The 109,415-nt window shown below is 37.0% G+C and overlaps 12 protein-coding genes and 2 long non-coding RNA genes across 39 annotated transcripts; 6 read left to right on the top strand and 8 right to left on the bottom strand.

The window, feature by feature from the left end:
* The first annotated feature begins 5,222 nt into the window (after positions 1 to 5,222).
* On the top strand, positions 5,223 to 46,078 carry LOC126593851 (protein BONZAI 3-like). 3 transcript variants are annotated; one of them, XM_050260004.1, is made up of 17 exons: positions 5,223 to 5,428; positions 40,689 to 40,856; positions 42,425 to 42,472; positions 42,625 to 42,773; positions 42,873 to 42,921; positions 43,018 to 43,074; positions 43,393 to 43,572; positions 43,674 to 43,808; positions 43,917 to 43,978; positions 44,097 to 44,193; positions 44,281 to 44,395; positions 44,498 to 44,574; positions 44,749 to 44,886; positions 45,009 to 45,167; positions 45,259 to 45,372; positions 45,466 to 45,562; positions 45,767 to 46,078. In XM_050260004.1, exons 2-17 carry the CDS (start codon positions 40,713 to 40,715, stop codon positions 45,892 to 45,894), a joined length of 1,749 nt encoding a protein of 582 aa, XP_050115961.1. In that variant the 5' UTR covers positions 5,223 to 5,428; positions 40,689 to 40,712; the 3' UTR covers positions 45,895 to 46,078. The 3 variants fall into 3 exon arrangements, with proteins under 3 accessions (XP_050115961.1, XP_050115960.1, XP_050115962.1); XM_050260003.1 differs by lacking the exon at positions 5,223 to 5,428 and having other exon boundaries at positions 40,508 to 40,856; XM_050260005.1 differs by lacking the exon at positions 5,223 to 5,428 and having other exon boundaries at positions 40,509 to 40,856; positions 45,770 to 46,078.
* Positions 5,428 to 10,896, top strand: LOC126593850 (protein BONZAI 3-like). 2 transcript variants are annotated; one of them, XM_050260002.1, is made up of 16 exons: positions 5,428 to 5,614; positions 7,286 to 7,333; positions 7,482 to 7,630; positions 7,727 to 7,775; positions 7,871 to 7,927; positions 8,209 to 8,388; positions 8,490 to 8,624; positions 8,733 to 8,794; positions 8,915 to 9,011; positions 9,099 to 9,213; positions 9,316 to 9,392; positions 9,570 to 9,707; positions 9,832 to 9,996; positions 10,088 to 10,201; positions 10,292 to 10,388; positions 10,545 to 10,896. In XM_050260002.1, the coding sequence occupies exons 1-16, from the start codon at positions 5,453 to 5,455 to the stop codon at positions 10,667 to 10,669; spliced, it is 1,770 nt and encodes a 589-aa protein (XP_050115959.1). In that variant the 5' UTR covers positions 5,428 to 5,452; the 3' UTR covers positions 10,670 to 10,896. The 2 variants fall into 2 exon arrangements, with proteins under 2 accessions (XP_050115959.1, XP_050115958.1); XM_050260001.1 differs by having other exon boundaries at positions 10,542 to 10,896.
* On the bottom strand, positions 12,950 to 18,282 carry LOC126593855 (uncharacterized). Of its 3 annotated transcripts, XR_007613041.1 has the most exons (4): positions 17,657 to 18,282; positions 16,991 to 17,049; positions 15,191 to 15,259; positions 12,950 to 15,024 (listed from the first exon to the last, which is right to left on the bottom strand). It is a non-coding gene; the product is annotated as an uncharacterized LOC126593855 (long non-coding RNA). The 3 variants fall into 3 exon arrangements; XR_007613039.1 differs by lacking the exon at positions 17,657 to 18,282 and having other exon boundaries at positions 16,991 to 17,084; XR_007613040.1 differs by lacking the exons at positions 16,991 to 17,049; positions 17,657 to 18,282 and having other exon boundaries at positions 15,191 to 16,440.
* Positions 24,090 to 34,016, top strand: LOC126593854 (uncharacterized). 4 transcript variants are annotated; one of them, XM_050260013.1, is made up of 4 exons: positions 24,090 to 24,236; positions 24,483 to 24,595; positions 31,226 to 31,473; positions 32,256 to 32,795. In XM_050260013.1, the coding sequence occupies exons 3-4, from the start codon at positions 31,228 to 31,230 to the stop codon at positions 32,649 to 32,651; spliced, it is 642 nt and encodes a 213-aa protein (XP_050115970.1). In that variant the 5' UTR covers positions 24,090 to 24,236; positions 24,483 to 24,595; positions 31,226 to 31,227; the 3' UTR covers positions 32,652 to 32,795. The 4 variants fall into 4 exon arrangements, with proteins under 4 accessions (XP_050115970.1, XP_050115971.1, XP_050115972.1 ...); XM_050260014.1 differs by adding an exon at positions 33,794 to 34,016 and having other exon boundaries at positions 24,205 to 24,595; positions 32,256 to 32,562; XM_050260015.1 differs by adding an exon at positions 33,661 to 33,879 and having other exon boundaries at positions 24,205 to 24,595; positions 32,256 to 32,562.
* Positions 46,079 to 46,253: 175 nt separating the features above from the next.
* Positions 46,254 to 49,576, bottom strand: LOC126593853 (uncharacterized). 3 transcript variants are annotated; one of them, XM_050260010.1, is made up of 3 exons: positions 48,964 to 49,576; positions 48,000 to 48,445; positions 46,254 to 47,613 (listed from the first exon to the last, which is right to left on the bottom strand). In XM_050260010.1, exons 2-3 carry the CDS (start codon positions 48,024 to 48,026, stop codon positions 46,702 to 46,704), a joined length of 939 nt encoding a protein of 312 aa, XP_050115967.1. In that variant the 5' UTR covers positions 48,027 to 48,445; positions 48,964 to 49,576; the 3' UTR covers positions 46,254 to 46,701. The 3 variants fall into 3 exon arrangements, with proteins under 3 accessions (XP_050115967.1, XP_050115968.1, XP_050115965.1); XM_050260011.1 differs by having other exon boundaries at positions 48,000 to 48,054; XM_050260008.1 differs by having other exon boundaries at positions 48,000 to 49,576.
* On the top strand, positions 48,937 to 49,706 carry LOC126592345 (protein HEAT INTOLERANT 4-like). Its single transcript, XM_050258037.1, has 2 exons — positions 48,937 to 49,418; positions 49,478 to 49,706. The coding sequence occupies exons 1-2, from the start codon at positions 48,937 to 48,939 to the stop codon at positions 49,704 to 49,706; spliced, it is 711 nt and encodes a 236-aa protein (XP_050113994.1).
* Positions 49,707 to 50,118: 412 nt separating this feature from the next.
* On the bottom strand, positions 50,119 to 53,105 carry LOC126593852 (cyclin-L1-1-like). 2 transcript variants are annotated; one of them, XM_050260006.1, is made up of 7 exons: positions 52,964 to 53,105; positions 52,682 to 52,855; positions 52,493 to 52,574; positions 51,968 to 52,108; positions 51,601 to 51,770; positions 51,182 to 51,452; positions 50,119 to 50,882 (listed from the first exon to the last, which is right to left on the bottom strand). In XM_050260006.1, exons 2-7 carry the CDS (start codon positions 52,831 to 52,833, stop codon positions 50,346 to 50,348), a joined length of 1,353 nt encoding a protein of 450 aa, XP_050115963.1. In that variant the 5' UTR covers positions 52,834 to 52,855; positions 52,964 to 53,105; the 3' UTR covers positions 50,119 to 50,345. The 2 variants fall into 2 exon arrangements, with proteins under 2 accessions (XP_050115963.1, XP_050115964.1); XM_050260007.1 differs by having other exon boundaries at positions 52,970 to 53,105.
* Positions 53,106 to 53,634: 529 nt separating this feature from the next.
* LOC126594451 (probable protein S-acyltransferase 17) lies at positions 53,635 to 57,819 on the bottom strand. 2 transcript variants are annotated; one of them, XM_050260768.1, is made up of 11 exons: positions 57,510 to 57,819; positions 57,331 to 57,424; positions 56,402 to 56,496; positions 56,152 to 56,319; positions 55,959 to 56,031; positions 55,842 to 55,854; positions 55,438 to 55,513; positions 55,239 to 55,330; positions 55,085 to 55,137; positions 54,521 to 54,646; positions 53,635 to 54,304 (listed from the first exon to the last, which is right to left on the bottom strand). In XM_050260768.1, exons 1-11 carry the CDS (start codon positions 57,656 to 57,658, stop codon positions 54,026 to 54,028), a joined length of 1,218 nt encoding a protein of 405 aa, XP_050116725.1. In that variant the 5' UTR covers positions 57,659 to 57,819; the 3' UTR covers positions 53,635 to 54,025. The 2 variants fall into 2 exon arrangements, with proteins under 2 accessions (XP_050116725.1, XP_050116726.1); XM_050260769.1 differs by lacking the exon at positions 55,438 to 55,513 and having other exon boundaries at positions 55,802 to 55,854; positions 57,510 to 57,817.
* Positions 57,820 to 59,265: 1,446 nt separating this feature from the next.
* LOC126591993 (histone H2AX-like) lies at positions 59,266 to 60,295 on the bottom strand. The gene is made up of 2 exons (XM_050257744.1): positions 59,954 to 60,295; positions 59,266 to 59,652 (listed from the first exon to the last, which is right to left on the bottom strand). Exons 1-2 carry the CDS (start codon positions 60,155 to 60,157, stop codon positions 59,431 to 59,433), a joined length of 426 nt encoding a protein of 141 aa, XP_050113701.1. The 5' UTR covers positions 60,158 to 60,295; the 3' UTR covers positions 59,266 to 59,430.
* A 13,637-nt stretch (positions 60,296 to 73,932) lies between these two features.
* LOC126591915 (gibberellin receptor GID1C-like) lies at positions 73,933 to 76,370 on the top strand. The gene is made up of 2 exons (XM_050257625.1): positions 73,933 to 74,231; positions 74,870 to 76,370. Exons 1-2 carry the CDS (start codon positions 74,133 to 74,135, stop codon positions 75,863 to 75,865), a joined length of 1,095 nt encoding a protein of 364 aa, XP_050113582.1. The 5' UTR covers positions 73,933 to 74,132; the 3' UTR covers positions 75,866 to 76,370.
* A 1,245-nt stretch (positions 76,371 to 77,615) lies between these two features.
* Positions 77,616 to 79,168, bottom strand: LOC126594318 (uncharacterized). Its single transcript, XR_007613210.1, has 2 exons — positions 79,007 to 79,168; positions 77,616 to 78,141 (listed from the first exon to the last, which is right to left on the bottom strand). It is a non-coding gene; the product is annotated as an uncharacterized LOC126594318 (long non-coding RNA).
* A 3,291-nt stretch (positions 79,169 to 82,459) lies between these two features.
* LOC126593779 (uncharacterized) lies at positions 82,460 to 84,633 on the bottom strand. The gene has a single exon (XM_050259892.1). The coding sequence runs from the start codon at positions 84,517 to 84,519 to the stop codon at positions 82,651 to 82,653; it is 1,869 nt and encodes a 622-aa protein (XP_050115849.1). The 5' UTR covers positions 84,520 to 84,633; the 3' UTR covers positions 82,460 to 82,650.
* Positions 84,634 to 86,493: 1,860 nt separating this feature from the next.
* On the top strand, positions 86,494 to 104,355 carry LOC126593262 (nucleoside hydrolase 3-like). Of its 14 annotated transcripts, none has more exons than XM_050259274.1 (12): positions 86,494 to 86,907; positions 87,461 to 87,640; positions 87,761 to 87,871; positions 88,012 to 88,317; positions 88,390 to 88,566; positions 88,725 to 89,009; positions 89,120 to 89,242; positions 95,952 to 96,149; positions 96,363 to 96,616; positions 96,742 to 96,916; positions 103,432 to 103,734; positions 103,913 to 104,355. In XM_050259274.1, exons 1-12 carry the CDS (start codon positions 86,731 to 86,733, stop codon positions 104,153 to 104,155), a joined length of 2,532 nt encoding a protein of 843 aa, XP_050115231.1. In that variant the 5' UTR covers positions 86,494 to 86,730; the 3' UTR covers positions 104,156 to 104,355. The 14 variants fall into 14 exon arrangements, 13 of the variants coding, with proteins under 13 accessions (XP_050115231.1, XP_050115229.1, XP_050115235.1 ...); XM_050259272.1 differs by lacking the exons at positions 87,461 to 87,640; positions 87,761 to 87,871; positions 88,012 to 88,317; ... (3 more) ...; positions 103,432 to 103,734; positions 103,913 to 104,355 and adding exons at positions 94,052 to 94,231; positions 94,352 to 94,462; positions 94,627 to 94,932; ... (3 more) ...; positions 97,009 to 97,311; positions 97,699 to 98,174 and having other exon boundaries at positions 86,496 to 86,907; XM_050259271.1 differs by lacking the exons at positions 88,725 to 89,009; positions 89,120 to 89,242; positions 103,432 to 103,734; positions 103,913 to 104,355 and adding exons at positions 95,305 to 95,589; positions 95,702 to 95,824; positions 97,009 to 97,311; positions 97,699 to 98,174 and having other exon boundaries at positions 86,497 to 86,907.
* A 1,997-nt stretch (positions 104,356 to 106,352) lies between these two features.
* LOC126591933 (histidine-containing phosphotransfer protein 1-like) lies at positions 106,353 to 108,149 on the bottom strand. The gene is made up of 6 exons (XM_050257649.1): positions 107,864 to 108,149; positions 107,599 to 107,729; positions 107,387 to 107,455; positions 106,947 to 107,018; positions 106,745 to 106,817; positions 106,353 to 106,650 (listed from the first exon to the last, which is right to left on the bottom strand). The coding sequence occupies exons 1-6, from the start codon at positions 107,954 to 107,956 to the stop codon at positions 106,606 to 106,608; spliced, it is 483 nt and encodes a 160-aa protein (XP_050113606.1). The 5' UTR covers positions 107,957 to 108,149; the 3' UTR covers positions 106,353 to 106,605.
* Between the last annotated feature and the right edge of the window lie 1,266 nt (positions 108,150 to 109,415).

Genomic DNA, 109,415 nt, shown 5'->3' with positions numbered 1-109,415 from the left:
TAGGTGAGCGTGATGTCAACGCCATGTATTTAGATCAAGACTCATAAGCGACTGGTGAGCCTTGGACCCAAAAACAAGTAGATGTGTGTGTTTTGGGTTGGATTTGAGACCTAGTTATGTCAATTTAACATAGATGAAAATACTCTACAATTCCCTTTCTACAATTCACTGTGTGAATATACATGACGAACAAGGACGGCATGGGAAACATGCTCACAAGACATGAGACCAACTTCATAACACTGAGTAATTTTAATTGTAGTATTTTGTACTAATGATACAACTCTCATGTAAAAAAAAGTTTACGCGTAAAATTTATGCTTACGCGTAAAATTTATATCATTGACAATAAACGTTTATTTTCCGCGAGGTTGTCGTTTGATGACTTCACCACGTGTAAGGTGCATGGGAGTCGTGCATGCAAATGCAGTCACAATTTCGTTCACCATGGAAAATACTAATCAATTCCGATGCTTGTTGGAATATCAACAACTTCAAAACTTACCCTCAATGTTTCCGGTCTTTCCAGCACATTCCTGCATCATAACTCTCTCTCTCTCTCTCTCTCTCTCTCTCTATGTATATATATAGAAGAGAATCTTTTTAAAGCATTTTCGATACAAATTTACTAGTTGGTGGGTTGTTGGAACTTGGACCGGTATCGTAAATTGCAATCAAAAAGTGAAATTGGTCGGACTTGGATTCTCTGCCCTCCCAATTCGGTGCCCTCACTGTGCCTTCCTGTTTGTGTGGTCACGGTTAAGCCATATCAATATTTTATATTACTATTTTTTTTTTGTCTTATTATTTTTATAAAAAATAATATAAAATGTTAACATGGATTAACCGTGACCACATAAAACAGGAGGGTACGGGAAGGATACCGAAATGGGAGGGTAGAGAATCCAAGTCCAAATTGGTCTCCGCCTAGTCAGTCAATCGTCAAACCACAACCTTTTCCACATACATGTATGTGAAGAATGTTCATTATTTCATATTATAATACATTTTCCAAGCAATTAACCATAAATATTTAAAATAATAATGCAGCTAATTAAGCTAATGTAGTATATTACAAAGAAGAAGATCCTTTCACTTTATGAGGATTCTAAGAGCTGGTTTGGTATTGCTATACTTTGAAAAAAGCTGCTGTGAGAATAAGCGGTTGTGCTGTGAGAATAAGCGGCTGTGAAATATCAGCAGAGTGTTTGGTAAATTTTTTTGTAAAAGTGCTTTTGGAAAAAAAACAGTTTGATAGTGGGTCTTTTCATTAAAAGAGCACTGTAGCTCCATGTGCTTTGAAAAAAAGCCAGTTTTCCAAAGCTGCAAATAGCAGCTTCAGCTTTTTCCTTTAATTTCAGCTTATTCTCACAGCAGCTTCCAAAATAAGCCATTTTTTTTCAGTTTACCAAACACCTAAAACCCTCACAGATTTTTTTCATGGGTGCTTTTTGTTTAAGCACCTCACTCCCAAACCACCTCTAAGGATCCCTACATTCTAGCTGGTCATCGTATATCGTGTAGTCAGTTTTTGTCATGTATTTTTTGTGTTTAATTTTAAATAAAAAAAAGGTTAAATAATTTATAACATCACGATACACAATGAATGGTTAAAATGTGAAGATCCCTCGATCCCCACAATTTGGATCCGAATGGGATCCAAATCCTATTTATACATGAAGTGATATTTTGTGTGATCTATATTTCACATTGTATTTAAACAATCTAAACTTGTACACACATGCAGAGGCGGATGCACATTAGAACCAAGTGATCTCAGGACCATTTGAAGTCTAGAAAATATACATGCGAACGTCTTCCAACAACCCTCCGTATTTGGCACGTGTCTTTTTGTGCCCACCAAATATTTGATGTAATGTTTGCTATACATGTCTCAACAAGTTGCCCTGACATCACTTGACAAATTCTCTCGATATCACTTATCAAATTGTTTCGGCATATGTCGATATGTGTTGACATCTACGCAACATAGTTAGCTGACGACAACAAACCCATTAGTATTCCATGAAGTACCTCAGTAAATAAACTAAATTTTTTGCATGTTTCTCGCTTTGTTTCTGTCTAAAAACTTGAACGTTTAACATTGAAATTTCCTAAAGTCTAAATCTTGAATCTGTCCCTGCACGTATGTACGTGTGATTGAGATTTTAAAAATGTTGCAATGAGATGGTCAGCAGCAAGCATATTTACCCAATAAATTCACCTCTCCCAGACCTTGCGTAAAGCGGGAGCCTTGTGCACTGGGTACGACCTTTTTTTTATCTAAAGTTGATACCTGATCGTGATATACCATTTGATTTCATGCATGCTTTCGTGATAATATTGACGTCATTCTGGTGACGCCAACTAAACCGTTGTAAGAAGTCTTATCTAAATAATTTGCTATGGACTAAGCTTGATCCATAAACATTTTGAAGTCAACTTCTATGAAAAAGAAAAAAGAAGGACATATTGGAGTCGAGTCATTAGGTTTATCCACAAGTATTTGTTTCCCAATATTTTATATTGCATTATTGGCACACTCCATAAGCCACAGTAGTATGAATGGGACAGGAACTCCTCGACCTCTTTGAAGAAGAAAGGGAAGAGATTGGCTACTCTTACCCCGACAGGAGTATTGCAAGGGAAGGTAGAAATTTTCCAAGTCAACTTTGAAGAAGAAAGAGAGAGATTAGCTACTCTTACTATCAGCGTTAGAGAATATCTACAATTTTAAGTCGAAAAGATTTACGCATAACATCTAACTGTCAGCTGCTACATATATAGATTTACGTATGAACTTACAGATCTTGCACCAATGAGAACTATTGGATGAGAGAATCGAACTTGGATTAGGGTTAATCACATGCACGCCCTTACCAAATGGACCAACCCTTGTAAGCAATTTCAACAATTCAATTTGATTTGGTTCGATTCCATTCAATCCTCAAACTAGTAAACCAATCTATTTGATGGATGTTTTTATTTTGTTATTTCTCTTCATAAACAAATTGAGAAAATATTGTGCTTCATATCATTCTCACTAATTTGGTTTAGAAAATTAGTAATTCATGAAACATTTTCTTAAAATTTAGGAAATTATTTTAATTGTATTTCTTCATTATTGTGGTCTTATTTATTTTTTTGGGTGTGGACTGTGGAGGATTGTTGTTGAAGTTGGAGTTAGGTATAGACCGTTCATCTGCTTGATTATCCCTTGTGCTTGCTCACCTAAAGCTTCATTTTCAAGACTTGTGAGCAATGGTAGATCGATGAAATATATTGGGAGGAGTTCAATAAGAATAGCGAGCAAAATTTCTTTTAGGCGGAATGGCAAGCAAATTAGCATTTTATCGAGCCTTGATAGGTTTGAGGTCATTTGTCGATTCGTATTGCACACATGTCAACATCTTTCGTGCAAGCATGTCTACTGATGTCAGTAGTTTTTGAGCGAGTTTGTCGATAGATGCCAATATATGCCGAGTGAGCCCATCGATAGATGGCTATAGCAACACATACAAATGCATAAGGCTAGCAACTATCATGCCTAGGAACCATAAAGGCAATTCAAAAAGCAGTTGGAGGATAGCTTTCACGAGCATCTGAGATTTTCAAAGGCAATATCCAACTCTTGCATGGAGGATTTCTGAGTTTGTGGAGGTCAAGTGACCCACCTTGCCCCAAAGTGAATTCACCCCTACTTGTGAGGACCTCTTTCGTATGAACTTTCAGATTTATCTAATAGTGAATAAACTTATGGGTTTAGATTATTCTTATTTACCAAAACATAAGGAATAATCTAAGGGAATTGTTATTAACACTTCAAAAATCTCATTCTACACTCCTCACAAGTGTAATTTTTTTACTAAATATAGAAAGTTTAGAGTGTAAAATGAGATTTTTGAAGTGACAATAATAATTCTTTAATCTAAACTCAGAAGTTTATTCACCATTAGATAAATATGAAGGTTCACACGAAAGACGTCTTCATAGGGGGGCTCAAATTAGGTGAGCAATCTTGGGACTTCACACGTTTTGTTGCTTCCTTTTCTTATAATTAAAGTATTTTCCCAACATGAAAAAAAAATAATGAAACGATCAACTCTACATTAATAGTTAAGCCAAAAAAGTGAACTTCATTGGTAAATACCAAAACGTAGGCGAGTGAAATTCCTTTTCTTAACTTTTGTATTATTCTTTATAAATAAATAAAATAAGAACTTATGTTTTGACAAAAAATAAAATCTTTTATATAAATTAACTAAATTACAGAAATGAAATGAGGATTTGAACTTGAGACAAAGGGAAGTACCATATTGCCAACTCGACTAAGCTGCAAAGTACAAAAAATATTAAGATTTAATTCACCTTCTTTTAAAAGCACAAAATATTGCTACTTAGTACTATGGTATAAGAGTATTTTTCTTCACTTGTAAGTGAGATGTCTTATATTCGATTCGTCAAAAGTGTATTTGAACAACACTATTATGGCCGTCCATTGTGAGACTTAGTCCATTCATATTGTTTATTAAAAGAAAAATTAAAAAAATATTAATTTCTTCATTCTTAATATGAAAACTATTTTATGACTTAAAAAAAAGTATAAAATGGGTTTGACTCCTAAAATGAGTTCTTCCTCAAAATATTTTGTGGTCAATTTACAGAATAATAGAGCAGTTCATATAATAATTCATTATGTAAAAATATTTCTACAAAAAAAATTAATGAAAAAATCGTTTAGTCAATCAATTTTAGCAAATAAATAGACGGTTCATGATTCTTTTATGAAATTCATTCAGAAGTTTTTATATAATTCAATAATTGAACGATCTCATAATTTATTAATTTTTTGCACATATGATCTTTACGTAGTTATTTACAATATAAACAATTCTGATTATAAGTATGAAGTCTTGTAAATCGATCACGTAGGAAATTCAAAACTTCTATTCACATTGAGAAGCTAAGTTAATTTTATTATATTTGTCTAAGATTTTTATTGATTTTCCATTACAAAAAAGACTTTTCTTTGATTATTTGGAAATACTTGAAGGAAATTCCATAAAATAGTAGCTTAATCGAACTCTTATTCTCCTAATATAAAATATTGACGCAGTAAAAAAAAAATTCCATAAAGTGAAGCTTCGAGAAATCCGCGTTCGAGAAAATTTCCGGATAAGGCTGGATAACGTACAAAGCTTTGCATTCCTCTTATATATATATGCAAGAAACACGATCTCACTGCCTATGTATACATAAATGCGCATCGCAAAGAATCAAATACCATAATCCATGGGGTTTAACGAAGCTTAATCACGCAAAATCTCCTAATTGGCAGACTGATTTTGCGATTAACAGTCGCAATTTGCTTCTGGGTTCTCGAATTTCAGAGAGACGAAGAAAGAGGAGAGAGAGAGTACGGATAAAGGTTTGGGATTTTTGATTGAAGTGGATGGGAGGATGCTTTTCGGACGTGAGGGGAGGCAAGGACGCCGTGGGCGGGGCCCTGCCAAGGCCCACCGAACCGAACGCCAAGAACGACGGCGCTCACAACGATGCCATTGAATTCTTTTACAGGGCGCATGGTGCTTACCCGCTTTTTACGCAACTCGAGGTACAACTCCGGCACTGCTTCTGCAGGGTGATCGATTTGCCTTCAAATCCCTGCTCCTCGAACCTTTGAATTTTCTAATTTCTTTGTTTTTCTGGAATTTCTATTTGATTCTTTTCTTGGAATTTCTTATTTAATTTACATATATATTGAGTTTTGCGAAATATACATATATATTAGTTATTAGTTATTTTGGCTATAAATATAACCTTAAAAGGTCGTACCCAGTGCACAAGGTTTCCGCTTTACACAGAGTTTGGGAGAGGTAAATGTCGGCTAGCCTTACCCCCATTTATGGAGAGGCTGCTCCCAAGTCTCGAACCCGAGACCTACCCCTCATGGGCGAAGGCACTTGCCATCGCATCAAGTGTGACCTCTTGGCTATAAATATAACCTTACAAGATCTTATTTTATTTTATTCATACATTGAGTGCATATATTTTGAGTTTTGCAAATATTATTTTGTAGTTGTATTTTGAAAATATTATTTGTCTCAATTTTTGTTTTTTTTTTTCTTTTTATTGCAAATGTTTTTTATTTATTGAGTTTTTTAGCATTACGAAAATGTTGCTCATTTATGATCGAAAGATTACAAATTCGAGTCGTGGAAACTTGTTTTGTTGTTGTAGAGTTTCTGCCGTTAGGTTGCAGAGAAAATTGAAAAGTTCAGACCATTTTACTATTATATTGTTGAAGTCTTGAAGATGAAGTTTCATTCATGGCTTTTTTAACGAAAAGTCCATGGTTTTTTTAACGAAAAGCCTACGGTACTATTCATTTTAACGAAAAATCGCATTTTTACACTAAAAAGTCAAACGTGGTACTGTTCACTTTATCATTTATTTTGTCCTTATCATTAAAACTTAAAGTTTTCAAGCTCTTTTCATTAGTTTTCCTTTCATTCATAGTTCATTGCAAGGTGGCGTGTTACCCATGTATCCACAATACCCACTAAAATGCCAAGCATCACAATACCCACTCATCCAAATGTTGGTGAGACTCTTGTGTTAGGCGATCTAACCACGTCCGTCTATTAACGAACAGATAACACGTTATTGATTTTCAACATATCATCCAAACGCATTATGTGAATATGCTTGTTAGTGAAATTATTAAAGTGGAAAGTAAACAGTTATACGATTGTTAGTGCAAACATCTTATTGAGTGATTGGACAAGGCATGAAATCTGACCATCTGAAATAAGATTTCCCCCAATATTAAGGACCCAAGTCATATTTGGTTTACAATGTGTTCCAAATGTTTGACCAAAATACCATGTCAACTTTATGTGTATCATGTTTATTTGCATGGATGTTTCACAAGTGATTGGTGTGTTACGTGAGGCTGCATGTTTCACAAGTGTTTATTTGCATGGATGGCCCAGAGAGGGTCTCACAAACAGGACATTAGCAAGATTCTCATTTTTATTTTGTTATGCCAATGTTGACTTGGGGACCATAAGACAAAACCATTTTTACAATGTGATACTTTGCTGGGTCCAAATTCCAAAAGGCTTGATTCTTTATTTCCTTTGGATTTTGTCTTTCATCCTTTGTCTTCCAAAACCAAGTGCAGTGGCGTACTGAGAGTCATACAACCGACACCATTTAGTGAATTAGGCTTGGTTGTTGTTTTTGTTGTTTTGTGTTAATGTTTTTCAATTTTTTGCTACAGTTATCCTTTTCAGCATCCAAGCTGCTTGATCTTGATGTCACTTCAAAGGTATGCTATCCATGTCACCTTACTTGTGATAACATAGCAGTTAAAATACTGGTTAAGTTTTATCTAAGTAACAAAGTTATTGTAACAGTGTCATCTGACCGCTACGAATTTACTATCGAGGCTAAAAAATTCTGTGGTTTTCTTTCAGAGTGATCCTATGGTGGTTGTATACCTCAAGAAGAATGATGGTAAGCTAGAGGAACTCGGGAGAACTGAAGTCATACTGAACAATTTAAATCCGGTATGGATACAGAAAGTTTCAGTAGCTTATCAGTTCGAGATGGTGCAGAATTTGATGTAAGTTTCTCATATTTTCTGTAGAACCTATCTCTCTGAAGATATCTTTGTAGTTTACCAGACGTTTGCTTATGTTCTTTTCTTGTGTTCTCCAAGATTCCGTGTCTACGATGTTGATACACAATACCACAATGTACCTGTAAAGGTACGACGAGACTTCTTTGAATTTTTAGCTTTTCTTTTAGAACGAAAAACCTAATACAATTCATGTGTTAACCTTCTTATTTTGTTGCCTTGCAGACTCTGAATTTGAGGGATCAAGAGTTTCTTGGTGAAGGCAGTTGTGTTCTTTCAGAGGTAATTCTCTTGAAATCTATTCAGCTCATATATTTTCATTGAGCTGGTGTGATATGTATATAGACTCATTTAATTAATACTTCGAGTTATGTGTTTCTTTTCATGTTTAATTTTCAATGTTATAGTTACTGCTCTGCTCACCGTTGATGCAGCTAAGGAAAGATATCGATATAGCTTGTAGTGGTTTCCTTTGTTTAATCATATGCAAAACTGTTGCCCAAAATGTATTGAAATCAGTACCTAATTTATATTTTGCTGTGTACTCTCTTTTCTGACGGCAGATTGTGACTAAACAAAATCGAAGTTTAACATTGACTCTGAAAGGCAAAAACGGGCATGGAGGTTTGAGAAACTTTGGAACACTCACCGTGCATGCCGAGGAAACTATTGCTTCTAGGAGTGCTGTAGAGATTAAATTCCGCTGTGCCCACTTGGACAACAGAGATATCTTTTCTAAAAGCGTATGCATTTCAAAGAAGCTTCGTGCGATCTTTTTACTTGTATATACAAATTTCTTATATTGTATGATTCTTAGGTTTCTTTTCCCGATTCTTCACTTCAGGATCCTTTCTTAAGAATATCAAGAACCGTTGAGACCGGGGGTTCTATTCCAATTTGCAAGACTGAAGTGGTGGATAACAATTTAAACCCGACCTGGAAACCATTATGCCTGAGTATGCAACAGTTCGGAAGCAAGGTAAGCTTGTGAATTATTGCTTGGTTACCTGTTAAATTAGAGTATATAAATTTTGGTAATTGAGAAATACCATAGAGAGATCATATAACTTTCTTCAATTTGATGCAGGACACCCCACTGGTTATTGAGTGTTTTGATTTCAACAGCAATGGCAACCACATTCTTATTGGGTAATTATTGATTGGTTCCAACTCTTTACTTTGTTACTTCTTGCATGATATCGTTGTTTTGTGCCTGGAACACAAAAAAATGAAGGTTTTGAAATGAACCTCTCTATTCGTTTTACTCAGGAAACTCCAAAAATCAGTAGCAGACCTTGAAAAACTATTCAAAGAAAAAAGTGGGGTGAACTTTTTTATTCCATCTTCTCGTGCGGGTCATGAAAAGGTATTTATTCAATCTTGCAGTCCAATTCCTTAGTATTTCATGTCAATTTGAATTTACTCACGTTTGCTTTGTAATATGCTAACGTAGGTTTTGAAGGGTCAGCTATTTGTGGATCAATTTTGTGAGAAAGAACAATTCAGCTTTGTTGACTATATATCTAGTGGATTTGAGCTTAACTTCATGGTTGCAGTTGATTTTACGGGTAAGCAATGTCGGATAGTCTAGTAATTTAATTCAGTCTTCACTCTGCAAAAGTTCATGGGTTTGATATATTTTCTTGTTTCGAATATTAAATTTTGTCCAGGTTCAAATGGAGATCCTAGAAAGCCCGAGTCTTTGCACTATATTGATCCTTATGGCCGGCTGAATTCTTACCAGCAGGTAAGCATGTGCTTCAATAGGGATAGTTCTATCTTATCCACCATATTCTTTTTGCAGACGTGTATTGAATTCGTACATAATTAAGGTCATTTGTTCTCGAGGGTTTGTTGTTATGGGTACTTTTCTGTTCGATAGTTAGTGAAAGCATATTGATTGATTAGATGTTTTCTTTTGCAGGTTATAACAGAAGTAGGACAAGTCATTCAGTTCTATGATGCTGATAAGAGTTTTCCTGCTTGGGGCTTTGGAGGAAGGACGGCTAATGGAACTGTATCACACTGCTTCAACTTGAATGGAAATGCAAGTGAATCTGAGGTAAAGGAGTAGTTTAACCCTTTGCAATGCTCTTTTACCCTTTGTTTGCAATCTCATTCAATACACCTGAACTATATTTTGTTTAACCATCTCAGTAAATTCAATCGTGTCATTTATTTAACAGGTTGTCGGAGTTGAAGGCATAATGGCTGCTTATGCCAATGCTCTACGCAATGTTGCTCTGTCAGGACCGACGTTGTTTGGCCAAGTGGTTAACAGGGCTGCTGAAATTGCCGCCAGGTCCCTCTCGTCCAACAACAACAAGTACTACGTCTTGCTCATTATAACAGTAAGAGCACGATGAATTCAAATTGAATTTTTAACTCCTGGGTTCTTTGTTTTACAAAAAATGATAATATGAATGCCATCTTGTTTTCTAGGATGGAATCCTCACTGACCTTCAAGAAACAAAAGATGCTTTGGTGAGGGCATCTAATCTTCCTCTATCAATCCTCATCGTTGGAGTTGGTAACGCGGATTTCAAACAAATGGAGGTAATACTTGTGCTTATTCAGGATTTTCATATACTGGTTTTTGATTTCTGCATATCATGAAGTTTCGTCCAAATCTTTTGTATTTGGCAGATCCTTGACGCTGACAACGGGCAACGATTAGAAAGTTCTACAGGTCGCATAGCTACGCGTGACATTGTCCAGTTCGTTCCAATGAGAGATGTGCAGAGTAAGTATCCATGACCTCCATTTCTCCTTCTAAACATCCATTGTACCTTTAGGTGCACGTCAACATCGTGTGATGCGAAGTTACTAGAACTGAGTTCAGACTTTCTTTCATCCTGTACTAATTTGGCAATCTGTGGGGTTTGTAACTTGTAAGCAGGTGGGCAGATTTCTGTTGTTCAAGGTCTTCTGGAAGAGCTGCCCGGACAGTTTTTGAGTTACATGCGTTCCATGGACATCAAGCCGCTCACCTTCAATGCCGCTGCCCAAGCATCATCTGCCTGACCGTCAACGAATTTCTTCTTTCGTTTTGAGTCCCGCCATTACACCGGCCGGTCGAAAAATGGCCGTAGAAATTCTGTGACAAATATTAGCTAGTGATTAGTTAGTTGAGGGTCCTTTATGAAATCTTCCGGGACAAAACATGTTTAGTTAGTTAAGGATGGTTTTGGAACATGAAGCAGTTAAAGTTCAAGCCGAAAAATGAGAGAGGCCACATTAACTATGGCAAATCTTTGTACCCTTGTAAGGGGACATCACGAATACTTTGTAGTATTGAGCATTCATGCTAATGCAGTGTGAAATGTAGATATGAATGCTCGATACTACAACAACGCATTTGATATTACAAAGCATTTCATTGATTGATAAACGTCAAATTCAAGAATCTATCAGAGAATTATAAAATCTCTAAATTTTGATCTTTCTTGCAGTCCAAGCATCTGCCTCGATGATTTTTGGCATGATTAAAAGTTTTCATGACAACTAACAATGCTTATGACTGCGGTTGACAAGAAAATGAAAGTATTATAGAAGTGTTTTTTGAAAAATCGCGTATGAGATGCTTCTTCAGAAATTATTTCCAAGTGCTTTGTTTGTAAGTTCCGAATGAGTCCTAAAAAAATTTTGAATTTTAATATAATGATTGTGCAAAAGTACTTAAAAAAAATTCTGACTGAGTCCTTCGTAAAAAATTTGATTAATTCAACTGCTTCACGAAAAAGTTGCTTTCAGACCAAAAAACGCAAATGTTCTTTAAAAAATTTAACTAGAAGCGCTTTTGATTGTCGTAAAACATTTTTGCCTATCCAAAAGCAAATTTCAAATGGGATCCTGCTTGCCAAATGCCTATTTCAGCATGTGATAATTCGATTTCTTTTTCCTAACAGAAATTAACTGGACTGGGGGAACAAAACAGTTGTTTCTATTAGAGAAGCACTTTTGCTCGTAAGCGTTTTTGCTCGAAAGAAAAAAGAATGCGGAATGGAGGAGTTAAGAGGACGGCAAAACCTGTTGCGAATATCTTGTAAAACGAGGGAGAGAAAGTGGAGGATGAACAGTTTAGCAATTCCACCACCAACATTGATCTGCCGTTACAAAAGCGAAAGCAGGTCCAGCCGGCCGGAGCGGAGTACTTGGCGGAGGATCTACTGAAGGCGGCGTTGCCTTTCGGGATAGAAGACTGGGATCAGCTGGAACAAGTGCACAACAACTTCGAGGGGGACTTCTCTAATCTCCGACAAGCTTTCGAACAAGGCCGAAAGCTCCGTATCGACACTTTTGACAATAACAACAATGTCTACCTCTTCCGGAGTACGGAGAATGAATATGAACATGTTGTTATACCAACTCTGGTGGCGGTCGTGCCGCCTTCTCCGCCTTCCCTCAGAGATAGCAATCCGAACATCCCGAAAACGATTTTAAGGAAATCGTCCCGTTGAAGAAGATGAAGATGGGCTGGATCCCATACGTTAAGTCCCTCATCCAAACACGACATTCCTCGTACTCGAATATTCGTGCTGGGTTGCAGTTGCACTCAGAGAAGCGCTGCTTTGAACCGCATTGAGGAAGGCCGGTTTGAGCAGTTTCCGGACTGCATGCTGTACGTGTTTAACACGCTCGAATCCAATCCTGTAGACCAAACGAGGCTCGAGAGTGAGAGCAGCTGAAGCTGGAAGTGGAGGAAGCCAAAGTGCGCAGAGCGGTTTTAGAAAATATGAGGATTTACAAGTTTCAGTTTTACCCACGAAATAATTAGTTTGCTAATCACCAGTTAATTAGTTATAATTAGTAATTATGGTATGATGGTGGTGTATGTCTCGTTTGGATGTGCTTTTTAAATGACTGAAAACACTTTTGGTTAAAGGATAATGCTAGGGAGATCAAAATTTTAAACCAAATTTGCAAATCAAATGATGTGTCACCAATAAGTAATAAGCCCGTTAATCAGCACTTAAGTAACAATCCAATCATCAATAACCATATTATTTGGTTTTAAAACTTTGATCTCCCTAGCATTATCCCTAGCGAAAAGCACTTCAAATGATTTTTTAGGATTTGCTTGCATTTTTACTAAGGATTGGTTTGAATAACATTTTCACCAAAAGTGTTTTCTGCCATTTTAAAAACACTTCCAAACGAGACCGCAGTTGTACTCTCAAGTTTAATACACGTACTTATTATATACATTTTAAAATAAAAAAATTTATTAATTTTGTTTTCACATGTAGACATGAGAAAGAAAAAAAAAAGAGTGCAGAAATTACGACACTTCGGAGGTACAAGTTTGGTTCTCAACCAAGAAGGATGTAAGGATATCACAAGTAATTCAACTATCCAACAACAGAACGAAGATTTAGAAGGATCAATGCTGTGCATTGCACACATCCTACCAAAATCTAATTCACTTTTACGTCTGAAAAATTGCAAAAATGCAGCCAAAGTACGTTCAGTTTCGTTCACTTATAAGGGAAAAGGAGAGGCGTCTTGACGATTAGTTCAAGCATACGAATGATGTCTATGGCGATCCTTATCCCGGGAAGAATACGAGGAACTGTGATAGTCACGATCGCGTGATGAGTGATGCCTCGATTTGTCTGAATGCCCCCTGAATCTCTATCCTTTGAACGACGACTCCGATCCCTGTTTCTGTCCCTCTCGGCCTCCTCTCGATCTCGTTCTCGGTCAGAATCCCTGCCCCTATCACGATCCCGAGCCCGTATTCTGTCCCTGTCCTGGTCCCTTTCCATGTGGTACCGTGTGGGATAGGACGGAACGCAGTGGGACGAGGCATTCCATCCTACATTTGATGCGCCAAATTGACTAGGACACATCGTCCCATGAAACGAATTTTAGTCATTTTTTGGTTCCACCTTACCCCCTGGAACGTTCCACCCCATGTGACAAAAAAATTTCCGTGAAAATCACTCTTTGTGGACAAGGATAGTGATGAAATGTCCGGATTCAGTTTGAAAGAGCAAGAGAAAGACCCTGATTTATTGTAATTACAACTCTTTGGGAAAACGGAAATACTGATTTTTTGGTTTTGATGATGATGATGCCAGGACGACAACAGACTGGTTTTGCTCAAAACTTCTGCCATCGATGATCGATCGATCGATCTCTAAATTCAATTTCCACCAAAACCCCCAAACAAACAAACACCAAACCCGGTTCTGTCGCATAGCAGAGAGGAGACCACGGCTGCCGGTTCAGTCCCTCCGCGCTTTACCTTCTTCTCCGATGCTCCGACAAAGCCTCTGTAAATTGAAAAAAAAAAACAATTTGGGATTTTTTTTTCTGTGTTTGGTTTGAAGAGAAAGAAATTAAAAGAAGAGAAATATGGGTTTGAATTGAAGAGAAAGAAAATGAAATGAAGATAAGGTATGGGTTTGATTTTTACTGGGATCAATCTGGGCATGCAAAGAACAAGAAACATATGGAAGAAGAGAAAGTAGAGAAACGGAAGAGAGAGAGAGTCAAATAAAAAGGGTAAGTTAGTCATTTAATCATGTTCCGTTCTGTTCTATCTTGTCAGTATCAAACATAACACGAAATCTTTGTTCCGTCCCGTTCCGTCCCGTCCTGTTCCGTTCTGTTCTATCTTGCCAGTATGTAAAGCCCATCCTCATTTTTTGGGCTGGTTTACATTTTGTTTTACCTTGTAGTTTGACTCAATTTGTATGGACTCTATTTTTTTTTTTTGTATATTTTTGTTGTTCAACAATGCTGACTCACACTCATTGGTGTAACATCTTATTTGTTGGGCTATTGTGATTTTCTCACAGAGGAAAAGTTGCTGCAAGCAGTAGAAGTTGGGCAGGTTGTTACTTCTTTTAAGTATGTAGTCTACGTGCTGCACGACTTATATTATTGTCTGCGTTCTATAATTTTTTATGTTGTTTGCTGTTCTAAACTTTTGACCTTTTTTTTTATTGATCTTTGTTATTTTTGTTTTTGGGGTATCTGATAGGCCAAGGTTGCCAAATCTTGGTTGTACTTTTTTCCAAGGCATGGCACATTTGAAACTTTGAATTCTTGAGTTTATACATATTTTAATTCTCATTAGTTAATGCTCAATATTTGGCCTTTTGTTTTGAGATTAGAATGAAATCATTCCAATTTTTGGGTGTATTTTTAAGTGAGGTTTAGGATATATTATAGTTTGGCATGTGTGAGTGACACTCTGTCTGAGGTTTAATTAGCTTATCAAATCTTTTTAACTTCCTTACTCTGTATAAATTTTGATTTAAATAAGGCATTTAGGATTGTTTTTAATTTTTTTTAAATAGGATTTAGCATGACACACCCAGACCCGGAATGTCCACTAGGACTCCGAATCGAACTGTGCTGGCCCACACCTGGAAGGTGACGAAGCCATAAAGTGAGATGATGTGGAAATATTGTGAATAAATTTAAACCTAAGAGTGCCTAAATACCAGAGTGCACTGGTGAGTGGGAATAAACTCACTTCTCACGTGACGTTAGAGCATAAGCAAGTACAGAAGAGTGAATTAAGAATCGTACCCTCGAATAATCTTCAATACTAAGAATCGCCACGATTCCTCGACGATAAGAAAGCTCAGCTAAGAAGACCTGAGGAGGAAGACAAGACAAATGTGAGTGGCCCAGTAAATGAAATTTTAATAGAAATCATGTAAATTTCTATAACCCATCACTACAACACCTGTATAATTTCTAGACTTAGAATATAAAAATATACATCTTTATATACATATATCGATTCAAGTCATGCTTCACATATTTATAATCATATGTTAACTTATCGCATATTCATCACGTCTGCTAGCTCATCACGTATTCACCACATATGTTAGCTCATCACATATATTCATTATATATATGCTAGCATTTCATCATATATCCCATCATAATTATATGCTAGCATCTAAGTCGAAGTTACCTCTAGTGATATATCGACATATTCATATCTCATCACATATCTCATCAATCATGTCTAGCATATAAGTCGGAGTCACCTCTAGTGACCTATACGACATATTCATATCTCATCACATATCTCATCCATCATGGCTAGCATGTAAGTCGGACTTACCTCTAGTGACCTATACGACATATTCATATCTCATCACAAATCTCATCAATCATGGCTAGCATATAAGTCGGAGTCACCTCTAGTGACCTATACGACATATTCATATCTCATCACACATCTCATCAATCATGGCTAGCATATAAGTTGAAGTCACCTCTAGTGACCTATACAACATATTTATATCTCATCACATAACTCATCAATCATGGCTAGCATGTAAGTCAGAGTCAGCTCTAGTGACCTATACGACATACTCTGCACACAAGTCGGAACCACTGAAAATGTCTGTACGACAAGACTGGGTGTAATATAGTTATACTCAATGCTACACACTTAAGATAGCCATGCGATAAATCGTTAGTCACCTACGAGTCGAAACCACCTATGGTGGTCTGTACGATAAGACTGTGCACCTAAATTGGATCCAATGTGAGCATAGGGTGCAGGATGTGACATTATAAACAGGGCTGTACCATATCTCTGGCTAAATCAAAATCACCCGGGGTGCAAGTTTATAAGCTTTAAATGCATATAATACAACATGTATGACTCATAGGCAACCTGTACGACAATGCCGGAGTTGCCTATTATTGCAACTTATATGACAGTGTCGGAGTTGCTAAAAACGTAAATGTAGTCATATCATAACCCCATCAATTCAACTAATACCGTATACTTACTTGAACTTACCTAAACTTACCTAAATTTACCGGTGTGTCCTGCGTTCACTTTTGCACTTCAGAGCTTTCACAGCATCACAATTATATATATATATATATATGTAAACAATTCAACTCATCGTTTAAGCATTACTCAATAGGCATGACATTTTTAAAGCATAAATCATTTAATTGCATTTTCTAGGAAAAACATCAAGCGTATACATATATACTTAAAACCAAAAGTCCACACACATTGCTCAATTCCTTAAATAAGGCTATGGTCTCGATTATTTAATCTCATTTCTTATATGGCTGCATCTAACGTCTCGTTAGACTGCCTACGTATCGTAAACAGGGATCAAGCCATTCGCAGTTCGCAATAATAATTTATAGTGATACGCATATGGATAGATCACAATGAAATCTAACCCAACCATCTCATAGTAAATTATAACGTTAAATATATATATATATATATATATATATATATATATATATGTCATGGCATAAATTTCTCAGTTTTATTTAAAAGCATTTATAGAATTATCAATCATGAAACATATGATGAGCAAGGAAAGATCCACTCACCTGGAGTCCGCGCTACAACTTCCTAGCACGAACATCAAGGCGTCCCAAACGATCGGCGCCTGTGACCAATTATCAAACCATATCTCAGAATTCTCGTTAATACAATACATAACTTACATCGCACATAAGTCTACGCAATTCGGTTCAGAAGATCTACAACTTAGATCTCTGATCCGTAACTTCCAAGGATCCACATTATGCTTATAGAATAACAGCCTAAATTTTCGAAACGATCCAACCGTCGGATCTCAACCAATTGCCAAAACCAAGTGGCGGTTAACATTTTATTTTACGAACTTACCAATCCAATTCGAGAAGATCCGTAAGTCGGATTCCCAATCCGTAAGTTCCTATATTCCTCAAAAATTATGAATAATAACCTATTAAAATTTGATGACGATCCAACGGTCAGATCGTTGATTCATATAATGGTCTATTAATGTATCTTAGAGAATTTTGGCTCTAACGATCAATCTACGTCATTCAATTCTCAAAAATGAATTCAAGACATCACATATAGCCTAAAAATAGCATTGGCGGCCCTCTGGCTATGCGTCGCCGTGGGTGGTGGTTGGCCACCCCGACTCGCCAGAAAAATAAACTATCTCTAAAAATTACCAAAATTTTCAGATTTAAAGATCTCAATGAGTAGAACAACTTTCATACCTGTGACCAAGGCCAATTTGGCCTGAAAAGGCTCCAATTTCATCAAAACCCATCAGAAACCCTAGTTTTAGGTGTGATTGATTCGTCCTCTACTCAACTCCACCGCCCCAACCAACAATTGGGCATTGTTTCTAGGCTCAAGGGAAGTGTATGGGTAGTGGTAATTGAAAGAAATTGTTTCAGAAATGGTAGATTTGGAGCAAAGATCTCACGGCACCCTGTGGGTGTTCTTCACAAAATCACAACAAAACTCGTTGATTTTTGGGTCGAATTGGATGCTGGGATATCTTGAGTGTTTGAGGGTGATGGGAGGTCGAAGAAAACCGAAAATTTGGACGGAAAACCGTCGGGTTGAAAAAAAAACCAGGTCTTTGCTCGGGTCGAAAAAAAAACCAAACTGCTTCCCTCATTTTCCTTCTCCCTCCTTTCCCTCCTTTCCCTCCTTTCCCTCTTCTGGTTGGCCATCCTCTCCTTCTCTCTTCTCCTAATTCGCCCTCTCTTCTTCTTCCAGATTGGGCAGCTTTGCCCAATCCCTTTTTTTTTCTTTTTTCCTCTGTTTTTCCTCCACTCTCTTCTTTCCTTTTCCCTATTCTCTCCTTCTCTCTTCTCCACTATGCTATATATATATATATATATATATATATATATATATATATAAAAGTATTTTTGTTTCTGTTTTACCTCCCTCGGGCGATCCGGCCCTGTTCCACCCACGGTCCCTCCAGCAATTCATCCCGCTGGAGTTGCTCTAAGCTTTCCAGTTTCCATTTACTCACCAGGTATTAAAGGCAGTAAACAGAATTAAAAGCTGGCTTATTTTGTCCTGTGGTTGATGCATCGGTCAGAGGCTTGTTGGGGGGAGGAGAGGAGGGGGACAGAGGGACTGACAGATTGGAGAGAGATGGGAGCTACGGGTTTGGACTGAGTGAGAGAGAGATTTAGGTAGGTTAGGGCCTATGCGATTTTCTCTGATTTTACAGAGAGAGATGGACAGGGAGATAGAGAGAGAGAGAGAGAGAGAGAGAGAGGAGAAAGCATGGCTGTGTGCATTTGGCCTTCCTTTCCCCTTTCTCAAACCCTGGCAGCCAGAACCCCAAAACTGAGCCGATCTCTTCAATAGCATCGGCTCCTGCCTCCATTTCTGTAACTCGGAGCTTCCTCTCTCTGGGGTTTCAAAATTATGGGCTTCCATCATTTCCCCAACAATCCCAGAGCCTCCATTTCTCCCGCTAAGCAAAAGAAAATTGTTTGCAGTCCGCCACTGCAGTCGGTTTGGAAGTTTTGATTAGTTGGTTGTTTTTAATGGGGCATTGATCAGATTAGGGTTCTTGGTTTCTGGCAAGGGAAAATTCTTTTTTATATTTGACATTATGTCTGGAAGTGTTTGATTTACTTAATTTGGGTTTGCTTACTCTAATTTAATTTTTTATGGGTTATTTTCTTTTGAGTTGATTTTTGGAATTTGAATGCAAGATGCAAATACTTTCTTCCAAATTTGGTATTAGTACGATTTATTGATTTTTGATTGGGTGCAGGAACTGTGCGAAACAAGTGTATTCGGGTATGGATTCTTGACCTTGGCTATTTCATTGACTTGGATTAGTGTCAATTAATCCAATTTTTTGTCATGATTTTCTATTTGGAATTTTTTTTTTTATGAAACTTAAGTATAGGGTTTTGACATGTAGGTGGATTTGACACAGCTCATGCTGCGGCTAGGTAAAAAGACTTCCTCGGTTGTTTTGCTTGGATTTTCGTACTGTTTGGGTCTAGACCACATAAGCACAGTGGCTGTTGGTTTGAACTTTGAACTAAGAATTGATGCAGTTTTGGATTCTTAATTTCTTATGGATAATCCAATAGAATTAATACTGAAAATTTACCAATGGATAACACTTCAAAGTTGATTGTATAATGTAGTTGTCCTTACTCTATAATAATTTCGAGTTTTCGTATAAAGTTTGTTACTTTGAAGTATACCTATATAGTACTTTCTCTTATATATGATTCGTATAATCATGTTTTTTGCACGTGCAACAATCTGATTGTCGGTCTTTCAACATGTGAGAATCACTGTAAGAGTGCATTACCCTGTGTAACCCAACTAATATAATATTTTGTGTATCTTTTGCAAACAATGAGTTGACATTCGAAGTGATTGAGAAACTTTGGTGGGCTTAATCAATAATAATTTCAATTTTTCAGTATAATTTATGTTTCTCAAAGTATATGCGTAGAGTGTTTCTTCTTATATATGGATTAAGTGGATTTTGATTGATTTGCACCGTGTTCATTTGTCTGTGTTTTGGTTTCTTTCTGCCCTTTGCTTCTCAAGAAACCAAATGCAGGTTCCTTTTTCGTTTCTTATTTACATACTCTTTTAATGAATGTCCATAATTTAGGCTTTTGATTTCTGGCTGGTGAATGTGTAATTTGATGGTCAAGCTGAACTGCATTTGTAGTTTAGCAGTAGGTTATGAGGTGGTGGACTACTCTTGGGAACTTGCATAATACTGAGTGGGGTATTCTGCTATGGTTTTCTTCATGTTTCAGGCGGTTGCTACTTTAGGGACTTATGACAGCATTAGAGATGGGAAAGAAGGTGATATGTCAAGGGTAATTTCGTTATCCGTTCAATTTTGATGGTGGTCCTTATCTTTAGTTATGCTTATTTTCTATGTTGTATATATCCATGTACATATGCGTGTGTATGTGTAGATTGATCATCTAACAAAAAAACATGCTAAAACTATACATTGGTTTTCAAATGGCATGCTTGATTCGTTCAAAAGGACCAATGAATTAACTGTTCTAATCAATAATTCCCCACTCTGAGAACTTGAGACCTTGGACTGATATGCATTTCTGAGAATTTTTTTTATAGAATATTTAAAGGTGGTTTTAAACTTTTAGTGTAATTATAAAAGTATGGATCTTTGATTCAATATAAATTTTTATATATGTGAATTCAAGAGGGGAGCATTTGTATGTGGAGGTAATAAGGAGGGGTGGCTTTGAGAAGCTTTGGCTATCTATTTTATCTGTACTTCTTCATTTCGCTTCGAATTTGCTCCAATTTCCTCTTATCCTTTGTTTGGTTCCTTAGAAACTGAAATGATAGGAAAAGAAAATGTTTATCTGTTTATTTCTCTGACTGTTGCGAGATCTCCATGTACCTCTTTGAAGGTACCCAAAGAAAGATTAGGTTTTTGTTAATTTTTCTAATTGGAGTTGCTAATTTTTTCGATTTTTTGCTTGATTTTGTTGAATTTGATTTGATATATGATATTAATTTTTAAATGTTTGTTTACGTGGCTGATAAGTTGTTTACGTGGTTTGATTGAATAAATTGGATACCTTTGAACCAAAATTGTTTTGCTTTCAGAGTTTCAAAAATCTGCAGTAAGGGTTGGAGTAATTGAAACTTATTTCAGGCACAATAGATTATTGAAATGGTTGTCAAATCTGTTGATCTTTGTTTTTGGGTTTAACCAATAAGTTTTTTGGTAGATATAATGTTGGTCATGCAGGAAGAAATTGCTTTTCTGATTCGCAACATTTTTCTATTGTGAGAATTTATTTTGACATGATTGGAAGTGACTTTGGTTAGAATTTGGGTTTGCTGATCATCTTTACCAGTGATCCATCTCGTTTTGATGGAGAGCGTAGATTTGGTGTTGACACGGATGGGTATTATGGAGGACCCTGTGCGCTCAGTGGTGACTTTGGCGATAAAGATGGAGCTCCTGCTGATTTCAAGCCTTCTTTCGGGGTAATTTTTCTGTTGCCAGTAGTTTCTAATATTTTACCGTTTGAAAGGTAGGAAAGCAATTGGCTTTGTTCAGCAACGGAGCTCACTATTTTTGGAAATTTTGATAGTCTGTTATCTACATCCATGGAGCTTTTTACTGATGCCTTCATAAACTTAAATTTTTACTGCCCATTTGTGTCACATGACTAGAATATTTACTCACTTTTGGAATACGATGCATAGTCTAACTTGAAACTGACTCATAAGACGAGCTGTAATAGTTCTCTTTTTGACCTTTTACTCATCTTCCTTTCTTCTTACTTGCCATGTCTTGGCATATATTGCTGCACATCGTCTGAAACCTTAAAATATATCTTCGCTTATTGCTTTTGTATTGCAAGGCCCTGGTTCTTTTTGTTTGGTTGCTAAGAAAATGAAAACTTTTGTTTTTCGGATTAGCTTAGAAGCTCAAATTGAATATTTTTTTGCTGCTGGTACTGAGGAATTTCAAAATGCAGCCTTTTTTTTTTTCTCTTAATCAAGTTCTCATATGGGTTTCCTTAGATCGCAGTAACTTTTGTGGGGAAAGGGTTAAAGGGTTTTAATCGGCAGAGCTTTTAGCTTTTATGGATGCCAAGAAAACGAGCAACTATCATATGCCCGGTTTGTAATTAAAGCTCGCATTCCAGGAACAAAATCTTTGATCACTAGAAGCATTGGTGAACTAGAAGTGGAGTTGAATTAAAGGTACAACCGGTGCAAGGGGAATATGAACAGGCATTTATCCTTTTGGTTATTTGGATTCCAGTTTTTTGATACTTATAGTTTCAATCTCTTGCAGACTGTTCTGTTCAGTGATATGTTCTGATCCTAAACTCGATTCACACCGTTTCAATGATATTCTTAATGAGGCAATAACTGCAGGTGTGTATGTTTATTAAGCTCCAGTTTCATAGTAATTTTGGTTCATGTTTTTATGCTTGGATATAATGTGTGTATTTATGTGATTGAAGGATTACATGGATTTCAAATGATTCATTGGACATAGTCATTTCAGTTTCAGTTATTACATTAAATCTGATCATTTCGTGGATTATATTATATCTTTATGGTTCTAACAAATATGAGCTTATTGTCAAAATGTGGATTCATTCTTTTAAATCCTTATATCCAAATGAAGTCTTTGTCTCTTTATCTTTAAGAAAAAAGAGCGAAAACTCCAGTCCTTCTACCACAAATTTAAGTATCAATGTTACTGGGAATCATCTTTTTCTAAGTTCAGTCCTGGCTTACAAACCATGGCCGATTGGTTCTTAAAGATACTTAAAATACAACCACAGGTGATGAGATTCACTATGAATGTTAAACCAGATGGCCCTTTTAGTCAGTTCCTTAGAGTTAAGAGATGCCTCATTTTGAAGAAGCTGAGATCCCCAGGCTTAAGGAAGTGAATCAGGCCTTACTCACAATCAATAAAAGGACATGATATGCTAGGTAAAAAGAGTTGGAAATGTTTCGTAATTTATTGCTCCTGATCTTCTTTGGCTTGCATAAGATTTACCACTTCTAAATAAATTTTAAGATCAGCTCCTATCCATGTTTGTTTAACAATGTTATATCATTCATTGTATAACTTCTCAAAAATCGTGCATAATTCTTGGTGAACTTGGTTTGGTTTTCTTTTATTTAGGAATGGAGTGAGCGATTCACAGTTTGGATCATTTAGGTTTTTCTTTGTCAAGTTAAATTTTCTTTTATTCAAGTATGCTAAGTGCTTTAGATTTCAAATTTTGTGCGTTAAATATCAGGATAGAGAAACTTTTCTCTAAAACACCATCTGATGTTGATGCCTAATTGTCTTTTTATTTTTCTTTTCTGTGTCAGTGGAACCAGCAAAAGTTCACTCTCTGGAGTTGCTCCACTTGAAGCAGTAATATTTGATATTGATGGAACGCTGTGTGATTCGGATCCAATTCATTACTATGCCTTCCGTGAAATGCTACCAGAGGTAGAGTATTAGTCTTCTCTTTTTGTTTGGTCTTTTCCTTTTTCTTACGAGTTGTCTGGCAATAAATTTACCTATTGTTAACTACATTCATATTGCACTGTGAAAAGTACAAAAGGTGCATCAACTGTATTATGAAAGTTGGTTATACTTTTTATAAGCTTTATATACAACCGAAAGGTGTACTGAAGTGGGAAAGTTAACAGATAGGTTTCAACGGAGGTGTTCCGATTACTGAGGAGTACTATATTGAGAATTTCGCTGGGAAGCATAATGATGATGTTGCCAGGATACTCTTTCCTGATGACTTCGAAAGAGGCTTAAAGTTCACAGAAGACAAGGAAGCCATGTTTCGCAGGTAAAAGCTTCACTTTCTCTGTGCTGTGTGCATAGCATTTCTTTCTGGTTCCCACCTTATATAATTTCCCTGATGGAAACAGATTGGCTGTAGATAAATTGAAGCCTGTGAATGGTCTCTATAAAGTGAAGAAATGGATTGAAGATCGTGGGTTGAAATGGAGAAAATCCATGACCTCATTGGAACTCATACTGTTCCCGCACCTGATATGGGCACCAATGCTCAGACCATGCTTAAATATCTATTTTTAGACGTTCAATTTCTCCATTTATTATCCAGTACTTTTACAAATTTTAAATCTAGGATTTTTTTTCACTTAGTTATTTGATGGTTTGAAATTTATGAATACAGGTTTGTGTATTTTTGTCCAAATACTATTTCAAAGCTGAAGGAAACATTGTTCATGAATAGCACATTGTCTACAAAGACGACATAGAAGACATTTTACTTCATGTGAAAAAGAAAGGTTAGTTTAGTTCTCATTACTTTTTTACATTATTTGAAATCAAATTTGGTCACATTGAGCTTAGCTTAATCATTTTGTTGCATACATTGAACGGCTCTGGTGTTTCCTTTTGGGGGTGTTTCACTGAACAAATTCTTTTCTCTGTTTTAATTGCAGGGGTGTGTTTTTTTTTTTTTTATTTTTTTTTTTATCAAATTTTGTTCGTTCTGCTTTCATGGTGTTTTGCGTTTAATTTAATATTTGCAGGCACTGCGTTTGCTTATGGGCAGACCAGTAGTGGGAAGACTTTTACCATGAACGGTTCCGAAACAGACCGGGTATCATTTATTGAGCCGTTAGAGATGTTTTTGACAGAACTCTTTTTTTTTTGAGAAGAAACAATTTTATTAAAGAATAGTGAAAAACATAGAAGTGGATAAGAAGTCCACCAACAAATTAGAAAGGAAAATCCCAATAGGATTTGGCTACAGTAGCCAATTCTAGACTTAGCTCACTTAACTGCTGCTAACAAATCCCACAGTATTTGAGATAGAGAGCAATTATTAAACTCTTTAGTAACCGAAGCCCAATATTTTACTCTCCCCCAAAGTACTTCTGCCCCCACTCCAGTATAGTCTTCAAAAATCCTTCTGTTGCGTTCCAGCCATATATTCCAAAAAATTGCCGATACCAGGCAACCCCACAAAGCTTTGGATTTTTTCCCTTTTCCAAGTGCCTTAAAATTGGTGCTTAGTAGCTCAAAACACCCTTTAGGAATGACCCAACTTACTTTAACCTCCTGAAACAGTTTCCACCATAGTTGGATCGAGTAGGAGCAATGAAGAAAGATGTGATTTACACTCTCCTCCTTAGCTTTACATAAACTACACCAATGTGGGGATAAACACATCAGAGGGTTTCTCCTTTGAATTTTGTCGCAAGTGTTGAGACTCCCAGTAGCCACAAGCCATACAAGTATTTTAACCTTCGGAGGAGCTTTTGATTTCCAAATCTGAGAGTAGGGTGGATAATAGTGCACAATCCCATTGTTGCTCAGTAATGAACGATAGGATTTGCATGTGAACAAACCTGAAGCTTCTAGGTTCCACCTTCTGTTATCCATTTTTGATGGAGACAAGCGAACCACTTCCACTTTCTGTAATAAGCTGGCCGCCTCTTCTATCTCCATCTCATTCAGATTTCTCCTAAAATCAAAGTTCCAACTCAAGGAACTTGACGAAGCTTCCACAAAGCTAGAAATGTTATGATTATGCTTCCTCGATAATAAGAATAATCTGGGGAATTGCTCCTTCAGCGGTCCTCCTGCGAACCACCCATCCTCCCAAAACCTCACCCTCTCTCCATTGCCCACCTCAAACTTGCAGCATCCAAGAAACTGATGAGCACCACTTGAAATGTCTTTCCATGGGCTACGACTTGAAACCCTCCTTGGAGGAAGTGCATTCCATCCATTCACTTGTAGCCCATACTTGCTTCTTATCACCTTGTGCCATAGGGAATGAGACTCCCTTGGGAATCTCCACAACCACTTAGCCAATAGTGCTTCGTTCTGATTCCTCAAATTCCCCACCCCTAGACCTCCTTCCTCCTTGTTTTTAGTAACTAACTCCCATTTGACCAAATGGGATTTCTTACCTTCCTCCACGCCTTCCCAGAGAAACCCTTTCATTAATTTTTCTAGACGTCTTCTTACCCCGCCAGGAATTTTGAACAATGACATATAGTAAATCGGCAAACTTCCCAAGACTGATTGAATTAGAGTTAATCTACCTCCTCTGGATAGGAAAGCCTTCTTCCAACTTTGAAGTCTTCTTTCCATTGTTTCTACCACTGGATCCCAAAACCTTATAGCTCTTGGCCTTCCCCCAAGGTGAAGTCCCAGATACTTTATAGGCCAACATCCTACCTCGCAACCCCAAGAAACTGCCATCCTGTTTAATTTCTCACTTTCTGAATTTATTCCTGCCAAAAAGCACTTCGCTTTGTTGATTTTCAATCCTGAGACCGAACAGAATAAGTTGAGCACTTGTAATAGGTTGTTCCAAACTTCCTCGTCTTCCGTCAAGAAGAATATGGTGTCGTCTGCAAATTGAAGATGAGAGATCTCCACCTTTTCTTGCCCGATACACAAACCTTTGATGAGATCATTTTCTTGAGCCTTCTCCATTAACCTGCTCAAAACATCGACTACTAAGGTGAAGAGAAAGGGTGACAGTGGGTCGCCTTGTCTCAATCCTCTTGAAGCTTGAAATTTTCCCCTAGGCCTCCCATTGATCAAAACTGAAAAATTTGCAGAGCATAAACATCGCTGCATCCATTTCCTCCATCTATTGCCAAAACCTTTTCTTTTTAGTACTTCTTCCAGAAATCTCCATTCAACATGATCATACGCTTTTTCAAAGTCGATCTTGAGCACCAATCCCTTCTCTTTTTTCTGCCTTATCTCTTCTACCACTTCATTTGCAATGAGGACAGCATCCAAAATTTGTCGATCCTTAACAAACGCCCCTTGATGTGGAGAGACAGTGGTAACCAAAACCTCCTTCAATCTTGAAGCCAGTGTTTTCGCTATAATTTTATACAATCCAGTTACTAAACTGATGGGCCTATAGTCCGTCACCTTCAAAGAATCTGACTTCTTTGGGATTAGGCAAATGAAAGTTTCGTTCGTCACTGCATTTATTATCCCTTTCTCAAAGAACTCCTCCATGATCTTCATTATATCTTTCTTCAAAATATCCCAGCAATGTTGGAACATTTGCATAGAGAAGCCATCTGGTCCTGGTGACTTGTCCTTTCCACAATCGAAAACTGCTCTTTTCACTTCTGCTTCCTCAAAAGGCCTCTCAAGCCAAATTGCCTCAAGGGCGCTTATTGGGGCCCAATTTATACCTTCTAAACCCCAACATGCCTCGTCGTTACTGCTAAATAAGGATTTGAAAAAATTTACAATATGCTCTTCAATCTCTTTTGCATCCTCTATTAATCCCCCTCCAACCGACTCCAACCTTTCAATATAGTTTCTCTTCCTTCTTCCATTTGCAACTCGATGGAAGAATCTTGTATTACCGTCCCCTTCCTTTGCCCATTCCACTTTGCTTCTCTGCCTCCATTTCACTTCTTCTTTAAAAGCCAAGTCTCCCACCAGGTTTTGGAGTTCTTCCCTTTTACTTCTAACTTCAAAATCTAAGCCTTCCGCCCCCTCTCTCTTATCCAATTCCTCTATGTCTGCTTCCGCTTCTTTCAAGACTTTTTCGATTTCGCCGAAACTCTCCTTACTCCAGCTCTGCACCTTTTTTTTCATGGCTTTTAACTTGCTCATAAATTTATAACCCTCCCACCCCTCCACTTGCTCCGATTGCCACCATTCCTTGAATTTGTTCCTGAATTCTGGATCTTGGAGCCACATGTTTTCAAATCTGAAAGGACATGGCCCCCATTTCACTTTGTTGGTGTCTAGCTGGATTGGACAATGATCGGAAATGACCCTAGCCAAGGCCGTTTGTCTAGCCTCAGGAAAGATATCTTCGCAACCTGTAGAGCATAAAAATCTGTCTAATCTCCGACACACAGGTTCTTCTCTGAGATTTGACCAGGTAAATTGTGCATTGAGTAGATCCAAATCCTTGAGTTCTGTCTCTCGAATGAAATCATTAAAATTCCTCATGCTTTTAGTCAGCCTCCCCCCGTTTGATTTCTCATTTATAAATCTAACCACGTTAAAATCTCCTCCTATACACCATCTTGTTCCACACATACCATAAAGTCCCGCCAATTCTTCCCAAAACTCCCTTCGCTCTCTATTTTTACATGGACCATAGACTCCGGATAGCCACCACTCCATCCCATTTGGAGCCTTAATTTTTATTGATGCAGAGAAAACACCGACCAAAGATTCGGTTACTGAAATGTGTTTTGTGTTCCAGATTACAGCTATACCCCCTGAGCTTCCTTGAGCAGGGACAAAAATCCACTCTTTATATCTGCTTCCCCACACGCTAGCCACAAGACTTCTGTCAATCAATGATTTCTTAGTTTCTTGTAGTATGATGATGTCCGGCTGTAACCGTTGGAATTGCTTTTTCAATGTTAGCCTCTTCCGTGTACTTCCCAATCCTCTAACATTCCAACTAATTATCTTCATTAACACTACTAGTGCCCCTGTGAAGTTTGCTTTCTCCCTTAAAACCACCCTCTCCCTTGCCTCTTCTGACTTTCCCATTCTTCTTTTCTTGGAATAGAGACCTTTTCAACGGAAACAAGGAAACCTTCATTTTAGACAAAAATTTGGAACTTAGATGTTGGGCCTCACGATTGGCTGATACTCCTGCCGATTTTTTCCTTCTACTGTACTTCAATATTTTCTTGTTTTTTCCTATTTCCTCAGTAACGGACTGCTCCTCGTGATTGGTTGCCTCCTCCAACGTTGTCACTGCTTCCAAATTTGAATCAATGAAGAGGTTGTGGAGGTCCTCACAGGATACTTTAAAATCGTCAGATATTTCTTTTTCCTCTTGATAGTAAGCATCCACCTCCCCATCAGCGACAGAAGATTGAGCGGAGAAATCTTCGTCGTCACTGTCTAACAATTGAACCGAATCCATGCCAAAATCCTCCATCCTTCTCCACCATTGATCTGCTGAATTCTTCTCACTCGACCCGCCCGGTGATCGGACAATGTCGTCATCGGCCTCGCACTCCATATCTTCCTCTAATTCACTAACTGAATCGGTGAATGTGAGGTTAGAAGACAGCGCTTCCGTCGGATTAGGCCATTCTAGGTGATTCTGACAAGAGCCAAAATCATGTGGTAGAAGAAGCTTTAGCCGCTTTCCGCCCCTGTCGTGTTGTCCAAATCTCCCAAAGAAACTCGAACTTATGCTCCAGGAAGGTCTAATTGGAGCGCCTGCTGCATAGAACTCCATGGCCCGAAGTTGCTGGGGATCTCCCAAAGCCATATACTGTGGCGCGGTATTCCTTAGAGTTGGCAGCCTTAGGTCCTCAAGCGGGTTCGAAAACGTTAGAGACTTACACAGAAAGTCCATTTCGGATTGTTGATGAGATCTCAGCCCGTGAATAGTTAGGGCCGAATTACCATTTATAATTGTAAATAAATGTTTGGCAGCCATAGGCCCGCTCACCACAATGTTATCTCCAATATTTGGGCTTTGTGGATCAAGGCCCGCTACTCCATCAAGTTTAATTGGAATAAAGTTGTTTTTATTGGGCCCGCTCCTGTCACATGCATTTACACTATTTCTAGTGAAGATCTCCACTCTTGTTCCATTAAAATACTCCCTGCTTGTTGAAATTTGTGCCTCCTCTGTACTAGAGCCACCGCCATCTTCTTTCCCATCTAATTCCAAACTTTTGCTTTTACCCGGAGAAATCATGATACTGGAACTTCCTTTCAATTTCGAAATCATTAAAAAATCATTTACCGCCGCTTCTATTGATTGACTCGCCGTAGCTGTCACGTCCTGTTCTTGAGATGGCGTCCCACGCTCTCTTTCAGGGAAAGTAAGGTCATAGATTGGGTTTGCATGCTCCTCGGAACTCGCGCCCACAGTCACAGACCTGTTGTGATCAAGCTTTCTGTCACATCCGATGGTGACTGGGCAGTCGAAGGCGCCTATTCGGAAACTGACGCAAGTCCCCGTCGTGTGAGCTGCCTTTCCGAGCTCAGCCGTCGCCGGATGATGTATTCCAGAAATCCTTTGTAATTGCTGATCCTTTTTCAGAGACCCAACTAAAGATTCCGATTTACCCCGATCTTCAGCCGAAAGCATAGGTCTCTTCGCTGGCGTTAATTGTCGGATCCTGACCCTGAAGACTAGGTCTCCGTCAGCCACTTCTACTACCTCAGGGATGAAACCAGTGAAGTTGGTTTTTAGTTTTATCTTTGCTTCAAGCAGAAAACCAAAACTAGTGGTTGTTTGGTCAATATCCGCCAGACCTCCGCAAGCCTCACCAATATCCTGGAAGAATTTTTTGGTCCAAAGATGCGGTGGTAAACCTTCCAATGCAACCCAACCTCCATAACTGACCGCCAATCTTTTATTTGAATTCAAACTCTCCCACCACCCCGCTAGTTCCACCTCGGGATACTCCTTCATAGCTATAGCTCCAAGTAGTGCAATTTTCTTTGCTTCCTCCTCGTTCTGGCAAACAAACAGTGCTTTGTTGCATTGAAATGGCGAGAGTCTGATGTCCGTTCCCAGAAGTTTTCGAAGTGAGGCCTCCACCTCCCTCCAGGATTGATGCACCACCTTTCTCTCACAGACTACAACACATCCCCAACTGTAAGATTCTTTAGAGCAAGTCCTCTGATTCCAAGTGTGTTCTTTCCAAAAATCCTCTCTGGCACTCCGTGTGGATTCCTCAGTTGACGTCGACTTGCCTCCAATGACTGCATCCCTGTATGAGCCCTGAAAGCCGCCGCCCAAAAGATTTCTCCTAGGCTTAGTTCCAACCCGGTTCACCTTCCTCATTGTAGCCCCCGTCTTCTTTCCCCCTCGCAGGATCTCAGACATCAGCTCTTCCAGATTTCTCCATCCGATGCCTTTGAAACCTTTCGGAACGAAGATATTTCTGACAAAACCATCCTTTTCAGTTTTGGAAAGAACAAGGACCTCCCCGTTTCTGTTCTGAAATCCTTCAACCCAAAACTGATAGTTGTGACCCTTGTATTTTCTGAAGAAGTTCAGTCCTCCCGTGTCAATGGCCGCCTTTAACTGATCAGTGATCCATGCTGCACAACCCAAGTCAAAAGATATCTGATATCCTCTGGCTCTCGTTCTCTCTGTTATCCTAATCCTCTCGCCAAAAGACTTCTCTTCAATCTCTAAAATGAAAACCTTGTGCTCAACTTTAAAATCCCTGGACAAGTGTCTGTAGCTCATCTTGCTTTTTTCAGATGCACTTCACCATTGTGTCCCGCCTATGCTAAAGAAAATAAATCACATTGTTCATGCTTGCTCCAGCAACTCAGATGGTAATAAGCTATTTATGCTTTCTTAATTTCAAATTTATTGCTTGCTTATTGAATTTGATGCTTAATGTTTTCAATTGCATGCGGTTGGCACGACCATGGCCACGACCACAAAGAGGAGACATTGTTGGCGATATCAAAGCTTCTCAAGGAATTGACCGAGGAGGACATGAAAGTACAGATTTGGATTTCATCAGCACGACCAAGATCATGAGCATTTTGATTGTCTGCAGCTATCAGTTCTTGGTAATTCTTCTTACATTTACTCTGGTTGAATTTTTTATTTTGTGGGTTTGGAAATGGGTTTGGAAATTCAAGTTTTTTTTCTGCAATTTATATTTCCATTGAAGTTTTTGAACTGTTCTGTTTGGTTGCCAGTATGATTATTTATAGACTATTTCGCCATACGCATTTGCTACAAAATGTAAACTTATTTTAAATGAAACATGTTGAAGTCTCTTTGCATTTGCATAAGCTATTGTGTGTTGTTAAAAGAGGGGGCATCTAGCATACAACACACACGCCATGGTTGTACAATTAAGTTTGCCATGGAAGGATTTCTGGATTTCTTCAATGCCTCTCCTTCAGCCAAGCCTCTGCATTTACATGATCATTGTCAAACACTGTAGCAACTATAAGTTTGTCAAAATTTATAATTATGGTTATTGATTGCTGGAATTTTGATCGTAGTGGTCCAGATTTACTTGCTCATGATCTTTTTATTGCTTTACTGTGAAAAGATGGATAATTTACTGCAAAATATGCTTAATTTAATGCAGATTTGCTAGGTTTTTAATACAATTAGGTTAATTGGATAATGAATATTGGCGATTTTGCAGTAAGTTCAATGCTTTTTGTGTATCTACTTCTCCGTTGATTAACTTGTCAATCTTACAGGCTTAGATTCAAAACCATAATGGATTCCCCTTTTAACACTGGACCTCTCTGAAAACTCTCTAATCATCATTGATTGCAGACTAAAATTTAATGCATTAAATTTCCTTCCTCTTTCTTCTCCAAATTTTCAGGTCTCCACAATGGTTCAGGTTGTCGGCATTATTCCTTCCTTGCACGCAGCTACTAAAATTTCCGGTAGTGCCCAAGGTATAGTGACAGTTGCCAGTAGATGGCATGCGTTAATGACATGTAGTTCTAATGATTCACCGCATAACAGAAGTTCAGACAGTTTGGTGAACTTTGAGGCTGCCAACAGATTGAGCTCACTGCATACATGTTACTCTGAGAGTGATTTGGAGTCAACGGATTATGTTCATGTGCCTACAAATTCCCAGATGGCTTCACATATGGCTTCATACCACAAGGGACAAGCTTTTGGTATGCATCAGCTTATGCTGTTTCAGTTTTACCCGTTCATATTAAACCTTAAATTTCAAGCATTCTGTTTACCATTTTTGTGTTTGTAAAGATGGCTCTTTTGGTCGTCATTTATGGTTTTCGTTTGTTCATTTCCCGTGGTTCAGTCTTACTGGTTGTTGATTGTGGCTCATACTCTATTTCTATTTCTCTGTAAACTGCTAATTTTGGAATATACTATCGTTTCCTTGCTAGTACATTAAAACGAAAATATGAAAAGTAGTCTCAATCTCGCCCGGGGGTGTTGCAGGTCGATTCGATCCTGTAAGGCACTTCGTTTAGGGCTATCTGAGGGAGAGAGGTGTTGGGTGTCTGAGACAAGGGGTTTTAAGGATTAGGTTTGGATGGGATTTCAAGGATTAGGTTTTGGTGGGATTTGAATGATTAGGTTTGGGTTTTTGTTTGTGCGATTGGCAGAGAGATGAGGGGGGTCCAAGATAGGATTAGGAGATTTGGTTTAGGGTTTGCAGAGTCAGAGATAGGGGGTGTCCGAGAGAGATGTGGGAGGATTTAGGCGAGGGATTTCAGGGATTTGGTTTTGGGTTTGTTTTCTTCGATTTGCACAGACAGAGAGACGGGACAGGGGTGAGAGAGATGGGAGGATTTTCTGCAAGGGTTGAAGGGAACGGGCAAGGGAGGTATGGGTTTGTTGTGATGGGGTTTAGTAATTTTCAATATTCTTTCACTCTTTTTAATCTGCAAAACCAAATTACCTATGGAATTTATAACATGCAATCAGTTTCTTTTTTGTTGAGTTTTACAAATAATGTTGATTGCTCTTTTTTATAGCTAGGTTGAAAATCATATCGATATATTCTTTAGTTGGTCCTTTAATTTTTGTGTGAAATTATAATGGAATTGCAAGTCAAAGTATATCTTAGATTCTTGGTTGCATACTCATCTTCCCACAACTATTATATTGTCTCTTGATTAGATGAATTTTTGTAATTTCCTGAATCTACGGTTACAATGCTTTTAATAATTTCCTAGATCTATCCTTTTTGTTTGTACATGATTATGTTGAATGTTTTTCGGGTTAAATGTGTCTTGTTTATGTAGTTAAAGTTGGTGTATTCAAGTCCCGCAGCATCGTGCGCGCATATTACTAGTCCTATCTATACATGAAGGGATATTTTGTGTGATCTATATTTCACATTGTATTTAAACGATCTAAATGTGTACACGCATGCAGAGGCGGATGCACATTACACATTAGGACCAAGTGATCTCAGGACCATTTGAAGTCTAGGAAATATACATGTGAACGTCTTCCAACAACCCTCTGTTTATTTGGTACATGTTTTTTTGTGTTCACCAAGTATTTGATGTAATGTTTGCTATGCATGCCTCGACAAGTTGAGCTGACATCACTTGACAAATTCTCTCGATATCACTCATCAGATTGTTTTGGCATATGTCGATAGGTGATGACATCTACGCAACATAGTTTAGCTGACGATAACAAACCTATTAGTGTTCCATGAAGTACCTTAGTAAATAAACTAATTGTTTTTTGCATGTTTGTTTCTGTCTAAAAACTTGGAACTTTTAACATTGAAACTCCCTGAAGTCCAAATCTTAAATCCGTTCACGTATATATGTGTGATTGAGATTTTAATAAGGTTGCAATGAGATGGTCAGCAGCAAGCATATTTACCCAAGAAATTGTTGATAAATTTATCTAAAGTTGATACCTGATCGTGATATACCATTTAATTTGATGCATGCTTTCGTGATAATATTGACGTCATTCTGGTGACGCCAACTAAACCGCGGTAAAAAGTCTTGTCTAAATAATTTGCTATAGACTAAGCTTTATCCATAAACATATTGAAGTCAACTTTTATACCCAATTATTTGTTTCCCACACGCCATACAATTCAAAATTTTCCTAAGTCTAACTTTGAAGAAGAAATTAGGAGATTGACTGCTCTTATCATCAGCGTTACACATAACATCTAACTGCTAACTACTACTTATATAGAATTATGTAGAAATTTACATATCTCGCACCAACGAGAAATATTGGATGCGAGAATCGAACTTGAATTGCGGTTAACTACATGCACGCCCTTATCAACCGAACCAACCCTCGTAAGCAATTTCAACAATTTAGTTTGATTTGGTTCGATTCCATTTAGTCCTCAAACTAGTAAACCAATCTATTTGATGAATGTTTTTATTTGGTTATTTCAGTTCATAAACAAATTGAGCAAATATTGTGCGTCATATCATTCTCACTAATTTGGTTTAGAAATTAGTAATTCATGAAACATTTTCTTAAAATTTAGGAAATTATTTTAATTTTATTTCTTCATTATTTTAATTTGGTTTAGAGAATCTTCTAAAGCATTTTCGATACAAATTTACTAGTCGGCAGGCTGTTGGAACTGGGACCGGCATCGTATATTCCAAACAAGGACAAGGATTGTCTGCCTCCTTGTTCTCATGCCCTTCTATATACCATCCTGTTTGTGTGGTCACGGTTAAGCCACGTCAATATTTTATATTCCTATTTATTTTGTCTTATTATCTCTATAAAAAAAACAATATAAAATATTAACGTGGTTTAACTGTAACCACACAAAATAAAATGGTACGGGAGGGCATGGAAACAAAAAGGGCAGACAATCCTTGTCTTTCAAACAAAAACTCGAATTGGTCTCCGCCTAGTCAGCCAAAATCGCCAACTACTAATCGGTCAAATCGCCAACCCTACTAATCAGTCAAATCGCCAACTCACAACCTTTCCAAATGCACATGTGAAGAATATTCATTATTTCCAACCACATAGGAAAATCAATCAACTGAGGTCATCTCTAATCGAAGGGTCCAGAAGGCCAGAGAGCCGAAAAGAGCCTTAAAACCGTCTCCAACCGAGGGCTAGGCCAGAGGGTTCTGGAATTTGGGAGGGACCCACGGGATCAGAGAGGGCTGGCTGCTTTCGGCCAGCCAGCCAGCCAGCCAGCCCCGGGCTGGCTATTTTTTTTTATAGTTTTGTTATTCCTGTCGGTTATACCGACAAGAATACATACTATTATTTAATATACTAAATAATGGTGTATTCCTGTCAGTTATAACCGACAGGATTGTTTTAAAAAAAAAATTCAAATGAAACGGCTACTAGCCGTTGCATTTGATTTAAATTTTTTTTTTTACATTATTATTATTATTTTTTATTTACAAAATTTTTCATATAACTTCTATTTTTTCCTATAACTTCTATTTTTTCCTATAACTTCTATTTCACAAAATTTGGTTTTTTTTTTAAATTCCATTTTTTTCCTATAACTTCTATTTCACAAAATTTGTTTCATATTTTTTTTTCCTATAACTTCTATTTCACAAAATTTACTTCATATTGTTTTTTAAATTCCATTTTTTTCCTATAACTTCTATTTCACAAAATTTGTTTCATATTTTTTTTAAATTCTATTTTTTTCCTATAACTTCCTAAGCCATTATACAACATTAAATTAAATTAAGTAACATGAAACAACATTAAACAATATGAAACAACATTAAATAAAATTAACCAACATAAAAATTATACAACATGAAACTTAAACAACATTTTAGTTGTAGTTTTTAAATAATAAATTATGTTTGGCCCTCGGTTGGAGACGGTTTTTTGTGATAGGGCTAAAACGAGCCATCTGGCCCTCTGGCCCTCGGTTGGAGATGGAGGCAAATATGGCCCTGTACTGTTCATTAAAATATTAATATCTTGGAGAATCTTGGAGGGCCATAGGACTAAAACGAGCCCTCTGGCCAGCCCTCGGTTAGAGATGGCCTATGTATGGAATAGTCCTCATTTTTTACCAAAAGAATAGAAATCTTTTTTTTTTTTTAAGTAAAAGGTTTGTACATATATATATATATATATATATATATATATATATATTACCAACGAAATTTTCTTAAAAGTGGAATATTCCACTCCACCATCTCATGTCCACGGTTTAATTTATAGGCCAATGTTATAAAATATTATGTTAAAAATATATAGTGACTAAAATTACAATGGAAGAGGATCCTCTCAGGATTTACTTTGTGGGAATCCTAGGCATCCCCATATGCTAGCTGTTTATCGTACGTTGTGCGGCTAGTTTTCGTTAGGTACTATCTGTGTTTAATTTTAAATTAAAAAATGTCAAATAATTTATGAACGCATGATGCACGATGAATGACTCAGATATGAGGATCCCTAGGATCCCCACAATTTGGATTCGGATGGGATCCAAATCCTTTCTATACATGAAGGGATATTTTGTGTGATCTAGATTTCACATTGTATTTAAACTATCTAAACGTCTACACGCATGCAGAGGCGGATGCGCATTGGGACCAAGTGATCTCAGGACCATTCGAAGTCTATAAAATATACATGTGAACGTCTTCCTACGACCCTTTTCTTTTATTTGGTACATGTTATTTTGTGCCTATCAAGTGTTTGATGTAATGTCTGCCATGCATATCTCGACAAGTTGCGCTGACATCACTTGACAAATTCTCTCGATATCACTAATCAGATTATTTCGGCATATGTCGACATGTGTTGACATCTATGCAACATAGTTTAGCTGACGACAACAAACCCATTAGTGTTCCATGAAGTACCTCAGTTAATAAACTAAATTTTTTTACGTGTTTCTGGCTTTGTTTCTGTCTAAAAACTTAAATTTTTAATATTGAAATTCCCCAATATCCAAATCTTAAATACGTCACTGGACGTATGTACGTGTGATTGAGATTTCATTAACGTTGCAATGAGATGGTCAGCAATCAGCAGCAAGCATACCCAAGAAATTGTTGACAAATTTGTCTAAAGTTGATAACCTTTTTTTTTTTTTTTTTATATAGAATATAAAGTTGATATGTCATTCTGGTGACGCCAGCAAAACCGCGGTAAGAAAAATTTCCATAAACATATTGAAATCAACTTCCATGGAAAAAAAAAAAAAAACATTGGAGTCGAGTCGCTTAAGTTTATTCCCAAGTATTTGTTTCCCACATGCCATACAATTCAAAATTTTCCAAAGTCCAACTTCGAAGAAGAAATGAGGAAATTGGCTACTCTTACTATCAGCGTTACGCATAACATCTAACTGCTAGCCAAGGTCAAAAATATCGATGATATCGGAAATATTGGTAATCCAAAAACACGAAAATTTCGATGGAAATATCGAGATATTATTGATATCGATAAAAATTGAATAAAAACCACGGAAATTGTAAGAAAAACTTGGAAATTTTTATTGAAACTTTGCAGGATGTTTATTTAGTCAATTATCTATTAGTTTATTACAAAAAATTGGAAGGAAATGCATTGCATGATGGATTTAACTGAAGTAAGTTGATTATATGGCGAGCTGGCAAATATTGTGAGTGTAGAAAATATGTAGTAATTAATGAAAGAAGTTTAAACACACCATAATCATTTATATATAATGAATTAGTACAATATTTTACACTTTATACATTGCATGGTAAGATACATGAGTGACTTAGTACCACGTAGAGTTCTTATCAAGGTCTAAAATATCAATGATCAGAAATATCGGTAGTCTAAAAACACAGAAATTTCTATAGAAATATCGGGATAATATCGATATTTTAAACTTTGCTGCTAGCTACTACTTAATAGATTTACATAGAAATTTACATATCTCGCACCAACGAGAACTATTGGATGCGAGAATCAAACTTGGATTGCGGTTAACCACATTCACGCCCTTACCAATTGCACCAACCCTTGTAAGCAATTTCAACAATTCAGTTTGATTTGGTTCGATTCCATTTAGTCCTCAAACTAGTAAACCAATCTATTAGATGAATGTGTTTATTTGGTTATTTCAGTTCATAAACAAATTGAGCAAATATTGCGCGTGATATCATTCCCACTAATTTGGTTTAGAAAATTAGTAATTCATGAAACATTTTCTTAAAATTTAGGAAATTATTTTAATTTTATTTCTTCATTATTTTAATTTGGTTTAGAGAATCTTCTTAAGCATTTTCGAATACAAATATACTTGTTGGTGGGTTGTTGGAACTTGGATATTTCAATCAAAAACTTGGACCGGAATCTTCTTAAGAATATTCACCTATTCAACTATTCCACAAATTGAAGCTTCAAGGAAATATCCACGTAAGGCAGGAAAACATATAAAGCACGCACTTGGCAGGCATTCCTCTTACATACATGCAAGAAACGGATCTCACTGCCTAAATATCAAATACCATAATCCTCAGGGTTTAACGAGGCCCACCGAACCCAAGTCAAGAACGACGGCGCTCACAACGATGCCATTGAATTCTTTTACAGGGCGCATGGTGCTTACCAGCTTTTTACGCAACTGGAGGTACAACTCCGGCACTGCTTCTGCTGTCTGATCGATTTGCCTTCAAATCCCTGCTCCTACCAACCTTTGAATTTTCTAATTTCTTTGTTTTTCTGGAATCTCTATTTCTTGGAATTTCTTATTTAATTTACATATATATTGAGTTTTGCGAAATATACATATATATATATATATATAGTTATTAGTTATTTTGGCTATAAATATAAGGAAAATTAATGACAAAAATTTAAATTTTTTGAGTTTTAATAAAAAAATAAAAGTTAAAGTAAATAATAATATAATTAATTTTTTAATATAAAAATATGATTTTCGTTAAAATTGAGAAGTTTTTTATTAAAGTTGACATAAATATAACATTACAGGGTTGCTTGTGAAGCCTACTGGATTGACTTGGCTAGGATTTCTAATCCGTGTTTGGTTGGAACAAGGATTAAGTTTAATGGACTAAGTCGGACTCGTGCCGACTAAATCCTTCGCTACCAGTTCTTAGCTAGGCCGCCCGAAACATATGGGATTGCTAATCCCGTCTCTAAAGCTGCGTACAATGTCTGCACGCTGCATCGTCATCACGCTGCAAGTCGTCTGCTTCTCTGCAACTCTGGCCACCTATACCCAAATCTGAAACCCACCACACCCACCGCCTAATTCTCAACATCCAACCACCAAAATTTGAAAAGAAAAAAAAAATCAATTCGATAATAACAACAAACTCAATAGAAAAATTCTTCATTTTTCCCAGAAAATCAGAGGGCGAGAAACAAAGTGGTTGTGAAATCCATGGCGCTACAGAGAGGAACCTCTGCACGATTTCAATTTGTCGTGGGATTTGAAGTTGGGAAATCAGAATCTGTGGTGCCATAAATAATTTAGAGGAATCACAACAGCAAAGAAAAGGAAAAGAAAAAAAGGAGAGAACAAAAGGGGGTGATGAATGACGCTGGTTTGAGGGAGGAGAGAGTGGAAAGGAAAAGAAAAAGATGAAGAGAGGGAGAGGGTCGGAGCAAAATTAGGAAGAAAAAGGAAGATCAGAGGGAAAAAAAAAATTAGGAATGAAAAAAGAAAGACAGTGGTAATAATAAAATATTACTAAATATGTATAAAATAATATAAAAGATTAATTTGGGGAATTCCTTTGGATAATAGAGAGAGGATTATGATATTGGCAGGGATGTCGTGCAAAAACTGGAAATTTTGATGAGGGAGAGAGAGGATTATGATATTTGCAGGAATGTCCTGCAAAGACTGGAAATTTTGATCAGATAGAGAGAGGTTTATGATATTTGCAGGAATGTCCTGCAAAGACTGGAAATTTTGATCAGAGAGAGAGAGAAAAGCCCCTTAATGGAAAATATCCGAAAAATATTGATGTATTAAAAATAATTTCATAAAGTGAAGCTTCGAGACATTAAACCATCTATTATCCGCGTTGAAAAATTACTGTTAAGGAGGATAATGTATAAACCACCAATATATAATATATATATATATATATATATATATAATTATATATATATATATATATATATATATATATATATAATATGTATACATATATGCGCATCGCAAAGAATCAAATCCCATAATCCTTAGGGTTTTACGAACCTTAATCACGCAAAATCTCCTAATTAGCAGACTGATCTTGCGATTAACAGTCGCAATTTGCTTCCGGGTTCCCAAATTTCAGAGAGACGAAGAAAGAGGAGAGAGAGAGTACTGATAAAGGTTTGGGATTTTTGATTTAAAGGGATGGGAGGACGCTTTTCGGACTTGAGGGGAGGCAAGGCCGCCGTGGGCACCGAACCGGACGCCGAGAACGACGGCGCACACAACGATGCCATTGAATTCTTTTACAGGGCGCATGGTGCTTACCCGCATTTTACGCAACTCGAGGTACAACTCCGGCACTGCTTCTGCAGTGTGACCTTTGAATTTCTAATTTCTTTGTTTTTCTGGAATTTCTATTTCATTCTTTTCTTGGATATTAGTTATTAGTTATTTTGGCTGGATCCTCTCCGTACCAAAACCCACCGGAGCTTCCGGATCTTCCTCCTTCTTCCTTCTTCTCTGCAGATTTGGTTCTGCTTCTTCTTCACTTCCTTCTTCCTTCTTTGTTTGTCTTCTTCTTCAATTATGCATCTCCTGCATCTTCTCCGACAACCAACTCCGAGGAAAGCACGACTCCGACTCCGGAAAAGCCCACGACGCCGACTTGGCCTTTAAAGAAGACGGATCCGGAGGCTCCGGTGGGTTTGGGTCCGGAGAGGATCCTCTCCCGAGATAACCTTACAAATCTTATTTTATTTTAGGAGAAATTACGTTTTCATCCTTCCTTTTACTAATTCATTGATTAAAATTCTATTCTTTTTTTAGTTTTCGATTAAAGTAATTATGTATTAATAACATCATTAATTATTAGGAAAACTAACGAAAAATGTTGAAAACTTTTAATAATAAGGACAAAATAAAGGGTAAAGTGAATAGTATCAGGATTGATTTTTTAGTGTAAAAATATGATTTTTCTTTAAAGTGAACAGTACCGGTGCTTTTCGTTAAAGTTTCCTTATTTCAATAATAAAATATTTTTTTATATCTAAATATATTCATTTAATGTTAAAAATAATATAATTAGTATATTTATATTTATGACTAAATTTTTTTATATCAATTTGTTATATGTAAAATGTACCCTTTTTTTCAAATAAAATCTATTCAATTTTTTTTTCTAATCCATTTTTAAACTTATATGGATACATTAATTTTTTTTTCTTTAATTTTAAAATGTATCCATGTCAAGTTTAATCAAAGAAATTTACTAATATTATTAAGCCTAATATTTTTTTTTTTTTGTAATTTTGAAGAATGTACCTATGTTTTGATACAATAATTTTTTTTGGTTAATTTTGATGAATGTACCCATGTTTATATATATATATACACACACACAATAGTATATTTATATTTTAATCCCACAAATTATGGTTTTTTATTTAAAATCTCATTTATATAAACAACTAAAATTTCTAATTTTTAATTTAAAAAATATAGTAACGTACATAGAAATAAATTATTACATTAATTTCAGAGACTTCGATCAAAAATTAAAAACCAACAAGATTTCAATCAAAGAATATTCATATTTAAGGACCGTATCCAAAGTCTCATTTTATTTTATTCATACATTGAGTGCATATATTTTATAACCTCACAAGATTCTAAAAAATTTATACTCCCACAATGTGACCATCTTTCTTAATTTTGTAGCTGTATTTTGAAAATATTATTTGTCTCAAGTGATTGGGGCAAATTCCAAATTCCAAGGGCCTTGTTTCTTTATTTCCTCGTCTTTCACCTTTTGTCTTTCAAAACCGAGTGCAATGACAAACTAGAAGTCTAATGAAATTAGGCTTGATTGTTGTTTTTGTTCTTTTGTGTTAATGTTTTTCAATTTTGTGCTACAGTTATCCTTTTCAGCATCCAAGCTGCTTGATCGTGATCTCCTTTCCAAGGTATGTTATCCATGTCACCTTACTTGTGATAACATAGCAGTTAAAATACTGGTTAAGTTTTATCTAAGTTAGTAACAAAGTTATTGTAATAGTGTCATCTGACCGCTACGAGTTTACTATCGAGGCTAAAAAATTCTCTATTTTTCTTTCAGAGTGATCCTATGGTGGTTGTATACCTCAAGAAGAATGATGGTAAGCTAGAGGAACTTGGGAGAACTGAAGTCATACTGAACAATTTAAATCCGGTATGGATACAGAACGTTTCAGTAGCTTATCAGTCCGAGATGGTGCAGAATTTGATGTAAGTTTCTCATATTTTCTGTAGCACCTATGTTTCTGAAGATATCTTTGTAGTTTATCAGACGTTTGCTTATTTTCTTTTCTTGTGTTCTCCTCCAAGATTCCATGTCTACGATGTTGATACACAATTCCACAATGTACCTGTAAAGGTATGACGAGACTTCTTTGAATTTTTAACATTTCTTTTAGAACGAAAAACCTAATACAATTCATGTGTTAACCAACCTTATTTTGTTGCCTTGCAGACTCTGAATTTGAGGGATCAAGAGTTTCTTGGAGAAGGCAGTTGTGACCTTTCAGAGGTAAGTCTCTTGAAATCTGTTCAGCTCATATATTTTCATTGAGCTGGTGTGATATGTATATAGACTCATTTAATTAATACTTCGAGTTATGTGTTTCTTTTCATGTTTAATTTTCAATGTTATAGTTACAGCACTACTCACCGTTGATGCAGCTAAGGAAAGTTAACGATATAGCTTGTAGTGGTTTCCTTTATTTAATCATATGCAAAACTGTTGCCCAAAATGTATTGAAATCAGTACCTAAGATTTCATCGTTTTCTAGTAAATGAAGTCGAACCTAATTTACAGTTTGCTGTGTACTCTCTTTTCTGACGGCAGATTGTGACTATACAAAATCGAAGTTTAACAATGACTCTGAAAGGCAAAAAGGGGCATGGAGGTTTGAGAAACTTTGGAACACTCACCGTGCATGCCGAGGAAACTATTGCTTCTAGGAGTGCTGTAGAGATTAAATTCCGCTGTGCCCACTTGGACAACAAAGATCTCTTTTCTAAAAGCGTACGCATTTCAAAGAAGCTTCGTGCGATCTTTTTACTTGTATATACAAATTTCTTATATTGTATGATTCTTAGGTTTCTTTTCCCGATTCTTCACTTCAGGATCCTTTCTTAATAATATCAAGAACTGTTGAGACTGGGGATTCTATTCCAATTTGCAAGACTGAAGTGGTGGATAACAATTTACACCCGACCTGGAAACCATTATGCCTGAGTATGCAACAGTTCAGAAGCAAGGTAAGCTTGTGAATTATTGCTTGGTTACCTGTTAAATTAGGGTATATAAATTTTGGTAATTGACAAATACGATAGAGAGATCATTTAATTTTCTTCAATTTGATGCAGGACGCCCTGCTGGTTATTGAGTGTTTTGATTTCAACAACAATGGCAAACACATTCTTATTGGGTAATTATTGATTGGTTCCAACTCTTTGTTTTGTTACTTCTTGCATGATATCATTGTTTTGCGCCTGGAACACAAAAAAATGAAGGTTTTGAAATTACCCTCTATTCGTTTTACTCAGGAGACTCCGAAAATCAGTAGCAGACCTTGAAAAACTATTCAAAGAAGGACGTGGGGCGAACATGTTTATTCCATCTTCTCGTGCGGGTCATGAAAAGGTATATATTCAATCTTGCAGTCCAATTCCTTAGTATTTCATGTCAATTTGAATTTACTCACGTTTGCTTTGTAATATGTTAACGTAGGTTTTGAAGAGTCAGCTATTTGTGGACCAATTTTGTGAGAAAGAACAATTCACCTTTGTTGACTATATATCTAGTGGGTTTGAGCTTAACTGCATGGTTGCAGTTGATTTTACGGGTAAGCAATGTCTGATAGTCTAGTAATTTAATTCAGTCTTCATTCTGCAAAAGTTCATGGGTTTGATATATTTTCTTGTTTCGAATATTAAATTTTGTCCAGCTTCAAATGGAGATCCTAGAAATCCCGAGTCTTTGCACTATATTGATCCTAATGGCCGGCCGAATTCTTACCAGCAGGTAAGCATGTGCTTCAATAGGGATAGTTCTATCTTATCGACCACATTCTTTTTGCAGACGTGTAATGAATTGGTACATAATTAAGGTTTGTTCTCGAGCTTTTGTTGTTATGGGTACCTTTCTGTTCAATATTTAGCGAAAGCATATTGATTGATTAGATGTTGTCATTTGCAGGCTATAACAGAAGTAGGACCAGTCATTCAGTTCTACGATGCTGATAAGAGTTTTCCTGCTTGGGGCTTTGGAGGAAGGACGGCTAATGGAACTGTATCACACTGCTTCAACTTGAATGGAGATTCAAGTGAATCTGAGGTAAAGGAGTAGGTTAACTCTTTGCAATGCTCTTTTACCCTTGGTTTGCAATCTCGTTCAATACACTGACCTAATTTTGTTTAACCATCTCAGTAAATTCAATTGTGTCGTTTATTTAACAGGTTGTCGGAGTTGAAGGCATAATGGCTGCTTATGCCAATGCTCAACGCGATGTTGCTCTGTCAGAACCGACGTTGTTTGGCCCAGTGGTTAACAGGGCTGCTAAAATTGCCACCAGGTCCCTCTCGTCCAACAAGTACTACGTCTTGGTCATTATAACGGTAAGAGCCGGACGAATTCAAATTGAATTTTTAACTCCTCGGTTCTTTGTTTTACCAAAATTGATAATATAAATGCCATCTTGTTTTCTAGGATGGAATCCTCACTGACCTTCAAGAAACAAAAGATGCTTTGGTGAAAGCATGTAATCTTCCTCTATCAATCCTCATCGTTGGAGTTGGTAATGCGGATTTCAAAGAAATGAAGGTAATACTTGTGGTTATTCAGGATTTTCACATACTGGTTTTTGATTTCTGCATATCATGAAGTTGTTTCGTCTGAATCTTTTGTATTTGGCAGATCCTTGACGCTGACAACGGGCAACGATTAAAAAGTTCTACAGGTCACATAGCTACGCGTGACATTGTCCAGTTCGTTCCAATGAGAGATGTGCAGAGTAAGTATCCATGACCTCCATTTCTCTTTCTAAACATCCATTGTACCTTTAGGTGCACGTCAACATCGTGTGAGGCGAAGTTACTAGAACTGTGGTTCAGACTTTCATTCAACCTGTATTAAATTGGCAATCGTAAATTTATTTTTTCTCGGGTCTTCTATCGTATTTTAGCTGACAAAATCTGTGGGGTTTGTAACTTGTAAGCAGGTGGGCAGATTTCTGTTGTTCAAGGTCTTTTGGAAGAGCTGCCCGGACAGTTTTTGAGTTACATGCGTTCCATGGACATCAAGCCGCTCACCTTCAATGCCGCTGCCCAAGCATCACCTGCCTGACCGTTGACGGATTTCTTCTTTGTACCGTTGTAAAGGGACATACCGAATACTTTGTAGTATCGAGCACTCATGTTAATACAGTGTGAAATGTAGATACGAATGCTCGATACTACAACGCATTTCATTGATTGATAAACGTCAAATTCTAGAATCTATCGGAAATTTATAAAATCTCTGTTTGACCCTGGTGGTGTTCTTTCTTGCAGTCCAAGCATCTGCCTCGATGATTTTTGGCATGATTAAAAGTTTTCATGACAACTAACAATGCTTATGACTGCAGTTAGTGGCGGATTCAGGATTTTAACTTAGGGTGGTTCCAATATAAAAGCTCCAAAAATAAAAACAAGATGAAAATATCATTGAACAAATAAATGGTAACTACAATTTTCATTCATAATCTTTGTGCTAAACAAGCTAGAAATACTAAATTTGTACACGATGAGATCTAATATTTTGAAAACGTGTCATGATAGTTTCATTGTCAATACAAGAAAAAACATATTTCTCAATGTAAACAACTAAGCTGTCATTTAACCATTGATCCCCCATTCTATTGCAGAGTGGACTCTTTATGATATTCATGACGGAAAATGTTCTCTTCACTGAAGCAGTTGCAACAGGTAAAACCAAAGCCAATTCAATAAGTAAATACACATATTGAAATACTCGATGCAACTTTTTTTCCACCATTTTCTTAGCAAGATCACTAATACTTTGCAACTGAGAAAAGTCACTTCTCGAACGCACAGAATGAATATAAATATCGAGTTGATCTTCAAGTGTCAATAGGTCTTGCTTCGTAAAATCTTAAGGGTACAATTGAGCAAGGCGAAGTAACTTTTCTTTGTCAAAAGCTGCAAAAGAATCATTTGGACTCAAACTAGCCAAACAAATGAGCAATTCGGTACTTGTTTCATTGAAGCGATCATTTAACTCTGTAAGCTGGGAATCAATGACAACAAAAAAGAGCTCCACTTTGTAACGATGACGGTTGGTCTTTTTGTGGGAATTACGGCACGGCCTCCCATGAACTACATATGTCTCATCCATGTTAATAACCTCAATATGATGTTGGACACAAAATGACAGTACTTTGTCAACCAAAAGGTCAAACCCCACATCATTCCTCATGTAGAGTAGTTGTTCTTTACATGTGTTGACTAAAGCCATTGCATTCACAATATCTTGATCATCCTTTTGTAATGCTTGTGATAAATCATACATGATTCCTAATATAGATTTCATCAAAAATAGGAGAAACACAAACTCAAAAGATTGTATGTCTTTCAATAACATATTTGCTTCGGCCACACTATTATTGGTATTATCATCAACAATCATTTCAAGCACATTGACCACAGATGAGAACATAGTAATCAAACTAATCAAAGTACCATAATGTGAATTCCATCTTGTAGCTCTAAAAGGCTCCATCAATATATATGCTATTCGGACCTCATCTCGAATATCTGGAGGATAATCCTTTTTTGGAATTCTCTTTCCGGGGTCTCTCTCAAGATTATCCAAATCAACTTTAAACTCATTTTGTTGTGGAGTGGAATTACCCCCCAATTGGATTAGAACTACTTGGAATTGGAGGGGAAATGTTCGGAATAGGATTGGAACTATCCAAGTTTGGAGATGAACTATTTGGAATATGATTGTCCGAACTAATCGATGATGATTTTCGCTTGTAATATCGTTCCATACTTCTAATTTCTACACATATCAATTAATAAAAAAATCTATATCAATTGATGAAACTAAAAAAAATATTATATGAAAAACGAGAAATCAGATTAATTTATAAATTTATAATTAGGTCTGTGCCCGTGGGATTCTAATATTATGAATGCCAAAGACAAAGAGATGCATGCCACAAATAGGCTGCCATCACTTCAAAGAAACATTAAAAGTTTAATTCATCATCAGATTCACCACCAAACATTAAAAATAAAAATACTTTTTAAATAAAATATCTAACACCACTAATAAATCAAATAGTGGATGGTAAAATTATTTAAATATTGAACACCACAAATAATTTAATATCAGATAGTGGATGGCAAAATTATTTAATGGACAGAGTCAAAGAGAATACAAACCTCTTCGACCAAGAAGAAGAGGACCATCGGCTAGCCTTCGGACCAAAGCTTTACACTGAGAAAAAATGCAGAAGGGTTACAGATTTTCACCAGAGATGTCGTCGCCCCACCCGTCGGTGCAACGGTGAATAGAAACTAGAGTGCAATAGAGAGTTGATAGATGCCGTAAGGAACAGGAGAGGGCTGAGCGGCAGATGATTAGGTATTATTGGTAAAGTGAAGGTTCTGATTGCTCTATCGTGTGAAGGAGCTGAGTGCTCTATCGTGTGAAGGTTCTCACGTGAGTGAGGTTTTAAATTTTTTTAATGACTTGACTCAAAACGACGTCGTTTTGCCAAGTCATTGTGCAGCATCACTAACATGGGTGGTCCTTGAAGATCCTCACAGCCATTTTTCCGAGCTTCGGGTGGTCCCGGGACCACCCTGGCCCCTTAATAGATCCACCCCTGATTGCAGTTAGACAAAAACATGAAAGTACTCATGTATTATAAAAGTGTTTTTTGGAAAAGCGCATATGAGATGCTTCTTTAGGAATTATTCCCAAGTGCTTTGTTCATAAGTTCCCAATGAGTCCTAAAGAAATTTTGAATTTTAATATAGTGCTTACGCAAAAGTACTTCTTAAAAAAAAACTCTGACTGAGTCTTTAGTAAAAATTTTGATTAATTCAACTGCTTCACGAAAAAGTGGCTTCCAACCAACAACATTACAAGTTTTCTTTCAAAAACTTAAATAGAAGATCTTTTGATTGTCATAAAACATTTTTGCCTATCCAAAAGCAAATTTCAAACGGGATCCTGCTTGCCAAATGCCTATTTCAGTTTGATTTCTTTTTCCTAACAGAAATTAACTGGACTGGGGGAGCAAAACAGTTGTTTCTATTAGAGGAAGCACTTCCACTCGTAAGCATTTTTGCTCGAAAGAAAAAAGAATGCGGAATGGAGGAGTTAAGAGGACGGCAAAACCTGTTGCGAATATCTTGTAAAACGAGGAAGAGAAAGTGGAGGATGAACAGTAGCAATTCCACCACCAACATTGATCTGCCGTTACAAAAGCGAAAGCAGGTCCAGCCGGCCGGAGCGGAGTACTTGGCGGAGGACCTACTGAAGGCGGCGTTGCCTTTCGGGATAGAAGACTGGGATCAGCTGGAACAAGTGCACAACAACTTCAAGGGGGACTTCTCTAATCTTCGACAAGCTTTCGAACAAGGCCGAAAGCTCCGTATCGACACTTCTGACAATAACAACAATGTCTACCTCTTCCTGAGTACGGAGAATGAATATGAACATGTTGTTATACCAACTCTGGTGGTGGTCGTGCCGCCTCCTCCGCCTTCCCTCGAGATAGCAATCCGAACATCCCGCAACGACTTCAAGGAAATCGTTCCGTTGAAGAAAATGAAGATGGGTTGGACCCAATCGTTAGTCCCTCGTCCAAACACGACATTCCTCGTACTCGAATATTCGTGCTGGGTTGCAGTTGCTCTCAGAGAAGGGCTGCTTTGAACCGCATTGAGGAAGGCCGGTTTGAGCAGTTTCCGGACTGCATGCTGTACGTGTTTAACACACTCGAATCCAATCCTGTAGACCAAACGAGGCTCGTGAGTGACGAGCAGCCGAAGCTGGAAGTGGAGGAAGCCAAAGTGCGCAGAGCGGTTTTCGAAAACATGAAGATTTATAAGTTTAAGTTTTACACACGAAATAATTAGTTTGCTAATCACTAGTTAATTAGTTATAATTAGTAATTATGGTATGATGGTGGTGTAGGTCTCGTTTGGATGTACTTTTTAAATGACTGAAAACACTTTTGGTGAAAGGATAATGCACGGAGATCAAAATTTTAAATCAAATTTGCAAACTAAATAATGTGTCACCAATAAGTAAAAGGCCCGTTAATCAACACTCAAGTAACAATCTAATCATCAATAACCACATTATTTGGTTTTAAAACTTTGATCTCCCTAGCATTATCCCTAGCGAAAAGCACTTCAAATGATTTTTTAGGATTTGCTTGCATTTTTACCAAGGATTGGTTTGAAAAACATTTTCACCAAAAGCGTTTTCACATGCAGACATGAGAAAGAAAAAAAAAAGGGTGCAGAAATCACGACACTTCGGAGGTACAAGTTTGGTTCTCAACCAAGAAGGATGTAAGGATATCACAAGTAATTCAAGTATTCAACTATCCAACAACAGAATGAAGATTTAGAAGGATCAATGCTGTGCATTGCACACATCCTACCGAAATCTAATTCACTTTTACATCTGAAAAATTGTAAAAATGCAGCCGAAGTACGTTCAGTTTCGTTCACTTACAAGGGAAAAGGAGAGGCGTCTTGGCTATTAGTTCAAGCATGCGAATGATGTCTATGGCGATCCTTATCCCGGGAAGAATACGAGGAACTGTGATAGTCACGATCGCGTGACGAGTGATGCCTCGATTTGTCTGAATGCCCCCCTGAGTCTTTTGCTCTATCCTTTGAACGATGACTCCGATCCCTGTTTCTGTCCCTCTCGGCCTCCTCTCGATCTCGATCTCGGTCAGAATCCCTGCCCCTATCACGATCCCGAGCCCTTATTCTGTCCCTGTCCCGGTCCCTTTCCCTATCTCTTTCCCTGTCCCTCTCTCTGTCCTTGCTTTTATCACCGCTTGATTCCATGCAGCGTTCAGACTTTGACTTCATTTTGACATCTTCTCTTGCCTCTTCCTCAACAGCCATGCTCTTGGCTTCATCACCACTCTCTTTAGAGTCCTTTGGCTTGTCAACGGGTAGCTTGACCAACACACCCTTTGATCCACTAGATTCAGGATTCAATGCTGTTGTATCCTTTGAATTAGAGGTATCATCAATAGCTGCGGGAGCGGGAGCATTCTTTGGAACTTCCTACAAAACAGCAATGAGAAGGAAAAATCCACGTTATGTAATTTTCATTTTCTTCATATTCTCCAGCTGCATTCTTGCTTGCAGCCAGCAGTGCTGCTGTTAAACCACCGATAAGCAAGTGATTGTATGAATCTAATGAACCTTCCTAGAGAAAAACAGCAGCACTTACAGTATCAAGATGCAATAAGCTGTTGAAAATGGCAGCTGTAGAGATAAGAGAGAATATCATAGAGCCCCCTGGCTCTAAATAAATCATAACGGGGAGGGGAAAAAATTAGAAGAAAACGAGTCAGAATTACCTTTGTAACTGGCAGAGATGAAATCCATGACTTGTTAGAGAATGTAAAAGAGTCACCCTCTTTACAGACCGGTATGTACTTTGCTTTAGGAAGGCTGTACAAATGAGCCAGAACCCTACAAATTTCGTCAATCCCTGATTTCTCAGCATCAAATGCCTTCCACCATGGTGGATTTTCAGGAAGTGGTACTTGAAATCTCCGAGCAGCAGCATAAACCACACCGCAAGCAACCACCTCGCTCTTGAATCGAACACACAATGTTGTGCGCAAACTGCAAGTAAAAAGTTCGTGAGAATTTAACCAACAATCAGAATCTATACATATACCAAGCAAAAAGAAAATTTTAAATAAATAAACACCAATATAAAGTTTGAAGGTCTCAAAGTAAATTAGCAATTGGTGTATGTTGAGAGAAGTACCTGTCATTTGCTAGATTCCAGGCTTCTTGTGTTAATTCCCGAGGTGTTTCCAGAGTGGCAAGGTAATTTGATATGAATTTATGAGGATGTTCAACATGACAAATGAAACCCATCTCTTTCAAAATATGCCTTTCTGTTCTACTCAACTCCATCTTCAAGTCCGAATATTTCTGGAAAAACAAAAAAACAAAAAGCTTGAAACTTTGATATGCTTTACTAAGTGTGATAATAAAAGGACTAAAACCATTCACTTGTGCACACCAAAGAGGGAGACAATAGATTTGATCCGTTGGGTTCAAAAGGATGATAATGAAAAACAACGATTGTAGTATGAAATCTATACAAATATAGCATATGTCGGTCTAACCTTTGAATATGGATCCAAATGCTCAATGGGTAGGTTCTCCCTCCTGCATTCCATCCGGTGGAAAACAATGATCACCTGTCTGGCTTTCTTAGGGCATTCCTCCAGTTTCGATGCAAGCCACACACAGCTAGCCGCAACTTTCTACAAGAAAACATCACATTACTAAATTACTAATGTAAATATGAAATGAGAGATTGGAGAATACTGAAAGAAAACAAAGAGATAAAAGCTACTCATTTAACCTACTACAGCTACAGCGGACATCTTTTTCCTAATAAACGCTGTATGCGATTGTATGAGGTACATTTTCATCAGCACACATAACAAAAAACTTAGGAGGAAAAATGTTAAAAGGAATCAATCATTGCTCTCAATTTCAAAACATGGGTTGTCAAAACAACGTCGTATAATACAATTATATGGGCAAATCGAAGATATAAGTACACCGAACACTCCTAATCGCGGTGGAATGCTTCAGGTAATCGCAATAAATGAATAAATTAAATGCACAGATAAAGCAAATACCTTGACATTGAAGCGAGCAAAGGACTTCTTGCAATAGAAGCGGTGAAACAGAACCTGACCAGTCGCCATTACAGCTTGAGGTCTGCAAGTGATCAAATCAAGCAAATCAAACTTTAGTAATTCCCCCTCAAATTAAAGAAGAACCATAATCGCTACAAATTTAAACAAAAAAAAATGGAAACAGCATACAATTTGAGCAGAATTCCGCTTTCTTGGATCAAATCACAGCCGTAGATTCTGAGCGTGGTTTCCTTGGGTTCATCAATCCCGTCCTTCCTCGACGGCGAGTTCTGCAACTGCTCGTCGGTCAGGTAGAAGGTGTCTATCGCCGTGTATATCATCGTCCAAAACCCTAACAAGCTTCTGCACAAAATTAAATTTCCAAAAAAATTCAATTAAATCTGAAAAAATAAAAATAAAAGTTTCGATATTTACAGAGAAAAATTGGTAATCGAAGGGACGAGAACGAACCTTTACCTTCCCGTTTGGTTGCCCAGAAGTTAATCGAAGAGAAGATGCATGAGACCAAGAAATTGGCTCTGAGCATTTCAGAATGGTAGTGAAACGACGACGTAAAGAGATGGCTGTGTTTTTTGGTTCTGCTCCCTGTTTGTTTTGGGTTGTTTTCAATTGGCCCCTTAACTTTTGTGTTCTTTTTAATTCCTGCACATTTACTGCACCTCTTTTACAGTTTTACCCCAGATTAAACTTTTGTTTTTTTGGCAGAAAATGTATAGTGGGGAGGTGAAGCCATCTCATTATAGGGACAGGGTATATCACAAGTCTCTTTGAGGACTTACAGAGAGGGTTTTAGTCATTTTTTTTCGTTTTCACAGATCGTCTACCAAGAGGGATTGTCGGCAACGGAACTCGACTCAGGCTTTGATATAGCGAAAAAACGATATTTACCAACTCAATCAACTCTCGTTCGCCCAAATTAGTCTTTTTGACCGGCTATAAAAATACAAGCTTTCGATCTAGCAACCATGAGAGTGCGAGTGGAGATTCTTAACTATTCTCTGTTTACGTCAGCATGTATGAATTTCTCTCATCACGTGACGTAACGAGATACAATAGGTGATAAGATTTCCCCGAGTGGGAGGCGTAGATATCAAATAACATAGCGATGCAAGTTGAAAGAATAATTGAATCATTCTTGTGTTGAATAAGTGAGTAAAGTGTATCATGTTACAGAAAATAAAAGAGAAAAATGTCTGGCTAGCCTTTTATACAAGCAAAATCCCCTAAGCTAAATGACACCATTTGTACGCAAATCGACTTTTGTCAAATAATCCGCCAACCACAAACATTCAGCCTAGCCCCTAGGCATCCGCAAGAACCAGTTATGTTACAGAACGCTAGAATAAGCATCCGATCGTGCTACATCTGCACAGCAAAAACACTCCGTCTCTTGCTGTTGCTGGCCATCTAACCATGAGAAATTTTGGGTTGACAGGCTCTGAAGCCGATCAGTTGGTGGAAAAAACAACGAGAAGCAAGCATACAACATCAACAGCAAGCCAGAAGTCTTTCTTAGCCAGACTTTGATTTGGTTTGCGAAGCCAGCGGTCTTCTTGAGAGGGGAACAATGACCTCAAGAATATTCTGGAAGAATCCTTTATCGTACATGTTATTTTTAACCACAACGTCCACCTCTTTGAGTGGTGATCTTCGGAAAATGGCTCTCCATTTGCTCTCTGGAGGTTTTCTTTCACTATCTGTCCCATTGATACTTGCTTTGAGTGCTGCAGAACTCGCCCTTGCTTCATTCAGCTTCCTCTGCCAGCTTAAGTAGTCTTGCCACTTGAAAGTCTGTTTCAAAAGAAGTAAACACGCTAAGTTCCACTGTATCAGCAATGAAAGAAGCCATGTTCATTAAAGCTTTCTTATCTCCTGGGAGTCCTTCTGTTGCAGCGGTGAAGCCTAATGAACTATCCCCGCCTAATTAACTCTATCCTACCTTTCTTTGGAACTTTACCAAGACATTAACAAATTAAATTATTAGCAAAGTTGGAGAGCGAAATAGACCTCATTAGTTGTAGTGTTTGTGAGACAAAGTTTTGCATGGTAACCAAAGAAACCCGCCAATAGTAGTGAAACAATTGCAAGAAACACCATTAGAAGTATTTGAATGTTGTAGGCGCCCAACAACCACTGTCAAACATCAGAAAAAAAATTAAGCAATGAGCGACATGGAAAAGCCAAAATAATAAAAAGAGCCGATATCTCAAGCCTACAGTTCATTATTGGAGACATCATGGAAAGTAAATGAATGGTGAAGTCCAACTAGGCCTTTTCTACCAGTTAAAGTGAACGGTTATTTGTCACCTCCATGTAAAGACAGGCTCTTTCAATACGTTGTATCCAGAAACACAATAATGGCTAAGGGATCACCAGAAGTACAGTAAGTCAGCTTGACAATGAACAGAGGGTACAAGTTTTTTCACTTATGTTATGTATGCTTATATAAATGTTTCCAAATATGCCGAGAACAGCAATATACAAAAATGATTTTGAACTTCAGAAACTGAATTATTTATCATTGGAAGCTATTGCTCGTCTCAATTCCCATAACAAAACAAATCAACGTACCTGCACAACATGTGGCGTTAAACGGCGAAAAGAATTATCTACACCATAATAAACTGCAACGAAGAAATTAAGGAAAGGAACATCAGTTAGGTTCAGATGCAACACAACCAAGTAGGAGGCTTGGTATGAAAATTAATTTACCAAATCAACTTACCGGTTAGAATATCAATAACTTTGAATTCTTTAACTTGTCCAGCAAGAATTAACCCAATGGCCACTGTTCCATATATGCAAAGTAAAGTGTGCCTGAAAAAGCACTAGATAAATGATAACAAACAAAAAATAAATGATTACAATATATTACCTCACAGCTATAATAAAGTTAAAATTGACTGAGCATTTAGACGAGTAACTTTAAGACAGCAATCTTGGAGCTTCTCCAGTGTAATTTGCTGTGAATTTCAAGAGTGAAATGGAAAAATCCATGACCTACAAATTTAAAACCTCAAAGACCATAAGTTCTAAAAGTTTTCTTATCTTTATTTACGTAAACATCATACGCCAAGATTGGATTGCTAAAATTCAACCAGAGATTCTAGGTGATAACATTGATTATCAGTAAGCACATTCTCAAACCGTAAAACAATTGCTACCATCAAAATCCCTATCAACAATTCAATATGTATAATCAATTCTTTGGGAAGCATAGGCGGTGAAGAAAAAAAAGGCCACACAACACAAATAAACATACACTTGCTGCATCACTATAGAACTCACCACAAAAGAAAAGCTATGAAGTACCGGGTGTTTCTCTCACCTATACAATTATTCTGCAATAAAAACAGTGGGGTCAAATTTACAATAAGCAACAAATGGAATGCCCAGATATGGAGGGAATGGAGGAAAAAAGAAGAATAGTTGGAGAGTTTCGGACCATCCATCCACAATGATGATCAAAACGGGCAACACATCGATCACATATGCTGCAATGCTTTGACCTAGCAGGTCTAAACCACAGAGGAAGAGTGACAAGCAAAAAGGAGAAATTAAGAAAAGAAAAGGAAGGAAGAAAAATCAAACAGCACAAATTTATTTTAAAAACAATAACCATGGGGGTGAGGACTCACTTTGGAATTTTGCATGTTGAACAGTCTTTCTCAGAATATATAATATTATCGTAAGGATAAGCAGAGAGATACAGAGAAACATTATCAGCTTTCACCGTTCCTGGATCAGAAAAGCTAGCCAATAGAAAGAGTAGGACACCAACGCCAACAGCCAACAAGCTCGCATACCTGAAATAAATAAAAAATTGTGTAGAGGATTCAGTACAAAGAAAATGGAAAACTTTACATAAACTTAATCCATGACGCATACCTGTGAATTTCACTTATATAATAGCCAGGAATGTAACGGAAGGAAGAAGTTGCAACCAAGTAATAGGTTCCTCCTACTATTGCAAAATAAATGATCTACAATAAGCAGAAAGCTAATGATTAATACCGAATCAAAGGTAAAAAGGAAATAATTCCGAGTACATTACTAACAGAAACATAGAAGGCATTCATGTTTCACGGTCATACCTAGTTTTTTTCTTTCTCCTATTGCAGCATTTTCCCACCTAGTTCCTAGTGACTGAACATTGAGCAATTCCTAATGATTCTTTCAAATTTACAAACTTTAAGCACATTCATACATCTCTAACTGGAAATTCCGTAACTTGGGAGCATCAGATCCTCCATTGTCAAGTTCCTCATATAACCACATTTCCTCACACTTTAACTCCTCCCCAACAATTTCCCGTTTCCTACTTACTCTAAGCAACTAGATAACCAGAAATTCAACAAAATGCAACTACCAAATGGAACAAAAATCCCATTGCAAATGCATATAAAAGCGAAAAACAAAACCTTTCTGATGTAGGATAGAGTTGGGCAGCGGAATTTAGATATTTTAGCGGAAGCGAAAGTACAGAAACCTTAATGAAAACAACAATAAAGGATAACTGGAATCAGCCTCTCACCAAGAATTTAAAATACTAAAACACCTATTGATTTAGGAAAGCCACCACTTCTGTTCCGCATCTCTTTCGCTGAGTCATCCCTTAAAACTAAGTTCAACTTTAACCAAAAGCAACAACACCGTGAACCCGAATGATCCCATAACTGAACCCACAATTTCAATTCCCAAACAAATTACAACTTCATGAACAAATTCAACCAACCAGAACCCAAATTTCTCCAAAATTCTTCAAATTTCAATCACAAAAGTAAAATTCAATTCTGTTGCTGGGAAAAAGAAGGAACCTGTAAGATTGGATTGGGTCGATCGCAGCAGAAATACTCCGCGGAAGCTATGGCATTTGTCCCCCTGGCTCCAAACACAAACCCAACAAACCGTCTGCGCAAAAAAGATCAGAAATTAAATCTGAGAGAGAGAGAGAGAGAGAGAGAGAAGAGAGAGAGAGAGAGAGAGGATGCTGAACTGAAAGTAATCGTAGGCGCCGAAGGTGAGGAAGTGGTTGATGCGTTGGATGGGGGTGCCGTCGAAGATGGGCCATTGGCCGCAGAGGAAGGAGACTAGAACGAGCAGTGTGACTAAACCATGGCACACCAGAATCCACTGTACCTCCATTCTCTCTCTCTCTCTCTCTCTCTCTCTCTCTCTCTCTTCTGTACTGTTTCTCACTCCTCTGACTTTCTCTCTGACTGAGATAAGAGAGAGACAAAGGGCCGCCGGTTGATTTCAGGACTTGCAGTTGCTGACTGCGCGTCGTTACCAAGAATGTGTCCTCAATTGCAAATTAGACAAATTTGTAAATTAATCAAAAAAAAAAAAAAAAAAAGCTTACATTTTTATAAAAATAATAATGTTGTAAATACTAACTATTACGGTTTTTAGGCTGTTTTGCAAGATAAGACAAAAATCGTCAAAAAATCAATAGGCTTTTACCTTCAATGTCTCGTGGAATCGTGAAAATTCATGTAAGATTCTTTGTTAATATTTTTTAGGATAGAGTCCTGTTTCGTTAATGTTTTGAGTCGCATTATTATTTTATTTAATTTATTTTCAATTTTCAGATTAAATATTTTATTGAAATATATTTTTAGCTCAATAAATGGTGAGAACTCTTTTTAAATGCATTATAAAGTTTTTCTTAATCATGATGAAAAATCTCTCCTAAAAATACAAAATTTGCATTTTCCTCAAATGTGGACTTAATCATCACGATTTTTATGCGATTTTGTAAATTTGTGCAAAAGCTATCATAAAATCTATTTGTTTTCACCTTCATCGCACCGTGAGGTTAAGAAAATTCATGTAAGACTTTCCGTTGATAATCTTAATTTTGGAATCCAATTTCAATAATGTTTTCCCCCAATACTATTTTTTCTCATTTATTTTTCAATTTTCAACTTAAATATTATATTAAAAATATATTTACAGCTCAATCAATGGTAAAACTCATCAACGTATAATTTGTTTTAGTACAACGATATATTTTACACAAGAAAAAGAGTTAGGAAACTACACAATTAAGAATCTAATTTGGTATTAAATTCGTTTTCACTTGTAAGCTTTTGATAATACTTTTTACAAGTGAAAAACCCATTAAATCCACGCTTAAAGATTAAGAGCTCGTTTGAATATGCTTTTAAAATAACTTAAAGCGCTTTTTGTGAAAATCTTTTTGAAAACAATCCTTAGTAAAAATGCTAATAAATCCTAAAAAAATACTTAAAGTGCTTCCTGGAAGAAGCACATAACTAGTGCTTCTTGTAGAAAGCACTTAAAATGCTTTTGGAACTCAATAACATTTTCTCTAAAAACGCTTTTAATCATTTTAAAAACATATCCAAACAAGCCCTAATACAGGAACAATGTAATTACGCCCAACCCCATTGGGGATAGCTTGAATGTTTCGACGGGTGACAATGATTTCAAACATTGGCAGCCCTATCAAATTGGGTTGGCCAGCAGGTTTGAGTTCACAAACCGAACCACCCGATACCCACCTCTAACTAAACGGGTTGCGTTTCTTTCCCCATTTTCTCATAGACAATCAACTCGAATTCATATCAGGACACTCGACCATGAAAACAATTTATCTTTTACAAAGATAGATAAAAATGGATTAAATCATGAAAATTTTAACGAAAAATCATATTTTTACACTAAAAAAGTCAATCATGATATTATTCATTTTACCTCGTATTTTGTATTATCGTTAAAACTTCAAGTTTTCAAACTCTTTTAATTAGTTTCTCATCGCAGGCCTAACACAACCATTTCATTCACGTCATAGAAATCCCATGTGCATCTCATGGTCTACTAAAAGAAGGAAAAAGAAAGCCATCATATCATACAACTGCAGCGACTGATCATCTCCACTCCACAAGAGAGACCTAGAATTCCTGAGAGGCCGAACCGATATCGCCTTTGCCTTTTCCACCCTTGTTCGGCAAGAGGGTTTGGTGGATATTTGGCAACACTCCTCCATTGGCGATGGTCACAGACCCCAACAGCTTGCTTAGTTCCTCGTCATTCCGGACCGCGAGTTGGATGTGCCTTGGTACAATGCGGTTCTTCTTGTTGTCCCTTGCAGCGTTTCCGGCGAGCTCCAACACCTAGACAAAATTTCACACGAAAAAATCAGATCAAACCCATTAAAGTTCGAGATATACAATGCCAAAAAACATGAAAATCTTAACCAATCAAACTCCAGGGAATCGAAACCCACCAATAACGAACAAATGTTGAATTTCAAATCCTAATAACACATTACTAATCCGATTTGTATCCAGATATCGGATTAAACCCAGAAAATTATACTCATAATTAGATCGACCCAAATTCCAAAAACATGAAATTGCACAATCAAAATCGAACCCAAAAACAATAGAACCCACAGATGAAAAACAAGCTAACCTCAGCAGCGAGGTATTCTAGCACGGCGGAGAGATAAACAGGTGCGCCGGCACCGACACGTTCGGCGTACTTTCCAGACTTAAGAAATCGGGCGATCCTACCCACCGGAAACTGAAGGCCAGCCTTATGCGACCTCGACACAGACTTCGAGGCCTTCGGCTTGCCTCTGCCTCCCTTCGTCGACGCTCCTTCTTTCGAACTCATTTTCCTGCGACGGAATCACAGAAATAGCGAACAGAGAAACCCTAACCCTAGAAAAAGATCGAATCTTTGACGACAGTGAAGTATGCGCGAGACAGAGATGGCGCTAATGAAATTGAAATGTGTTGGTTACGCGTTTTAAATTTTATTTTTAAAGTTATTTGTTATAAAAATGTAAAAGTTATAGAGAGATAACCTTTATTCGGGACAGGAACGAAGCAGTTGCAGAGTATTATACCAACACAAGTTGTTGCAGATGAAGTAATGTATATTATTGCTATTAGATATTTTCTTTTCCTTTTTCTCTCTGCTTTGTTGAACATTCGTAAAGCTCTATTTATATAGCATCACCATGGAAACAAACAAAAACACTGTTAAACATATGACATGTTTACTGTATACATGTGGGCATACATATTATACTATTTACAACACTCTCCCTTGGATGCCCACATATCAACATCAGTTGCCTCATTAAAGCCTTGCTTGGAAAAACCCTGTGGGAAAAAAAAAATAGCGAAGGAAAAAGAGTACAACTTTATCCGGATGGTGTTGAGCATGTTTATGTTGCCTCGTTAAAACCTTGATAGGAAAAATCTAGTGGGAAAAATCCTAAGCGAAGGAAAAAGAGTACAACATGCATGTATCATGGATGCTCCCCCTAAATTGGATCTCCCCCTGATTCTGCATTCTTCAAATTTGTAAGCCGACGTAATCCGATTCCCTGCACCAGCTTCTGAAATATGCACTTTGGTAGAGATTTGGTGAACAAGTCTGCTAAATTTTCATTGGAAAGGATTTGTCTGACTTCAATAACTTTAGCCTTCTGAAGCTCATGTGCACTGAAAAATCTTGGAGATATGTGTTTAGTCTTATCACCTTGGATAAATCCTTCCTTCATCTGGGCGACACAGGCTGCATTATCTTCATGGATGACAGTTGGAGTGTCTGTCTTTGAAGGTAGATCACATGAATTCCGGATGTGATGGATCATTGATCTTAACCAAGAACATTCACGACTTGCTTCATGTAGAGCAATTATTTCCGAATGATTGGAAGATGTTGCAACTAGCGTTTGCTTCATTGATCGCCATGAAATTGCAGTATCTCCATTAGTGAACACATATCCATTTTGTGAGCGGGCTTTATGCGGATCGGAGAGAAAACCAGCATATGCGTATCCAACAAGGATTTGTTCATTTGTGGGCTTGTCTGAGTAGAAGAGACTCATATCTGTTGTCCCACGAAGGTATCGTAGAACATCTTTGACTCCCTTCCAATGACGAATTGTTGGAGCAGAGCTGTACCTGGTTAACAAGTTAACTGAAAAAGCTATATTTGGTCTAGTACATTGTGCTAAATACAATAAAGCACCTATTACGCTCAAATATGGTACTTCTGGACCAAGGACCAGTTCATCATCTTCCTTTGGACGAAATGGATCTTTCTTAATGTCTAAAGAACGAACGACCATTGGGGTGCTAAGTGGATAAGCCTTGTCCATGCCAAATCGCTTCAGTATTTTTTCAATGTAAGTTGATTGATGGACCAAAATTCCACTAACACAATGCTCGATCTGCAGGCCTAGACAATATTTGGTTTTCCCAAGGTCTTTCATTTCAAATTCGCTTTTCAGATATTCAGCAGTTTTATGGAGCTCTTCAGGAGTCCCAACTAAGTTCATATCATCAACATATACTGCCACTATAGCAAATCCAAAGTTGGATTTCTTAATGAACACACAAGGGCAGATGACATTGTTGATATATCCTTCTTTAATCAAATACTCACTGAGACGATTATATCACATTCGCCCAGATTGTTTCAGCCCATATAGTGATCGCCTTAATTTGATTGAGAACATACCCCGTGGTTTGTTTGTTGCTTCAGGCAACTTAAGTCCTTCTGGGACTTTCATATATATGTCAGTATCTAATTCTCCATATAGATGCGCGGTGATGACATCCATAAGTCGCATGTCAAGTTTTTCTGAAATCACCAAACTTATTAAGTAACGGAACGTAATTGTGTCCATTACAGGAGAGTATGTCTCCTCATAATCAATTCCAGGTCTTTGTGAAAAGCCTTGTGCAACGAGTCGTGCTTTGTATCTAGCAATCTCGTTTTTCTCATTGCGTTTCCTTGTAAATACCCATTTGTAACCTACGGGGTTTACATCAGTTGGGGTTTGGACTACTAGTCCAAAAACACTTCACCTTTCCAAGGAATTTAATTCTGCCTGGATTGCATCTTTCCACTTAGGCCAATCTTGTCTCTGTTTGCATTCATCAACAGAGCGGGGCTCAATATCATCACTTAATATGATTTCAGTGGCTACTGCGAATGCAAACATATCGTCAATGATTATTTCATTCCGATCCCACAATTCATTAGTACATGCATAATTTATGGAGATTTCTGTGCTTTCATGTACTTCTGTCTCTTCAGGGCCATTTTCTTCTTCTGGAAGTCCAGAGTCATGAATTGCGGATTTGTCATTTACTCTCTCTTCCTGAATGATTTCATTTGGATTCAGTTGTGCCCTCGTCTTTCTCTTTCGAGATGCTGAATCTTTTGAACCTGGTGGTCTACCACGCTTCAGGCGTGCACCAGATGAATCATTCGCTACCACTTTATTTTGTCCAACAGGGACATCAATTTTGGCAGGTGCATTTGCAGCTGGTATATGCGATTTTGTCACTTTCATAGCGTCATTAAATGCATCTGGCATTTGATTGGCAATGCTTTGAAGATGAACGATCATTTTCACTTTATTTTCACATTGATGGTTCGAGGATCAAAATGAGACAATGTGGTGTTCCCATGCTAGCTCTTTCCGTTCTTCTGGAACGGTATTTTCTCCCCCTAATGATGGGAAGACTGTCTCATCAAAATGACAATCAGCAAAACGAGCTGTAAACATATCACCTGTCAAGGGTTCCAAATATCTAATAATAGATGGTGAATCAAAACCCACATAAATTCACAGTCTACGCTGAGGTCCCATTTTAGTGCGTTGCGGGGGTGCAATAGGCACATAAACAGCACAACCAAAAACTCGTAAATGTGAAATGTTTGGCTGATGTCCAAACACGAGTTGTATTTAGGAGTATTGGTGGTTGGCTATAGGTCTCAATCGAACCAATGATGCAGCATGTAGAATGGCATGTCCCCATGCAGAAACTAGCAATTTGGTTTTCATAATCAGAGTGCGGGCTATTAACTGAAGCCGCTTGATCAATGCTTCTGCTAAACCATTTTGAGTATGGACATGAGGAACAGGGTGTTCAACATCAATGCCCAATGTCATGCAGTAATCATCAAAGGTTTGAGACGTAAATTCACCAGCGTTATCAAGTCGAATTGATTTAATGGGATAATTTGGGAATTGTGCTCGTAACTTAGTTATCTGAGCAAGAAGTCTCGCAAAAGCTACATTCCGAGTAGACAAGAGACAAATATGTGACCATCTGGTGGATGCATCAACCAAAACCATAAAATATCGAAATGGTCCACAAGATGGTTGAATAGGTCCACAGATATCCCCTTGAATTCTTTGTAGAAATGATGGGGATTCAGCATCAACCTTTAGTTGTGATGGTCTAATTACCAACTTCGCTTGAGAACAAGCCTTGCAAGGGTTATCATTTGAGATAGCAATGTCTTTGCTCAATAATGGATGTCCATTAGAGTTGGTAATGATCCTACGCATCATGGTGGATCCTGGATGACCCAGACGGTCATGCCAAAGCATGTAAACCTTTGAATCAATGAACTTCTGGTTCATGATAGTATGTGATTCAACTGTCCTTATGTATGTATAATATAATCCACTCGAAAAACCACGCAACTTCTCCAATATACGTTTCTGGGTATCATTGGAGGTAATGCATAGATACTCCACATTTTTTGCACTTTTCGTTTCAATGTGGTATCCATTTAGACGTATGTCTTTGAAACTCAACAAATTTCGAGTAGATCGAGTAGCATACAATGCATTTTGTATGGACAATATTGTTCCATTTGGTAACATAATCTGGGCTTTCCCTGAGCCTTCAATCACATATGAATGTCCTGATATTATTGTTACCCCTACTTTTGTAAGCATTAAGTTTAAGAAATACTTTCGATCACGAAGTATTGTATGTGTGGTTGCACTGTCTGCAAGACAAATATCTCCGCCATTTATCATGTTCTGAGAATAACCACAGTTTTTATCCATGCTTTCTGAGTAAATGGAATCACAGTTAACAAACAATTTATAACAGGAAATTTACATGCCATTTTTATTGAATCTGAAAAACTAGTTTTAGACAACAAGTTCAGCATAATAAAAGTACATTAAGCATAAACGATTTAGTCGGACCGATATACTTCATTTCCCCTTTCCATAATGAAGTCTGAAAAATCTAGGTGAGTTGCGTCAAATTGCCCTGATAAATCAAACACTGGATCAGGTATATCCATTGGTTTAGCCTGGTCGAGAAAATTGGTCTCGACACCCTTCTTCTTGAGGGAGGCTTGATACAACTCCACCAGATGTTTTGGGGTACGACAAGTTCGCACCCAATGCCCATTGCCACCACACCTATGGCAGGCTCCTTCAGAATTCCTGGGAGCATTGGTCATGTTAGCTTTGCCTTTGTGACGATTCACATTTTTGAAGCTCGGGCCAGAATTATGCCTCTGAACCTGGTTGTGAAACTGACCACCATGGTTTTTGCCTTTCCTATTCCATCGACCTCGTTTTTGGCCACGTCCTTGTTTATGATAATTACCACCAGAGGATGTGGCGTTCACTTCAAGGGAAGCAGCATTTACTTCTGGGAATGGTGCAGATCCAGTAGGTCGGGAATTATGGTTTTTCATCAGGAGCTCATTGTTGTGTTCAGCTACCAGGAGTACAAATATCAGCTGGTTGTATTCAGTGTAGCATCGCGCTCTATACTGCTGCTGCAGGAGCACGTTATTGGCATGAAATGTGCTGTAAGTCTTTTCCAGCAATATTTCATCAGTAATGGTATCCCCACATAGCTTCATCTAAGAGGTAATCCTGAACAACGCAGAATTGTACTCTGCCACTGATTTGAAATCCTGAATTCTCAGGTGAGACCACTCATAACGAGTTTTTGGAAGAATCACCGTTGTCTGGTGATTGTATCTGCTTCGCAAGGCCTCCCAGAGAGCTAACGGATCTTCAACCGTTAAGTACTCACTCTTTAGTGCCTCATCAAGATGGTGGCGAATAAAGATCATAGCCTTCGCCCGATTTTGAGAAGATTAGCTGCTTTCTTCCCTGATGGTATCTCCAAGATTCCCTGCTTCTAGATGGATCTTGGTATCAAGTACCCAAGTAAGGTAATTCTTCCCGGTAATGTCCAGGGCAGCATATTCAAGCTTAGCCAAGTTCGTCATTTTCTTTTCTGAAAGAAAATGAGATGTGTAAGAACTTGCAGTAATATGTATTCCTAGAGGGATGTGTAAGAACTTGCAGTAATATGTATTCCTAGAGGAATGTGATGTTAGAACTTCTGGTTCTTACAAATTTTTCATTTTGATCTTCAGGCCAAAATGATAAGCACTCGAAACTTCTGGCTCGAGATTTTCAGGATGAATGAGAAAGGCGATTGTACCGCACCATTCTCATTGAAAGAATGTAACATGGAATGGGCGATTAGTCCGCACCACTCAAGTAGCAAGAAAATTGAAATACGCAGAGCAGGTTGGGCGATTATACTGCACCACCTAAAATTGCAATGAAATTAAACAACAGGTAAATTTAAATTTGGAGAACAAGGAGGGCGATTATACCGCACCACCTAAAATTGCAATGAAATTAAATAACAGGTAAATTTAAATTTGGAGAACAAGGAGGGCGATTATACCGCACCACCTAAAATTGCAATAAAATTAAATAACAGGTAAATTTAAATTTGAAGAGCAAGGAGGGCGATTATACCGCTCCACCTAAAATTTGCAGTAAAAGTAGATCTGCAGTCCAAGATAGGCGATGATACCGCACCATCTTGGATCGCAGTAAGATGAAATTTGCAGTTCAAGATGGGCGATTGTACCGCACCATCTTGGATTGCAGTAAAGAGGAAACATTTTTTTTTTTCGTTCGGCGGAGAGAAAAGAGATAATGATTTCCTTTATTGTTTAGTGAATGTAAATGAGACATGGTTATACTTAGAGACTCGTGCTGATAACGTGTTATAAAAATGTAAAAGTTATAGAGAGATAACCTTTATTCGGGACAGGAACGAAGCAGTTGCAGAGTATTATACCAACACAAGTTGTTGCAGAGGAAGTAATGTATATTATTGCTATTAGATATTTTCTTTTCCTTTTTCTCTCTGCTTTGTTGAACATTCGTAAAGCTCTATTTATAGAGCATCACCATGGAAACAAACAAAAACACTGTTAAACATATGACATGTTTACTGTATGCATGTGGGCATACATATTATACTATTTACAACATTATTAACTTTTTAATATATATATTTTACTATTTATATAAGTATAATGACACGTATTAATTTATGTATCGATTACATTGAAAAATCTTTCGGGTTTGGAATATATAGGAGGCGATGCTATGATCTGATTGGGTGAGAGGGTAGGCGCACGGATTGCCAGCGTGACACCTAGTGTGGAAATTCGCGGGAATTTAAATATTTGTTTTTCATAGTCCACCGCTTTGGCTTTCCCGTTTTGCGAGCTTTTTCTTTCGTTGGAGTATTTTTCCATATTGCCCCCCGCCCCGCTTAACTTTTACATGCTGTCGATTTGGTCCCCAAGCCTTTATTTTGGCCAATTTTCTCTTTGAACAAGCAACTAGCCAATTGCTCACATCCAAATGTCCCATCTTTAAATGTCATTTGTTATTTTTAGTATTTTGCAATATCCCCCCCCTCGGCCCTAAACTCTGATCTACTGCATGATTTGCTCTATAAACTTTTATATTGGCCAATTTTCCCGCTAAATGAATATAAATAATTATTTGCTCACGTATTTACTCGTACGTCTTTCAAATTTCTATTTAAAATAAGTACGAATCAATTGTTTAACTTAAAAAACGCAAACAAATATAAAAAATTGTAAAAACACATAAAAAGTAAAATGAAGTGTGAAAATCACCGTCCAATAAAAGCGAGAGTGGAATGGAATCGGCAAGATGCACATTTCGTTGATAACCAATAAACGATAGCGTTTGGTTGAGTCAGTGGTGCAATTGTTTTGGGCCGTTGATCCTGAGCTCAATTGTTTTTCTTTTAGTCAAAATCCGTAGCCCAATTGATCAAGCGTGTGGGGGATTAGTACCAGTACGATTTGGGTTGGGCCCACGAAACAAGATTCCCAGGAATCTTTTGAGATGCTTTTGCTTCCAGCTGCACGAATCATGATGGAAGAGTCAGTTCTGTGAGAACTGGATAAGACTGACAAGCAATGAAGGTGAAGGGGGATTTGGATCCCATTCCGATCCAAATTGTGAGAATCCTAAAGATCTTTACATCTTAGTTATTCATCGTGTATTGTGAGAATAGAGATCATTTGACTTTTTTTATTTAAAATTAAATACAAATAGTACCAGACGAAAACTGGACGAACGATGTATGATGAACAGCTAAGATGTGGGATCCCCACAAAATGGATCCGGAGAGGATCCTCTTCATGTGAAGGGTGCACCGTAATGACACTTTTTCTCGTACCGCATCTAATTAGATCCAGCGACCACGTTCTCTCGTTTACTTTTGGATTCGTGGGAGGAGTAAGAGGAAAAAAAAAATTCATTTCCAGCTAGGTTTAATTACTACTGGACTCCCTTATTGGAAAGATAACTTTTCTGCAACGAAAATGTCATCGTGAGTTCATGGAAGTATTTCAAACTGATTGTGCGATAACATTTGAGTGAGACAAGAATCATGGTCTGAGTGAGACAAGAATCATGGTCGTGCGTGAATAGGTTGGGATATTGCGACGTTGTCACATGTTTCTTTCTCCATGTTCGCGTATACGACGAAAGGATGGGATTGGGATCTTATTCTTGTTGGACATGATGTGACAACTTTTTGTGATTTTACACACTCGAGAATTGTCTCTAGACACTCTATTATTGCCAATAAACAACTGAGAATTTCGGCCGTCCATAGGACTATCGGAAAAATTCTATGGATGCCGAAGACAAGTCGGAAGTTTGACCTTATCAGGCTCGTGGTCCAACTTCCCCTAAACCCAAAGAAAAAGAATTATCCAATCTAAGCCCATTTCATAGTTCAGAGTCCAGACCCACAACAATGCAAGCCCATCAGGCCCAAAATGAAGGAATGAGAGGGGAAGATAGAGATCATGAACACGTCGACCAGGAAAGTGGCAATAGAAGAGCCAAAACTGCAGAACAGGACAAATAGGGTAATACCTGTATTTCCACCATGCGCGTATTCTCTATATGCAAACAACGTATCTTAATCAAATAAAATTTATGATAAAAAACGTTTAATTTCTTAATTTTAATTGAAGATAATTTAGTCATTCAACTATATAATAACAAATAGACTGTGTATGTATAAGAACATCAAATCACGAGGATGTCATTCACAACTTCATTTGTTTGAAATACATAATCATTTTTTAGCATAATTGTCATATAATTAACTAAGGGTATGCTTGCGTACGACAGACTTTCTCTTCCCACATCCTTGGAAAACAGGTAACCTTATTGACTTGTTATATGGCTAAGTATCTCTCTCATTATCTGACATCGTTATATCACGTGATTAATATTTCTCTCGTCACGTCATGAGTCTCATGACACGTAAATGGTATTCAAACAGAGCCAGGACTTAGTGGGATGATAATAGCAGGTTTGTCTCTTTCCTTTGGAGATGGAAGGATGAAGAAGGAAAAAGAGAAAGGAAGGGCAAAAGGGTTAAAGGCAGAAGGATGTTTGTCTCTTTCCTTTGGAGATGGAAGGATGAAGAAGGAAAAAGAGAAAGGAAAGGCAAACGGGTTAAAGGCAGAAGGGATCCAAAAACAGTTCCTAATTGTTGACCTAGCACTTACTCGAATGCTTGCAAGGGGCAGTGGGCTACAACAATAAGTGAAAGTCCCACCCCAACTAGAAGTTTGATGGTGAAAGCTTCGTCGACAACGACCACTTGAGTCCCGACTCCAGCACTACAAAGATGATATGATGCACCTGCTTTTCTTTCGGAAGAGGATCCTCTCCGGATCCACTTTATGAGGATTTAGGGTATTTCTACATCCTAACCGTTTATTGTATATCGTAGATCAGTTTTCGTTACATACTATTTGTATTTAATTTTAAATAATAAAAAGTTAAATGATTTATGATCTCACAATACATGATGAATGGTTAAGATGTGGGATAAAGTAGATCCAGATGGAATCCAATTCCTTTTCTCCTTTTTATCTTCTTATTTTTTTCCTCTTTTTTGATATTAGTTTTTCCTACTTTACATGCAATAATCAAGGTATATAAAAGGACAAACTTGCTACCTCATTACTTAATTATTGGGATGAGTACATTTATCTGGACATTGTTCGGCTCCTTATATACAGAGTCATTTCTTTTTATTTGAGGTAAGTATGGCTTACTTTCGTCTAGTTTGACTGGTGTGTCTCAAAATCAAGCAGTTTATATAGTTATACTCAACAAACACAATTGATATAATCAACATATATATTATTAATGGATTCTTAAATACAATAAAATGAATTTAATCATACATGTTCTAACTTGCTGGTAGATGAATTTAAATTGGGAGACTTTGGATGCGGTCCCTAGTTATGAACAGTCTTTGACTGAAACCTTGTTGGTTTTCAATTTTTGATCCAAGTCCCTGAAATTAATTGATAATTTATTTCTATGTACGTTACTATATTTTTTTAAATTAAAAATTAAAATTTATAGTTGTTTATAGTAATGAGATTTTAAATAAAAAACCATAATTTGTGGGATTAAAAATATTAAAATATAAATATACTATTGTGTGTGTGTGTAAACATGGGTACATTCATAAAAAATAACCAAAAACTTATTGTATCAAAACATGGGTACATTCTTCAAAATGGGTACATTTAGCAAAAATAAAAATGGGTACAAATAAATAAAAAAATAAGGGTACAATACAAATAAAACTTTAAAAAATATGGGCACAAAAAGAAATTAATATATGGGTACAAATTAAAACTGAAAGGAAAATTGGTACAAATTAAAAGAGGGTTGCAAATTAAAAAGGGGTACAAACTAAAAATAAAAATATATGATAAAAAATTTAGCCATAAATATAAATATACTAATTGTAACATTTTTAATATTAAATGAATATATTTAGAAATAAAAAATATTTTATTATTGAAATAATTAATGATATTATTAATACAAAGGACCTTGATCAAAAATTGAAAAGTAATAAGGTTTTAATCAATAGAGTAGTAAAAATAAGGATGAAAACCTAATTACTCCATTTAAATTTGAGTACGTAAGTGGGCTTGGTTGCTCTAATGAGCTGCTAAACGATACCATCAACTCTTTGAATTCATCAACATGTTTTTTGCAGCGTACCTTTAATCCATCCCGCGAGAGTCTTTTTCACACAGAAATTCAAGATCATATGGTTGGTTTTCATCTCTATTCGACGTAGTTCACACAGTTGAGTAGTTTATAAAGTTATACTCAACAAACCAACTTTTTTCCTTTTGCAAAGCAACGACAACCCAACTTGATTAACGCTTCAAAAATATACTAATTTGTCGATGATTGGACTTATGGTTTACATAGTCAGATAGTTTATATAGTTACACTTAACGATAAACCAACTTGCATAACTCACATTTATTAAAATAATTTGCCTAACTCGCATTCACATTTGACTTTCGAATCCGAGACGCATGATGGAAATCCAACATCCTCTCCATTATAATATTGAATTACATGCTTTAATTACACTCTAATAAGTCAATAATTGAATTTTAAATTTAAGTACAAGAGTGGACACATTGTGTTGATAATGTGTTAAATGATTGCGGTAGGTTTTGAAAGTCATCATCATGTTTTATGCAACATGCATTTGTGAGTCCTACTGAGTAAGGAATCTCGAATATGGTTTGTTATCATCTTTGTTCGACTTGTCAAACAACGTATACAGTTACACTTAATAATCAATAACCCAAATTTGTATGAACAACTTGTCAATTTCATTTTCACATTTGCATTATTAATGAATTTAAGTACCAAAATAAAAATGTGTTAATTAACAAATCTAATTACACCTAATTTGTCAATAACTGCATTTAAATTTGATTGCGATGGTGGGTACATTGTTACAATGATATGCTAAATGAATGCATCAACTCTTGAGAGTCTTCATTCTATTTTTTGCGACGTACACTTGAGAGCCATTCCACAAGATAATCTCATATATGATTGATTTCTTTTCTTGTCAACGTTATTCACACAAACAGTTTATATAGTTACCTTATTGACAAAACCAACTTGCATTTACATATGCTTATTATTAATGAATTATTAAATACAAAAAAGTTGAATTAATTAACAATTTTATTTACACTCTAATTTGTAAATCGTTGAATTTAAATTTAAGTGTGAAAACATGCACATTGCGTTGATGATATGGTAAATGATTGTGTCAGCTCTTAGGAATCGTCATTATGTTTTCTGCAGTAGACACTTGAGAGCCCTTCTACAAGGGAATGTCGCATATTGTTAACGTTTGTCTCTGTTCGACATGGATCACACACTGTTTATATATGCTCAACGACAAACCAACTTACTGAAACCACATTTGCTTGAACAACACTTCTACAAAGGGAGATATCAGTGGCGCTATAAAACTGACAAAAAATACCACTTACTGTCGGATTTTTGGTAAAAATCCGACATTAAATCGTGCAATGTCGCATAGTGGAACCGACACCAATACTACCGTCACAAAAGAGTATTGGCGTCGCTTATCCCCCTTAATCCGCCACCAAGAAGGAAAGTATTATAAAATAAAAAAGAACAACAGCGTCGCTTAAAAGCGACATCGAAGATTGCGTCGCCTACAAGTGACATTAAGTACCAGACTGGTGTCGGTCCTAACCGACACCACCTGATAATTGGATAAATAAAATAACCACTATAATGTCGCCTATAAGTGACACCACCTAATAATTGGTTTTTTTTTTTTTTTTTTGCCTCTTTCCAGAACTCTTTCTTTTTCATCGTCTTCTTCACCCTCTCTGTATCCTCACCTTCTTCTCTTAGGCCCTTAACTTGCTGCAAGATTTCATGGTTCTAAAGCGGATTTAATCCAGAACTCATCGGATGTTCTGATACCATGGGAATTCAATAACAAGTGTTGCCGGAACAATTCTGGGGAATCAACGAAAGTTATGCATAGGTTAGCACCTCCAAATTTAGGTAAATTCAAACATGCAGATAATTTGTTCTAATACCATGGGAATTCAATAACAAGTGTTCCCTACTTTTCTTCACCCAACAAAAAACGCCCATAAACCCAGAAATTGCATGAAGTACTGCACTGGCGACTTGTCCACTGAAAATAAATCTGAGAGAAGAAGCCAAAATAAATATCAAAATCTGAAGAATTTGTACACAGAATTTGTAATCGGTTTGGCTCTATTGAATTTGAAACCGCGATTGTTGTTGCTGCTGTTGTGGCTGCGAAGAAAGAGTAAAGAAGGAGCTCCTGCTGCTATAGCTGCGAAGAAGGAGCAAAGAAGGAGCTGCTTTGCTGTAGGGATTGTGATCTCTTCCTTTATATTTAGAATTTTGTGCGGGAGTCTACTAGAGTGGTGTGAAAATTTCAAATTTGACAATGTTTGAAATTTTGCAAAAGTTTAGTGACCCGCCATTTTAATTTTTTTTTCCAAAACTTAATGTCGGTTATGAGTGACATTAGTATTAAAAATATTAAAATAGTTTTTTTAGTATTAAAAGAGGTCGCACTTGGTGCGATGGCAAGTGCCTTCGCCCATGAGCGGTAGGTCTCGGGTTCGAGACTTGGGAGCAGCCTCTCCATAAATGGGGGTAAGGCTAGCCGACATTCACCTCTCCCAGACCCTGCGTAAAGCGGGAGCCTTGTGCACTGGGTACGACCTACGACGACACTAGTATTAAAAATATTAAAATTAATGTCGGTTATAAGTGACATTAGTAATAAAAATATTTAAATAGTTTTTTTTTATTATTTAAATAGTTTTTTTAATGCGACACTAGTATTAAAAATATTAAAATTAATGTCGGTTCTGAGCGACATTAGTATTAAAAATATTAAAATATTAAAATAGTTTTTTTAATGTGACACTAGTATTAAAATTATTAAAATTAATGTCGGTTATAAGCGACATTAACAGTTTATGTCGGTTACAACCAACAATAACTCCGACACCATATTAAGTGGATGTCGGAATGTCTTATTTCGCCACTATGTTGTATAAAAGCGACATCACCCACCGACACAATAAGGCCCTTTTGTAGCAACTTGTTTAACTAACATATGAATTGCAAGTGACCCTTAACCACAGTGGTAGAGATAAATGTTACCTTTTATACTACGGCGTGAGTTCGAATCCTATTAACCCCTAGTCTAACAAATCTACCGTTTGGCTAAAAAAAAAAAAAAAAACTAACATATGAATCATTAATAAATTATTAAATAAAAACAAAAATAGTGGAAAGCGCATAGGTTGGAATCCCCCTAACCCGAGTTCGAATATTGTATGAGATTTGTGATTTCTTTCCCTTGAGACCAATGGGTTAAGAGAGTACGATCTTAGAGAGAGAGAGAGAGAGAGAGAGAGAGAGAGAGATTCAAAGTTAGGTGCTTTTGCTTGCTCGTTTTGGCTGCCTGGCTTTGCTTTTTAGTTTCTGCTTTTGCGTTTGAATACGTGAGGTTTCTTAAGATGGGTTTGCTGTGCTCTCGAAATGTGTTGGGTTTTCTTCAAGCGTAGATTTTGGAGTGGAAATTCTTCAGAACCGGTTTCCATGGCTGGGGGCAATGAAGTCAACGTTAATGAATCCAGGGTAACAACTTTTCTTTGGTTTTTGCTGATTCAAAGTTTGAAAGTTTGTTTTTTCTTTGTTTTTTAATGTTGTATGGAGTTATCTTAATGGATTTTCTGGGATATGGTGTTTAGTTTGTGATTTTGTTGTTAAAAAGCTGATTTGTTTTTGTTTTGTTTCTTTCTTTGGGATGAAGACGTTGTTCTTGTTTGAGTTGAGGTTTTTAGCTGTTTTTAATGTTTGACATGGATATGCTTATTGGGTTTGTTTTGCTTGTTCGAGTTCATCATGTTCTGAAGATGTTCTTGTTTGGAGATTTGATTGTTTGATGGATTTAATATTGTGGTTTTGTCATGGGAAAGCTTCCGGTCTAAGAAAATGCTATAGATCATGAACATGTTTTTTTTGTTTTTTTCGGTTTGTTTGGTCGATTCTACAGCTTTATGGGAATGATTTTGTTCGTTTTGATGTTTCTATTCCCCTTGAATCGTAGCAAAACCTTCTTCTTTTTTTTCCAGATGTGATGAAGCCGGTATTATAATACCGGCAGTGGATTTGATGCTTTTTAGTTGCGGTTTTGGATTTTTAGTTGCGGTTATGTTGGAATAAGACATTGACTTATGTAATTTTTTTTCTGGGATCTGATGCTTTTTTAACAGACAGTGGTTCCACTGAATACATGGGTCCTCATCTCCAATTTCAAGCTGTCATACAATCTTCTACGCCGCCCTGACGGGACTTTCAACCGCCACTTGGCGGAGTTCCTTGATCGGAAAGTGCCAGCCAATGCTAAACCCGTTGATGGGGTTGTCTCGTTTGATGTCATCATCGACCGCGAAACTAGCATGCTAAGTCGAATCTATCATCCAGACAATGCTGATCTATCCCCGTTGAACATTGTTGATCTTAAGAGACCTGTGAACAAGGAGGTTCTTCCTGTCATAGTTTTCTTCCATGGTGGGAGCTTTGTACACTCCTCTTCAAACAGCGGTATATATGATATTTTGTGCCGCCGACTAGTTGGTGTCTGCAAGGCTGTAGTGGTCTCTGTGAACTATCGCCGGGCACCTGAAAATCGTTATCCATGTGCCTATGATGATGGGTGGACAGCCCTGAAGTGGGTGAAGTCTAGACCATGGCTTAAAAGTACGAAGGACTCAAAAGTTCATATCTATCTCGCTGGCGATAGCTCTGGTGGGAACATTGTACACAATGTTGCTTTAAGAGCCGTAGAATTTGGAATCAATGTACTGGGAAATATACTGCTCAACCCTATGTTTGGTGGGCAGGAGCGGACTGAATCTGAGATGCGATTGGATGGGAAATACTTTGTCACCATCCAAGACCGGGACTGGTACTGGAGAGCTTTACTCCCTGAGGGAGAAGATAGGGACCATCCAGCATGTAACCCATTTGGTCCCCGGGGTCAAAGCCTCGAAGCTGTCAAGTTCCCGAAGAGCCTTATTGTGGTGGCTGGTTTGGATCTTATTCAGGACTGGCAATTGGCTTATGCTAGAGGGCTCGAGAGGGCTGGCATAAACGTGAAACTCATGTATCTTGAGCATGCCACAATTGGTTTCTACCTGTTGCCGAATAATGAGCATTTCTACACCGTGATGGACGAGATAAGTAAATTCGTGTGCTCCGACTATTAATAGAATTGACTTTTACCATGCGGTGACGTATAACCTAAGGTTGATATTCCCTGAATAATGAAGGGTTTGTTTGCAGTTTGTAAGATTGTGCAGCTAGCTATAGTAATTACTGTTGTATTGATAAATGTGGTACTAAGATCCTGCTTTCACCTGGTTCTTGTCTGCGGAGGGCTAGCTTTGGTTGTTAGATGCAAACGAGTGTATGATTCTGCATCTAGCTAGATCATCGTATTTTGTTAGTTGGTTCGATAAAGCTTTTGCAGACCCCACTCAGCAGGATAAGGCTTTACTGTTGTTGTTGTTGTTCAATAAAGCTTTTGCAGACAACAGAATCTATCCATGGTCGAGTTGTTCTTGTAATGTTTATATATATATATATGTGTGTGTGTGTGTGTGTGTGTGTGTTCTAATATTGTGTAAGATGTTTGTGTATTGGCAGTTGCCAATGTTTGCTATGCTCTACGTGTGTTAAGAAATGTTAAAATCAGTGGATGTTTTGTTGAAATCTCTGCTCAAATTTTCAATGGATTTGAAACTCCTCGGTCTCTAATCTGCTACATTCTTTTGGTAATTAATCTGTGAATGGTACTTCTTTTTCCACTTAACTTTTGGAAAAGAAGGAGAACTGCCTTGTTTCCTGAAGAAGTTGAATGACTTACATCATCCACACAAGCTGCTAAGCATGTGAAGAACGGTATATATGGTAGGAAAGATTCAGCCTTATCACGGGAATATATTTCTATTTCAACGTATCATTTGAGAAATTCTCTTGTCACTAATCACCACGTAGCAAGCTTTTACTGAATTGGTGGTTCACTTTTCCAACACATGATAAACATCTATTAAACAAGTGATTCACTTTTTGAATACGTGATAAGCGTTTATTGGACGGTAATGAGATTGAGATGGTGCATTTGCAAAAAAAAATCGCTCGTCTCATTCCCTACGTATATCCATAGCCATAGCCAAGATTTTTCCATCTGAGCAAAAAAGATTCTGCTTTTTCACTAGCCATCCTCATCTTTTATGTCTCAATTATGACATATATCTTTTGCAGTACCCAATATCATCTCACTGATCATGTATAGGCAAAATTTTTCCTTATGAGTAGAGCGAATGATTGATTACATTTTCGAACAAGTGACCAAAAGGTTTCACAAAAGGGAGAAAGGAAAAAGAGGGCAATTGGCTAGGGGACAAAGTTTACGAGCACCAAAGTACAATATAATTGGTCGCATCCAAGCATCTCCCTGTGCATATTCGTTTGAAGAGGGTGAAAAAAAAAGAGAGGAAGTGGGTTACTTTTGTCCTATTGGGATTCTCTCTGCATCTCTCACTTCAGAGTTCACGAATCAGGTAATTCGAAGTTTTTAAGAGAAAGAGATATCTGAGCGTTGGAGTCTTGGAAAGAGAGAGATTCTGTGTGAAATCACTACAAAAAATATGGACAACACACACAATAAAATTATTTGTGCCCTTTGAGGCCAAAGGGCACCAACATATGTGTCCATAGACCAATAACAACAGTGCAGTGTGTGCCCTCTAAAAACATTACCTTTAACCATTGGGAACCATATAGTCTTTTGTGCTCAAAGAGGTAAGCACAAATAAGGGTCTTTTTTGCTCTAAGAACGTTACCTTTAACCATTGGGAACCATAGTCTTTTGTGCTCAAAGAGGTAAACACAAATAAGGGTCTTTTTGTGCCTCTTTTCCGACACTCGTGTCTTTCCCAAGTCATGTTAGCACAATTTTGTTATTATGCCTAATAGGTTAAATATATTAAAAAATAAATTCAAATATTACAAAATAAAATCAAATAGTAATACCATATGTAAGATCCCACATCGTTCGGGGTGTGGATCCTATAAGCCTTATATGTATATTCTCATCTCTACCTAGCACGAGACCTTTTGGGAGCTCACCGGTTTCGGGTTTCATCGGAACTCCAAAGTTAAGTGAGTTCGCACGAGAGCAATCCCAGGATAGGTGACCCACTGGGAAGTTTTTGTCTGAGTTCCCAGAAACAAAACCGTGAGGGCGTGGTCGAGGCCCAAAACAGACAATATCATGCTACGGTAGAGTCAAGCCCGATGGTGGGAGCCCGGGCCGGGATGTGACACCATCAATAAGAAATTATTCATACAGATAATGAAAACAATTCCTAATACATATTTTCTTCCATGAAAAACTCAACTAAACCTAAGAATCTAACAATGTAACAAATACCATTACTCTTTGAGTTCCTCGCAAGCCAAACAACCCTCAACCGAGCCTCTGAAAATAAACATGAGTAAGAAATATATCGAGCAGTAAAAGCAGTGATGCTGATGCATTGCTACTTTGTTATCCCAAATTACAGCAAACAAAATATGCAAACTAAAATGAGCAACTAAACTATCATCACTAGCAAACAAGATGTACAAAACATTAATTTCTAAGAAAGGTAGCATCTGCTAAAAACCCTGTAAGTATTTTGAAATCCAACCTTGCTTATAATCAAGTTGGTTCTAGCTTTAGTGCTGTCTTTCATGCTTCTACTTGGTAGGGGGACTACACAACATTCAACAATATAACATACAAGATCATCGTAAGTTATCATTTATTAGTTTATAAGTTGGAAGAGAGGTGAAAGACTCTACAACAAACAGTTTATAACCTCAGAATAGCAATACAAAATTTAAAAACCAAGATTTCATTCAACCTATAGCTATTTCTTTTCAACTCCAAAAACATTTCGAACAAGAAATTGAGCCAACGGTTCAGATACACAATGATTAAGGAAACCAAAGACATGCAACATAATTTAGGGAAGTTTTTAACTAAAAAAACCAGAAGCTTATCAAATTACTAATAGTGGAAATGCTGCATATATAATTTACCAGATTATCAAATTTCCAGTCCCATACAGCAAAAATCATGATAATAAACTATTTTCAATTGCCCAGATCCTAATATTTCATATAAATGTCGAAATCATGGAAATTTTATAATCCTAATTCCAACTTTCTCTATCAGAACAACTTTGAGCTTCACACAGCTGAAACACAACAAGGATAAATTGGCAAACATGCAAACTATTCAATTGTGTTATCAAATTAGAAACATTCATAATATGTTGTTGGAAGGCTTTTAGGTTTACCTCAGACCCAGCTGGAGGACACACACTGGAAACAACGATTGGAAACCATTTAAGGTGTTTTCGAAGCTAACCTCTGGAAAAATTTCCATAGAAAATTTAATAAAGGAGTGCTTACGTTTCATACTAGAATAAATGCACAAATCCATACTTGTGCCAACATATTCTTTTGTTGTATGGGGAAGTGGAATGATTTATTATTTATTAATATTTACTGGACACAATTTTTAAAATTTGTGTCATAAAAAGGAAATTTATAATTATTAATATTCAATGGGCATTTATTTTTAAATTATGCCATTTGTCTATCTTAAGATCGAAAAGAGATCCTCTCCAGATAATGGGCAAAATTCTCAATTGTGCCCTTAGGTTTGTACCCAAAGCCCATTTTTCTTGTAGTGAATAGACCTGTATAATCGGCAAATGGGGACCATAAGATTTAAATTGAACAATCAGAATTGCTTGGTCCACAAATTTCAAAGTGTGAGATCCAGATAGGATGTCAATTCACATGTGTCCTTAAAAGCTCTTTTGTTTTTTGGCTGGCTGTACAAATAGTTGAGGCTTTCAGCCAATGTTTCATACGACAGACAATGTAACCCTAATTATAATATAAATAATGTTAAGAAGATTAAAATTTTTAAACTAAATTATGTGTCATCAATAAGAAACAAACACGTTAATTGACATTTAATTAATAATCCAATTATCTATAACCACATCATTTGATTTGCAAATTTGGTTTAAAATGTTTGATTTTCCTCGTATTATCCTTATAATATTAAGAAGATTTGACCCAAGAGGAAAACTGAGAATCTTTGTTTCTAATTTCTCTATAGGTTGCTAAATGATTGAAAAATAGTTCATATTTGGGAGTGATAGAGACTGATATTAGGTCGTGCTTGTCATTTCATGAATTGAAGGCCTCTCGTTTATACATGGAAATAAACTTTGTAAGAACGACTTCGTTAGGGCTGCATACGAAAAAAACTTGGGTATGGAAGATCAGACAACTCTCACAAAGGGTGGAAAACTAAGACCATGTGTAATAAAAGTAGTACCTACGTGAGTTCGAAAGTACTGAAATATAATAAGACATGTTCTTGTGAAAACGTCAACTATTCAGCTAGTTAAGAAATTATCATATCATGTGAGATAAGCACAGAGTTGAATGAAACTTAAAGATATGGAGTTTTAAACTTTTATAAGAGACGTCGTACGGATGACATGATTAGACGTCATTAGCTAACTAGTTAACTCAAAAGCTGATGGGGGAAAATACAAAAAAATGAGGGTTGTGCTATCACACATCATTTTTTACTTTTCACATTTTTCTTAATTTTCGACTGTCAGATCAAATAAATTGAAGAAAATCAAATAACAAAAATTAACAAAAAATGTATAAAAAGTGAAACGAGATTTGTAGATAGCACAATCTAAAACCCGAATTGTTTCTAAAGGAAAACAAAAGTCCAAAATTTAGTGGTGGTTGGCATCCGTGGGAGTCGCTTTCTCCTCAATGAAAAAAAAAAAACAGAACAGTTAGAAACAGCTAAGCTTCTGGAACTGACATGATGGACCCTTGTTTTAATTTTACTTAATTAAATTAATTAATTATGTTCTAGTTTAAAGTAATCACAAGGCATGCTAATAGTTAATTAACACGAGAGAAACACAAGTGGGTTTTTTGTTCTGAAGTTGGTTATCTGTAAATAAGTTGAGAGTGAGTGCCAAAAACACAGTATAATAGTCACATATGATAATACATTGTCGTCGTTATACTTATTTATTAAGTTGTTGAATGATAAAAGTTGATAGATGAAGATGAAACTGTTTTTAAAACAGATTTTTTTCGGTATAGCTGCAACATTGATTATACATTGTCGTCAATATACTTAATATTAAGCTATTGAATTATACATTGTTGCTCTCAATTTATGAACCTATACTAGGTGAAATAATAATATTGTGTGACATTATGATGATCCTACGCATTTGTGCGAATTTACAACTATTTTTGGAAAAATCTCCTTGAAACACACTAAAAAGTCGATATCAAAAAAATATTTTTCGGTTTTCAAGTGAGTCTAAAAGCCGATAATGAAATTAAACGGTTTCTAAATTTTCAAGCTCTAAAGACTCTGAAATATCCTAATCTAATTTAAGCAACAAAGATTACAATTCGAAGTTGAATAGTGAATGAGGGACATGCTGCTTTAACTAACTTGTCTGTGTCTGCAGACACATTTGAAATTTTAAGTGGAAAAGACTTAGGAAGCCAGTTCACAAAAAGAAAAGGTTTAGGAACCAATACATACTTCTCCATTCCATAATATTGGGCCTTAGCACATATAGCACACTTCTGGTATAAATAGTGGCTTCAACACACCTTTTATTTATTTATTTTGTACACACCTTTTATTAATCATGACCATTGATTTTACATTATGTCTTACACTTGCATTATCGCTCTAATCTCATCGCACGTCAAACTAACAAATCGTCCAATTAGTATATCTTTCATCATGTAACGTGTGTCATGTGATGATACAGACAATAACATGGGCATATACCACAACTGTATCAAGATAGGACTTTCTTGGGTACTTCGGAGTATCCAGTATTCCGGGCATTTTAACCGTTATACCTTGTCCAAAATAAAAAAAAAATATCAAGATCTAACAGTTAAAACATCTGAAATACCAGATGCTTCAGACCACACAAGAATTTTTGGTACCAAGAGTACCCCTCATTAGACCTGTAAACGGATCGGGTTTATTGGGTTGGGGTCGGGTTGAACCCGACCCGTTAAGTTAACGGGTCATCCGTTTCACCCGTTAACACCGGTTAACAATTATTAGTATTATTATTTTTTGCATAGAGTTTATATTTTGTTGTTAAGACTTTATTGAAATTACTAAAACATCCTCAAGTAACGGGTCTAACGGGTTGACCTAAAGTGATCCGTTATTTAACGGTTGTTAACGGGTTCACTCGTTAGCGACCCGACCCGTTAAGCATCCACCCAAATACTAATATTAACAGGTCGGATCGGGTTGGGTTAACGGGTCAGGTCCAAAATGCTAGGTCTACGCCTCGTTACACATATACCATAAAAAAACTTAACAAGTATTGTTTCTGCCACCAAATAGAAGGTGAATGATTTACCAACCAGCAGTACTAGGATTTGGCAGACTCTGGTTTTTGGATGGTGAATCAGTTGAATATTTACCGTGTCAAAAGACCAGAGAATCCCATTGATTGCAGGTTAAGAAAGATAGTTTCTTTTCATACAACAACGATTTTGTAGTACGAGAAAAACTTGTGTAGGAGCATCCGAATGGAAGCGACTGATCTAACAAGCAAATGTTTCCTAGTTCCATGTGGAATTACACAGATCATATGAACAGCAATAGGAAGGAAGCTACCGTTGTAACGAAATTGCACATAAACGGATACGAAGAACAAGATTAGATATTCATATTCCTTCATGTAGAAAAAGAGCACAGCATATCAAAGTATCCCATCGATACCTATTTCTGCACCAAAAACATTATTATCTAGATTAGAAGTTGAAAGGCATCGTGCCGTCAAGTAGCCCTTGACAGGTTGATCCAAGAACAAAACTGACTAGCAAACCGAGCCACTCAGCGCGCTTTGGAAACATATGCAAAAGATGCTGCGGCAATAAGGGTTGTCGCTGATGAGATCAAAGTCCAGAAACTCTTCTTCTTCTGTGCCTCGGATGACTTCTGCATACACTCGAGTTGTTTCTGCAAGTCTCCAACCATCTTCTCCTTGTTTCTGAAAGCAGTGTGTATGGCATCCAACTCCGCAGCATATGGCTTAATTTCTTCGCCAACCTTGAGATCATTGGTAGCCACTTCTTCCTTGCCTTCGGATTTCAAGGATACACGTGCTGCAGTGTTCTTCAGCAGAGTCAAAGCAAGCTCCATTTTGGTTCCTTCTGACTCAAATTTAGCCTCCCAATCACGAATTTTCCTCTGAGCCTCGACAAGGTTCTTCTGCAGCACATCTTTTTCCTTCACCAGTGATTCCAACCGGCTCTCCATGGCCTTATTTTTCTCAGCAATGTTCTCACGCACACCCCTCAGTTTCTCCAACTCTTTCTCGATTTCTTTGATTGTCTTCTCCCTCCCCGAAATGGTCAGCATTAAGTCTTCCACTTTCTTCTTCTCCCCATCCAAATTCTTCAGAGCCTCTGCCTTCTCCTCCGTAACACGATCAAGAGCATCTTTATATCGACTAACTTCAGAAAACAACTGCGCATTCTTCTCCTTCTGCTCGTCGCATGAATTTCGCAATGTAGAAACAAAATCCCTTTCTTCTTTCACTTGACTTGTCAACTCAGCAATTTCCTTCTCTTGCTTCACTTTTGCCTCCTTGATCTCATTTTTCTTTAGCTCGATTTCCTTGATTCTTTCCTCCTTTTTCTTCAGTTCCTCAGTAACCATATCCAAAAGTTCCTTCTGTGATTTCACTTCCTCAGTCAACTTCTCGAAACTCTGCTCCTTCTCCCTCTTCTCTTCCCCCAAAACCTTAATCTCCCTCTCCAACACCTCTCCCTTCCCCATAGCCTCCTCAACACTCTTCTCCAACTCCAAAACCTTCACATGCAACACTGCATTCTCCTTCCTCAAACCCAATTCGATCTTACTCAACTGCCCCGCTTCATTCTCCAATTGAAAAATCCTCGCTTCATGCCCGCTCTTTTCCTTCTCAATCTCATTCTTTTCCATCACAACCCTTTCCATCTCCCTCTTCAAATCATCGATCACTCTCTCCGACTCATCGAGCTTCATCTCAGCCAACTCCTTCTCTCTCATTGCAATCTCAACCTCCCTCTCCTTCCCAGCCTTGTCCTGTACCAACCCATTGCAATGCACTTTCAGCTTCTCGAATTCCTCCCCGAAAACCCTCTCCTTCTTTTCCATTTCCACCACTTTCAACTTCAACCCATTCACCTCCTCCGAGAGGCCACCGAAATCCCTCTTCACACAATCCCTCTCCCAGCACACTCTGCTCAGCTTCCCCTTCTCGATTTCGAGTCCACCCGCAAGCTCCTCCACTTCCCTCTTCAACTCCACAATCTCACCATCTCTCTCACTCATCGCCCTCTCAATCTCAACTCTCTCTCTCATCATTTGCCCCATCTGGGCCAGAACAAAAACACCATAAACACTCTTCTCCAACTCCAACCCAACATTTTCCTCGCTCTTCTCACTCAACTCGCTCACAAGCGACTCACTCTCCACTCGGAACCGACTAAGCTCGGACTCCAAACCCGCCTTGGCCTGCACCAGCGACTCCACCTGCTGCCGGCGGTCCTTGGTCTCCTTGAGCAGCAGAGAGTTCAGCGACTTGAGGTTCTCGAGCTTCTCGGACGGCTCGTCCATGGCGGCGGCGGCGGCTTTGTGGGTAATGTGGTGGGTTTTGGAGTGATGGGTTTCTTCTTTGGTGTCATTGGGTTGGAGGGTCACTTTCTTTTTGGCCATTTTTTGTGGTTGATGTTGGTGGTAGGAATTGTGAGATTGGGGATTTTAGAGGATTAGGGTTTTTTCTAGGGTTCTAAACTTTCAATGGCTGAGATGTGGGGTTGGTAGGAATATTTATAAAGGACAATGATTTGTGAGAGGAGAGAGAGAGAGAGAGATGGTCATTTGTTTTGAATTTGGGGGGATGGTTGGAATTCAAAATTTGGGGCCCATTTGGCTCTTCTGATCCAGAGACTGGAAAAAGTTTTTGATCTGCTCGGAACACGGCACGGTACGCTGTATGTTACTATATGATTGGAGCGGCGTTTGAAACAAAAGATTTTTTTTCAATTGTATATTGACATGTGTATAACGCTGTATTCCTGGTACATTGAAAAATTTCTCCATCCAACGAGTACTTTTCAGACTTTTTCTTTCTTCAAAAAGAAAACTAGTTGGTAGTTTCGTCATGACAATCCATCATTTCAGAAACCTAAAAGACTCTTAGAAGCATTTCAACTTCTTTGGCCACTATATGCGATTTATTGTACTTTTCATATTTTGATAAACCCTAAAATTTAGAAAATTGGAAATTGGGAAAGTTGGTTAACTAAAAATATATGGGGCTGGCTGTTTCAATTTTATTGGATGTCCCTTTGGGGACATGGGGCTGACTGTTGGGTGATGACTGATGAGTAGTGAATGCTCCTCACGTATCGAGAAATTATTGCCCAGAAGTCTAAACGACTGGATGGTTTTGTATAGTCGTTCAAATAAAAAAAAAAAAAACTTTAATAAAATGTTCGGTACTATTCACTTTAACGAAAAATCATATATTTATACTAAAAGGTTAATTATGATACTATTCACTTTACTCTTTATCTAACTCAAAGTTAATGTTGTCTTATTTCTATAGGAGAATAGGTAATTCAAAGGTTTTGTTTCCCCTTCCTTTGTATGGGTGTATCCAAAGTGAAACAAAATGCGTGCAAATTTTTTTTTTATTTCTATGTATACATCATTAAAGTCCTCTAAATAGGAAGCAAATTCTCTCTAGATCTATACCTCCGGAGCTTAGGAATCAAATAATCTTAGCATTTGAAATTTATCCTGTGGCCAAAAGTTATTGTAGCTTTCAAAAGTCTTCTCTGCCTTTTCAATGGCAGCAAGAATCCAGAATGCACTTGTACTCCGTCTGTGTGGTGATAACGAAAATAGATCCTTTCCGGATTTCTCCCTCAAAAACCCAAGGATCAAGTGATCCGGACCTTTAAAAATTTGATCCAACGGTTAAAAATTATTATAGCTTTTGACCGTAGGATCAATTTGAAAGGCGAGGATTATTTGATCAGTATGCTCTGTATGTATGTAGAGGATCTGCCTCCCCATAATTTTCATATTCCACGGAATTTCAGCAAATCAATTAACAAATGTTCTAGTTGGGTTGACTGGGGTGACTCAATATTTATTAGACTATAACCTACCAAAATGAGAAAAAAAGTACATAAACCATTCCCATAATTTATATAGATAAGTTAATATTGCAAGTGATGAATTGTTATGATTTTGAATTTTAATTTTGGAGGGTCCTTGTTAAAAGATCTAAGCTTCTTTTAGACAGAAATAGGACGATCCTTTTAGTTTTTTTAAGTGAAACATTTCGTCAAGGCATTTTAGTCAAAATGGTTCGTAGAATAGCATAAATCCTCATTTTGGTTTATAAGATTTAAAATTAATAGAAGTGATCCCGGAGTTGGTCTACCTTCAATCATTTGGATCACTTCGTAAAAAATTTATGTTAAAGAAGTGTCAAAACAACAAAAATATCTTCAATTTAATAAAAATGAACCCAAATAAATTGACAAAAATTAAAAGTACTTTTGCCATATTTTTCTTACTTAACGAAAATTTTATAAAATTGTCAAAATAATTGACGGTTGAAAACTTCAATTTTATATTTAAGAATCTAAGTAAGTGAGGATTTATTTGTTAATGTCAGAATAAAATGGCGTTCGTCAAACACTTGGCGGCCATGCACTCATCTGCGGCTTCCAAGCGAGTATATCAACGCGTAATGTTGAGTGCCATTAACCTGTGTTCCCGAGTGATATCGGCTCATGCTGCAGCGCGTGCAGAGATTTGCCAAGTGATCAGTTCATCCAACACTTGGTAAGTTGAACTCGCATCTTCCCCACTTGGAATTGGAACCCAGATATCGCGTTGAAGAGGACGATGATGGTGGGAAGAGCTGTTTGGATGCTGACTGTGATTGGATGGCTTGGAGTTGTGCAGCTAAACCCAGTGGAAGCTCACCCTCACCGGATTCTTGTCGATACAGATGTGAACGTTGACGATGTTCTTGCTTTATTTTATCTCTTGAAGCAAAACAAGACGGAATTCGACTTAAAGGTTTCATCTTTTTCTCCTCTTTTTTTTTATTTTTTTTCCTGCATTTCATCAATTTTTCGTCCTAGAAATGTTGTAGATATGATTCTTTAAGCTTCAGACAAAATCGGGGCACTTTACTGTAAACCGAATTTGATAATTCATGTTAAGTTGAAGATAATTATTGGGTTTGTTTGGAACTGGTTATGTAGGAAGCACTTTTGCTATAAGCGTTTTTGAATTTTGATGGAATTGTTTCTAAATTGAAAATTTTATTACAAGTCCAAGTTATTTCTGAAAAAAGCAGTTGGAAGTGCCTGTGCTTATTCAGGAAGCACTTATATGACCCATAAAGCACTTTTAACTTTTTTATGCCAAGAGAAGTCATAAGCGTTTTGGTTGTCAGAAAGTGATTTTAGCCCTAGAAACACCGCTAAAAGGATCCATAATTAACAGCAGTAATAGTTGATTTCACTTTGGAAAAACTGTTGCTGGCCAAAGAAAGATCATGATGTGCCATTTTGTATGAACTATATGTCAATGGTGATAGATTGTAAGGTAATGGAGGTTTGTGCAGGCAATTACTGTTAATACAAATGGATGGAGTGATGCCGGGCACGCTGTTCATTATGTATATGACATTCTTTCTGTGATGGATCGTGATGACATTCCGGTTGGTGTTGGAGGTGAAGGTGGTATTTTTCCAAATGACACCATCCAGCCTAATGTTGGAGGTTATCTTCCTATTATTGACCAGGTGTGTGTATAACCGAAAAGTGTTCAACTTCAACCAAACTAGTTTGCCAATTATTTACGTTAACAGCTTGTTATAGGTTTGAATGTCACGGTCATACCAAACTTTGGATTTTGTTTACAGGGACCATCCACTGCAGGTGGCTGTAGATACAGACAATCAATACCACCGGGTCAAAGTGGTCGTCTAGATGTAAATACAAACTATGGTATGCGCAAGGGTTTACTTCCTAAGGTACCAAATTGTACCCTCATTTTGTTTTCCTGATTTAGTTTTCCAATTTAAAGTTTGTTGAGCTAGGCAATCATTATATAAACTCAGGTACCGTCATGTTATATCTGGCAACTATATATTCCTGTGTTTACAATGAACAGGGTAACAGAAAATATGTACCGCTTCAGCAACCTACGGCTCAACAAGTGATGAAAGACGCGATATCTGCAGGTCCCATCACTGTGTTTCTTATGGGTATTCAGACGAATTTTGCCATTTTTCTTATGACGAATCCTCATTTGAAGAAAAATATTAAGCATATATATGCCATGGGAGGTGCTGTGAGATCAACCTGCTCCGGAAATCCCACTTCAGTGCTGTGTGGTGACATTGGTAATCTATTTCGCCCAGATAGCAATCCGTATGGAGAGTACAACATCTTTGGAGATCCTTTTGCTGCGTACACGGTAAATTGTTGTTTGATGGACATTCTATGCTAAGTTAAAGTACAAAATTGGTAAAGATTATAGACATATCAGGTATTGCATTCTGGCATTCCAGTCACGCTCGTTCCTCTGGATGCAACAAGAACGATTCCTCTAGATGAGCCTTTTTTCAAAGCATTTGAGAAGAAACAGGATACATATGAGGCACAATATTGCTTCCAGTCCTTGAAAATGGTTCGTGATACATGGTCGAATGATGAATTTTATAAGGTAGTTTCCTATGATATCTTATTCTTCTATGTATGAGCTAAAATTCTGCAATTATACACTGATTCTTGAATCTTAATATTAAGATGAATGTCAAATGCATAGTTTAGAGAGAGGTAGTTTCCTATGATATATTTCATAAGTTATTGACTATTTCGCAGGAATTTTGCTTGTGGGATCCTTTTATGGTTGGTGTAGCATTATCTCAAATGCATAGTTTAGAGAGAGGTCACAGAGAAAATGAATTTGCTAAATTGGAGTACATGAACCTCACAGTGGTTACTTCAAACAGACCTTATGGAATATCAGACGGCTCAAACCCTCTCATTGATGGGCATTTGATCCCAAAGTACGGTGTACAGAAGAATGGGGTGCATAGTGGTCATGTTCAGACGGGAATGGAAGACCCGTTTTGCCTCATCAAAGAGGGGAAGGGAAAATGTCAGGTGTGCTTTCAGTTACTACACCAGTTTCTCTATAATACGTTTATTGATTTCTTAATAACCCTACGCCTTTTAATTGTAACAACTAACTGAAGTTTGGACAATGCTAATAGGATCGTTATACAAAGGAGACAACTGGTGCGGAAGCAGTTACCGTACTTGTTGCAACTGGAGCTAAGCGAGATCGTGATTGCAACAGCATTCGTGCCAAAGATTTCTATGGCAGTTTCTTGGATGTAAGTTTATGATCAAAATCTATCAATTTTGGGTCCTCTCCGGTACGACATACAAAAGTTTGTTGGAGAACTTTTTTCCCTTTGTACTTGATTCAGAATGATAACTTCATAATTGTGTCAAATGCAGGTTATAAATCGACCTAAGAAAACTGGACGGCCGAATATTAGAACACAGTTTCCACTCCATGAGAGTGTACTTCACAAACCAGATTTTGGAAAGAAATTGATGGGTAAGGCCCTCATATTTGATATGGATATGAGCGCTGGGGACTTCCTAGTTCTTCTATATCTCCTAAAATTACCTGTGGAACGGGTCAACCTGAAGGTACGATACTGCCTTTGTAAGCTTTGTGAGGTTTGGTGCTGCAGATGCACTAATACAAATGAATAGCCTAACTGAGTACCTTTGTAGGGTGGCATGCTAGCAATTACACATTTTGAATAGTATGTGTTGTGACTTTGCTACTAGCTTCCGGATTCGACATACAAGCCTTTGAAGATATAGCTCTTACTAATACAAAATGATGTTTCCAGGGAATACTAGTTAGTGCTAATGGGTGGGCAACCGCTGCAACCATAGATGTTGTTTATGACATACTGCATATGATGGGCCGTGATGATATTTCTGTTGGTCTTGGAAATGTATTTGCAGTTGGTCAATCTTATTCATCATTCTCTTCTCTCGGAGACTGCACATATATCAGTTCCATTCCTCAGGGTAGTGGTGGTTCCTTGGACTCTGACACACTCTATGGATTTGCTCATGCCTTACCTCGTAGTCCTAGGAGGTAGCGCTATCTATTTAAACTAGTAGACATCTAGTTGCAATGATGTTGTGTATGAATCTATGCGCATGATAGGCAGATTTATTACATGGCTTCTTTATGTCTATCTCAGATACGGATTCACAACCAAGGAATTCCCCGGACTCGGACAGCCAACTGCACTAGATGTTTGGAAGTCCATTGTAAAATCACTCGATCCAGGATCCAAGATTACTTTGTTGACCAATGGACCTTTGACAAATTTAGCCGAAATCATTCCTTTTGAGAACTCAGACTCAGTGGTCGAGGTAAATGCCATCGCTTTGGAAAATTAAGCCTGAATTTGTATGTCATGCCTTTATATTGGATTGACATTTTCATTGTTATGATTTCCCTGCAGGATGTATATATTGTTGGGGGACACATTCACCATGATAACGAGCAAGGAAATCTGTTCACTATTCCTTCAAACAAATATGCGGAATACAACATGTTTCTTGACCCTTTGGCTGCAAAAGCAGTTTTTGATTCGAAACTGAACATAACATTGATTCCATTGGGGATACAGAAGCAAGTCAGTTCCTTCCAGAATATTCTTGATAAATTAAAGCTAACAGATTCGACTCCTGAAGCTGTATTTGCCCGGCATCTGCTTTCGAGGCTATGGAAACTGAAACAGAAGCATCATAGATACCGTCACATGGTAAACTTCCACACACTCAGCTGTATATCTAATGCATGACACTTTGTCGATGAACTTACATGGTTTCCATTGTGTTAACTTCCCACTTTCACAGGATACATTTCTAGGGGAAATCCTTGGTGCCGTAATCTTGGGAAGCAGTCATCCTCAACTAAACCCAACCTTTAAGTTTACGCCTCTCAAGGTGGTGGCCGAGGGAGACGTTTCAGTAATCGGGCAGCTACTCGTTGATGAACATCGATCAAAGATGGTGAAGATACTGAGCAGTGTAAATCCAGAGGCATATCATGAAGAATTTGCTAACATATTAGGTGAACAAAAGCAGTCTGCTGTCGTAGCAAGCTTTGTTGAGGAAAATATGGTTATCGGGTGCCCAGGACCAAATCGGGGATCCGGATTCACATCATCGCGGCCGTTGATTCATAGTAATGATAATTTATTCTTCTGCCCAGCAGATGATGCTTTTGGTTGACAATTATCATGTATTTAGTTGCATTGTTAATCATGTGCTCTTCTTCCATTTTTGGCTGTAATTTTATGCTCATCACAATCAATTTTTGGAAGAAACACAACTCTGTAATTTTCAACTATCGAATAAAAATTTGCGTTCCATAGAATCTTCGTTTTTTTAATTTTATTTTATTTTTGGATTTTTTATTGTGTCAAGATAGACGATGCAACGTAAATTGAACAAGACTGAAAAAATGAAGAGAACCACATACTACCAAGCTCCGTTTACCTTTAAAATCCGCAAAAGGTTCTGATCTTGGTAGTTTGTGGTTCTCTACAAGTATTTATGCGCATGATATCCCTTCGCATACATTGTACTCACCACACAAATTAACGTGATGCATGAACTCAATTTGTCCCAACACAATGAACCTAATACCAATACTTATGATGACTCTTCGAAATTCCTAGTACGTACGTGAAACATTATTAAAATCCAAAATTACTTTCTAATACAATGCACAGACTTCCTTGTGCATGAATTTTGTTCATTATAAAGTTTGGCAACCCCTACAATATCCCCATCGTTGAACACCCCATAGCATTTGGGAATTCTGAAATATAAATTTAAAATTGGCAAAACAATTATTTGTTCATCTTATGCAGCACATGGTTGATATATATATACAAGGTTCTAAAAAAATGCTAAACGCTAGTTGAGCGGCGGGCAGGAGTTTAGTGCATAGGCGGTTAGACGGGGCCTGGCCTAGGCGGTTTAGACGGATTTATGTAAATTTATCATATATCTTGTAAATAAGTGTCTATTTACACTTTTAAAAAACTAAACTTGTATGAATAATAAAAGAATGACAAAATGCAAAAATAAAAGTATAATAATACAAAAAGTACATCCATCCAACAAGTTCAATATTTAAAAAATAGTAAGCATATAATCATAATGAGGAGTATTCTTAGATGATAGACTAAATTCTTTTTGTTTATGATCCTTGCATTGGATTGGACATAGACTAAACTATTTAACGTTGTTGTATCTAGTTTTTTTTTTTTTTTTTTTTTTTTTGTATGTATCCCCCCCCCCCCCCAAAAGTTCTCAAATTCACAATTGGATGAACTTGTAGTCAATCTATCCTTTGCAAATTAGGTACACCATTTCCATAAATATACCACCATGAAACTAAAAAATAAAAAAGCAAACAATTCATAAATAAAAAAACCAAATCCGCCGAGAACCGCCTAGGTGCCGCCTAAGACCGCCTAACTGCAGACCGATTTTTCGAAACGATTTGCCCTAAATCATGAAGGGTCTTTACTGCCTAGCACCTAGGCGCCGCCTAAGCCCTTTTTTAAAACACTGTATATATATAAAGTGGTGCCATCCACCCTTAAACAAAAGATCACAGGATCCATGCATGCAGTATTCTTTGTGTATAATAAGCGCCGTTCTATTTACCATATTTTTAATTAAGGACATTTTAATTTTTTTTTTCAAATTCAGATATAGTTTAAGGAAATTATTTTTTGCACATTACCTTTCACTTTTAATTTTTCTTTTTAACAATTTTAAACTGAACAATTCAAAGTAAAATCAAGAGTTAGACGGAAATAGTGCGCTAAGCCTGCCAAATTCTTTTTCTTTTATTTTTTTTGGGAGCATTTTGTCAAATACTTAGTGGGCATGTTGTCAGCTGCCGAGTGATGTTGCATAGCTTCCAAACGAGTCCATTGACACATAATGTTGAGTGCTATTAACCTGGTTTGCCAAGTGATGTCGGGTCGTGTTGCAGCGTGTCTCGAGATTTGCTTGGTGATCAGTTCACTATCCTCAAGAAGTGGTAATGCTCATCATTTAATTTATTTTTTGTAGAATGAATTTAAATTTTGAAATTTTTGTTTGTCCATTAGACAAATTTCGAAATTTAAAGTTATTTAATAGTAATAAATAATGTAATAAACATCACATCAATCGAGGATAGTGAGAAAAACATTCTCTAATAAATAATAAAAAGTTAAGATTCTGTCCAAAATTTTGTTTACGGAAAACTAAAAACTAGTATTTTAATGTTTTTGATTGGACTTAAAAAGTCAAGCTGGTAAGTTGAACTTGCATCTTCCCCACTTGGAATTGGAACCGGGATATCACATTGAAGAGGACGATGATGGTGGGAAGAGCTGTTTGGATGCTGACTTTGATTGGATGGCTTGGAGTTGTGCAGCTAAACCCAGTGGAAGCTCACCCTCACCGGATTCTGGTAGATACAGATGTGAACGTTGACGATGTTCTTGCTTTCTTTTATCTCTTGAAGCAAAACAAGACGGAATTCGACTTAAAGGTTTCATCTTCTTCTCCTTTTCCTGCATTTCATCAATTTTTCGTCCTAGAAATGTTGTAAATTTTGATTCTTTAAGCTTCACACAGAATTGGTGCACTTCACTGTAGACTGAATTTGATAATTCATGTTAAGTTGAAGATAATTGTTGGGTTTGTTTGGAACTGGTTATGTAGGAAGCACTTTTTCCATAAGCGTTTTTGAATTTTGATAGAATTGCTTCTAAATTGAAAATTTTGTTATTAGTCCAAGTTCTTTCTGAAAAAAGCAGTTGGAAGTGCATGTGCTTGTTCAGGAAACACTTATATGACTCATATATCACTTTTAACTTTGCTCTGCCAATTGCAGTCATAAGCGTTTTTGGTTGTCAGAAAGTGATTTTAGCCCGTCTAGAAACACTGCCAAACGGACCCATAATTAACAGCAGTAACAGTTGATTTCACTTTGGAAAACTGTTGCTGGCCAAAGAAAGGTCACGATGTGCTATTTTGCATAAACTATATGTCAATGGTGATGGATTGTAAGGTAATTGAGTTTTGTGCAGGCAATTACTATTAATACAAATGGATGGAACGATGCAGGGCACGCTGTTAATTATATATATGACATTCTTTCTGTGATGGATCGTGATGACATTCCGGTTGGTGTTGGAGGTGAAGGTGGTATTTTGCCAAATGATACAATCCAGCCTAATGTTGGAGGTTATCTTCCTATTATTGACCAGGTGTGTGTATAGCCGAAAATTGTTCAACTTCAAGCAAACTAGTTTACCGATTATTTACTTTAACGGCTTGTTATAAGTTTGAATGTCACGGTCATACCAAACTTTGGGTTTGGTTTAAAGGGACCGTCCACTGCAGGTGGCTGTAGATACAGACAATCAATACCACCGGGCCAAAGTGGTCGTCTAGATGTAAATACAAACTATGGCTTACGCAAGGCTTTACTTCCTAAGGTGCCAAATCGTAGCCCAATTTTGCTTTCCTGATTTAGTTTTACAATTTAGAGTTTGTTGAACTAGGCAATCATTATATAAACTCAGGTAACGTCATGTTATATCTAGCAATATATATCTATATATATATATATATGTATTTATTTCTGTGATTACATGAACAGGGTAACAGAAAATATGTACCGCTTCAGCAACCTACAGCTCAGCAAGTGATGAAAGACGCGATATCTGCAGGTCCCATCACTGTGTTTCTTATGGGTATTCAGACGAATTTTGCCATTTTTCTTATGACGAATCCTCAATTAAAGAAAAATATTAAGCATATATATGCCATGGGAGGTGCTGTCAGATCAACTTGCTCCGGAAATGCTTCTTCAGTGCTGTGCGGTGACATTGGTAATCTGTTTCGACAAGACAGCGACCCATATGGAGAGTACAATATCTTTGGAGATCCTTTTGCTGCATACACGGTATATAGTTGTTTGATGGTCATTCTGTGCTCAGTTAAAGTACAATATTGGTATTGATTATGGGCATATCAGGTATTGCATTCTGGTATTCCAGTTACGCTCGTTCCTCTGGATGCAACAAGAACGATTCCTCTAGATGAGCCCTTTTTCAAAGCATTTGAGCAGAAACAGGATACGTTTGAGGCACATTATTGCTTCCAGTCCTTGAAAATGGTTCGTGATACATGGTCGAACGATGAATTTTATAAGGTAGTTTCCTATGATATCTTCTTCTATGTATGAGCTAAAAATCTGCAATTATGCAATGATTCTTAATATTAAGATGAATGTCTACCTCTGATGTCTATTCATGAGTTATTGACTATTTCGCAGGAATTTTGCATCTGGGATGCTTTTATGGTTGGTGCAGCGTTATCTCAAATGCGTAGTTTAGAGAGAGATCACAGAGAAAATGAATTTGCTAAATTTGTGTACATGAACCTCACAGTGATTACTTCAAACAGACCTTATGGAATATCTGACGGCTCAAACCCTCTCATCGATGGGCGTTTGATCCCAAAGTTTGGCGTACAGAAGAATGGGGTGCATAGTGGTCATGTTCAGATGGGAATGGAAGACCCGTTTTGCCTTGTCAAAGAGGGGAAAGGAAAATGTCAGGTATGCTTTCAGTTACTACACCAGTTTCTTTGTTATACGTTTATTGATTTCTTGATAACTCTATGCCTTTTTAAGTTGTAACAACTAACTGAAGTTTAGACAAAGCTAATAGGATGGTTACACAAAGGAGACAACTGGTGTGGAAGCAGTTAGCGTACTTGTTGCAACAGGAGCTAAGCGAGATCATGACAGTAACAGTACTCGTGCCAAATATTTCTACGACAGTTTCTTGGATGTAAGTATATGATTAAAATTATCAATTTTAGGTCCTTTCAGTTATGACATACAAAAGTTTGTTGGAGAAATTTTTCCCCTTTGTACTTGATTCAGAATGATAACCTCCATAATTGTGTCAAATGCAGGTTATAAATCGACCTAAGAAAACTGAACGGCCGAATATTAGAACACAGCTTCCACTCCACGAGAGTGTACTTCACAAACCAGATTTCGGAAAGAAATTGATGGGTAAAGCTCTAGTATTTGATATGGATATGAGTGCTGGGGACTTTGTAGTTCTTCTATATCTCCTAAAATTACCTGTGGAAAGGATCAACCTCAAGGTACGATACCGTAAGCTTTGTGAGGTTTAGTGCTACGCATGCACTAATTCAAATGAATAGCCTAACTGAGTAGCATTGTAGGGCAGCATGCTAGAAATTACACAATTTGAATACAACTATATGTTGTGACTTTGCTACTAGCTTCCGGGTTCGACATACATGCCTTTGAAGAATGAAGATAAAGCTCTTACTAATACAAAATGATGTTTCCAGGGAATACTTGTTAATGCTAATGGGTGGGCAACCGCTGCAACCATAGACGTTGTTTATGACATACTGCATATGATGGGCCGTGATGATATTCCAGTTGGTCTAGGAAATGTATTTGCAGTTGGGCAATCTTATTCATCTTTCACTTCTCTTGGAGACTGCACGTACATCAGTTCCATTCCTCAGGGTAGTGGTGGCTCCTTGGACTCTGACACACTCTATGGATTTGCTCGTGCCTTACCTAGTAGTCCTAGGAGGTAGCACTGTCTATTTAAACTAGCAGACATCTCGTTGCTATGATGTTGTATACTAATCTATGTGCCCGATAGGCAGATTTATTATAGGATCCCTTTATGATATCACTTCTTTATGACTATTTCAGATACGGACTAGCAACCAAGGAATTCCCCGGACTTGGACAGCCAACTGCACTAGATGTTTGGAGGTCCATTGTAAAATCACTCGATCCAGGATCCAAGATTACTTTGTTGACCAATGGACCTTTGACAAATTTAGCCGAAATCATTCTTTCTGAGAACACAGACTCAGTGGTTCAGGTAAATGTCGTCGCTTTGGAAAATTAAGCGTCAATTTGTATGTCATGCCATTATATTGGATTGACATTTTCGTTGTTATGATTTCCCTGCAGGATGTATATATTGTTGGGGGACACATTCGCCATGATAACGAGCAAGGAAATCTGTTTACTGTTCCTTCAAACAAATATGCAGAATTCAACATGTTTCTTGACCCTTTGGCTGCAAAAGCAGTTTTTGATTCGAAACTGAACATAACATTGATTCCATTGGGGATACAGAAGCAAGTCAGTTCCTTTCAGAATATTCTTGATAAATTAAAGCTAACAGATTCGACTCCTGAAGCTGTATTTGCCCAGCATCTGCTTTCGAGGCTATGGAAACTGAAACAGAAGCATCATAGATACCTTCACATGGTAAACTTCCACACTCAGCTACGTATGCAAAGAAAATTCTTTTTATCCTGTTCTGTTAATTTTTCCATCTGATTGAATTCAAGTTTCTATAGTCCTGGATTGGGAGTATTATCTTCAATTACTTGATGGTTAATTTTCTTATTCAAGAATGCAAAATATATGAAATATTAAAACTTGCGGTTTCAACACAAATCCTTGGAGCTGGCAGACAATTACTGTAGGATAGATTACAATTACGGTAAACTAAAGTTAAATGACAGTTTAAGATGGATGATAATTATTTTGATAGACTTGAAATGCACAAAGTGCTAAGGTTCTTCATTCAATGCATGACACTTTGTCGATGAACTTACATTGTTTCCACTCTGTCACTTCACACTTTCACAGGATACATATCTAGGGGAAATCCTTGGTGCCGTAATCTTGGGTAGCAGTCATCCTCAACTAAACCCAACCTTTAAGTTTATGCCCCTCAAGGTGGTGGCTGAGGGAGATGTATCGGTGATCGGGCAGCTACTTGTTGATGAACATCAATCAAAGATGGTGAAGATACTGAGCAGTGTAAATCCAGAGGCATATCATGAAGAATTTGCTAACATATTAGGTGAACAAAAGAAGTTTGCTGTTGTAGCAAGCTTTGTTGAGGAAAAAAAAATTATCGGGTGCCCAACGAAATAGTAATGATAAATCTGCCCAGCTGGTGATGTTTTTGCTTGACAATTATCATGTGTCTAGTTACATTGTTAATCATTTTCTCTTCCATTTTTGGGTGTGATTTTATGCATATCACAATAATTTATTGGAAGAACACAACTCTGATTTTCAAAATTTTCTGCTATCGAAAAAAATTGCGTTCCATAGAATCTTAGTTTTCTTATCTTGTGTCGAGCGAGAACTCATGAGACGTAGAAAAAACCTAATAGATGATGCAACATAAATTCAACAAGACTGAAAATTTGAAGAGAACCACATACCACCAAGCTCCGTTTAGTTTTAAAATTTGCAGATGTTTGAGCGTTTTATCTTGTTTTTGCCTGGTTTTGTGATTCTCTACAAGTATTTATATGTTTGATCTCCCTTTCCATGCATTGAACTCATCACACAAATTAATGTGATGCAAGAACCCAACTAATCCCAACAAAACGAGCCTAATACCATATCCTCATGAAGACTCGTATATATTCCTAGTACGTACATGGAATATTATTAAAGCCAAAATTACTCTCTAATACAATGCATGAACTTCCTCGTGCATGAATTTAATCGCAGTAATTCATGTCGGTAAATGCTACTTTGTCCGCATGAATAGATGGGCTGCACTAATTCATTGGCATAACTAGTCTAGTGATAATTCTCTCCATTTTATAGACAAAAATATTGCCCTTTTTATGTTGGATTCGATTCCTATTTAGGCATTTTTGTTGCTACTTATTGCCAAAATGCGTGAATATGTGTTAGAAATGAATTAAATTAATATCTGTGCAGAAATAGACACATGAATTTCAAATGATTCAATAGTATTCAGTTATTTGAAATCTATAAAACTGCACCTTCTCTTTTCTCTGTTCTGTTCATAGTGTGTTGACAATACTATGACAATGATGTTCGGAAGAGTGCTTTGGATGCTTACTGTAATCGGATGTTTCCGAGTTCTGCTAAATCCCGTCGAAGCACAACCTCGCCGGATTCTTGTCGATACAGACGTGGATACAGATGATGTTCTTGCTCTCTTATATCTCTTGAAGCAAAGCAAGACAGAATTCGACTTGACGGTGTTCTTTTTAATTTCCTCTGAGTAACATTTGTACCTTGTTGGCTAAACTATTGTCTAACTAGAGCATAACTTAATTTTCGCTGCAGGCTATTAGTGTAAATGTAAATGGATGGAGTGACGCTGGGCACGCTGTAAATTATTTATACGACATTCTTGCTATGATGGATCGCAACGACATTCCTGTTGGTGTTGGAGGTGAAGGTGGCATTTTGCCTAATGGAACCATCCTTCCAAATGTTGGGGGATATCTTCCTCTTATTGACCAGGTTTGTGTGTGTTTAGTTAAGAAGTGATCAACATTTGAGATATATACCTAGCTACATATATATATATATATATATATTATTTTTTAATTAAAACAATAATGTCACTTCCACTCCAGCGTTACTATCATAGAAAAAGATATTACTGTGTTGTGTATATATATATATATATATATATATATATATATATATATATATATATATATATATTATTTTTTAATTAAAACAATAATGTCACTTCCACTCTAGCGTTACTATCATAGAAAAAGATATTACTGTGTTGTATTGAAGAAGACAAAATAAAGATACAAGAACCTCTATGCCAACAAAATCCCAACAAGCTTGAAAAAATTGACTAGTGTAACCATCAGGGCTTGGAGCACTATCTGCTTTCATAGAAAGTACGTCTTTGATGGTTTGAGAAGACGAAATAGCAAGCAGCAACAACAACAACAAAGTCTTATCTCACTAAGTATGGTTGGCTATATGAATTCTAGAACGTCACTACACTTGGTTTTGTGTCAAGTTTTTGGTTAGGTCCAAGTAGTCCAAATCTTTTTTTAGAGTCTGTTTCCAAGTTTTCCTAAGTATTCTTCTACTTCTTTGGCCCTGAACCTTTGTCTCGTAATCACATCTTTTAACTAGAGCATCTCTGCAAGTCTTCGTTTCATATGTCCAGACCACCTTAACCGATTTTCTCTCATCTTATCTTCAAGCTACTCCTAATTTACCTTGGATATCTTCGTTCCTAATCTTATCATTTCTCTTGTACCCACACATCCAACGAAGCATTCTCATCTCCACTACACTCATTTTGTGTATGTGTTAATGCTTCACCGCCAACATTCCGTGTCATAAAGCATTGCTGGCCTTATTACTGTCCTGTAAAATTTTCCTTTGAGCTTTAATGGCATACAACGGTCGCACAACACACCTAATGTACTTTTCCCCTTCATCCATCCAACTTGTATTCTATGATTGAGGTCTCCATCAAATTCTTTCTGTTTTGGCAAAATAGATCCAAGACGAGATAGCAAGCAAAGAAGAATTTTCTAATTTTGACGCTAGTGAACGAATTAATCTTTCAACAAGACCCGTATCACACATAACACCATCATCCGTCAATGCCATAGTAAAGTGACCAATTATGTTACTACGCAAGATATTGGGATCATCAAGTAGATCATTATCGATACGAAGAGAAGATATATGAGAACAAGTGTATGAAAATAATTGGTGTTCCGGTCTCCTTGTGTAGGGAGAATTTTTTCTTGTTACCAGAACACGGGTGGTACACCACGTGTGTCTATATAAGTGGTGAGAAATTATATTTTTTAAATTATTAATGTTTTAACGCACATATCCCACCACTTATATAGATTCACGTGGTGTAACATCCTGTGTTCTGGTCACACTGAAAAATCTCTCCTTTGTAGCCCATTTTATCTTACCTTTTGTAGCCCAAAATTTTTCCTGAACTAACAAAGCTTGTGATGAATTTTCGTTAGGCAAAATTTCTTCTGCATATCGCGCTTCAGAGAAACCCTCAAGCGACAACATTTGATATAACATTCATACAATGGTTGCACTTGATTACAGGGCGACTCCACAGCCGGCGGTTGCAGATACAAGCAGGCAGTACCACCAGGCCAACATGGTCACCTAGATATAAATACAAACTACGGCGTACGCAGGGCTTTACTTCCCCAGGGTGACAAGAAATATGTACCACTTCAACAACCTACAGCTCAACAAGTGATGAAAGATGCAATATCTGCAGGTCCTATCACTGTGCTTATTATGGGAACCCACTCAAATTTAGCCGTTTTTCTTATGACGAATCCTAGTCTGAAGAAAAATATTGAGCATATATATGCCATGGGAGGTGCTGTCAGATCAACCTGCTCCGAAAATGCAACTTCAGTGCTGTGTGGTGACATTGGTAATCTGTTTCGACAAGACATCAATCCATACGCTGAGTTCAATATATTTGGAGATCCTGTTGCTGCGTACACGGTATATAGTTGTTTGATGGCCATTCTATGCCTAGTTAAAATACAATATTGGTAATGTAATTTACATATCAGGTATTGCATTCTGGCATTCCAGTCACGCTTGTTCCTCTGGATGCAACAAGAACGATTCCTCTAGATGAGCCATTTTTCAAAGCATTTGAGCAGAAACAGGATACATATGAGGCACAATATAGCTTCCAGTCCTTGAAAATGGTTCGTGATACATGGCCAAATGATGAATTTTATAAGGTAGTTTCCTATGATATCTTGTTCTTCTATGCATGAGCTAAAATTCTGTAATTATTCACTGCTTCTTAATATTAAGTTGAATGTCTACCTCTGATATATATTCATGAGTTATTGACAATTTCGCAGCAATTTTGCATGTGGGATTCTTTTATGGTTGGTGTAGCGTTATCTCAAATGCGTAGTTCAGAGAGAGATGACAAAGAAAATGAATTTGCTAAATTGGAGTACATGAACCTCACAGTGATTACTTCGAATAGACCTTATGGAATATCAGACGGCTCAAACCCTCTCATTGATGGACGTTTGATCCCAAAGTTCGGTGTACAGAAGAATGGGGTGCATAGCGGTCATGTTCAGATGGGAATGGAAGATCCGTTTTGCCTTGTCAAAGAGGGGAAAGGAAAATGTCAGGTATGCTTTCTAGTTACTACACCAGTTTCTTTGTTATACGTTTTTTGATTTCCTGATAAAGCTGCCTTTTAAGTTGTAACAACTAACTGGAGTTTGGACAATGTTAATAGGATGGTTACACAAAGGAGACAACTGGTGCGGAAGCAGTTACCGTACTTGTTGCAACAGAAGCTAAGCGAGATCATGACAGTAACAGTACTCGTGTCAAAGATTTCTACGACAATTTCTTGGATGTAAGTTTATGATTAAAATCTATCAATTTTAGGTCCTTTCAGTTATGACATACAAAATTTTGTTAGAGAACCTTTTTACCTTCGTACTTGATTCAGCATAAGATCTTCCATAATTGTGTCAAATGCAGGTTATAAATCGACCTAAGAAAACTGGACGGCCGAACATTAGAACGCAGCTTCCACTCCACGAGAGTGCACTTCGAAAACCAGATTTTGGAAAGAAATTGATGGGAAAAAACCTAGTCTTCGATATGGATATGAGTGCCGGGGATTTCCTAGCTCTTCTATATCTCCTAAAATTACCTGTGGAACGGATCAACCTCAAGGTACGATACTGCCTTTGTAAGCTTTGCCAGGTTTGGTGCTACACATGCACTAATACAAATGAATAGCCTAACTGAGTAGTTTTGTAGGATGGCATGCTAGCAATTACACACTTTGAATGCAATCAATAGTATCTATATGTTGTGACTTTGCTATTAGCTTCCGGCTTCGACATACATGCCTTTGAAGATATAGCTCTTACTAATACAAAATGATGTTTCCAGGGAATACTAGTTAGTGCTAATGGGTGGGCAACCGCTGCAACCATAGATGTTGTATATGACATCCTGCATATGATGGGCCGTGATGATATTCCTGTTGGTCTTGGAAATGTATTTGCAGTTGGTCAATCTTATTCATCTTTCTCTTCTCTCGGAGACTGCACGTACATCAGTTCTATTCCTCAGGGTAGTGGTGGCTCCTTGGACTCTGACACACTCTATGGATTTGCTCGTGCCTTACCTCGTAGTCCTAGGAGGTAGTACTGTCTATTTAACTTAGCAGACATTTAGTTATGATGTTGTTTAAGAATTTAGGTGCATGATAGGCATATTTAATATATGGCTTCTTTGTGTCTATTTCAGATACAGACTAGCAACCAAGGAATTCCCCGGACTTGGACAGCCAACTGCAATAGATGTTTGGAAGTCCATTGTAAAATCACTCGATCCAGGATCCAAGATTACTTTGTTGACCAATGGACCTTTGACAAATTTAGCCGAAATCATTCCTTTTGAGAACTCAGACTCAGTGGTCGAGGTAAATGTCATCGCTTTGGAAAATTAAGCCTGAATTTGTATGTCATGCCTTTCTATTGGATTGACATTTTCATTGTTATAATTTCCCTGCAGGATGTATATATTGTTGGGGGACACATTCGCCATGGTAACGAGCAAGGGAATCTGTTCACTGTTCCTTCAAACAAATATGCGGAATTCAACATGTTTCTTGACCCATTGGCAGCAAAAGCAGTTTTAGATTCGAAACTGAACATAACATTGATTTCATTGGGGATACAGAAGCAAGTCAGTTCCTTCCAGAATATTCTTGATAAATTAAATCTAACAGATACGACTCCTGAAGCTGTATTTGCCCGGGATCTACTTTCAAGGTTATGGAAACTGAAGCAGAAGCATGACAGATACCGTCACATGGTAAATTTCCACAAACACAGCTATGTATCTAAAGAAAATTCTTTTTAATCCTGTTCTGTTAATTATTCCATCTGATTCAATTCAAGTTTCTATAGTTCCGGAATGGGAGTATTATCTTCAATGCATGACACTTTGTCGATGAACTTACATTGTTTCAGTTCTGTCACTACTTTCACAGGATACATTTCTAGGGGAAATCCTTGGTGCCGTAATCTTGGGTAACAGTCATCCTCAACTAAACCCAACCTTTAAATTTATGCCCCTCAAGGTGGTGGCCGTGGGCGATGTATCGGTAATCGGGCAGCTACTGGTCGATGAACATCAATCAAAGATGGTGAAGATACTGAGCAGTGTAAATCCAAAGGCATATCATGAAGAATTTGCTAACATATTAGGTGAACAAAAGCAGTCTGCTTCGTAGCAAGCTTTGTTGCGGAAAAAAAGATTATTGGGTCCCCAACCAAAGTGTAATGATAAATTAATCATCTGCCCAACTGATGATGTTTTTCCTTGATAATTGAAACTTGTTTTGTTACATTGTTGACCTTTCTCAGCCATTTTTGTTTGACAGTGAAGAAAAACTAAAAGGAAAGTTATAAGCCTGAGAATGCTCTTTCTCCATTTTCTCAATCTTGACTTTACCGTTTCATGTGAGTCATTCTCGACAAGAGTCCTTTCTCTAAGCCTGCACCTATAATAATTACCCTCCTTTGTAACTCTCATTTTTCATTCACGCCCCCTTCGTTTTCCCTTATTTGATTAAGATGATATTTAATAATCTAATTTAAACTACAAGAAGAGAAATTTGATGTTATGTGTAGAGAAGATAGCACATCGTTTTAGTTCACTTGGTTAAAGCCAGGTTCAATAGTTGGAAGATATCTCTATCATCCTACTCGACCAAATCATGAATAAGGATTGGAATCATGGAATTATATGGATATGTTGAGTTCATAATATATGCCTACTACTTGCCCTTCAAATGTAGGTGCATAGTTGTCAACGTTTAGAGGTGTCTATCCGTACCTCATTTTATTTAAAATATAAATAAGAAGGAAGAAAAAAGTGGTTCATCTTTGGAACATGGAAAAATAAAAATACAAAAATATTAGATACAGTTGGACCAAGGAGCACAAAATCATATATAGAAGATACTTTGGCACTACAGCATGCATGTATATGTAATATATAATTAATGGCATTTGTTTCCACACTGCTCTCCATCCAGAGTGTCCTGAGATTATCCCACGCCTCATTAAAATATTTGAGTGTAACTTGACCTTATACAGATCAACTTTTATAAATTACTAGCCTTGGGGTCAAGAAATCTATTAATTTAGTGGAATATTAAATAACCGACAAATTAATAATTTAATTTATAGATTGACTAATAACTTATTGATTTATCAATTCAAGATAGTTTTATTTTTATTTAAATATTATACATTGTATTTAGTTTTTCATTTTACAAACTAACAATTCTATATATTTGTTTAATCAAGTAAAATTCATAAATTTACTTTTTTTCTTTTAAAAAATAGATTGTACATTGTTCAATGTACTATATTATTCCAATTTTTGAGATCCAATGTGACATCAATTTCCAAGAAGAAACAAATAATGACTGAGTCATATTTTAAGAAAGTCTCATAGACAAAGCATAAACATTATGTATCTGGAAATTATTAAGTTGTATAGTACATGGGATCTATTTAAATATATATATATATATATATTTTTTTTTTTGATAATGTTTATCTTATAAATTTAGTAAATTATTAGTTTAACAAATTATCCACGAGTTAGGACCTGCCAAAAATATTATAGAACCGAGGTTATTAAGTTTTTCTTAAATTATAGAATAATCTTAAGTTTTTCTCTTCTAATTTGTTTGGGTAAATATATGAGAGGAGTGCTCCAATAGTTTTTGGCAGAGAAGCCACCAATTTCCTCTTTTTGATGGAAACATTGAAAAGAAAAAGAAACGTCTTTATCAAACTTATGATAATGTGGCACAATACCCTCTTTCATAATGATGAAAACTTCCTCATAAATTTCCACAACCACAAATGATTGTGTTTTTTTTTCTTCAGATTTAGGGTAATTCAATAGATCGATCGAGGTAATGTGTCTGTCTCTTTACATTTAAGTTTGAATTCTTCATGTGCCACTTAGTGATGTTTCTCTTTACTGGTAAATGAGAGATCTTAGATTCGATTCTCGTCAAAAATGAATTTGAACCACATTACTAGCCTATTGTGAGGATTAACCCACTCTCGTACCCCTTAGTATAAATAATATTGTTTGTTAAAAAAATATTTGAGTTCCCCACCTTACCTTTTCCTTTTTGTAAACTAAATTAGTTTAGATTATATCTTATAAAAAATGAATTATTATGTTGGCTTTCCCTTGGGTGATCCTACTTGAAATATGAAAAAGTAACTTTCATTGTATTAGTTATTAGATTTGAGAAATTGGTTTTTACTATTGATTGTACTCAAAGTTTACCACTCTAGCTCCCATATCAGAGAAAAAGTGCAGATGGTGACTTGTTATCATTTGGTTTTTTTTATGCGAACAACAAACGTATTATTTGCATAGGAAACTTCTACCACAAATTTAGAGGTGGAAAGATTCATTAATTCACATTATTTGCCATAAGATCTCAGCTCAGCTCAGCTCAACTCCTTTTGAGCCCCAAGCAATTTGGATGCTCAACCACATAGGAGATCAGATAAATAAAAAGAAGAAAGTAAAAACAGCATAGCTTTTCTGAATATCTAGCAACAGCCCCACAATGCGCTTCCCTCAGTTATTTAATCTGCTGTTAATCATAAAGTTCCCCTCTTCACTGGATCTCACCATTTTGCATTACCTTGGAAGCGAACTGCCGGCCGCCACAACCTGTCTCTGCAGCTACATGTGAACAAAAATAGAACATCAAGGCTTTGAGACTGAGACCTAGGGAAAAGGTTTGATATAATATGAAACAAATATTTCTACTACTTACCTCGAAAAGATTTTCCAGTTTATTTTTCACAAGTAAATACTCATGCTTCACTTGCTGCAGACATTTTACGCACCTACACCAATATTAAATTTATGATTCAAAATTTCAGATAGATACGCAAATCTTCATAATGTTACTAAAGTAGGGTTCAAAATCTGAATATTTTTACAATCATGGTAGAGAAAGATTAAATTTTATTTACCCTTCGACGTTCTGCTCCTCGGAGAAGTTCCGGAATGCAATGCATGCCCTCTGAACTCTCTGAGCACCAATGCTGTTATTTCAAGGAACAGTTTTCTTCCTCAAACACCAACAGAAGAAGAAACGTATACAACTGAAATACTTTGGAAATGTTATATTTTCAATGTACATTTCTTCATGTTGAACAAAGTAGGAAAGAATGACCATCTTCCAATTTTCCAAGAAATAAATAACTTAAAAACTTGGACTATACTTTCTGATATATGGCATATCTGCTTGATGATAATTGACAAACCTTCCAAATTAAAAAAACAAATCATCCAAATTAATGGAGCTTTTAAGTCATACTTAAATCTTCATTTCATCAAAACTAATAAAACTAATGGAAATTACTTCATATATATTTTTTTTCAATTGAAACAACATATATATTATATATACCTGGAGCTGCTACCCTTCAATTGGTGAACACTTTTATCCACAAATTTATAGTTAACACACTGCTGATCTCTGCACCCAAAAATTAAAAAAATAAAAGAAAAAAGAATGAAGAGATCCTGACTGTAGAAAACCCTACCAAGGAAAGAAAACTACTTTAAAAAAGATTATAAAAACTTGAATATTAATGATGGGAGAGTTCTATGAATTCTTACAGAGCTTTTGCGAGTTCATTAACAAGCCTCTCAGCATCTTGAAAGAAAAGAGACACCACTTCAACTACAAAGTCTGGGTTATTCTCATCTTGCAGCTGCTGAAGTTGGTTGAACTGTTCATCCAGAAATGCCTTCACACAAAAGAAAAAACAAACTTATCACCCAAAAATAATAGAAAATCCAACCCAAAAATCTGCAAAAACAAGCACACAAGTCCACCTGTATATAAATATATATCATCCTATACATACGTATATATACTGACCTCCTCAAAGAGTGAAGCTGAGTAGTCAATCAGCTGCTTCTGCAACTGAGAAACACCATCCATTGCATCACTCTCAAGCTTTTCAACATCCATTTTTTTTTTTTAATTTGAATTTTTGGAGGATCTTATGAATCCATTGCACCCTTTCTTCCCCTTTAAATAGAAGAGAACCCAATGGAGGGGTTGCTCAAATTTTTATTTTGGAGAGTGAGGAGGGAAGCTCTAAGGTAAGATTCCTACCTTTGTGGGCTATACATGATGTATAGTACATGGACTCACCTTTTCTAGTATTCCTTACTTGACTACCAGCTAGCCTATTTTCGTTTTCTCTTTCCATTTTTTTCCTTTTAAAAGCACCACAAGATCCAAAACCTCATGCCATGTACCATTCACCTTCCCCTTATTTTTCTTTAAGTAATTATTTATCTCTCTCCCGTAAAAAATTTTAGTAGGACTGTCACATTAGGTCATCTATCACATTGAATAGAACCGGTATGGATGGGTGTTGAATAAAACCAATATATAGGAAGTTAAATTTTTAGGAGAGCATACCTACGATTGCAAATGACGTAGTCTGGGTATCCTACACAAATTTTTCTCCTCTCTCTCTCACATTTTATTTCATGAATCGAGTTTTCTCTTTTGCTTTTAAGCAAACATATTTGAGATTATATGAAGAGATAAAGAGAGATTTTAGTGCTCACAAGTCACAAAAATACACTCACTGTTTTAACTGAAGAGAAAGCTTACCCACATTTGAGTCAAATTCAAGTGACATGATGGGAAAGTGACCTCAGACAATATTGTTGCATCCATATCTTCTGGATTTTAATTAGGATTTTGGATAGATTTTGTCTTTTCATAAAATAAAAATAATAATAAGTTATTACTCATCACATTAACAATAAAAGCGAAATTTTAACATTTCTAAGCACCAAGATTTTAATTTATAGAAGTTAGTATAATAAAGTATTAAACTTGGTATAACAAAGTTACTGAAATGTTTTATTGGTCATTCAGTGATAAAAAATTATATGATAACTAATTTTCAATTTGATATAAAAAAAGGAATAACAAATGAATATATTTAGCATTTTGATATCTACTCTTTATATAGGTATCGTTAATCTTCAAGTGAGAAGACGAAATTTTGGATTCTAATAAAGTAATGGACTTTTGTTGTCTGGATTCTCAAATAAAAAGCATACTTTATGTTAACCACTCCACCTTTCGTTTGCACTTGCATCAATATTTAACATTGATCTCTCAATTTTTTTTTAAGATTCTTTATAATTAAATCGATGTTGGTCATGTCTTTGTTGGTTGTTTGTGTTGTTGCAGTTTGATTGGCAGCTGCCGTTCGTATCGATCATTGGGTAGTACGAGATAACTAGGGACAATTCATTCAGCACAAAGGCCTCTCTCTGCCAATTGCATATTATATATTGATTGTTTTAGTCCTGCTCCTTCCACAAACCATGTGGTTTCAGTTGATCTTTCAATTTTAAACGTCATTTCTCTGCCATTTATCTAGGATTAAGATTAAGAGGGG

The sequence above is a fragment of the Malus sylvestris genome, chromosome 12, assembly GCF_916048215.2.
Source record: "Malus sylvestris chromosome 12, drMalSylv7.2, whole genome shotgun sequence".
NCBI lineage: Eukaryota > Viridiplantae > Streptophyta > Magnoliopsida > Rosales > Rosaceae > Malus > Malus sylvestris.
The sequence above is the reverse complement of the archived record's forward strand: the minus strand, read 5'-3'. Positions and strand labels throughout refer to the sequence as shown.

Excerpts from the sequence above, each read along its gene's own strand:
- LOC126593850 (XM_050260001.1), top strand. The coding sequence starts at position 5,453 with ATGGGAGGATGCTTTTCGGACGTGAGGGGAGGCAAGGACGCCGTGGGC. Across the intron at positions 9,214-9,315 it reads GGTTGCAGTTGATTTTACGG|GTTCAAATGGAGATCCTAGA; the intron begins GTAAGCAATGTC and ends AATTTTGTCCAG. Across the intron at positions 10,202-10,291 it reads CGGATTTCAAACAAATGGAG|ATCCTTGACGCTGACAACGG; the intron begins GTAATACTTGTG and ends TGTATTTGGCAG.
- LOC126593854 (XM_050260013.1), top strand. The coding sequence starts at position 31,228 with ATGGTAATAAGCTATTTATGCTTTCTTAATTTCAAATTTATTGCTTGC. Across the intron at positions 31,474-32,255 it reads TCTGCAGCTATCAGTTCTTG|GTCTCCACAATGGTTCAGGT; the intron begins GTAATTCTTCTT and ends CCAAATTTTCAG.
- LOC126593851 (XM_050260004.1), top strand. The coding sequence starts at position 40,713 with ATGGGAGGACGCTTTTCGGACTTGAGGGGAGGCAAGGCCGCCGTGGGC. Across the intron at positions 42,473-42,624 it reads ATCGTGATCTCCTTTCCAAG|AGTGATCCTATGGTGGTTGT; the intron begins GTATGTTATCCA and ends TTTTTCTTTCAG. Across the intron at positions 42,922-43,017 it reads TCCACAATGTACCTGTAAAG|ACTCTGAATTTGAGGGATCA; the intron begins GTATGACGAGAC and ends GTTGCCTTGCAG.
- LOC126593853 (XM_050260008.1), bottom strand. The coding sequence starts at position 48,026 with ATGGTCCTCTTCTTCTTGGTCGAAGAG. Across the intron at positions 47,614-47,999 it reads TCTTCTTCTTGGTCGAAGAG|AAATTAGAAGTATGGAACGA; the intron begins GTTTGTATTCTC and ends TGATATGTGTAG.
- LOC126592345 (XM_050258037.1), top strand. The coding sequence starts at position 48,937 with ATGGAGGAGTTAAGAGGACGGCAAAACCTGTTGCGAATATCTTGTAAA. Across the intron at positions 49,419-49,477 it reads AAGATGGGTTGGACCCAATC|TTGCTCTCAGAGAAGGGCTG; the intron begins GTTAGTCCCTCG and ends GCTGGGTTGCAG.
- LOC126593852 (XM_050260006.1), bottom strand. The coding sequence starts at position 52,833 with ATGATATACACGGCGATAGACACCTTCTACCTGACCGACGAGCAGTTG. Across the intron at positions 52,575-52,681 it reads AGCGGAATTCTGCTCAAATT|ACCTCAAGCTGTAATGGCGA; the intron begins GTATGCTGTTTC and ends GATCACTTGCAG. Across the intron at positions 50,883-51,181 it reads CATCTCTGCCAGTTACAAAG|GAAGTTCCAAAGAATGCTCC; the intron begins GTAATTCTGACT and ends GCTGTTTTGTAG.
- LOC126594451 (XM_050260768.1), bottom strand. The coding sequence starts at position 57,658 with ATGGAGGTACAGTGGATTCTGGTGTGCCATGGTTTAGTCACACTGCTC. Across the intron at positions 55,138-55,238 it reads AGTTATTGATATTCTAACCG|TTTATTATGGTGTAGATAAT; the intron begins GTAAGTTGATTT and ends TCTTCGTTGCAG. Across the intron at positions 54,305-54,520 it reads CAAACACTACAACTAATGAG|ACTTTCAAGTGGCAAGACTA; the intron begins GTCTATTTCGCT and ends CTTTTGAAACAG.
- LOC126591993 (XM_050257744.1), bottom strand. The coding sequence starts at position 60,157 with ATGAGTTCGAAAGAAGGAGCGTCGACGAAGGGAGGCAGAGGCAAGCCG. Across the intron at positions 59,653-59,953 it reads TAGAATACCTCGCTGCTGAG|GTGTTGGAGCTCGCCGGAAA; the intron begins GTTAGCTTGTTT and ends AATTTTGTCTAG.
- LOC126591915 (XM_050257625.1), top strand. The coding sequence starts at position 74,133 with ATGTGTTGGGTTTTCTTCAAGCGTAGATTTTGGAGTGGAAATTCTTCA. Across the intron at positions 74,232-74,869 it reads TCAACGTTAATGAATCCAGG|ACAGTGGTTCCACTGAATAC; the intron begins GTAACAACTTTT and ends CTTTTTTAACAG.
- LOC126593779 (XM_050259892.1), bottom strand. The coding sequence starts at position 84,519 with ATGGCCAAAAAGAAAGTGACCCTCCAACCCAATGACACCAAAGAAGAA.
- LOC126593262 (XM_050259265.1), top strand. The coding sequence starts at position 86,731 with ATGATGGTGGGAAGAGCTGTTTGGATGCTGACTGTGATTGGATGGCTT. Across the intron at positions 87,641-87,760 it reads ATCTTCCTATTATTGACCAG|GGACCATCCACTGCAGGTGG; the intron begins GTGTGTGTATAA and ends TTTTGTTTACAG. Across the intron at positions 90,031-90,139 it reads TTACCTCGTAGTCCTAGGAG|ATACGGATTCACAACCAAGG; the intron begins GTAGCGCTATCT and ends TGTCTATCTCAG.
- LOC126591933 (XM_050257649.1), bottom strand. The coding sequence starts at position 107,956 with ATGGATGTTGAAAAGCTTGAGAGTGATGCAATGGATGGTGTTTCTCAG. Across the intron at positions 107,730-107,863 it reads CAGCTTCACTCTTTGAGGAG|GCATTTCTGGATGAACAGTT; the intron begins GTCAGTATATAT and ends TTTTGTGTGAAG. Across the intron at positions 106,818-106,946 it reads GAGGAGCAGAACGTCGAAGG|GTGCGTAAAATGTCTGCAGC; the intron begins GTAAATAAAATT and ends ATATTGGTGTAG.